Here is a 144,179-nt window from a genome sequence, read left to right as displayed (position 1 = left end):
AAACTAAGTGAAGCACAGTTGAACTCCTTAGACGTAGAAATTTCCCAGGAAGAAATTAAAACAGCATTAAGAAGCACAGGGGGGGGGGGGGGGAAAGCCCAGGCCCGGATGGCTATACAGTTTAGTACTATAAGAAATTTAGTGAAGTGCTGTTACCCAAGTTGGAGAAATATATGAATGCTCTGGGAGGTGGGATGGAAGTGAGGAGAGAATCTCTACAGGCCCATGTAGTACTTATTCACAAGGAGGGAAAAGACTATAAAGACTCAGAAAAAATAAATAAATAAAAAAAAAGAGGTTCATAAGCCACACAGAGAGAGTGCCGTCCTGTGCTGCACCCAAGCACCCTTAGGTGGCAGTGCGCCCTAGGCGGCTGCCTAGTTGAACACCAGCCCTGAGCTTAGGGCAGTAAAACCAGGTGATTTAGCCACCGTTTTTCTACCCACCTGAACAAAGCAATAAAGCTGCTCAGGGCTGTACCCATGCCACGGCCGCAATGTTTTGCGGCAAAATTTCAAAATCATGTTACATTTGCCAGGTGGTACACCACCAACTGCGACCCGTTTCAGTGAATAAGGCTGCACTGCGACCGCCCTGTAATTGTGTGCAAAGCATGCGGTTGTGGCTCAACGGTTTGGCATTTTGAAGGTTAAAGTGGGAACTGAGGGGGGCTACATATTGTCTCCTCACTATCTGTCAAATGGCTCTGAAAACCAATCCATGGTGGAACGTATTAACCACTTGAAGACCCCAATATGGATATAAACGTTGTGGTTTTCAGGTGGTTTACCAGGGTTATGGTACCGCTTTGTTCAGCAAACGGAAGGTTTTCACATAAAAAGGGTTCTAGTGGCTCTTGAGCAATTGGATTGCTTTCCATAGTGGCAGAAAGGGATGTCATTCCCCCCGCTGCTCTCTAGGGTTTCTTGGGTTTACAGTTCATACCGGCTGGCCCGAGAAACGATCCAACGTTGCGGCCTCCTCAAGATGGTGGTGATGAAAGACTCTATGGTCTTTGGATGCCTCTATCATGATGGAGGACCGGAGCGATGTCATGACGTCACACCTGGTCGTTGGTGGAAGTAAACAAAAATTATTTTCTTTAAAGCAAAAGTTCAAAAAACATTCTTTGCTTCTAAAGGTAAAGAAGAGATTTCGGGTCTTTTTTACCCCAAATCTCTCCTTAACCACCTGCCTACTGGGTACTTCTACCCCCTTCCTGCCCAGGCCAATTTTCAGCTTTCAGTGCTGTCGCAATTTGAATGACAATTGCGCAGTCATGCTACATTGTACCCATATGAAATTTTTATAATTTTTTTTCATACACATAGATCTTTCTTTCGGTGCTATTTAATCGCTGCTGGGTGTTTTATTTTTTGCACTATAAACAAAAAAGTGCAAACAATTTGGAAAAAAAAGTTTTTCTTTGTTTCTATTATAAAATTTGGCAAACAGGTAATTTTTCTCCTTCACTGATGTGCATTGATGAGGCTGCACTGATGGGCACTGATAGGCAGCACTGATGAGTTGGCACGGATAGGTAACACTGATGGGCACTGATGAGGTGGCATGGATAGGCAGCACTGATGAGGTGGCACGGATAGGCAACACTGATGGGCACTGAAGAGGTGGCATGGATAGGCAGCACTGATAGGCTGCACTGATGAGGTGGCACAGATAGGTAACACTAATGGTCACTGATGAGGTGGCACAGATAGGATACACTGATGGGCACTGATAGGCTGCACTGATGAGGTGGCACGGATAGGCAACACTAATGGGCACTGATGAGTTGGCATGGATAGGCAGCACTGATAGGCTGCACTGATGAGGAGGCACTGATGATCTGATGATGCTGCACTGATAGGCAGTACTGATGGGTGGTGCTGACTGGCAGCACTGACTGGTGGCACTGCTGGGCAGCACTGATGAGTGGCACTGCTGGGTGACACTGCAGGTCAGCACTGGAAACAGGTAATTTTTCTCCTTCACTGATGTGTGTTGATAAGGCTGCACTGCTAGGCAGCACTGATGAGGTGGCACGGATAGGCAGCACTGATGAGGTGGCACTGGTGGGCATTGATGAGAAGGCACTGATGATGCTGCACTGATATTCAGCAATGATGGGCGACACTGCTGGGCACCACTTCTGGGTGACACTGATCATCAGTGCAGATATCTTCTGTGTCATTTGCTGGTTATTGGCAGTACTTTCCTCATGCTGTCAGTGCAGCCGATAACTGGCAACTATATTTACACTGTGATCTGCTGTGTCATTGGACACAGCTGATCACGTGGTAAAAGGCCGCTGTGACTGGCCTTTTACTTCATCATGTGATCACCTGTGTCCGTAGGACACAGTGATCATGTAGAGCACCGTGTGCACGCTGCTGGGGACATGTTCTGGGAGGACGACATATGACGCCCTCCCAGAACTGGACAACTACGCTGCAGCCATCATTCGGCTATAGCGCGGTTGACAAGTGGTTAAAGAGGACCTGTCATTTATATTTCTATTATAAGAGATGCTTACATTCCTTGTGATAGGAATAATTATAAGCGATAGGGAAAAAAAATTAAAGGGACAAAAGAAGAAAAAAATTATGTTAAAGCGCTCCCATTCCTTCGTGCTCGCAGGCAGAAGCGGACGCATACGTAAATTGCACACACACATGTAAAGTGTGTTCGCAGCAGACGTGAGGTATCGCCGTGAACGTCAGAGCGTGAGCAATAATTCTAGCACTAGAACTCCTCTGTAACTCTAAACAGGTAACCTGTAAAAATGTTTAAATTGTCGCCTATGGAGATTTTTAAGTATTTTAGTTTGTCACCATTCCACAAGTGTGGGCAATTTTAAAGCATGACATGTTAGGTATCTATTTACTCGCCGTAACATTCTCTTTCATATTTTGCAAAAACATTGGAGTGTTTTCTGTCTTTTTTTTAATTCACCAAAGTGTATTTTTTCCCAAAAAATTGCGTTTGAAAAACTGCTGTACAAATACCATGCAACACAAAAAATTGCAATGATCGCCATGTTATTCTCTAGGGTCTTTGCTGAAAAAATATCTAATGTTTGGGGGTTCTAAGTAATTTTCTAGTAAAAAATATGGATTACACTTGTAAACAAAACATCCCAGAAAATGATTGCCCTAAACAGTCTGGATGGAGGAATCTTTCTGCCGGCTATTGTATTCAGGACCCGCCAGCTTTTGACTGAACGCAGTCAGCGCTCCACCAACCACGTATTACCTGCCTCCTCCAACAGTGGGATAAACAATGGACTTTTGTTGGCCTGGAAGGTGCTGGCAGGGCCTCTCACTTTGAATTTCACCATAAATGTGCTGATACCGGAGCAAACTATGTTCAGCTTTGTAAATAGGTGTCTGAGGGGAGTAACATTGTACAACTTCTATTATATACTGTATATTATAGGACTGCAATGACTGACAAACACAATGGTTTCCTTTATGTGCTGTCTATGAGAGGCCGGACAAGGCCTCGCTTAGAACATCCCCCCACTACAGCCAGAGCTCAGCTCACACACTACAGCCAGAGCTCAGCTGCACTGACTAATTCCGGAAGGCACGTGATTGGTGCATTCCTTTGTCAGTCATGGAAGGCGACCATTCCCTGCAGAGAGCTGGCACGTGGTTGTTTGTGTTTCTTCCTCCCTCCCCCCCCCGGTGTCCGTTAGACATACGGGAGAAGAGCGGACCGGAGAGACGTGTGGAGGGGTCATATCATACCGTGTGATCGGAGCCTGCACTCAGGAGGTGAATACAGCACCTATAACCGCACTGCCTGCTAATCCCATCATCTGTACCTTCCATTCTGAGCTGAGGACAAAGGATGGGGAGTTAAAGGGTTAAAGCCTGCACCACGGTTGTCCCATTGGGGAGAGATCTCTTCCTTCCTTGTATACATATTCTATATGGTCTGCAAACTGCGGCTCGGGTGCATGATGTGTCCCTTTGCTGGCCTTTATCTGGCCCTTGGGCACTCTTCCATCTATTGACACCAACAATGGGGCATAATTCCTGTTACTGACACCGATAATGGGGTATAATTCCTGTCACTGACACCGATAATGGGGTATAATTCCTGTCGCTGACACCGATAATGGGGTATAATTCCTGTCGCTGACACCGACAATGGGGTATAATTCCTGTCGCTGACACCGACAATGCGGTATAATTCCTGTCGCTGACACCGACAATGCGGTATAATTCCTGTCGCTGACACCGACAATGCGGTATAATTCCTGTCGCTGACACCGACAATGCGGTATAATTCCTGTCGCTGACACCGACAATGCGGTATAATTCCTGTCGCTGACACCGACAATGCGGTATAATTCCTGTCGCTGACACCGACAATGCGGTATAATTCCTGTCGCTGACACCGACAATGGGGTATAATTCCTGTCGCTGACACCAACAATGGGGTATAATTCCTGTCGCTGACACCAACAATGGGGTATAATTCCTGTCGCTGACACCAACAATGGGGTATAATTCCTGTCGCTGACACCAACAATGGGGTATAATTCCTGTCGCTGACACCAACAATGCGGTATAATTCCTGTCGCTGACACCAACAATGCGGTATAATTCCTGTCGCTGACACCAACAATGCGGTATAATTCCTGTCGCTGACACCAACAATGCGGTATAATTCCTGTCGCTGACACCAACAATGCGGTATAATTCCTGTCGCTGACACCAACAATGCGGTATAATTCCTGTCGCTGACACCAACAATGCGGTATAATTCCTGTCGCTGACACCAACAATGGGGTATAATTCCTGTCGCTGACACCAACAATGCGGTATAATTCCTGTCGCTGACACCAACAATGCGGTATAATTCCTGTCGCTGACACCAACAATGCGGTATAATTCCTGTCGCTGACACCAACAATGCGGTATAATTCCTGTCGCTGACACCAACAATGCGGTATAATTCCTGTCGCTGACACCAACAATGGGGTATAATTCCTGTCACTGACACCAACAATGGGGTATAATTCCTGTCACTGACACCAATAATGGGGTATAATTCCTGTCACTGACCGATAATGGGGTATAATGTCTCATACAGACACCTACAAAAGGGCACAATTTCTCCCACTGACACCAATGATGGGGTACAATTTCTTCCATTGACAATAATTGGGCAGAATTCTTTCCATTGATACTAACAATGGGGCAGTGTTCCTCCCCCTGACGCCACGGAGGGGGGCAGTGTTCCTCCCCCTGACGCCACGGAGGGGGGCAGTGTTCCTCCCCCTGACGCCACGGAGGGGGGCAGTGTTCCTCCCCCTGACGCCACGGAGGGGGGCAGTGTTCCTCCCCCTGACGCCACGGACGGGGGCAGTGTTCCTCCCCCTGACGCCACGGACGGGGGCAGTGTTCACTCTCACTAGACGCCAGGCCAATTTCTTCTACTACAGGCCATATGCCGGCCCCCCTAAAGTCTCAAGGACAGTATACTGACCCTTTGTTTAAAAACTTTGAAGACTCCTGTTCTTAATGAGAGGAGACCTTTTGACACATATATGCTGCAGCAAAAGAATTCACTTTAACGCCTACATGTGGCACATATGCCTCCTGGGGTGACTTTACACCTAAGCGGTTTCCAGAAACGCACTAGTCCATTTAACATGATTTCCTATGAGACATGTTTAAGTGCAAAACATTGAGTTTTTGGTTCTATAGACTTCAATGGAGACGCTTTTGGCATGTTTTTAATCTGCCTAGCAACAACAAAAAAAAGCGTCAAACGCATGTGCAAGAATGCAAAATGCACCACAAAACGTACTGTAGAAACAGATCACATGCAAACTACATAGGTGTGAACCTAGCCTTAGGGAGTGACATATCGGCATGGATGTCACTTCACTTCCTCAAACTCAATCTTTCCAAAACTGAGCTCTTATTATTTCCCCCCAGCCCGTGCCCCCTCCCCTGACTTCTCCATCAAGATCAATAACACAATCATCTGTCCCTCCCCTCATGCCAGGGTACTAGGTGTAATCCTAGACTCCCATCTGTCCTTTCAGCCCCAAATCCAATCACTGTCCAAATCTTGTAGACTTCACCTTCACAACATCTCCAAGATACGCCCGTTCCTAACCCCGGAAACCACTAAGTAATTTATTCACTCCCTTGTTATCTCTCACCTTGACTATTGTAACTCCCTCCTCACTGGCCTACCTCATCGCAGGGTAACTCCTCTTCAGTCTATCATGAATGCTGCTGCCAGACTCCTCCACCTTACCAACCGTTCCGTATCTGCCACCCCTCTCTGCCAATCCCTCCACTGGCTTCCCATTGCCCAACGGATAAAATTCAAAACATTAACAATAATATATAAAGCCATTTATAACTCTGCCCCAAATTACATCACCAATCTTGTCTCCAAATATCACCCAAACCGTACTCTCCGCTCCTTGCAAGACCTACTTTCTAGCTCCCTTGTCTCCTCCTCCCATGCTTGTCTCCGAGACTTCTCCAGAGCTTCCCCCATCCTCTGGAACTCTCTACCCCAATTTCTCAGACTATCGCCTACTCTGCTCACTTTTAGATGATCTCTGAAAACTTATCTCTTCAGGGAAACCTATCCTGCCCTCAGCTAATACTGGAATCTTCTACTCTTCCAACCAGTCCATCCCCCAGTCCATCTGTGCAGAGAAATACAAAGCAGCATGTTCTTGCAGACGGGAGAGGCCTGTTTCATTTACACACAGGTCTCTCCCCTGTCAGCTTTGCACGGCGATCGCCAGGTGCCGGCTGGGAATCTCTGACCGGGACCCGGTGATTGAAATGCCTAGCCGCGCTCCCCACCTGGAAATGCAAATAACGTATATCGCGCCTTGCCGCCCTGTAGCAGTACTTCTACTATCGGGGGAAGCGGTTAATTTTATTGGAAGTGCACTCCCTATTCAGGTCTTCACATGGTACACTGTGATGCAGCAATCTCTGCTGGCCTCCAGTACGCTTCGCCTTACTGCACTGCACCCAACATCCGTGTTGGGGTACACCATTGCTTTCCATGTACACTTGTGGTGACTGGCATCCAGTGCGGAAAAACACCAGTATAGAGGGGAATCTAAACTGGAGCAGGCAGAATCAAGGGCAGATTGGTATGGGTACCAATCGGCTTCTATTTGAAGTGGAACTAACCCCTCCTATCTCCTACAGTTTTTATTATTATTATTATATCAGGTTTATATAGCGCCAAAGGGTTTGCTCAGCGCTGTACAATAGAGGGGGGGACAATACATGAAACAGTACAGTAACAACAAACCGCACACAAGGGGTTAGAGGGCCCTACTCTTTCGAGCTTACAATCTAGGAAGGAGGGGGTAGTGGTACAGGAGGAAATGGCTGTGGGGGATGGAGTGGTAGGAGGAAGGAAGGGCAGCGGCTGTTAGGTGAGGGTGGGGTAGGCTTCCCTGAAGAGGTGGGTTTTCAGGGAGCGCCTGAAGGTGAGGAGGGAAGGTGACAGTCTGATGGATTGGGGTAGTGAGTTCCAGAGGACGGGGGAGGACCTGGAGAAGTCATGCAGTCGTGCGTGGGAGGAGGAGACCAGGGAGCAAGATAGGAGGTCCTGTGAAGAGCGAAGTGTACGGGTAGGGTGGTACCTGGGAGTCAGGTCGGTGAGGTAGTTAGGGGCAGTGTTGTGAATGGCCTTATAGGTCAGAGTGAGTAGTTTGATTTAATGCGTTGGCCAATGGGGAGCCAGTGGAGGGAGAGGCAGAGGGGGGTGGCAGAGGTGGAGCGGCTGGTGAGGTGGATGAGTCTGGCCGCTGAGTTCAGGATGGTCTGAAGCGGGGAGAGTTTGCACTGGGGTAGGCCGGTGAGGAGGGAGTTGCAGTAGTCAAGGCACGAGACAATCAGGGAGTGTACGAGTAGCTTAGCGGTGTCTGGGGTAAGGAAGGAGCGTATCTTGGCGATGTTCCGGAGGTGGAGCCTGCATGTGTTTGTAAGTGATTTGACATGAGGTTGAAAGGAAAGGTTTGAGTCCAGAATGACGCCAAGGACCTTGGCTTGCGGGGCAGGATTGATGGTGGTGTTGTTGGTATTGATGGAAAGGATGGGGGGGGGGGGCGCGGGGAGGGGGAAAGACGAGCAGCTCGGTTTTGGAGAGGTTAAGCTTGAGGAAATGGAGCGACATCCAGTCAGAGATGTCGTTTAGGAGGTGAGTGATGCGGGCAGAGAATGTGGGGGTGAGGTGAGGGGTGGATAGGTAAATTTGAGTATCATCAGCGTAGAGGTGGTAGTTGAAGCCGTGGGAGTGTATGAGTTTGCCAAGGGAGGAGGTGTAGATGGAGAAGAGAAGGGGTCCAAGGACAGAGCCCTGGGGGACCCCAACAGAGAGGGGGAGGGAAGGGGAGGTGGCACCGTTGTAGGAAACGCTGAAGGAGTGTCGGGATAGGTAGGACGAGAACCAAGAGAGAGCGGTGTCTCTGATGCCAAGGGAGAGTAGTTTATTAAGGAGGAGGAGGTGGTCGACTGTGTCAAAGGCCGTGGAGAGGTCTAGGAGAAGGAGGACAGAGTAGTCGCCTTTGGCTTTGGCGGTTAGTAGATCGTTGGTGATTTTGAGGAGGGCAGTTTCGGTGGAGTGTAGGGGACGGAAGCCGGACTGAAGTGGATCAAGGAGGTTCTTGTCAGTTAGGTGGGCGCTTAGGCGATCGTAGACCAAGCGCTCAAGGAGCTTGGAGGTGAGTGGCAGCAGGGAAATTGGTCTGAGGTTGTTGAGATCAGTGGGGTCCAGGGAGGGCTTTTTGAGTATGGGGGTTATGTGCGCCTGTTTTAGGGGGAGGGGAATACGCCAGTAGAGAGGGAGAGATTGAAGATGTGGGTGAGGGAGCGGATGAGGGAAGAGGGGGGTGACCGGAGGAGTTGAGAGGGGATAGGGTCCAGGGGGCAGGTAGTGAGGCGGGCTTCTGAGAAGACTCTGGTGACTTCCTCAGTGGTAGTAGGGCTGAAGGAGTGAAGTGCTGGGGGGGTTATGGTAGGCAGGGCCTTGGGTGTGGTGGGGGGCAGTGCCGTTGCGAGGTCAGAGGAGGGGAGAGATGAGGGGGTGATGGAAGGGGGGAGGCTAGGTGGGGAGGTAGATTGCAAAATTTATAAAAATTTATAGTACAAAATACAAGACTTTGTGGTTATTAACCACTTGACCTCCGGAAAATTTACCCCCCCCTCATTACTAGACCATTTTGTGTAATATGCCGCTGCACTATTATAATTGACATCTGGGACACCGACTGCAGTAAAAATCTGACCGTGGTTTTAGCCCTTCACTCACTATTCTGGAATAACTGTCTCTGGTGAATGTTGTGCTCAGATCTTCTTAACCACTTGGGTACCAGCCTGTATAAACTTCATTACTAGGCCAATTTTCATTAGGCACACTGCAGCTTGGAAAAAGCTCAGTACAGAAATTTTTCTTACTGATCTAAAATGCAGCCCATTGTTTACAATATTCCTGTACACACAGGTGCGTAAACAACCACTAAATATTTTTGAGTACAAAAAAATAGAAAAATCCTCATTCTTGGTCAGTATTTTGCGCCTGTACAAGCACATGCTTGCAAATACGCACATATGAGCATAACTCCTAATTGAACATATGGGGTGTTTTGTACGCATGAATGTGCAAAACAAACATCTGAAATTGTGTCCAGAAATTCTGATGCTCTGACATCAGTATCGTGTTCAAGAGGCCTTACTGTGGTTCTTTGGCAATTACTCCATCATGCAACATTGTATCTAAATGAATTTTATATTTATTTTGACTGGTAAAGCTTTCTTTTGGTGATGATTAATAACAACTAAGTCTTCTATTTTGAACTATAAAAAGTAAAGAAGACCAAACTTTTTGGGGGGTAAAAAAAAAAAAAAGAGTTCCCTTTACTTTCTGTTAAAATACAAAATGCCAGGATAGTAAAAACACTTGGAAAGTAGACACCCCAAGGTAATCCTGTTTTCTGCCACAATTTTTTGGGAATGAAGAAATTTGCTGATGTTGAGGAAGTTAAACATGGAGCTTGGTAATGGCATACTAGGTACATTTATTGTGCAAGTCATACACAGAGAGAGGAGAGAGCAAAGGGCTTAAAATACTGGGCACATCCAGTGAGATGGTGAAGGTGAAGGGGGTAGATGTGCAGGATAAGGGAGGTGAAGGGTCACCAGAGAAACAGTGTGAAGATGAGGTATAGGAGAAGCGTGGCAATGAAATTGTTAAAAAAAACTACAAAATCCCAGTCTTTTAACACTTCCTCCCTCCGGGAGGATGACATGGTTGTGGTGAGATCTGTCACCGCCGTGTACCTCGGACAGGGCCAATGACAGATCTGTGTACCAGCCCTGTTGCCAGTACCATGTGACCAATTACAGCAGGTCACATGACCGTTGTATACAATGGATGGCTTCCTTTCACGCCATCCATTGTATCCAAGTGTCTTGCTGTGAATGGTCTCCGGGATCACATGTACAGGCTGGGCTAATCACGGCTCATCTGGGGTTTTTTTTGTTTTTGTTTTTTTTTCCTTTTCTGTACTGTCACCAGTCAGTGCCCCTGATCACCGCCACACCAGTTATATGATGACGCTGTACTGCACTGGTGACAGTATGTAAAAAAAAAAATAAAAAAAAAATTGTATTACATTTTTTTTAATTTCTTTATCCGAAAAATTATGACAAAAAAATTACAACTTCAAAAAACTCGCCTCTTGTGAAATACGTCAGACTGTCTACTTTGCAAAAAGGGGTCATTTGGGGGATATCTGTACTATTCTGACATTTTTGGGTCTCAAGAAATTAGATTGGCTGTCAGTACTTCAGGATTGATCAATTTTCCCATAGTTTGTGAACTCTACAACTTTACTACAGACTAAATAATAAATACTAATTTGGGTTATTTTCACCAAAGAAATGTAGTAGAATACATATTGGCCTAAATTTATGAAGAACAATTTATTTGCAAACTTTTATGACCGAAACCAAGAAAATGTGTTTTTGTTTTAACATTTTCATTCTTTTTTTTTTTTTTTTTTTTTGTTAATTTAGCAAAAAATAAAAACCCCGGCGGTGATTAAATACCACCAAAAGAAAGCTGTAGTTGTGTGAGCAAAATGATAAAATTGTAGTTTGTGTACAGTGTTGCATGACCGTTCAATTGTCATTCAAAGTGTGAGAGCGCTGAAACCTGAAAATTGGCCTGGGCAGGAAGGGGGTAAGAGTGCCCAGTATGGAAGTGGTTAAACCCAGCACTAAAAATGTAATCTATTTCAGCCTTTTAATCATTAGATGGGGTGGCTGCATTAGTATTCTTTTTGTTTTGTTTTTTTCCTCTGTTTTCACCTCTTGATCTGGACAGTGACTCACCTCTTGCGTTAGAGGGCCCCCACTCTGTAAGAAGGTGCACAGGGGGCACCTTTGGACAGCTGCATTTTTTGGCTGGGGGGAGGGTAGAGCTAGATGTACTAGCAGATTTTAACACACTAATAAATTGAAGCTGAACTCCAGCTAACACTTTATAATCAGTGACAGCACTTTCCCGAGTCATCTTCTAGGACAGCTCACTTGAGAGATAGGGCTCCTCCCAGGAAACACCCGCTCCACCTTTTTTTCCCCTTTTATAGGCGTCCTCTCTCCCATTGCCCCCAGTTTTAGTGTTTCCTCCGGCCAGGAAGGAGCTACGCCCATTTTTTGTTTTTATCTGGGCTCTCTGGCGGAGTACAGAGGGTCCCTGGCTGAGGCCCCCCCTTCCTCCAAGCGAGGCAGGGGCCTTGTGAGGGGGGGGACCTTTCAGCCAGTTTCCACTCGGGGAATGCCCGTTGTAGGGTGGGGGCGTCGGCCCCAGATGGTCCCAGCGGGGCTCTCCAGGGGGGTAGAGCCCGCTCCGCCGACCGAGGCATTGGTGCCTTTCCCTGCGGGGTTTCAGGTAAGTCTTACCTGCTCCTGGGATCCCGGCAGCATGGCCAGGAGGCTCGGCTGCGGAGGTCTGGACGCTGCGATCGCGTCACTTCCGGGCGCCGGGTGTCGTCACTTCCGGCGCAGGAGCAGGGAACGGCCGCCGCCATCTTGGAAATGGGCGGCGGACCGTGGAAGGAACCCGTGCCACGGCCGCTTCTCCACCGGCGGCCGTGAGAGGGAGGTCGGCGAGGGGGGATCGCAGGGGGGGGGCGGAGCCCACCAGCCCCTGAAAAACCGCCGCACCGAGGCAGAGTCTGCGGCAGCATGGAGGCAGATCTGTCAGGAGCGGGGGAGGCCTGCAGTAAGGTAAGGGCCTTTGGCAACTCTCTTTTGTTTTTGCCCCCCTCCTCCCCCCCCCCCCCCCTCCCTCCCTCCCTCCCTCCCCCCCCCCCCCCCTCCTCCCCTCCCGGGATGATTGGGTGCCCCCCACGCACACACAGCCCCCCTCTCCCCCCCCCAGGCCCACGGCTGGAGCTTTCACAGTGGCACAGGGGGGGAGGCGTTGTTTTTACAGACGCATGAACGCATGTATCTCCTTGTCCCCAGATGGGCCCACAGGAGGAGGATAGAGGGGAGAAAGAAGCTCCTTGTGAGCAGAAAAAGAAGTGTGCCACTTGTAGGAAGAAGCTGGCGAGCTCCTGGAGGAAGCAGCTCTGCCAGGGGTGCATAGACAAGCTCATCAAGAAGGAGTCTGGATCTTTTTTTAAAGATTTCCTACAAAATATGACACAGGAAATGTCCAAGACATTTCAAAGCTTCAGGGAACAGAGGCCGGGGCCGGCCCAGGATGAGCCCCAACCGGGCACTTCTGGCACCCAAGGGGGGAAAAAGAGGAAGCTGGACAAGGTAGCGCCGGTAAGGGACTGGGAAGAGGCCGAACAGTCGGACACCTCAGACTCGGAGGAGGGTGAGATTGAGGCTCAGGGCCCAAAGGCAGACAGGTTCCTTTTTCAGGTGGAAGACACGGAGGACCTGTTAAAGGTGATCTATGAGACCCTGGATCTGGAGGAGGAACAACAGGACCTCTCTCTCCACGACCAACTGTACGCAGGGCTACAGGCAAAAAGCAGCCGTACATTCCCAGTACACCCTGCCCTGTGGTCCACGATCAGGAGGGAATGGGAAGAGCCAGAGAGGAAAGCTTTCCTTCCCAAGAACCTCAAGAGACGTTTCCCCTTTAAGGAGGAAGATGCCTCGGTTTGGGAGACTTGCCCAAAGCCAGACGCCCCTCTCTCGAGGATCTCGAAGGACACGGATCTGTCCTTTGAAGACGGTGGGTCCCTAAAGGACCCAATGGATCGGAAAGCAGATGCTTTCCTGAAGAGGGCATGGGAAGCATCCGCAGTAAATTTTAAGCCTGCAGTGGCAACAACCTGCGTGTCCAGAACCCTGGATGTGTGGTTGGGGCAGCTCCGTTCGCATCTGGAACAAGGCACCCCGGGGGAGGAGATTCTGAAGTCCCTTCCGGTGCTGGAGAAAGCGGTGGCCTTCATCGCGGACGCATCAGCAGAGACCATCAGACTCTCTGCTAGATCTACAGCGCTCATAAACTCGGCGCGGAGGGCTATCTGGCTGAAATCTTGGCAGGGGGATCTGGCCTCCAAGTCTAAACTCTGTGGCCTGCCGTTTGAAGGAAAACTCCTTTTCGGCCCGGAGCTGAATTCAGTCCTGGAAAGGTCGGCAGACAGGAAAAAGAGCTTCCCGGTCCCCAGCAGGCAGGTCGGACGGAAGGGGTTTCGCCCATCCAGGCGATACACGTCAAGGGAAGCTAGGTTCCAAACCCAGCGCCCAGGCTGGGGCGCGAGAAGAGGCAGGAACGAGCCGAGAGGCAGGGGAGGTTTCCTTTTCAACCCCAGCCAGAATAGACCCAAAACCCAGCAGAAGTGACTGGAGAGGCCAGGTGGGAGCGAGGCTGGGGCGCTTCCACGCACAATGGCTAAGGATAACCCAGAACACCTACATTCTGGAGGCCATCCACAGGGGGTACAGAATAGAGTTCACAAGGGCCCCCCCTCAGAGATTCTTTGCAACACCCCTGCCAAAGGACAGGGCCATGGCGGATGCGTTGGTGGACCTCCTACAAGATATGCTCAGTCAGAATGTTATCTGCCAGTTGAGAGAAGAGGAAAGGGGAAGTGGATTCTTCTCCCATTTCTTCCTAAGGAAAAAACCGTCAGGTGCTTACAGGATGATATTGAATCTGCGGAAGGTGAACGAGTTCGTGAGGCCCAGCAAATTCCGTATGGAGTCCATATACACGGTGAAGGATCTCCTTTCACCTGGGGTGTTCATGGCCTCGATAGATCTGCAAGATGCATACCTGCATGTCCCGATAAGAGAAGACTCCAGGAGATTCCTGAGGTTTGCGCTGGAAGGCGAAATGGGTCCGGTGCTATTTCAGTTCAACACACTCCCCTTCGGCCTGTCGTCGGCCCCGAGGATCTTCACCAAGATTCTAGCGGAGCCTTTAAGAGTTTTGAGACTGGAAGGGATAAACATCATCCCCTATTTGGACGACCTGCTTTTATTTGCGGGCACAGAAGGTGGCCTGAGAACGCACATCGAACGTACGATATCTTTTCTGGAAAGTTTGGGGTGGCTTATCAACAAGGAGAAGTCGCAGCTAACCCCCTCCAAGAGGATTACGTACTTGGGGTACGTCCTGGACTCCGCACAGGCCCGGTCATACCTCACATCAGAAAAAGCCCTCAACCTGCGGCAGGACACAAAGGCCCTCAGGAGGATGTCGACCTGCACGGTCAGGACCGCGATGAGAATAATCGGGCGGATGACAGCGGCAATACCAGGGGTGCAATGGGCGCAACTTCACTCCAGGGTTCTGCAAAATCACACCCTTTCCCACTGGGACGGCAGCCGAGCAGGTCTGAATTCCAGGATCCGCATCACGCAGGAAGTGAAGGAGTCACTAAAGTGGTGGGGAAGCACTCTCACTTTGGAACGGGGAAGAAGTTGGAGGTTGGCCAGCCCAGTGCGGATCACCACGGATGCAAGCATGACTGGTTGGGGTGCCCATATGGAAGACGGCCTCGCCCAGGGCACGTGGGGTGCAGTGGACTCCAGCAGGTCGTCAAATTACAGGGAGCTGTTGGCAGTTTTCAAGGCACTTACGACCTTTCAGGAAAAGATAAGGGGGAGAGGTGTCCAGGTTCTCTCCGACAATACCACTGCAGTGGCATATTTGAACAGGCAGGGAGGCACAAGGTCCCCAAGGCTGATGGAGTTGGCCGGATCCCTCCTGAGCTGGGCGGAGGAAAACCTGGAGTTCATCACGGCAGTACATCTGAAAGGGGACCTGAACCAATTGGCGGATCAGCTGAGCCGAAGAGAGGTCAGCCAGACAGAATGGTGCCTCAGCCAGTCAGCGTTCGATCAGATTTGCGCCAGGTGGGGCTCCCCCTCTATCGATCTATTTGCCAACGGCCAGAACACAAAGCGGGAAAGGTACTTCTGCCTGCAGAGGGACCCCAAAAGCGAGGGGATAGATGCGCTAGCCCAGCAGTGGGAAGGAGACCTCCTTTATGCCTTCCCTCCATTCAGACTACTGCCGCAGGTGATACAGAAGATCCAGTTGTCTCAAACCACAGTTGTTCTGATCGCACCATTCTGGCCCAAGAGATCTTGGTTCTCCCGGTTGAAGGAGCTCAGTTTAGCGGACCCTTGGATGATGCCACCCACACGCGATTTACTCACCCAGGGGAGGGTGATGCATCCTCATCCAGAAAGGCTGTCCTTAGCGGCGTGGCTTCTGAGCGGGACCGGCTAGCGGAAATGGGGCTGTCGGCAAGAGTGGTCGCCACCCTCTTGGAGGGCCGGAAGAGGTCGACGAACGCCTTGTACGACAAGGTCTGGAAGAAGTTTTCCGCCTGGAAGGTCAGGAACGCAGCACCGGGCACGCCCATTTTGCATGCCGTTCTTGAATTCCTTCAAGCCGGTGCGGATAAGAATCTGGCCGCCAATACCCTCAAAGTACAGGTAGCGGCTCTGTCGAACTTTCTCGAGCTGAGGTTGGCGGCAGACCCCTTGGTAATCAGATTCCTGAAGGCTATCTCCAGGCGCCGTGCCCCGTCCTTGCCAAAACTGCCAACATGGGACCTGGGCACAGTCCTGAAGAGCTTTCAGCGGGGGCCCTTCGAACCGCTGGATGAGTGTTCGCTCAGGTTTTTGACGCTTAAAACCATCCTCCTCACGGCACTAGTTTCTGCCCGCAGGGTCAGCGAGTTGCATGCCCTTTCAGTGATCGAGCCGTACTGCACCATCTTCTTGGATAGGATCATCCTCCGCACGGACGCGGCCTTCCTACCTAAGGTCGCGTCACACTTCCATAGATCTCAGGAAATAGTAATACCTTCCCTGGAGGCCGATCCGGGCAGCACGGAAGACTATAGCAGGTTAGACGTTCGACGGTGTTTGATCACGTACATCGAACGCACGAAGACATGGAGACACTCGTCCCGGCTTTTCGTCCTATTCCAGGGGCCAAGGAAGGGGGACGGTGCCTCCAAGGGCACCATCGCCAGATGGATCAGGGAGGCAGTTTCGGAAGGTTACAAGTCGGCAGGCCTGTCACCACCGCCCGGCCTAAAAGCCCACTCCACGAGGGCCACTGCGGCCTCCTGGGCGGAAAAAGGGGGGGCCTCCCCCGGACAGATCTGCAGAGCCGCAACGTGGTCCAGTTTCGCCACCTTCACTAAGCATTACAGGCTGGATCTGATCGGCAGCAAGGACCAGGCATTTGGCAGGAAGGTCCTACAAGCAGGGTGCCCGCCCTAATGTACGTATTTCTATTCTACTCCTCTCAAGTGAGCTGTCCTAGAAGATGACTCGGGAAAACGCAGTTATTTACCTGTTAACTGTATTTCCAGGAATCTTCTAGGACAGCGTAACTCCCCCCCGATTACTGTTTGATCACACAATTATGTGCAGGTATGTTGCGAACCTATGGGGGATGTCTTTATTACCGGTTTTCTTCTTTGTTTTCTCCTAGGCCTTCGGTCATATTCTTATACTGGGGGCAATGGGAGAGAGGACGCCTATAAAAGGGGAAAAAAAGGTGGAGCGGGTGTTTCCTGGGAGGAGCCCTATCTCTCAAGTGAGCTGTCCTAGAAGATTCCTGGAAATACAGTTAACAGGTAAATAACTGCGTTTTTTTTCTTTTGGGATAACGGTTTTACATAAATAATAAACTGACCATTGTAAGCACCTCTGTCAGTGGTAAAAGGATAGTCCCAACCCTCTAACTGCTATATCTGCAAGACAGCTTGCACTGTTGAATAACAGACTTGGGGCCCATTCAGATCTGTGTGCTTTTGCCACGCTAAAATACGTTCTCAGAGTGTCAAAAGCGCATGTAAAATAGTCCACTTTAAATGCTACATAACTGTTCTCATCTTTGTGCCGTTTTTTTTGCCCTTCAGTGCAGTTTGTGAAAAACGCGCAACAAATGCACCTTCCATTATAGTCTATGATGGCGCACCAGAAACACACTGCACTTTTAAGTGTTTTTTGAGTTACATGTCCATTTTTCCTTGGAGGCCACTGACATTTTTTTTTCCCCAACTCATCTTTTCTGTTTTTCACTAGTTTTGCATTTGGCTAGGGTCGGTGTCACTACTGGTAGCATGAGGCGATACCTGGACCCTACAGAGGTTGCACAGGCAGTCCAACTCCTTCATAATGGCACATCAATACGTGCCATTGCTAGAAGGTTTGCTGTGTCTCTCAGCACAGTCTCGAGAGCATGGAGGAGATTCCAGGAGACAGGCAATTACTGTAGGAGAGCTGGACAGGGCCATAGAAGGTCCTTAACCCATCAGCGGGACCGGTATCTGCTGATTGGTTCAAGGAGGAGCAGGACGAGCACTGCCAGAGCCCTACAAATTGACCTCCAGCAGGCCACCGTTGTGAATGCCTCTGATCAAACAATCAGAAACAGACTTCATGAGGGTGGCCTGAGGGCCAGGCATCCTCTAGTGGGCCCTAAGCTCACTGCCTGGCACCATAGAGCTCAATTGGCATTTGCCATTAAACACCATAATTGGCAGGTCCGCCACTTGTGCTTTTCACAAATGAGAGCAGGTTCACCCTGAGCACATGTGACAGATGTGTAAGGGTTTGGAGAAGCTGTGGAGAATGTTATGCTGCCTGTAACATCGGAATTGATACCATTGAATGGCCCCCATGCTTGCCTGACCTAAATCCAATAGAACACCTCTGGAATATCATGTTTGGGTCCATCCGACACCGCCAGGTTACACCTCAGACTGTCCAGGAGCTCAGTGATGCCCTGGTCCAGATCTGGGAGGAAATATCCCAGGACACCATCCATCGTCTCATTAGGAGCATGCCCCAATGTTGCCAGGCATGCATACAAGCATGTGGGGGCCATACAAACTGAGTACCATTTTGAGTTGCTGCAATGAAATTTCAGCAAAATGGACTAGCCTGCTGCATCATTTTTTCACTTTGATTTTCAGGGTGTCTTTGAATTCAGTCCTTTGTAGGTTGATAATTTTCATTTTCATCAAACGATGGGGCATCCTTATGTTCCTAACACATAACCCAGTCCATATCAGTATAGATATCCAGCATATTTTTCCCCATTGAGATCTGATGTGTTTTCAAAGTGTTCCTTTAATTTTTTTAGCAGTGTAGAAGTCCTAACATGCACAGAAATCTGAACAATTAATAATAGAGAGGACGCATTCCACAAATAGATGCTGTAGGGCTTATATCACTTGAACTGTAGTAGTTAGTCCGTTAAAGGAGAACTCCGTATTCACCCAGAAATTAAGTTTACACTTGCATAACACTGGTGTAAGGATATGAAAATGTAATGTACAACCCGTCATTTTTAGAATATACATAGTGTTTTTGTTGCGCATAGGAGTAATCGCTCAATAGTGCTTGCTGGATATTTTTGTGTGACTGAGAGCATTGACCCTCAGATCTGTTGATTTAAAGTGAATGGGCTGTAACCCACTTCAGCACATAAAAATGTAGGTCCTGCTGCATTTTTTGCAATGCATGTACAAGGCCCAAGGCCATTATGCCAACATCAACTGTGGGCAGATCCCTGGCCCTGAAAAATATTAGTACTTTTACCCATTACAATTTTTTTTCTTCTTTGAATGTGCAGTAGCATCTAGTGCTTGTTTGTGTGAACCCTTAAATAAGTCCTCACAGCATTGATAACATGCTATTTTTAATGAGTAACACAATGTGATTATTTATTGAATGCACTCCTCTCACTGTCATATGAGTGACTTATGTCTATTGCATATTACTTTGCAGGTATCATTATGGAAGACTACTCAGAAAGGGAGAGGACCATTTTACAAAATAGCCTAGTCAACCTTTTACAGGGACTGCATGGACTTACAACTACTGTAGAGTTGCGAGATGAAAGCTCTGCTAAAGGATTAGTTATAAATGTAGATGCTTCCATGAACGTACGCCTAGAAAAGGTCACTTACAAAGACTGTAAGGGCATGGAATCCAAGCTGGATGATTTGTTTATTAGTGGGCACAATGTGCGCTCCATCCATATTCCAGAGGAGGTGGATATGGTTCACACTATTCGGGAGCTGCAGAGGAAATTCCGAGAAATCCATGAATTTGGTGGAAAGGGAAGAACAGAATTTCCTTTATAGAAGTACAAATGATGCCCACTTACCCTGCTGTTGAATAAAGCAATGTTGCTGTATAAATGTTTGTGCTTTTTTTAGACATACATGGCTACTGAACATCACGACCCTTAATTATTGTTAAGTAAAACAATTACGTTATGTTGTTAAAACACAAAACAGCAAAATGCAATCATTGTGTAAATATTTTTTTTTTTTTTTGCTGCATGGTAGTATACAATTGTATGTTGTGGAAAATCTGATTAAATGGAATAACCAGTTTTTTTTTTTTTTTTGTGTTGTGTATGTCTTGATGGCAAGAGGGTAGAAGAGTGGTGGTCAATCCGGTAAATAAAGAGGGCAACTGCAAAGAAATAAACAGCGCACCAGCCTAGTTGCATTGTCCCAAGGATTGTCTAATAACAAGTGGATAAAAACATACAAACAATCTGAATAAACAGCCCATCAGGCCACTGCCTTGTGGTAAATCAGACCCAGTAGAATCAGATGCCATCCAGGATCCAAGAGATGGTGCATGTTTGTCACGACATGTCTAAAGGGCTGCACAACAGAATTTGTACTTATTTTTTTATGTTTGTAGAACACCCATGCTAGTGTGTACTGCAATGCTTTGTTAAAATACATTGCTGTGCTGACTGTTTTTTTTCTTTACCAAATTGTTTTAATTTCTTTTTTATGTGTTGCAGCACTTTGCAATGCGTTAATGTTTCAGAAATCGCTGCAAAGAAAAAATGCAACATGTCCAACTTTTTTTTTTAAGTGGCATGTTAGTGTAAACTGAAGCCAAAGCACATAAGGCAAATTATTTTGTTCTTACATTGGGCAATGCAGCTGGTGAGAACAAGAAATTTAAGGCATTTACAGCCAATCATATCACATTAATTATAGAAACTCACATTTTTTTTTTTCTTTCTTTTATCAGCAGTAGGTTACCACCAGGATAAGTTGGGGCTTGTGCATACCTAGGAGTGATTTGCTAAAAGTGGAGAGTGCAAAATCTGGTGCAGTTCTGCATAGAAACCAATCAGTGTTGAGGGTTTATAGTCAAAGCCTAATTGAACAAGCTGGAGTTATAAGCTGATTGGCTACAGCAGTTTCTGCTGAACTGGCCGAGATTTGAACCATGTATGGGCAGACTGAACATACCAAGTTGATCGATCAACTTGAGTATAATCAGCTGCCAGATTTTACATGTGATTGTCACTAGGGGCTAGTATAGCTGCTAACAATAATCACTGTCTTCTCCCAAAATTCGCTCAACTCTCCAATCAACACAGCCAGTGTTGATGAGGGAATTCCACCCCCCACCCACTCATGGTTGCAGGAAAGTAATTTGCTTTGTGTATGGGCTGCTTTAGACACAAGGGCAGTGGAGTATGAGAAGCTATTTTGGGCACCTGTTGAAACTAGATTTACCCCATACAAAAATCACATCTTTACACAGTTGCTATGGAATAGTTTGCCTCCCTTTTTATAGGTTGTTTTGGTATTTTTAACTAAAAGTCACAGGCTAATTGTATGGCATCTGAGTGTGGTTTTGCCTTCTGTTTAATTTTGGTTGGGGGAGTCTGTTGACTTCTATAAGGCCAGGTCCTTTGAACTCCCCTTAGAAGTTCTGAAAGAACATAAGGTACAGCAGAACACTGTTTGTAAACACATATTCTCATAATAGCTGGAACCTCTGACTTCACCCTTGTATTTTATTGTGGGCACAGATTTTTGGCACACACATTCTTGCGTAATGTTTTCTGTGTGCCAGCTAAATATGCCAACAATCTCTGCTGGTGTAGACCTAACCACTGTGGATAATTTGTAGATGTTCGTACTACTACTGACATTTGATAAGGTTTCATCACATACTGTTTCAGAACTATTTCTATTCCAGCTTTGGTAGTTTCCTGGTTGGGTGTGAAGTAGGGTGATTATCTCCCCACGTCTGTTACTGCACACCTTCAAACTAATCGATTTTCTCCTGTCTGCCTCATGCTGCAATCAATAAAGCAGACCATACATAGATATTTTTGGCAGCCTGAAAACTAACTGAAAAACATATAACAGATTCCTCTATCCACCCTAAACCATGCATATAGATGAATTTCCCGCTATGGCTATTCGATATTCTGACAGCCGATAAAGAATTTCTGAACAATAGTGTAACCGATTGAATGCAGAAAAAAAAAGAAAAAATTATTTCATGAAAAATAGATTACAGGGCTGATAAAGAATAAGTTCACTTTAGACAAAAAATATGTTTAATAATATTTTTGCAGGTAAAAAAAAAAAAATGTGCATTTATTATTTTTTGTTGCAGGAGCCTGTAAAGCATTGCGCCAGCAATCAGCAGATTGCTGGTGCCATGCAGGTCTCTCTCAGACCTGTCAGTATATCTGCTTGCCTGTACATCCTGTACAAGCAATCCGATACACTCTGACAGGAAGTTTCAGTGAACTACCACAGTGCTGTTGTAGTTCATTGAGAACTACAAGCCGACAGCCGCTAAGACTTGTTTTCTCATTCACATTTTTAATTTTGACAGCGATGGGAGAAGACCTCCTGCTAGATGTCAAAGCGGGGGACGGTCCTTTCATAATATGTTAAACCCTGAATATGGATGTAACATGTTATGAAAGGTGAACTTATCCTTTAACCACTGGCCCTCCAGAGGGTTTACCCCGCTTCATGACCAGGCCATTTTTTTTTGCTGTTCGGCACTGCACTATTTCAACTGGTAATTGCGCGGTTGTGCAATGCTGTACCCAAACAAAATTTATGTCCTTTTTTCACATAAACAGAGCTTTGTTTTGGTGGTATTTTATCACCTCTGCGGTTTTTAATTTTTGCGCTATAAACAAAAATTTAGGCTAAAATGTATTCTGCTACATGTCTTTGGTAAAAAAAATCTCAATACATGTATATTAATTGGTTTGTGTGAAAGTTATAGTGTCTACAAACTATGGTATATAGATTCGCAGCGATACCTCACATGCATGGTGCAACTGCTGTATACATACTGGCACGGGGTCAACACTTGCGCCCACAGGGAGGCAAGGGTGCTTTTTTTTTTTTTAATTATTTTTACACTGTCCCTTTCATTTTTTTTTTTTATCACTTTTAATGCTATCACAAGGAATGCAAATATCCCCTATAACGTCAATGGGCATTGTCATATATTCTTTTTTGAGAAATCTGGGGTCTATCAGACTCTAGATATCTCCTCTGCCCTTACATTATCTAATCTCACCAAGATCGGTGTGATCAGATGCTTTCCCAATTTACAAATGTCGCTGTTTATATCCTGTGAAACTGAAGTGATAAAATGCTCGTAGCTTCCTGTCTCTTAGACTATAGAGATGATTGGAGCCATTCTGGTCTCTGATCAGCTCTATGGTCAGCCAGCAGAACTGCCGGCTGCATTCTCGGATTCCTCTGTGGGACAGGAGAGCCCAAGTAAACTGTGGAAAGCAGCAGGGGGGGATGTCCCTTCCAGCTGCTCGTAAAAACAATTCAGCAGCTAATTGGCCACTAGGATTGCTTTTACATGAAAGCGGTACCAGAATGATGCGATAGTGTGCATTCAATCTAACGCTAGCTGACCCTGACGCTCTTTGATGTCACTAGTGGCAGGAATACAGTGATCAGTGAAAAATTCTATATACTGACACTGTACTAATGGCACTGGCTGGGTGACGGGGAGATCAAAGGGTTAAATGTGCTAATCTAATATGTGTGTAAAATGTAGTGGTGCTTTTATTTGGTGCGGTGTTCTCACTTCTCTCCCTGGACGGAAGGGTGGGGGGGGGGCAGTGAGGGATGCGGGTGTGTTCACACCCCAAAATAGGCAGCGACACAAGATTACGTTGTCAAGAGCTGCTGCTCGCCCGGAAAATGCAGGTAAGCGGTTGGCAAGTAGTTAAAAAAAAAAAAAACAATTCTCAATGGTTTTTTTTTTTAAACTTTTTTTTAAATACTTTTATCAGAATAGTACAATGTTACCATAGTAACATTGCATTACTGTGTGTGTGGGTGATCAGGGATTTTTTTTTTTTTTTTTACACTTTGCAGGAGAAACAAAGATCATTTCTCCTGCAATGCAAGGCATGCTGCCAGGACTAAACTCATTCATGAACTGTCATGAATAAGTTAAGTTTTGACAGCTCAGGATAATGATCTGTGATTGGCTGGAGCTGGTCACATGGTACTGTGCTGAGATTGGCCCTATGTATCATGTGACAGCTGTGGGCCAATCACAATTCACTAGGAAGAGAAGCAGAGCTGTTATGAATGACACTGATTCATAACCGCTTTGCTTACATAGTGATCATGTGATCGCATAGCAATCACATGATCACTGGGATTTTCATACCGCTGTGTCTGCTGGACACAACAGTCGTGAGGGGGGAGCGCTGCGTTCCCACTCGGGCGCATGGCACCCCCTTATGTTCGTACAGCCAGAGCGACGTACGGGTACGTCGCTTTGCCTGTAGCTGCTGTTCTGCCGCAGTACATGGCGGGCGGGAAGCGGTTAAGTAGTGGATGCCGATGAATTCATTTTGAAGTATAGTTTCACTATTAGCAAGTTCTGTGCAGGCCTAAACAATACACATGCCAGTTGGAGACTAGGCTGTATAAATATAGGAATGAAAATCCGGCACCACAGCTTCTCAAAAAACATAAATTACAAATTTTATTTCATTCATCACATAAAAGAGGAATCAATGCTGGTACATATTGACGCGTTTCAGTCTCTTACAGAGGTCTTAGACATAATCGAATAACAGCATCCTCCTTAGGAGGCTGAAATGTGTCAATATGTACTGGCATTGATTCCTCTTTTATGTGATGGATGATAAGTTAGTATTTTTATATTTTTTGAGAAGCTGTGGTGCTGGATTTTCATTTCTACATTGGATGCCACAATGCTATAGTACTGCGATTATCCAGGCATGCTCCTCTCTATCCCTGTAAGGGACCGCCTGGCGGTACCACTAGCACTCCACTGATCAGGCGTCCCCAGAGCACGGAATCTAAGCCCTAGAGTACTTGTTCACCAGGGCCCCTGATGGTGGGGATGGACTTGGAGTACCCTGAGACCAGGTCGTGGCTACTGAGTATACCTGTCAGTGGTAGGGGTAGTCGCCAGGGGCTCCCACGGGGAAGAGCCTGATATGAGGAGGTCGGGTGACCCCGTTGGGATGGATGGCTGAGCAGATGCGAGGTCAGACAAGCCGGATCGGTAACGGTGGGGACAGTGCGGTACAAAGCAGCGGGCAGAGATTAGTCGGGTCACACGCCAGGTCAGCAACAAAAGGTCAGATCTAATAAGGGGCATCCAGGAGAGAGGTCAGGCAAGCCAAGGGTCAGAGTAGGAGAATACAGCAAGGTCAGGTACAATCCGGGTCAGTAACTTACAGGGCACAGGTTCGCAGGTTCAGGGATACAGGAGAGACCAGAAGGCACTGAATGACAGCTCAGGGCCGTTTAAATATCGCGCCCTGCGCTGTCATTGGTGCCAAGCGCGCGCCCGTGGCTTCTACTGCGCCTGCGCAAACCCGAATGCCGTGGCCGGCCAGGACCTAGTGCCCGCGTCCCTGCACAGGGCGGCGCACTGTGCCTGCACCGGGACCAGCGCCGCGGGGATCCCTGACAATCCCATTCTGATGATTGCAGTGGGCTATTGGGGTTGCAGCACTTTTTCCATTGCTATATAGACTGTATAAAAATACCCGCATGTGTTTCAAGAAGGAAGAGTAGATCTCCATGCCCAATTGTGAAGCTCTACTCATTTTAAAATACCTGAAAGTTACTATAATTTCTTAGCCAATTTGTCTAACTGCTAACTATGTATATATTGTTTTTTATATAAAGGGGGGGGGGTTGGAAATACTGATGGTCTGTTTATCCTTTGTGACATTAATCCTAATGATGTGCTGGTTTGTGTCTGGTCCGAGTCTGTTTATAGTGTGTGTACGAATATATACTGTATATATTTATACATATCAGTTCCGTAGGTAACTAATGTTCAGACCTTGATGAGCAATCTTATGTTTAGAAAATGAGTCATCCTGCTGACTTGCAATCCAAGCCACGTCAGCTCTTGCAAATACCACACTGAGAAAACATCTGTGACACATCAACTTCTCTATCCGTGGGAACCTATTTGCTTTTTTTGGTGGAATACCTTTCCTCTAATAAACAAGCTTATCCAATTAGTATTCATTATTTCAGGGTAAATTGATAATTTTCGGAAAGGCCTGTTTGGATGATAGTTGATCATGAGTCAATCAATTCTGATTATCAGCCTTAAAAATATAGAATTAGGAAGAGTTCAGATAATGATGGAAATGCACGCATACCATCCTTTCCAAATGGACTAATGGTTAAATGTCCTTGTGCATGTTAGGTTTTTAAAACATAAATCTCATTCAGGGGGATTTTAAAGGACATTTGTCATGAAAGCTATATGGAGGCTGTCATTGCTAAACTCTTAAATAAGATACAAATTGCATAGCTGTTATGCTGATCCTTTGACTTAAAGCGGAGTTCCACTCACTCTGTAAAAAAATAAAAGTCAGTAGCTTCAAAAACTGTAGTTGCTGACTTTTAAAAAACAGCCACTCACCTGTCCCACGATCCCACGTTGCTCCAGTAGCAGCCCATTTCACTGGCCGTCCTGTATTCTAGGCGCCGGCATCTTCAGTGTGGGCACCCGGCTGTGACAGCTTGCAGCTTCACAGCCGGGTACCCACTGCGCATTCGCGAGTAGCTCTGCGCTTCCTGAATGGCCCCATTGTCTTCTGGGACCTGTCACGTGTCCCACAAGACTTCGGGGAGGGAGGGTAGGAGGACAACTTCCGTTTCCGATTGCCTAGGCGATCGCAGCAGAAGTGGGAGCGGGTACCTCTCAAGTTCGGGTACCCCCCACACACACATGTGCCAATCCTTAATGGGGAGCGGGTGAAACTCCGCTTTAAAGCATAACTATACTCCCCTCCAGCGCTGCAGTGTCCCAGAGCTCCCTCACCGGCCACTGACATTTATGGCCGGTCTTCTAGCTTCCAGTCTTCGGCCATTTTGTTTGGCTAAGCCGAGATGATGTCATTCCTATGCATGCATGGGAGTTTGTTCATCTCAGCAAATACTTAAAATTTTACACTGCACAGCTCAGTGTACAGTGGACAGGCAGGAAAGAAACATTAGGGCAAAAAAGACATAGTATGTTCTGCATTAAAAATCCTGCCTGTATACTTTTTTTTTTTTTATCTGGTTCTCCGCCACCCTATAGCAGAACTACTGCTACAGGGCAGCAGGGCTACGCAAAATCACGTATACATTAGTGATTTTGCATATCCTGCTAGGGGGCGCACTCTGCCCTACGTGTGCCGTCGTTGGCGGCTATAGATGTTGATCACCAGGTCCCGGCCAGAGATTCCCCGCCAGCACCCGGCAATCGCCAAGGAACAGTGAAAGGGGGAGGTCTATGTGTAAACAACACAGATCTCTCCCCTGCCAGCACCGACATGCTGCTTTGTATTGCTCCGCATAGCAGCGCAATACAAAGCAGCATGTCTTCCTAGTAAAACACACAGCACACACAGTAAAACAGCACATGGTTAACCCTTTGATTACCCCAGCTGTTAACCCATTCCTGCCCAATGTTATTAGTACAGTGTCATTGCTTTTTATTAGCACGGATCACTGTATTAGTGTCACTGGGAATGTCAGTGGCAGCTAGTTCCCCCCCAGTGTCAGAATGCCCGCCACAGTCCCGCTATAAGTTGCTGATCGCCGCCATTACTAGTATAAAAAAACAAAAACAGTATATATGCCGCCATTAGCAGACGCTATAACTTTCACGTAAAGCAATTAATTTACATTTATTGGGATTTTTTTTTTTAGCAAAGACATGTAGCAGAATACATTTTGACAAAATTAGATTTTTTAAAATTTTTTCACTGTATATGTTTTATAGCAAAAAGGCAAAAATATTGTTTTTTGATTTTTTTCAAAATTGTAGGTGGTTTTTTGTTTATAGCGCAAAAAATAAAAAACACAGAGGCGATCAAATACCACCGAAGGAAAGCTCTATTTATGGAAAAAATGGACATAAATTTCATTTGGGTGCAGTGTTGCATGACCGCGCAATTGTCAGTTAAAGTAAAGCAGTGCCGTATAGCAAAAAATGGCCTGGTCAGGAAGGGGGGGGGGGGGGGTGAATCCTCTGGAAGGCAAGTGGTTAACCAAAGTTCCACTTTTATGAACTCTTTGAATCACTGCCCAGGAATAAGTGTGGAGATAAGGACTTCTCACCCTGCATACTTGCTCCTGATAAGAAAGTACTGAACCAGGAGAGTCAGTATGGCAGCCAGGCAACTAGCATTGCAGCAGGAGGGGTCAGCATTAGTGTTTGATGCACAGCCTGTAGTTCAGGGATGTCAAACTGGCGGCCCTCCAGCTGTTGCAAAACTACAAGTCCCATCATGCCTCTGCCTTTAGGAGTCATGCTTGTAACTGTCAATCTTGCAATGCCTCATGGGACTTGTAGTTTGGTAACAGCTGGAGGATCGCCAGTTTAACACCCATGCTCTAGTTGAACACTTGATGTTCTCGTGTTTGAGGTTGAAGGGGCAGACTTTGTTAGGGTTTCCATTTTTGTCTTGCATTTGTCACTATTCCATGGGAATGCCTGACCTTAACGTATTGCTGACTCAACAGAACTCTGATTCGTTCTATCCTTTGATGGGAAACAGAGCTGACATATTACATGAACAGGAGTCATTTTTACAACTGTCATTTCTATACTTAAGCTTCCATTCAGTCACATCTGAAATTTGCCAGCGAGCAATACAACAAGCATACATTTGGTTCTGTCAGGAGGCAGACCTGATAAATAATAGCTCATGGGTAAATTGGGCCAGGCGCCAGCCCCCAGGCCCTCAATGGGATATATTTGGTCTGCAGATGTTTGATGTGGGCTGACTCATATTGGGTGTAGTTTGCGGTAACAATATCATGCTCCAGCCCACACACATACAGCAAGAGAAACATTGTGCGGATTATACATAATTGCTTTTCTTTAGATAATACTAACACCATGTGCTGAAAATGAAAGTGGACCTGAAGTCTAAAGTACACATTCACAACTCCTTGGCTGGCCACAAAACATCAGATTGGACTACATACAGAAAAATGTTAGATTGTCATTACAAATCTAAGAAACTCAGCTTCTCAGCTCTTCCCAATCATGCATCTTAGGCAGCTAACTGTCTTCCAGTGCATTTTGGAAGATAAATACCTGCATGCTAACCTGTCATTTGCTCTTGCTTTGCTTCACGGGAAACCATCTTTCATAAAACCCGTGTTCTCTGATTCATCTGATTTTTCTTGCTATTGACCTTCCTAAAATGCTCATGTAGAAAAGAGTTTGAATTTTGTCATCAATGAATAAGAAATGTAAAACTTATGGCATCCTAAAGACCAATTTTTAATACTTCTATATCATCTGAGAAATCCGAAAAGGCTATAAAGTCTCATAAGCAGTCATGTTTTTCCGCTTTATAGTACAAGAAATGTGTTTCTTTTCTTGAACTATGTTTGTTATCTTTTTATACTTCTACTTGTCACAACACAGTGTGCCTGGAGGGATTTCTTCAGCTACATACTGTATCATTATGGTTCTCAAACAGAGGAAAGACCCCATGGTCCCGAAAAACCTTCACCTGGTTTTCTTCTTAACCCTTACTACAATATATTTTCTAAAATGCTTGTCTCATGTTTAATGTAATTGATCCCCCACCTAATTTGCCCTGAATGTGGATTTATCCCAGAACAACAACTGAAGGATAATGCTAGGGGAATAATCAATATCACAGTTCATGCTAAATCCACACACGGACCTAATGTTGCTGAGCTTAGATATAGCCAAAGCATTTGAAACAATTTGATGGGAATATTTACTGTACATGCTATTGTGCTGGAACGCGGCGTCCGACCCCTGCCCTTTTCACCACGTCGTGACTGAAGGACCAGATGATCTCGCACTGCGCTGTCACTGGTGTAACAATGCCACTCTCAGCTGTGCCCTGCACAAAGATTTTCCAGCTTGCGGGACTACAATCTATGTGCCAGCAGCCGGAGAGCGATTGTTACTGGGTCAGGTTAATTACGCAATTATCCCTTCACACTGCCACCACCACCTTTTTACAGAGAAGGAGGAAACTCACAAATCTTAGCAGGAAATGATATTAGCATAAGCGTCTGTAATACACACTGTCACCACAGACAGATATATTCAGAGGATTATTACATACAGTAGCACTCTTCAAGAGACAGGGATTCTTTAGTTTGCATTAAAAGCGTTAGAGACAGTTTCAACACTTTTCATAAATTTTTATTACTAAAATGGTCAAAATGGTGCAATTAAAATATTTACAGAAAAAATATTTATAAAAATATAAATAGAACACTAAAACAACAGAGAAATAAAAGAAAGGAGTTCAGAAGGCAGAATACTTGCAATATCCTTGTTTTAGCAGAGTCCAATTGTCTGAACAAAAAGATTGCTTTGGCTCTCAAGTCCGATGTTTCCTGATTGATGTTAAACGAGAGCTGTCTTTTCTCCAGCCTGTCAGTGTTTTTCTATCATATCAAAGGGGTGTCTCCTGAGAACAAGTAACCAATCATCCAGTTTGGGGATGGGTGTTAGGCGGTAACCAAGGTTATGACCAAATCCCTTACAATTTGATACTAAGGTCAATAACCTTCAATAGGTACAGGTAGCATCCTAGCAACTGGCAGATTAATATTCAGAATTATATTCCAAATGCAAAGATACCAAACATAGCGTACCCTTGTCACCTAGGATAAAAGAGACTGCTTTCTTTTCTCTTGTAGGCATCAATATAGTCATGTAAGATCTTGTGTGACTCATATTAAAATGATCTCTCCGAATATATACCTCATATTAATGTACCCAGTTCCTGCTGAACTTTATGAATTGTATGAAAAATGTCTCGTGTGGAATGTACGTTTTATGGAACGCTCTAGCCCTAATGGCCTAACAGGTCGTGACTGAATTATTGTTTTACGATTGGGCAGAGGAAAGTGGTTTTCAAAGAAGTCCCCTGGAACCAGACTAACTAGCGGTTTACAGCCATGGAGCTTTTATCTAGCTGTGTTTTATTTAGGATAAGAGGCCCTTTTGACCTCTGTTCAACTTACAGCTATACATTCCATTCAAAAGGGGGGAGGGAGGACAGGAGAACATGGCTGAAACCTAACAAGATGGCTGTCACATACAGTGTCCATGTCTCTATAGCGCACAATCGTCACAGCTATCTTTTCAGGCATTGAGCTCATGGGCCCTTTTCACAATGCTTTAATGGCAATGTGAGAACAAATGATACAGCTTTTAAGGGCACATCTGCAACACTATGGGGCTGATTTACTAAAACTGGACAGTGCCAAATCTGGTGCAGCTCTGCGAAGAACCAGCTTACATTTTTTGTCAAAGCTTAATTGAACAAGCTGAAGTTAGAAGTCTATTTGGCTACCATGTATAGCTGCACCTGATTTTGCACTGTCCAGTTTAAGTAAATCAACCCATTTCTCCTAGATTGTAAGCTCCAAGGAGCAGGGCCCTCGAACCCCTCGTGTATCGCATTGTATTGTTATTGTACTGCCGCATATATTGTCTCCCATTGTATTGTACAGCACTGAGCGAACTGTTGGCGCTTTATAAATACTGTATAATAATAATAATAATTTCTGTGCTAGGGTGACAACATTTACTCACTGTGCTTTATCTATGGAGGAGCAGTGTTATCCCCCAGGACAGGAAAATGAATGTCTCTCCCACCTCCTCTTTTCTGTAACATGGAGGGGATATGTTTTGTAGGTCATAGAGAGCTGGAAACAACCGATAAGGCAGGGAGCACAATGCATTATCAACTATTGAACTAAGCCCTAATTGTAAATCATCACGAGGGTGCGTGTCGCTATGCACCATCTGGCCAATTGATTAAAATATAACCTTTGTTCAGATATATATAAAATGTATGCTCATCTGTAATTACTGCCCATTGGATTGGAATGTACTGCGTACAACAATATGACTGGATACCATTGCAATTATTTACCTTACATCCAAATTGTTAATAACACCAGACCAGATCAAATACCACACCAGTTTAGATGAAGTGACGGCATAAAAAGAGACACTGTGGTTTTATCATAAGCCTATCAGCTTGAATATATAACCTCTATTAAGGAAATGGAGTTACCCCATGGACAAAACTAATTAGATAGTATAATCTGTCTTGCTACAGATATGTAATATGGGTACACTCATCCACGGGCCTAAATGTCAGCCTCTCATGGACAAGCCCCATACATCACCATATCCAGTCAAAAATACCTCACTGTCTTGAGGAATGCAAATAATGTACTGTAAAATGCAGTACAGACCTCTCCAAAAAAGAGGGGGAGAGGAGTAAATACAATGTCCATTCAAAAAGTGCTCCCAAAGATAGACCCAAAGAAAAACATAAACTCTACTTGTTTCGCTCCAAAAAAGAGAGCTTCAGGAGTATAAAGAATTAAAATAAGTCACATAGTGGCTGGAAGTTGTGCTTAGCTTCACATGGTGGCAAGATGGCGATTCCACTCCAATAGGCATTAATTACAGTTGAGCATACATTTTATATATATCTGAATAAAGGTTATATTTCAGATTCATCAATTGGCCAGATGGTGCGTAGGGACATGCACTCTCATCCGGCACACAATACGTTATCAGCACGAAAGATTTCTAGCAGGATCAATGGGTATTTTTTTAGCACCAAACAGATATAACCAAATAATTTCCATTATATATTTAACAGATAAAAAAATAAGTAGAAGTTCATTGTTACAGTTTACATACACTATGAGGTAGTGTGCTGAGCCATGTAACTTATTCCACTATGCCCCATTGGCTTGACGTGCATCTAGAACCACTGATTTATTGCACAGAAGCTGTATTACGGATTCGTGAGGGAAGTGAAATGAAAATATCTCCATTAAAAAATGCTGTATGTCACAGTTTATTAGTGGTTGGCTTTTGGGCCCTTATTTGCCATAATCTGGGATATCCTATGCCTTTTCACTTAGGGGTTATTCACACATGTGTGGAGACATGCATTTTTTTGCCCTTGAAAAACACACATGTCCGCAAGGACACACAGAAAGCAACTGTCTCAGCTTGTCTATGGGCTTCCATGCACTGCCAGGTTTAAAAGGTAAAAAAAAAAGAGTAAGAACATTGTTACATTGTTACAACACACACCAGTGTATGCCTAGAAGTGTAAATGGGCCTTAAGCACTGTTTAGTATCTAGGAATGGATACATTTCATGGCAGAGTACACGTAGACTGTTTAGCTGTCTGCATAATAAAATAAAAGTTAACAAAAACAGGCCTTTGCTTCAAAATCACCAGTCTGTGGGGCCCACGCATGACATGACAGATGCAACGGATTAGCAACCCCCATGTCTGGTCTCATTGCTAGGATGCGAAAACCATTGGTTTACAGTTCTGCAATGTGAGCATCAACGGTTTCCATGTTGTAGCAACAAGTCAGGATGTGGAGGTTGCTAACCAGTTTATTAGGCAGGCTTCTAAGCTGATCCAAATGGCCTACAGGTAACACAATAAAATTAATGATCATTTTAGAGAATTGCACAGATTGTTAATGTCTGCTGGGGTCCCTTGACTGCATAGACTATTTTCTTAGCTTTTAGCCTGCTTCTTCCGGCCCTTGAGAGGCTGCTTTTCGAACCCATTCAGGATAATCCCTTGTGTGATCTCACTTATAAGAATAAGGCTGTTCTGAGGCCTAGAGCCTTCTTTCTCTCCATGGTGGTTTCCTACTTTCAGTGTAAAGAAGACAGTGTGCTTTCTTCCTTATGCCCTGTTTCAAAATATCCCAAGCAATATTTCTCCACTGTTTCAGCATGGTTTGCGATGTGAAAGTCATCCTCTTGGCTACAGCCTCATTTCGGCAATTGGAGTCCCTTTATGTCCTTCCTGAATGTTCTCATAGGGATGTCCCTGCTTCTCTTGTATCCAAAGCTTGGTAGATTAGACAAGTAGTCATTAAAGCCTATGGTCCCAAGGATATGGTTCTTCCCTTCCCTGGTAAGGTGCACTGCACCAAATTTATTAGTTCTTCATGTGCTTTTTAACATCAGGCATCTGTATCTCAGGTACGCAGGGCTGCAACCAGGGGCGAACTGACAACTCATGGGGCCCCTGGGGAATAGGGGATCATGGTGCCCCTGTGTCCTTGCCCACACTCAAAGCACACCCAAAAAAAGCATATAAAAAATACCAGGGGCATTTCATGGGGCCCCCTACTGACCCTGGGCCCTCGGGCAGTGCCCGAGTGCTCGAATGGTCAGTCCGTCTCTGGCTGCAACCTAATCATCTGTTCACACAATTGTTGAGTTCTGTAAGCAGGATGTTCAGGCCTCAGTGATGCCAATTTCAAATTTAACCACTTGCTGACCACTCACAGTACTTTTACTGCAGTCAGGGGCATGTACAGGCCAAGCAACGTACCTGGACATCATTTTGCCTGTAAAGACACAAGGGGGCGCTACAGACACAGTGAAATGCAGATCCTGGTACTCAGGACTCAGATCATGTGTGAACTTTAACCAAAACAACTTGATAAATATAATGTTCTTTAGCAAGGATCATACATTCCACAATAAGTCGAAAAGGTGGTGGGGTTGGTTTGCTCCTGTCACCGCTGAGCACCTTCCGAGTCCTCCCAAACCCCCCCTCTCTATCCTTCTCTTCCTTTGAGGCCCACTGTATCTGACTATTCTCTCCAACCACCCTGAGGATTTCTGTAATCTACCGGCCTCCTGGATCCGTATCCCGCTTCCTTGATGACTTCTCTGCCTGGCTACCCTTCTTTCTCTCTTCCGAGCTACCCACCATCATCCTTGGAGACTTCAACATCCCAGTCAACATCAATAACCCGGCCACATCCCAACTCCTCCACTTAACCTCCTCCTTTGCACTCGCACAGTGCATACAATCCACCACCCACTCCGACTGGAACATCCAGGACCTTGTCTTCTCCCATCTCTGCGCTCCCCACAACCTCACAAACACCCCCTTCCCTCTCTCTGAACACAACCTTATTACCTTCTTTGTCTCCTCGTCCTCAAACACCCACCCCTCCAAAAGTCAAACTATTACCAGCCAAAACCTCCGCAACCTGAACCCTGCCCCCTTCCACTCTGCAGCTGATCAACTTTACGACAGCATCCTTCCCCTGTCTTGCCCTGACTGCCTATAACAACTCGCTGTCAACCGCTCTAGACTCGCTAGCGCCTTTAACCACACGAAGCTTCAGACCCCGACCACTTCAGCCCTGGCAGACTGATCACACCAAAACTCACAAATGACGCAGTTGTGCGCTGGAGCGACTATGGCGCAAAACCAGATCCCAATTATCGTTCACCCGTTACAAATCTGCCTTCCACACCTACACCTCCTCCCTCCACGCTGCCAAACAAGCCTACTTTCTGACCCTCATCAATACCCACTCCTCCAATCCTTGCTGGCTCTTCTCTACTTTCAACTCTCTACTCTCTCCGCCCCCACCTCCACCCAGTACCTCACTCACCGCCCACGAGTTTGCCAATCACTTCAAAAACAAGATTGACACAATTCGTAGGGACATCGCCGCTGCTCAGACTTCCACCTCACCTATCACCTGTCACACGGTAACCCCCTCAACACCCCTCTCCCTTGGCCTCACCACTGTCCAGACCTCCACCCCACCTAACATCCCTCACACTGAAGCCCCCTCAACACTCCACTCCTTCGACCTTACTACCACTGTGGAGGTCACTAAGGTCTTCTCTGAAGCCCGCCTCACCACCTGCCCCCTCGACCCTGTCCCCTCACAACTCCTACGATCTCCCTCCTCCTCCATCCTACGCTTCCTCACCCACATCTTTAATCTCTCCCTCTCTTCTGGTGCATTTCCCTCCCCTCAGAAGCACGCACACATCACTACCATACTTAAAAAGCCCCGACCCGAACAACCTTAGACCCATCTCCCTGCTGCCATTTACATCCAACTCCTTGAGAGCTTAGTCAATAATCACCTAAGCTCCCACACCAACGACAATAACCTCCTCGACCCCTACAGTCCAGCTTCTGTCCCCTACACTCCACAGAAACTGCCTTACTCAAACTCACCAATGACCTGCTAACCGCCAAAGCTAATGGCCACTATTCAGTGCTCCTACTCCTCGACCTCTCCGTGGCTTTCGACACAGTCGACCACCCCCTCCTCCTCAAAAAACTACACTCCCTTGGCCTCAGAGACTCCGCTCTCTCCCGGCTCTCGTCCTACCTATCACAACACTCCTTCAGCATTACCTATAACGCTACCACCTCCCCCTCACTTACCCTCTCTGTTGGGGTCCCTCAAGGCTCTGTCCTCAGGCCCCTTCTCTTCTCCATCTACACCTCCTCCCTTGGCCAACTGATACACTCTCATGGCTTCAACTACCACCTCTATGCCGACGACACGCAAATCTATCTCTCGACCCCTCGCTTCACCCCTTCAGTCTCCGCCCGAATCACTAGCCTACTGAACGACATATCAGATTGGATGTCGCTCCATTCCTCAAACTGAACTTCTCCAAAACCGAGCTTAATGCCACCATCAGGCCCACCTCGCAAGCCAGAGTACTTGGTGTCATTCTTGACTCCAATCTATCCTTCCAGCCCCAAGTCCAATCGCTAACAAATTCATGCAGACTCCACCTCCGCAACATCTCCAAAATACGCCCATTCCTAACCCCAGAAACTACTAAGCAACTCATCCACTCCCTCATCATATCACAACTCGATTACTGCAACTCCCTCCTCACTGGCCTGCCTCACCACAGGCTATCCCCGCTTCAGTTGATCCTGAACACGGCGACCAGACTCATCCACCTTACCAACCGCTCCGTTTCCGCCACCCCACTCTGCCAATCCCTCCACTGGCTTCCGATTGCCCAACGGATCAAATTCAAAATGCTAACACTGATGTACAAAGCTGTCCATAACTCTGCCCCAAACTACATCACTGACCTAATATCCAAATACCACCCAAAACGCACTCTCTGCTCCTCAAAAGACCTCCTTCTCTCTAGTTCACTGGTCTCCCGCCTCCAGGACTTCTCCAGGGCATCACCCATCCTCTGGAACTCCCTACCCCAATCCATCAGACTATCACCTATTCTCCTCTCCTTTAGGTGCACCCTGAAAACCCATCTTATCAGGGAAGCCTAGCCCTCTGCTAATTGCCGATCTCCTCCACTCTTCCTACCACTCCATCCCCCACAGCTTTTCCTCCCGTACCACTATCCCCTCCCTCCTAGATTATAAGCTCCAAGGAGCAGGGCCCTCGAAGCCCTCGTGCATCGCATTGTATTGTTATTGTACTGTCTCATGTATTGTCTCCCATTGTAATGTACAGCGCTGAGCGAACTGTTGGCGCTATATACAGAGGGGCAAAAAAGTATTTAGTCAGCCACCAATTGTGCAAGTTCACCCACTTAAAAAGATGAGAGAGGCCTGTAATTGGCATCATAGGTAGACCTCAACTATGAGAGACAAAATGAGAAAAAAAATCCAGACAATCACATTGGCTGATTTGGAAAGAATTTATTTGCAAATTATGGTGGTAAATAAGTATTTGGTCAATATCAAAAGTTCATCTCAATACTTTGTTATATATCCTTTGTTGGCAATGACAAAGGTCAAACGTTTCCTGTACGTCTTCACAAGGTTGGCACACACTGTTGCTGGTATGTTGGCCCATTCCTCCATGCAGATCTCTTCTAGAGCAGTGATGTTTTGGGGCTGTCGCTGGGCAACACGGACTTTCAACTCCCTCCAAAGGTTTTCTATGGGGTTGAGATCTGGAGACTGGCTAGGCCACTCCAGGACCTTGAAATGCTTCTTACGAAGCCACTCCTTTGTTGCCCGGACTGTATGTTTGGGATCATTGTCATGTTGGAAGACCCAGCCACATTTCATCTTCAATGCCCTTGCTGATGGAAGGAGGTTTGCACTCAAAATCTCATGATACATGGCCCCATTCATTCTGTCCTGTACATGGATCAGTTGTCCTGGTCCCTTTGCGGAGAAACAGCCCCAAAGCATGATGTTGCCACCCCCATGCTTCACAGTAGGTATGGTGTTCTTTGGATGCAACTCAGCATTCTCTCTCCTCCAAACACGACGAGTTGTGTTTCTACCAAACAGTTCTATTTTGGTTTCATCTGACCATATGACATTCTCCCACTCCTCTTCTGGATCATCCAAATGCTCTCTAGCAAACTTCAGATGGGCCCAGATATGTACTGGCTTAAGCAGGGGGACATGTCTGGCACTGCAGGATCTGAGTCCCTGGCAGCATAGTGTGTTACTGATGGTAGCCTTTGTTACGTTGGTCCCAGCTCTCTGCAGGTCATTCACTAGGTCTGAGGAAGAGGCAAGTCCTCAAAACGCGTCAGCCTTTTGGATGTCTATACTCCCTATTGCGGACTATTACTCAGCGTGGTGTTGACCCAGCTGTTCTTTATGATGTGCCTTGACTATATTGTCGTTTGTGAGTACAACACATACTTTATTTTTTATTAAACATTTTTTATGGTAATGCACTAGGCCTGTGCGCCCTCTGTTTTTTCTTTCCTCATTCACTAGGTCCCCCCATGTGGTCCTGGGATTTTTGCTCACCGTTCTTGTGATCATTTTAACCCCACGGGGTGAGATCTTGCGTGGATCGAGGGAGATTATCAGTGGTCTTGTATGTCTTCCATTTTCTAATTATTGCTCCCACAGTTGATTTGTTCACACCAAGCTGCTTGTCTATTGCAGATTCAGTCTTCCCAGCCTGGTGCAGGTATACAATTTTGTTTCTGGTGTCCTTCGACAGCTCTTTGGTCTTCACCATAGTGGAGATTGGAGTGTGACTGTTTGAGGTTGTGGACAGGTGTCTTTTATACTGATAACAAGTTCAAACAGGTGCCATTGATACAGGTAATGAGTGCAGGACAGAGGAGCCTCTTAAAGAAGAAGGTACAGGTCTGTGAGAGCCAGAAATCTTGCTTGTTTGTAGGTGACCAAATACTTATTTTCCACCATAATTTGCAAATAAATTCTTTCCAAATCAGCCAACGTGATTGTCTGGATTTTTTTTCTCATTTTGTCTCTCATAGTTGAGGTCTACCTGTGATGCCAATTGCAGGCCTCTCTCATCTTTTTAAATGGGAGAACTTGCACAATTGGTGGCTGACTAAACACTTTTTTGCCCCACTGTAAATCCTGTATAATAATAATTATTATTATTCTACCAAAATTAGTGTGTGCTGTAAATTGCCTCCAGCGTTGTTCCTGATGAGGCTGCCATTTTGTTGAAGGCTGTCAGTAGATTGGCCTCTATAAATTCGGCACAGTGCCTAAAAACAAAGAGCAACTGATCATGTGCAGAGCAGGGTGAGACAATGTATTACTGGATTTTAAACAGTATAGACACTTATTTTGATTGTTTTACATAGCTATACCTGCAAAAGGGGCCAGCTTAAAGTGATCTAGCAGGACTTAACTTTCTGACTAATGTTCCACTTTAAGAATACATACTTACATAACATTGTTTCCTTTTAAAATAGTGTTTATTGTCACTTTAAAGCAGGGTTGCCAACCCCCCATGACTGTTTTTACTGACAAAACATAAAAAATACAATAATAAGCCCTTATTAGAAACTAATATGATATTAAAAGAACATAAACAATATGTAAACATTAACAATACACATAATGCAATCTACCTGGCTTTATAAAGAATAAAGAAATTATAACAGCCTAAAAAATGTGAGCACAACTGGGATTTTGAAAGACTTGGCGAACTCTGAAATGTAGAAGAAAACAAGTCCTGGTGGTCATAGTTAGGTTGCAATGGGTGTGGCTTAAAAAGGATGATTAAAGAGGAGCTCCACCCAAAAGGGGAAGATCCGCTTTAAGCCTTTGTCTCCTGATTCCCGTTAAGGATTGGCACCTTTGGGGAGCTGGGGGGGGGAGCAGGTACCCAAATTTGACAGGTACCCACTCCCACTTCTGCTGCGGAAGTTGTCCTCCCCCCTCCCTCCCTGTAGTCTTCTGGGACACGTGACAGGCCCCAGAAGACTATGGGACCATTTACAAAGCACAGCGCTACCCGCACATGCACAATGGGCACCTGGCTGTGAAGCCACAAGCTGTCACAGCCGGGTGCCACACAGAAGATGCCTGCGCCAGAGACAGAAGATGGCTGGTGAAACCAGCCATGGGGAGGACATCACTGGACTGAGGAACAGGTAAGCGTCTGTATTTTAAAAGTCAGCAGCTACAGTTTTTGTAGCTGCTGACTTTTATTTTTTTCTGTTCAACTGGAACTCTGTTTTAACCACCTGAGCTATGAAAGGTTTTACCTCCTTCTTTTGGTTTTATCTGGTCACCACTGGCGGTTTTATTTTTTTGCAATATAAGCAGAAAAAGACAAAAAATTGTGAAAAAAACCACACAATATTTTCCACTTTTGGTATAAACCATATCCAATAAAAAAAAAATCAAATTTCTTTATAAATTTATGCCAAAATGTATTCTGCTACATGTCAAAAAAACAAATCCCAATAAGTGTATACTAAGCTATGTGTTGTTGTAGCATCTACAAACTATGGTGTATATATTGGAATTTATGTAGCTATGACGCTATACTATAATAGTGATGATCAGAAACGTATAGGGTGCGCAGGCAATATAGTACTAAGAGACACTATCTGGGAGGGTCACTAACTGACACCGACAAATACAGTGATCAGTGCTTATACTGTACACTGGAACTGTACTAATGACACTGGAAAGGGGTTAACATCTAGAATCGATCAAAGGGTTAACTGTGTGTCTAACAAAGTGTAATGCATGTAATATGTGCTGCTTTCACTTTACTATGTCTGCAAAGCAGGGAGAAGAAACAGGCAGATTGCTGTTCCCTGTACACAGTTTTGTATTTTTGTAAACACAGTACTCTGTGTGTGATTAGCCACAGCCAATCAGCTGACTTTAGCCAAAATCATTGGCTGAAATCAATTACTAAATGTGTGCTGTGTTCAACCACAGCACGGGTCGGTAGGGGGTACACATGTGCACACCCCAAACCTGGAAGAAATGTCATGACATAGCAGTATGTCGCCCAACCTGCAGCTGCTGCCCACTTGCAGTACAACTACTTTGATCTGGTGGCAAGTAGTTAAACAGAACCTGAGCTTAGTTGTTTACACTGCTGGTCTATGCCATGATTATTGTACCTCCAAAATACTCTTAAATACTGTGCCTCGAATCTCCCAGACACACATAAATCTCAGGACAAAGAATCATTTAAAATGTTTTTTTTTTCAATTACATAGGCTTTTCTGCACACAGAAAGATACCACTTTGTCTGACTGAGCCTACCTTAGGGGGAGAGGGTGAAAAGATGGAGGTGAGCGGGGGTGGAGGGAGATGGAGGTAGTAGGGGGAGAGGAGAAAGAAGGCGGGAAAAGATTGGGGGAGAGGCAAGAGCAATGAGGGGAAAGGGAGAAAAAGAGGGAAGCATGAGAGAAGGGGGAAAGAGAGGTAGACTGGATGGAGAGAGAAGGAAGGAAGAGCGAGGGGATGGAGAGAGAAGAAATGGGGAGAAAGGGAAGGGAAACAGAGGGGATGGGGGAGAGAAGGGAGAGAGGGGGAAGGATTGAGAAGGAAAGGAAAAGGGGTGAAAAACGAAAGAGAGAGAGAGAGGGGGAGAGGAAAGGAGAAAGAGAGAGAGGGGGAGAGAGAGGGAAAGGAGAGAGAGAACAAAAAGGGGAAAGGGAAGGGCGAGAGAGGGAAAAGGGTAGATGGGAGAGAGAGAGAGGAGAGGGGGAGAGAGAGAAAAGAAGGGGATAGAGAGAAGGGAGAGGGGGGAAAGAGGGGACAGAGAGAAAAGAAAGGTGGAAAAAGGGAGGAGAGAAAGGGAGGAAGTGGAGAGAGGGAGGGGAGAAAGAAGTGAGTGGATAGAGGGAAAGGTGGAGAGGAAGGGAAATAGAGGGGAGGAGGAGAGAGCAAAGGGGGGAGAGGGAAAGGGGGAGAGGGGAGGGCGAGGAAAGCAAAAGAGGGGAGGGGAAGAAAAAAGGAAAGGGGGAGAGGAAGGTAGAGAAAGGGGAAAGAGAGAGAAGAAAGGGGGAGAAAGAGAGGGGGGAGAGGGGAAGGGAGAGGGAAGAAAGGATGAGGGGATTGAGAGAAAGGGAAGGCAGAGAGAGGGGACAGAGAGAGAAGGGGGGAAAGAGAAAGGAGATAGAGGGGAGGGGAAGAGAGGTGAGGGAGGAGACAGAGAGGAAGAGAGGATGGGGGAGAGAAGGGAGGGATTGAAAGGGAAGGGGGAAAGGAAAAGGGGTGAGAGACAGGGAAGAGAGAGGGGGAAAGGGGAGAGAGGAAAGGAGAAAGACAGGAAGAGAGAAATAGGGGAGGGAAAGACAGAGGGAAGAGAGAGAAAGGGAAAGGAGAGAACAAGAGGGAAAGGGAAGGGCGAGAGATGGAAAAGGGGAAACGGAAGTAAGCGAGAGGGGTTGGGGAGAGAGAGAAAGAAGGGGATAGAGAGAAGGGAGAGGTTGGAAAGGGAAGAGAGGGGACAGAGAGAAAAGAAAGGTAGAAAAAGGGAGGGGAGAACAGGAGAGGGGGGGAGAGAGGGAAGGAGGAAAGAGTTAGCAAAGGGGGGAGAGGGAAGGGAGAGAGTGGGGAGTGGATACAGGGAAAGGGGGACAGGAAAGTGAGAGAGAGCAGAGAGAGAAGAAGGGAGAGAGAGGGGACAGAGGTAGAAGAAAGGGGGAGAGAGGGAGAAGACGGATCCCGAGAGGAAGGATGAGGGATGGAGAAAGAGGGAAGGCAGAGAGAGGGGACAAAGAGAGAAGAAAGGGGAAGCAAGATAAGGGAGATAGAGTGGAGGGGGAGAGAGGTGAGGGAGAGATAAAGGGGATGGGGGAGAGAAAGGGGGAGGGATTGAAAGGGAAGGGGGAAAGGAAAAAGGGTGAGAGATAGAAAATAGAGGGGGGAGAGGAAAGGAGAAAGACAGGGAAGAGAGAGAGAGGGGAGGGAGAGAGGGAAATGGGGAAAGACGGAGAGAAGGGAGAGAGGGGGGAGGGGGAGAATGGGAAAGGAGAGAACAAAGAGGGAAAGGGAAGGTCAGGAGATGTAAAAGGGGAGGCAGAAGGAAGAGAGAGGGGAGTTAGAGAAAGAGAGAAGGGAGAGGAAGAAAGGGGAGAAAGAGGGGACAGAGAGAAAAGAAAAGTGCAAATAGGAGGGGAAAAATATATGATGGGGGAGAGGGAAGGGAGAGAGAGGGGAGGGGGGGAGAAGGGAGGGAAAGGGGGGGGAGAGGGAAAGGGGAGAGGAAAGGGAGAGAGGGGAGGAGGAGAGAGAAAGCAAAGTGGGGGGAGTGGAGACAGGGAAAGGAGAGGAAATGGAGAGAGAGGGGAGGACAGGAAAACAAGAGAGGGGAGGGGGAGAAAAAGGGGACGGAGAGAGAAGAAAGGAGAAAGAAAGAGAGGGAGGGAGAGGGAAGAAAGGATGAGGGGATGGAGAGAGAGGGAAGGCAGAGAGAGAAGAAAGGGGGAGAAAGGGAAGGGAGATAGAGGGGAGGGAGAGATAGAGGAGATGGGGGAGGGATTGAAAGGGAAGGGGGAAAGGAAAAGGGGTGGGAAACAGAGAAGAGAGAGGGGGAAAGGGGGGAAGGAAAGGAGAAGAGAGAGAGGGAAAGGAGAGAACAAGGAGGGAAAGAGGGAAAGGGAAGGGCGAGAGACAGAAAAGGGGAGACAGAAGGAAGGGATTGAAAGGGAAGGGAAAAAGGGTGAGAGACAGGGAAGAGAGAGGGGGAAAGGGGGGAGAGGAAAGAGAGAGAGAGGGAAGGGAGGAAGGGAAAGAGAGGGAAGGGAGAGAGGGGGGAGGGGGAGAGAGGGAAAGGAGAGAATAAAGAAAGTAAGGGGAGACGGAAGGAAGAGAGAGGGGAGGGGGAGAGATAGAAAGAAGGGATAAAGAGAAAGGAGAAGGGGAGAGAGAGGGGACAGAGAGAAAAGAAAGGTGGAAAAAGGGAGGGGAGAAAGGGAGGAGGGGGGAGAGGGAAGGGAAGGAGAGAGCAAAGAGGGAAAGGGAGGGGAGTGGAGAGAGGGAAAGGGGGAGAGGAAATGGAGAGGGGGAGAGGAAAGCGAGAGAAAGGAGGGGAAGAAAGGGAAAGTAAGAGGAGAGAGAAGGGAAAGGGGGAGAGGAAGGGAGAGAGAAGGGGGAGAAAGAGAGGGGAGGGAGAAGGAAGGAGGAGAGAAAGAAGGGAGAGGGAAGGGATACAAAAGGATGGTAGGGAGAGGGAAGGGGGAAAGGGAATTGAGAAAATGTGGAGGGGTAGGAGAGAGGGGGAATGGGGAGAGAGGGAAGATGGGAGAGGGAGGGGAAAGGTAGAAAAATTGAAGGGGGGGAGAAGAGAGTGGAGAGAGAGGGGGGAAAGGAGGGGAGGGGAAAAGGAAGGGAAAGATAGTGAAGAGGGAGAGAAGAGGGAGAGAAGAGGGAAAGAGGTGTGCATTAGAGCTGTCAACGTAATGCACAGGTATGTCAAAACTTCTATTGTGTTCGGAGCCGGGTTACAACTACAGTGGATATAAAAAGTCTACACACGCCTGTTAAAATGTTAGGTTTCTTTGTTGTAAAAAAATGACAAAGATAAATCCTTTCAGAACTTTTTCCACTGTTAATGTAACCTATAAACTGAACAACAAACTGAAATCTTTTAGGTGAAGGAAAGTAAAATAAAAAACTAAAATAATGAGGTTGCATACGTGTGCACACCCTTTGTTGATGCACCTTTTGATTTTATTACAGCACTCAGTCTTTTTGGGTATGAGTTTATCAGCATGGCACATCTTGACTTGGCAATATTTGCTCACTCTTACTTGCAAAAACACTCCAAATCTGTCAGATTGCGAGGGAATCTCCTGTGCACAGCCCTCTTCAAATCACCCCACAGATTTTCGATCGGATTCAGGTCTGGGCTTTGGCTGGGCCATTCCAAAACTTTAATCTTCTTCTGGTGAAGTCATTCCTTTGTTAATTTGGATGTATGCGTTGGGTCGTTATCATGCTGAAAGTTGAAGTTTCTCTTCATGTTCAGCTTTCTAGCAGAAGCCTGAAGTTTTTGTGGCAATATTGACTAGTATTTGGAACTGTTCATAATTCCTTCTACATTGACTAAGGCTCCAGTTCCAGCTGAAGAAAAACAGCTCCAAAGCATGATGCTGCCACCACCATGCTTCACTGTGGGTATGGTGTACTTTTGGTGATGTGCAGTGTTGTTTTTGCGCCAAACATATCTTTTGGACTTATGGCCAAAAAGTTAAACCTTGGTTCATCAGACCATAACACATTTTCTCACATGCTTTTGGGAGACTTCAGATGTGTATTTGCAAAATTTAGCCAGGCTTGGATATTTTTCTTCATAAGAAAAGACTTCCTTCTTGCCACTCTACCCCATAGCCCAGAAATATGAAGAATACGGGAGATTGTTGTCACATGTACCACACAGCCAGTACTTGCCAGATATTCCTGCAGCTTCTTTAATGTTGCTGTAGGACTCTTGTAGCCTCCCAGACCAGTGTTCTTCTCTTCTTTTCATCAATTTTGAAGGGGCGTCCAGTTCTTGGCAATGTCACTGTTACGCCATATTTTCTCCACTTGATGATGACTGTCTTCACTGTGCTCCATGGTATACCTAATGCCTTGGAAATTCTTGTGTACCCTTCTCCTGACTGATACCTTTTAACAATGAGATCCCTCTGATGCTTTAGAAGCTCTCTAAGGACCATGGCTTTTGCTGTAGGATACGACTAAGAAAATGTCAGGAAAGACCTACTAGAAGAGTTGAACTTTATTTGGGGTTAATCAGAGGCACTTTAAATGATGACAGGCGTGTACTGACTCCTATTTAACATGATTTTGAACGTGATTGCTTAATTCTGAACACAGCTACATTCCCAGTTGTAAGAGGGTGTACACACTGCAAACACATTATTTTAGTTTTTATGTTTACTCCCCCCCCCTAAAAGATTTAATTTTGTTTTTCAACTGAGTTGTATGGTTTATAGGTCACATTAAAGGTGGAAAAAGTTCTGAAATGATTTCTCTTTTTTAATTTTTTTACATCAAAGAAACCTCACATTTTAACAGGGGTGTGTAGACTTTTTTTTTCTTCCAAAAATACTTTATTAGTATAAGAATAGACACAATAGCATATACAGTTATATATCACAGTCAGAACATAGACATGACATGTAGCCTCCTGTTTCACAGACGGGACTAATTGTAAACTGTAATACAAGACAATGTGGGATAGAATAGTACATCAAACATACAGTGCAAACCAGTGAATACACAGAGGAAAGTGGATACATAGTATAGTATTTTGTCACATCCTGAGCATCCGCAATTTTTAATGCTGAGGCGATATGAAGCTTAAAATATGGAAGGCATTGGATGTTGTGAAAGTCATGGTTTACGTAGTTATAGCTTGAATGTATGATATGGTTGAAATTAGTCATATCTGTGTGAAGGTGAATATTCTATTTGGTTGTTGAAGAGAGAATTATAAGGTGGTATGACAGGTGTGAAAAAAGAGAGGTCGGACAGAAGAACAGTAAGAAAAAGAGATGTAGGAAGAGATGGTGGGGGGAAAGAAAAAAAAAATGTTTTCTTTCCTTTTCCCCTCCATCCTCCTCTGTTGTATGAGGTGGGCGAGGGGTAAGGGGTTGAGCGACAGTAGCGTGTATAGGTAATAAAAAGTTAAAATGGATCACATCTCCAAGTATTAGCTTAGCCAGAAAGGTAATAATAAAGCTTAGAGTATGTTACGTGCAAGAACCGACAGTGGGGTAACACAAGTGTCAGAAACCCGGTAAAGCATGTCATGATAAAGCACTACATCCCATCCTTACGTGTGATAGAAGTGTACTGGGCGATACGGGTATTCCCCACTACAGCATTGTATTAGGAAATTTAGTCTGGGGATATAGATTGTCTTGGAAATTCACTTTTAACGAATTTCTCCTTACCGTGAGTTCTCGCAGTTGGATGCGCAGAAATCCCCCATAAAGCTGTGCGAATCTCACTTACTGCGACTGCAGCTAAACTCCACGATTCCTGCGCCTCCAACTGGTTTAGCTCTGTTGAGATGTGGGGAAAATGGAGCTCCCGTTACCCAGGAATGATCGGACGATACTCTCTGGTTGCTGTTGGAATTCACATAGAGACTGGCTCCAATCCCAGCCTCCGGTTTTATGACAAGCACGCACACGCCCCCCACATGAGTCAGGTCAATCCCCTCCCACAGAACAATGCATGGGGAGTGTCTATACACAGAATGTACATTCCAATTGGAGCATAGCCTTTCCTTTTATCTATACTGGGAGCCAGTTGCACCAGTCCTCCCCTCCCCTCCCCCCATGAGCTCTTTGAGGAGAGCAACCTTCCCATATCCTATCAGCTCCTAGTAGTATGTACATTGTCTGTACAAGCATCCCCTAGATTAAACAGTGTCAGTCTGTATCTGAATGGGCCCGATACGATCTTTATTAAAACACATCCATCCAGATACAGTTCAGGTCGGTAGTGGTTTGTAAGATATACATTAGCCTACACGCAGAGTTCGCACTGCCTGGCGCCTGGCCATACGAAGTCCATGTGGTACTATGCTGCTGATATGTGGATACAATCCTGCGGCCTACCGCCGGCGGCATTCGCATCGAATGCCGTGGTGGTATACACGCCGGTCTATAAGCGCAGATCTGCCATCTCATCCATTACCGAGCTGAGTACTGTAATACATACATTGTAAATGCGCATGGCCTAATTGCAGCCTTCAAAGCTTTAATTAAGCCACACAAGAGACATTTGAATAACACTAATATATGACACATTTAAAGTTCCACCTGTAAATACAAAATTTCCATGACAAGATTGATCATTTACTATTAGGTGATAGGTAGAAGTGGATTTGAAATGACTCCAGCATGCCCATGTTTTTCTAAATCTCTTGGGATGTTCCTTAGCTATAGAAATCAGTTCCTCCATTTCCTCAGTTTTGTCGATCTTAGCAAACCATTCTTGTACAGAGGGAACACGTGTTGAGCGCCAGTGTACTGGAATACACTGCTTTGCAGCATTCACCATGTGCATAGCGAGAGACTTGCGTTATGTCCGAAATGGAAGTGCGGTATGGTGAAGCAAAAATTGTGCGGGGGAAAGGTCTAGGGCATATGTAGTAACTTGTGTGATTGTAGATTGAACTTTCCCCCAGAAAGGTTGTAGCAATGGGCAATCCCACCAAATGTGTAGGAGTGTACCCCTATTAAGATGGCATCTCCAACGCAAATCAGAAATGTTGGAATCGAAGCGGTGAAGCAGGGATGGAACCCTATACCATCTAGAGCAGTGATGGCGAACCTTTTTGAGCCCGAGTGCCCAAACTGCAACCCAAAACCAACTTATTTCTTTCAAAGTGCCAACACTGCAATGAAACCTGAATATCGAGCTTTTGGTTTAGAAAAAACAACTCGTACAGTAGTGCAAACTAATTAACAGTACAGGGATGACCAGAGACTGCGGACACAGTACAGGGATGACCAGAGACTGCGGACACAGTACAGGGATGACCAGAGACTGCAGACATAGTACAGGGATGACCAGAGACTGCGGACACAGTACAGGGATGACCAGAGACTGCGGACAGTACAGGGATGACCAGAGACTGCGGACAGTACAGGGATGACCAGAGACTGCGGACACAGTACAGGGATGACCAGAGACTGCGGACACAGTACAGGGATGCCCAGAGACTGCGGACACAGTACAGGGATGCCCAGAGACTGCGGACACAGTACAGGGATGACCAGAGACTGCGGACACAGTACAGGGATGCCCAGAGACTGCGGACACAGTACAGGGATGACCAGAGACTGCGGACACAGTACAGGAGATGACCAGAGACTGCGGACAGTACAGGGATGACCAGAGACTGCGGACAGTACAGGGATGACCAGAGACTGCGGACACAGTACAGGGATGACCAGAGACTGCAGACACAGTACAGGGATGACCAGAGACTGCGGACAGTACAGGGATGACCAGAGACTGCGGACAGTACAGGGATGACCAGAGACTGCGGACACAGTACAGGAGATGACCAGAGACTGCGGACAGTACAGGGATGACCAGAGACTGCGGACACAGTACAGGGATGACCAGAGACTGCGGACACAGTACAGGAGATGACCAGAGACTGCGGACAGTACAGGGATGACCAGAGACTGCGGACACAGTACAGGAGATGACCAGAGACTGCGGACACAGTACAGGGGATGACCAGAGACTGCGGACACAGTACAGGGATGACCAGAGACTGTGGACACAGTACAGGGATGACCAGAGACTGCAGACACAGTACAGGGATGACCAGAGACTGCGGACACAGTACAGGGATGACCAGAGACTGCGGACACAGTACAGGAGATGACCAGAGACTGCGGACACAGTACAGGAGATGACCAGAGACTGCGGACACAGTACAGGAGATGACCAGAGACTGCGGACACAGTACAGGAGATGACCAGAGACTGCGGACACAGTACAGGAGATGACCAGAGACTGCGAACAGTACAGGAGATGACCAGAGACTGCGGACAGTACAGGGATGACCAGAGACTGCGGACAGTACAGGGATGACCAGAGACTGCAGACACAGTACATGGATGACCAGAGACTGCAGACACAGTACAGGGATGACCAGAGACTGCAGACACAGTACAGGGATGACCAGAGACTGCGGACAGTACAGGGATGACCAGAGACTGCGGACACAGTACAGGGATGACCAGAGACTGCGGACACAGTACAGGAGATGACCAGAGACTGCGGACAGTACAGGGATGACCAGAGACTGCGGACACAGTACAGGAGATGACCAGAGACTGCGGACACAGTACAGGGATGACCAGAGACTGCGGACACAGTACAGGGATGACCAGAGACTGCGGACACAGTACAGGGATGACCAGAGACTGCGGACAGTACAGGAGATGACCAGAGACTGCGGACAGTACAGGAGATGACCAGAGACTGCGGACACAGTACAGGAGATGACCAGAGACTGCGAACAGTACAGGAGATGACCAGAGACTGCAGACAGCACAGGGATGACCAGAGACTGCGGACAGTACAGGGATGACCAGAGACTGCGGACACAGTACAGGGATGACCAGAGACTGCAGACACAGTACAGGGATGACCAGAGACTGCAGACACAGTACAGGGATGACCAGAGACTGCAGACACAGTACAGGGATGACCAGAGACTGCGGACAGTACAGGGATGACCAGAGACTGCGGACACAGTACAGGGATGACCAGAGACTGCGGACACAGTACAGGAGATGACCAGAGACTGCGGACAGAGTACAGGAGTTGACCAGAGACTGCGGACACAGTACAGGAGATGACCAGAGACTGCGGACACAGTACAGGGATGACCAGAGACTGCGGACACAGTACAGGGATGACCAGAGACTGCGGACAGTACAGGAGATGACCAGAGACTGCGGACAGTACAGGAGATGACCAGAGACTGCGGACACAGTACAGGAGATGACCAGAGACTGCGGACACAGTACAGGAGATGACCAGAGACTGCGAACAGTACAGAAGATGACCAGAGACTGCGGACAGTACAGGAGATGACCAGAGACTGCGGACAGTACAGGGATGACCAGAGACTGCGGACAAAGTACAGGGATGACCAGAGACTGCGGACAGTACAGGGATGACCAGAGACTGCGGACACAGTACAGGAGATGACCAGAGACTGCGGACACAGTACAGGAATGACCAGTGACTGCGGACAGTACAGGGATGACCAGAGACTGCGGAAAGTACAGGAGATGACCAGAGACTGCGGACAGTACAGGGATGACCAGAGACTGTGGACATAGTACAGGGATGACCAGTGACTGCGGACAGTACAGGGATGACCAGAGACTGCGGACACAGTACAGGGATGACCAGAGACTGCGGACAGTACAGGGATGACCAGAGACTGCGGACACAGTACAGGGATGACCAGAGACTGCGGACACAGTACAGGGATGACCAGAGACTGCGGACACAGTACAGGGATGACCAGAGACTGCGGACACAGTACAGGGATGACCAGAGACTGCGGACACAGTACAGGAGATGACCAGAGACTGCGGACACAGTACAGGGATGACCAGAGACTGCGGACACAGTACAGGAGATGACCAGAGACTGCGGACACAGTACAGGAGATAACCAGAGACTGCGGACAGCACAGGGATGACCAGAGACTGCGGACACAGTACAGGGATGACCAGAGACTGCAGACAGCACAGGGATGACCAGAGACTGCGGACAGTACAGGAGATGACCAGAGACTGCGGACAGTACAGGGGATGACCAGAGACTGCGGACAGCACAGGGATGACCAGAGACTGCGGACAGCACAGGGATGACCAGAGACTGCGGACAGTACAGAGATGACTGCTGACCTTTGGGGAGGGAGGGGGAGCGGGTACCTGAATTTGACAGGTACCCGCTCTTACTTCCGCAGAGTTTTTTTTTTATCTTACCTGTTCCTTTATCCAGCCGCGCGTTGTCTTCCCGGCTTCTGTAGTGTGGGCGCTCGTCGGACAGCCGGATGCCCAGTGCGCATGCGCGAGAAGCGCTGCGCTTTGTGATTGGTCCGGCGGCTTCTGGGATCTGTCATGTGTCCCAGGTACCGCCTTACCATTCACAAAGAGCACTGCTTCTTGTGCATGCGCACTTGGGACCCGGCTGTCACGCACACTACAGCCGGGAAGACAGCGCGCCGCTGGATTCTCCTGGCGTGCCCACAGATAAGGCTCGGCGTGCCGGCTGTGGCACGCGTGCCACGGGTTCGCCATCACTGATCTAGAGTATATTTTAAAGTTATTTTCTTGTGTGGATACACATATCGACCCTTTGTGTATGTGTTCATATATGTGGTCCCAGTCTTCAGGTGAAAGTTGGATTTGTAAGTCAGCGCTCCAGGCCTTGCAAGCTTTCCTAGTTGAGAGGTCACTGGTGTGTTCGAGACAAGTATAAAGCAGGGATATAACATGTCTCTGGGGTGAGCCCATTGAGCAATGTTTCTCAAAGGGGGTAAGATGTCTAGTATATTCTTTTAGATGGGGTGATCTATGGATAAAGTGGTGGAGTTGTCTATACATCCACAGCGTTAAGGTTAGGGTAGGCCATTTATTCATAAGGGGGTCTCTGGATAAGAGCGATCCGTCTTTGAAGAGGTGATGCAGACTCACGCCGTCTGTGAGGCCAGATCCCGCAAGAAAGGCATGCGACATACCAGGGGGGAAGTCTGGGTTCAATATGACAGGAGTGAGTGGGCCAGGGGTGGATGAGAACGCTGTGTGCTTGCTGATCTGATGGTAACAGGACAAAGTAGGGCCTATGAGAATGTGTCCCTTGAGTTCAGATGGAATGTGTGAGTTTAGCAACCAAGGGGAGGTGGCGAGCGGGGTCTCCGAAAAAGCAGCTTCCAATTCAACCTAGGCTTTGCGAGCATGGTTCGTGGACCAATCCACTATTCTTGCCCTTTGACTTTGTAATAGCGGGAGATGTCAGGTAGCCCTATACCTCCACATGTTTTGGGCATGGTTAGTTGGTCAAAAGTAGACTTTTTATATCCACTGTAAGTAGTCCTGTTTTTATTATACATATCTTCAGAAGACCAAGAGGAGCCATGTGGACTCCATCCCCTTGTACTGTGGTGTATTGTAGCAGGTTGGTTGTATGCAATACTACTACACTGCTCAACAAAATTAAAGGAACACTTTTTAATCAGAGTATAACATCAAGTCAATGAAACTCCTGGGATATTGATCTGGTCAGTTAAGTAGCAGAGGGAGTTATTAATCAGTTTCAGCTGCTTTGGTGTTAATTAAATTAACAACAGGTGCACTAGATGGGCAACAATGAGATGACCCCCAGAGCAGGAATGATTTTACAGGTGGAGGCCACTGACATTTTTTTTCCTACTCATCTTTTCTGTATTTCACTAGTTTTGCATTTGGCTAGGGTCAGTGTCACTACTGGTAGCATGATGTGATACCTGGACCCTACAGAGGTTGCACAGGCAGTCCAACTCCTCCAGGATGGCACATCAATACGTGTCATTGCCAGATTTGCTGTGTCTCCCAGCACAATCTCAAGAGCATGGAGGAGATTCCAGGAGACAGGCAGTTACTCTAGGAGAGCTGGACAGGGCCGTAGAAGGTCCTTAACCCATCAGCATGACCGGTATCTGCTCCTTTGCGCAAGGAGGAACAGGATGAGCACTGCCAACCCCCTACCAGCAGGCCACTGGTGTGAATGTCTCTGAGCAAACAATCAGAAACAGAGTTCATGAGAGTGGCCTGAGGGCCCAATGTCCTCTAGTGGGCCCTGTGCTTTTCACAGATGAGAGCAGGTTCACCCTGAGCACATGTGACAGACATGAAAGGGTCTGGAGAAACTGTGGAGAACGTTCTGCTGCCTGTAACATTGTTCAGCATGACCGTTTTAGTGGTGGGTCAGTGATGGTCTGAGCAGGAATATCCATGGAGGGACACACAGACCTCTACAGGGTAGACAATGGCATCCTGACTGCCATTAAGTATCGGGATGAAGTCTTTGGACCCATTGGCAGACCCTACACTGGTGCAGTGGGTCCTGGGTTCCTCCTGGTGCACAATGTGACGAGAGTATGCAGGCAGTTCCTGGAGGATGAAGGAATTGATACCATTGAATGGCCCCCACACTTGCCTGACCTAAATCCAATAGAACACCTCTGGGATGTCATGTTTTGGTCCATCCGACGCCATCAGGTTGTACCTCACACTGTACAGGAGCTCAGTGATGCCCTGGTCCAGAACTGGGGGGTAAAAACCCCAGGACACCATCCGTCGTTTTGTCAGGAGCATTCCCCGGCGTTGTCAGGCATGCATACAAGCATGTGGGGGCCACACAAACTATTGAGTACCATTTGGAGTTGCTGCAATGAAACTACCCTGCTGCATACTTTTTTCACTTTGAATTCAGTCCTCTGTAGGTTGATCATTTTCTTTTCCATCAAACGATGGGGCATCCTCATGTTCCTAACACAATACCCAGTCCATGTCAGTATAGATAGCCAGCATGAGATTTATCCCCATTGAGACTTGATGTGTTTCCAGTGTCTAAGGATACGTCTACCCTCACACGCTGTACATACCTCCCAGCACAATACACGGCCGCTAAATCCCGCATTACTTTTGCTAACAACGTGAGCACAATCATTCCACTACGGGAACTTTAAATCATTATCTTCTGTATCCAATCACAGCAGCCTCCATTCACAGGCAGCGACCAATCACAGCGCCGCCTCTCGGAGCGACAGCATTACCTTTTTTATAGAAGGCGGAGCTACGCGTTACAGCTACTGTAATAGAACGGGCCAATTAGCAGCAGCTTTATTTTGGGCGGCTAGGGAATCAGGCTTTATTACAGGGAATGTGAGTGGATGCTAACGTTTTGCGTCATTTCCGTTGTCAAGTGCGCAGCGATGGAGAGCCGGGGTTGGTAGGCGACTGAGGCCTCCCGGTGTATCAGTGACTACCCCGGGGCATGAGCTCGTCTTGAGGAGGCCCCGGCAGTCGTGTACAGAGGTATGGAGGGGGAGTGGTGAGGTTGCCGCTTGGGTCAGCTGTGTTTGTGGAGGAGGGGGTGCTTGCTAATCCCTTCAGGTAGGGGGGGGGGGGAGTGGGGGTCAGGTGAGCGGAGGATAATGGTTGGTGCCAGGATTTGTACTCCTCCAGGACTGGTGCAAGGAGACCGATTAGCCCGCTGTGCGGCTTTCTCCAGCCATGGCTTTGTCTGCTGGGGGCAGGTGTGTTGGAGTGTGGGGGGATGCGGTGTGTCTACAGCTCGGGGGTCACCTTGGATCACACACCGCTGGAGTAATCTCTATTGATGATCAGGAGGGGATCCTACCCTACCACCTGATAGGACTGTACATTGTCACCTCTCGGGGAATCCTGCAGGATGGTACATCTGATGGGCCAGCTTCTCATTTCTAATAAAGACATTCTTCCTCCTTGACCCCACACCTTGCATTGGGAACTTCCATGTTTACAAATACACTTTTCTGGTTCTCTCACTCCTAAACACAGTGAGAGGACAGCACAAGTCCACATCTTTGTATATCTCTACGTAAGATCATCCTTGTGTACAGACAATAGACTCATCAATGATCATCATCCTCCTGGCTAGAAGAAATGGTTGCACCCCTAGAAAGTAGACCTTCCAACCTGTATAACATGGAGGATCCCTTGAAATAATGTTCTTGTTGCAGGGGACCCCTACTAATTTCTGCTATAGTCATAGCTGACTGTAGTGGAACCCTTTCCCATCAGCCCCGGTGTCTCTTTTAAAAAGCTCTGAACACCAGAGGGTGGAAAGATTGACCATGTAACTACTTTTATTGGCTGGTCACATGATTGGCAGTCATTCCCGCTGGCTTCTGATTGGGGGGGGGGGGGGTTCAAGAGCTGTCTTTCCAAGCTCAGCCTCTGCTGGCAGAGCATTTTCAGCACAGAAATATCAGCTGCCCGGTGACGCATATGTGCAGCCTATTACTGCCACTTATGTGTTACGCAGTTGTAAAAAGGAAGAATCTATACCTCCCTGTTATCCTTATTACAGATAGCCAAAATGATCATTGGGGTCCCTTATCTGAGAGGCATACAGTGCTCCTTGCTCAAGGAACACCTAGCCAGCTCTGGAGGAACCGTAGGGCTGGAATAAGGCAGGTTAGTTCCCATCTCCTGCAACAGTTCACACCACAAAAACGCACTCAATCTGTTCCAGATACTTTTCTGCATGCACATTTTGATGCATTCTGGTGCATTTTGATGCATCTATGGATGTGTTCCAGATGCTTTTTTTTCTTTTTTACTGTACTGGGCTCTGGTGCATTTTTTATGCCTTTTACCTTTTTCCCTTACAGCTCAAGGCAGGAAAAATGCAGCATGTTCTACTTTTTTTTTTTTTTTTTTTTTTTTTTTCTGGAACAGACCACACTGGTGTGTACTATGCCATTGGAAACCATATAACCTGCTTTCATGAGTTTTTGATGCAGAAAAAAAAAAATGCACTGGACTGCATGTGGTGTGAACTGGCTCTAAAACAATAAAGCAGCTCCAATCCGATCTCTTGTAACAGTACCAAAAAAAACCGGGTGGACACTTTAAAAAAGATTTTATGAAAGGTTCACTTAAGGCTTAATCAGATGTGCAGCAGCAGGGCAGTTGACGGATGGCTGGAAGGCAACATGTTTCCTCCTCACTGCCTGCTTTAACCCTGAAAAAAAAACCCACAAACCACCATGCTGCAGTTCAATTAACTTGAAGGTACTGCTCACCTGCAAAGCTTTTCAGCCACAGCATGTGTACAACCTGAGCGGTTGCATGTCCTTGGTCAGGGGGCAGTAATGTCACAGCTCAACCACCTGCTTTTACCACCCCCAGCTACATATATGTAGCAGTTTGACCGCCCCTTTATTACATACTGAAATGTTACTTTTTCTCTCAATGTTTGGCATAGATACTGGCCTTTGTAAAGCGGAACTTGATTTGCTTTGACTACAGCACTACGGTGTTCCAGGGCTCTCTGACGTCCACTGACATCTTTGGCATCTGCTTCCAGGTACCAGTCTTCAGGCGTTTTCATTGGCCATGCCAAGATATGTCACTCCCACATGCGCAACTGGAGTTCATTCATCTCAGTATTTCTGAAATTGTGCACTGAGTTGCGCATGCGCAGCTCAGTGTACAGGGCAGACAGGCAAGAAACTTTAGTGCAGAAGAGTTCTCATATGTCTTCTGAATTAAAGTCCTGCCTGTTCATCAATTTGTTTTGTGAAGTTCAACTTTAAATCCCATAGCAGGTTTGAGACAGGACATTTTGTTTGCTTGTATTGGTAAACCCACATACGGGATTATTTTTTTTACTTTCAGTATTCAGTATAATTTCTTGCCCTTTCCAGGATTACAATGACCCTCCCATCTCCACCTTCCTCTACCTGATCATTTTCATGAAGAGGGAAAAAAAAAACCAAAACACAAAAGGTCTATATTACCTCACCTGAAGCCTCAGTCAGGTGACACTGCCAGCCCAGGTCATCCTTCTCTTCTGCTTAATTCCTGGAAGGTTCTTTTTAAGCTGTTCACATCACTGCCTGTGAGACATGGACACCTCCTATTGGATGGCTGCTGGTAGAGCCCTTCCAGTAGAGAGAAGTGTACGACGTCCTAACAAGTTACTAGCAGAGGACTAGTGATCTCGGCACTACCGTGGCAATGGATTCACCATGTAAAGGGGTTTGGCGGGAGACTAACTTGATGTGTTCGAAGAGGGTGGGAAAGGGGTAGGGTGAAAAAATATTTATTTTCAATATGCCATACTGGTTATGGTTACGTGGGATCAAAGCTGAGCTCCAGGAATTTGTAAAAAGTGAAGGCACACTACAAGTTAAGTCCAACTCTGTGCATGACTTATCTCTATTACATTTGATAGCTTTATAGAACTCCCAAAAGACAACTGTTGCTGTAGTTGTGGGTGCCCAACGCCAGAGCTTCTGGTCTCTGCATCTTCAACAGCAGAGTTGCTGCAGCTGCTATGCCCGTCCTTCCCCCTCCTGCTCAATTACAGAAGCCTACACAAAATACAAAGACTTCTGTAAATGTGCAGCAGAGGAGGTGAGGGGCAGGTATAGCTGCTCTGTGTGCTTCTCTTCTCCCACAGCGGGAGTGTATCCTCAGCAGAACCATAAACTTATCAAATAAGTCCAGGTGTCATGCACCTTGTTGGTGCTGAATTCCTACCTAAACTGTTTACAATCATTTAGGCCCTTGTATTACATACTTGTAGGCATAGAGGTTGTACAATCTGACTGGAAAGTGTGTGGTAAGCTCACCACACAAACTGATGTATAACAATTGACCGCAGTTTAAAGCTTTCCCAATTATACCCCTCTCACACGGAGAGAAGTCCACTGCAGTCAGCAGGGAACATGTGAGCAGATATGTGCTGCATCCTTGCAAACGGACACAAGTTCGTTTACATCTGCCTTTCCATGGACTTTCCAATCAGGATCAAGACGCCCATGTGAAGGGGGCCTTAGGCTATGTTTATACTAAATAGGTTATTTAAATGCAGGAAAATGTTCTGGAATGTATAAGCAAATTTGTTTCCCAGATCAAGTTATCCTGTGTTCATCTCATCTGACCCACAATGCACAGAATTCTAGTTAATCTAAATGCAGCCAAGCTGACTGAACCTAAAGGCTTCAATGTCTGTCTAGGTTTGTACCCTGATTGCTGAAGCCACCGTTCTCATGTAACTGCTCATCTAAGTTACCCTGGAAGCAGACTGCTTTTGTTCAGGGATGGCATTTGTGGCCACAGCTAATGAAAGCAGAATGCTGCTGCATCCAGATCTGAGTAGAGCTGCTTATTCACCTCATTCGCCAGAGCTGCCTATTCACCTCATTTGCCAGAGCTGCCTATTCACCTCATTCGCCAGTCTGAGGCCCACACTCAGTGTGATTTTTACTATAAAATATGCATTTGAGTTTAAAAAGTCCTAGAAAAGCATAAAGTTGCAGGTATGTCAGATGAATGAGGCCTAACCTAACTAATGTTCAAGTATGAATTAGGGCTCATTCACAGAGGTGCACCGCCCCATACAGAGTGAGGAGTTATTTGTTTAACTTTCCCAAGTCATCTTCCAGGCCTGATCGGATACATAACTGTTGTGTGTGTTTTTTTTGTTTTTTTTTGTACTATCAGGCCCTCGATGCAGGGGCCTGCTGAGTGTGGTCATCCTCTATACAAGACAGCCTTTGGACTTACACTGGGCTTTTCTGCCAGCTCCTGGCAGCAAGATAGTGTAATTAGGATTACTTTATTACGCCTGTTTGCATTTAGTTTTAAAGTGACATTAAACCTTCATTGTATTTTTTTTTTTTTTCTTATATTAAAATAACAAACGCATTATACTTACCTGCTCTGTGCAATGGTTTTGCACAGAGCAGCCCTGATCCTCCTCTTCTAGGTTCCCCTGCTGGCGCTCTAGGCTCCTCCTCTTTAGTGAGTGCCCCCATGGAAAGTCGCTTTCCATGGAGGCACCTGTGTGAGTGGCTTAGCCCCGCCCCCTCACAGTATTTGACAGCAGTGGGAGCCAATGGCTCCTGCTGCCATCAATCTGCCCAGTGAGGAGGGAAACAACGGCGAGAACTGCTGTCTCGTGCACTTCACTAGATCAGATCAGGCTCATGTAAGAATAAGGGGTGTAGCTTGGGGGATCCTGCAGCACAGAAGGTGTTTTTAGCAAAAAAAAAAAAATGCATTAAGGTAAGAAACCTTAAGGCTTTAGAACCACTGTAAAGTGGGGTTCCAGCTGCAAAAAAATAAGTCCGCAGTTTTTGTATCTGCTGACTTTTGAAATACAGCCATTTACCTGTCCAGCAGTGTCCTAACCACCGCTGGTTTCACTAGCCGTCTTCTCTCCCTGGTGCCGGCATCCTTAGTATGGGCACCCGGCTGTGACAGCTTGTGTCTTCACAGCCAGGTGCCCACTGCGCATGTGTGAGAAGCACTGTGCTTTGTGAATGGCCCCGTAGTCTTCTGAGACCTGTCATGTGTCCCAGAAGACTATGGGGAGGGAGGGGGAGGACAACGTCCGCTTCCAATCACCTAGGCCAGTGGTGGGCAACCATTTTTTTTTTTTTTTTTTTCAACTGAGCCAAATCTCGCCAAAACCACGATTGAAATTTTATTTTGAGAGCCGTATTTTTAAAACTGAAAATTCATCCCCCCTATAGTAATTCATTCCCCATATTGTGTCAATTCACTTACCTTTGCTCCGCGCGTTCCTCTCGCCGTGTTCCCGCGCCGTTCTGGTCTTCAGGGCGGACTGTGAGAGGAGCGGAGTTCGTCACGCTGCCCCGCCTACATCCTGACAGCCAATGTTTGCCACGCTCCGCGGGCCGGATTAAAAGGTCCGCCGGGCCGTAGTTTGCCCATTGCTGGGCTAGCTGCATTGTCCTGACTTTTGGGGCGGCCGCCCGAGAGGAGGGAGGGTAGCGGGCGCCCGGCACACAGAAGAGCCGCATTTTAGTGTGTAAAGAGCCGCATGTGGCTCGCGAGCCGCGGCTTGCCGACCACTGACCTAGGCAATCGCACTGGAAGTTGGAGCTGGTTCCTGTCAAATTCAGGTACCCGCTCCCCAAAGGTGCCAGTCCTTAATAGGGAGCGGGGGGCAAAGCATTAAAGCAGAACTTCCCCTTTTGGGTGGAACTCCTCTTTAAGCCTGCCTTGTTCGAGATTCTAACCATCTACGTGTAGGCTGCTTGCACCCAAGTCATCCATCTGATATTTATTTATTTTTTTTCTCATGTGATTGACAGCGGTTATAGCTGCTAGCAATAATCGCAGTGTTCTCCCAACAGGAATGGCGTGAGCCTCACCCACCCCTGCAGGGAGAACACAATAGCTCCGTGAGAGATTCCCCCATCAACACTGACTGTGTTGATGGGGGATTTGAGTGATTCTTTCCTGCAACCCTTTGTATATGGCTGGCTTTAGACTGTACAATGATTATTCTTTTTGATTGCAGGTAGTTTCCCATGCATTTTGTTATATTGTCTGGGATGTGCAGCTAATTAGTCTGTAAGTGTGTTGGCTTCTCTCTGATAGCACATATGACTGGACAAAATGTACTTCTATCAGTTGCTATTATTTAAAGTGTATGTGAAGTGCTGCATTATTGAAATGTTCATGTGACTGCAATGCACCTCTTGCACTTTACAAATGTTTTCCTTGTAGAAAAAGGTTTTACATTTCTTAAATACTTTAAACTCTATAATAAGCAGTGTACACATTGCATGGTTTGCCTTTGGACATTATCTGTAGGCATTTCCTTGTGTGTGCTTTGACAATAAAGAAAATCTGAATTTTAATTTTGTTTGAAGTGACCTGGAACGATATCCTTATTCTGCAAAAACAGTTCATACTCTGCCACATACCCTATCTCAGGGGCAAGGGTGGCTATGTTCCTCTGTACAGTGAGACCATGGGGAAAGATTGCAGGCTCCCACTAATAAAAGGAGGCTGAGAGCAATAAAGGGTACTTTTTGAGTTGGTGGATCAATCCCCTCCACCTGCCCTTTTCCACGCAGCCATCTTTCAAAGCTCCCACCTTTCCTCCGTGCATGTGCAGATCTGTCACCAGTCTCTGCCAGGTGTTTGAGAACTGGCTAGGGATCTGTACATGTGCAGGGGATTTCTGTGCATGTGCATACATGCCTCCAGATTTTGGGATATGAGCACTGTAGAGGTCGCAACATCTGTACTGAATCTTGCAGCATGCATACGCCTATGGTATTGGGGGTGGATGTGAGATGGCAATGCTAGGAGGCCTAGGCTGGAAAGCAAGAGCACACAAAAGGTTACTACACTATGAAAAAAAAATTATGAAACCTTTTTTCCTATTTTTGTAAGAGGGAGGAACAAAAAGAGAAGTTTACTGTAATGGGTAAAATCTGTTTTAGGAATACATTCTTGGGTAAATTTTTTTTAAAATCTGATTTTAGTGTCTCTTTAAGCCCTGCCACCTTTTTGCCTCTTTTACAAGTAAAAAACCCCAAATTTTGAAATGCACTTCAATGTATTTGTTCATTTTTGATCTTTCTTTCTATCCCTAATAGCTGAACACAGCATTTTCTCCCATTTGCACAGTCCCTTATGCAGGCCATAGATGGGTCGAAAATCGGCCGATTTGTCGGCCGAAAATAAAATCGGCCGATTTTTGGATCGTTAGTGGGCGATTTGGTCGGCCGTTTTTCGGGATTTTGGCCGTTTTTTTTTTTTTTTTTGGTAAAGTTGGAAAAAAATCGGCCGATCGGCCGATTTTCGCGGCATTAATGGGCCAATCGGCCGATTTTTTTACCGATAAAAAAATCTGCGCATGAGCAGTGACCTGGAAGAGGATGAAGGAGAGGATGAAGGAGAGGATGAAGGAGAGGATGAAGGAGAGGATGAAGGAGAGGATGAAGGAGAGGATGAAGGAGAGGATGAAGGAGAGGATGAAGGAGAGGATGAAGGAGAGGATGAAGGAGAGGATGAAGGAGAGGATGAAGAAGTAGGATGAGGATGAAGAAGTAGGATGAAAATAAGAAGAATTCCAGTCCAGCAAAAAGTATCTCTGCAGAGAGCTCCGCTATTTCTGACAGTTCTCTGACAGTTCTTTGACATTTACAGCGGTTGAAACATTGTATCTATTTGTTTCCAAATAAAAACATCTGTATCCTAAATGGAAACAAATAGATACAATGTTTCAACCGCTGTAAATGTGAAGGAACTGTCAGAGAACTGTCAGAAATAGCGGAGCTCTCTGCAGGGACACTTTTTGCCAGCTGTAGAAGGGATGAAAATCGGCCGTTTTTTTTTTTTTTTTTTTTTTTTTTTTACCATTGATGGTAACGTCGGCCGCTTGAACGACCGAATTTTCGTTTTTTAAAAGAAAAATCTGCCGTTTTTTCTCCCCATCTATGGCCTGCATTAGAGGTTGCCTTACAGGGATCAGGTGTGAGGATGTGTTCAAAAGTACAGAAGTGTTGCACTATGTATTATACCTTAATAACGTTGGTGTGTTTACATCATTGTTATGCACTAGAGACTCCACTGTAAGAACACATTAAATATTTCAGTTCTTGTGAAGCTGATTAACTGAAAGTGTGTGTGTGTGTGTGTGTGTGTGTGTGTGTAATATATATTAATGAGCATTTTAAATCTGAGCTCTTGTAACACAACTTAATGCACAGTTGAAAACATATTGCTGCCTATGCAGGTTTGGCATTCACCTCTTTCCAAGCCTGTGGCAGATGGGTGAGCACGTGTCCTACAGCATGTCTGATTGGCAGACTGTGCTGTCACTTTTTTTTCCAATAGAAGTTCTACTGTATAGCGGATTACAAGACCAAAACAAAAAGTTAAAGTTCAGGTACATATACAAGCTTCATTTTACAAATACGTGTAATTTTTAAAATGTAAAAACTACATTGAAAAATCCCCCTCCTAGCGTTTTTTTTAGCTGTGGCCTTCTTGAGTAGGGACAGATGATTCATACTCCATGGACTTCCTGGAATCCATCTGCCCTTAGCTCGGAAATGCAGGCAAGAGGGTGTGCTATGCTGAGAAAGCCCCTCCTCCAGATTAAAGAAAAAAAATGCCCATGCAGATTCCAGGGATGTATGACCTCATTTCCGTGGCCTAGGCCAGAAACCAGGATGTTGAAAAAGTATTTTGTATTTACATGTTTTAATCTATTTACTAATGCTAGCAGCATAATGATTATAAATAGTTAATGCAGATTGAGGGAGTTTATACCTGTATCAATTCTTTTTATATCTGCATAGAGTTCAGCTTAAAGGAGAAGTTTTTAACCTGGGGATCACAGTGTAGTCTTGTGATTTGTTTTCAGCTGACAGCGGGCTAGAGCTGGCTGATATCACAGAGCCATTCCAGGCTGTGAAGAAATCCCAACCAACAGGATTCACCTAGAAGCCTGCACTGGCATCCGACGCAGCTTCTCAGTGATCCCCCGATAGCCTGAGCTGCTCTTAACCCCCCCATGCTGTGTTCCAGTGAGCGCTGGAGGGGCAGAGCACAGAACTAGCGACTGACAGTCATGAGCTCTTTTGCTCACGGAACACTGAGAACCGAGCGATTAGCGATCTTTGATTGCTCAGCTCTCAGTCTTGGAGCTGGCAAGGGAAAGATGTTGCATTGTATAGAGTAGGAAACCTAGTAGAAAAACCTCTTCTGATAAGCATAAGTGCTCGACATGGTCAACTGTGTAGGATTGTAACTCAGAATAAGAAAACTGCTGCAAAAGTGACTGCAGAGTTCAATCCCAGTCTTCATGGTACTGAGATTGATCCTCTTTGGTCTCTATCATTTTTTGCCTCATATCTATATGAACTGGAACAATTTTTGCATGAAGAGTGGTATCAGGTTCTGGCATTCACAATCCAAGACTTTCTGTTAGTTCCCAAAATTCAGGCCGTCTTGGATGCCAAAGGAAGTCCAAGACCATATTGGATAACGATTTTGTTCTTTTACTTGGGGTTTCCATAATTTTGTCCAACCCCTGTAGCCGCTCAGAGTAATCTCCAGCAGCAGTGAAGGAGACACAGCAAGGTTGATTTTTAGCAGAAGCAGCACCCTGCAGGTATTGGGATACACCCCACTAAACATAACTAATATGTTTGGTGCTCAATACCATAGCTTCACAGGCCATTTTTTGGTAAAAGAAGAGTGTATTTAATTTTTGAGCATATAAGCATTACACCTGCTATCGGTAGATCACGGGTGCAGTGCAAGGCTCCTGCAGATTGTCAGTGTAAGCTGTCTGCTCTAACCTGGTATGGGCAGACAGCTACACAATGACAGGAAGATTCAGTTAAATACTAGTGTTCTCTAGCACCCTGGTAATTCATCACAACGGCTGCTAGTATTGTGGTTAGTTCATTCACAGAATAGAAGTAAATGAATGACGCAGCCGTTTGGGTGGGAACCCAGCACAGCCTCTTAATTTTCAAATTGTGATAGCAGGTGCGGGGAGAAAGTCCCCAGCAATGTGGGAGAGACTGCAGGAGCGGGAACCTGTTACATGTTCCACCCTAAAAATGGGTGGTGCATATAATGTCAAAGCCTTTAAGTTTTAGTTAGTATGAATTGACCAGACCTGCATTATGTGTAGTGTATAGTTTAAAACGGGAAGATTTGTTTTGCAGAGTGACAATGAGCATATTATGAATGCCTAGGTTTGTATATAGAGGTGCTAGGAATCACCTTGTCTTTACCTGCTTTTTTTTTACATGTTTTCTGAGTGGATTTTTGTATGTAAAAAAACTAGTAAACTACTATAAACTGCACCAACTTTAAAACTTCATTTTTTTTTTTTTTTTTAATTCTTTGTAAATCCATGACACATTTGCCTCTGAGTTGTTGTGGTGATTAATATGTGGCGACAGTCCCATTTCCTTTCTTTACGCATGTGCTCCCATAAATACAGTGGTCTCCGTTTCAGTTTTGCTCTGCTGTCTGTGGACATTATAATTTGGTATCCTTGCATCAAAGGAAATGTGAGGGTAGAACTACAGGAGTCTCCTTTTTGTGTTGGGTGTTTTTGTTCTTGTTTTATTTATGTATTTTAAGGAGTTTTTGTTTTCTTTTTTTGTCTCTTTCTTAAAGACAATCTTTTGGGTTTGTGATCCCGATCCTGGCTTCAGTATCGTGTGGGTTTTTTTTTTTCCGTTTGTTTGCTGTTTTGAAACCCAAGTTTTTAGTGTCACTTTAAGCTTTAATTACAGCTCAAGTGGGAGTGCATGTGAAGTTTCACAGAAAGTGAAAGCAGTTTGTATATGTAGCTCATAGATCAGCAGAAAAGGAATGTTAGGGTTTGTTTTTGTAAGGGTAGTATTTTAGGTGATACTCAGCATACTGCAGGCTTGTAGGAAAAGAATGCATGTCTGAAGAAATATTAAGAGTGACTTTTCCTTCTTCATTGCTCCTGCTGTAATCAAGACGTGTGGTTATAATCTGTGTCATGTTGCTTTTCACAATGTCTTGCATGTGCAAGACGTCAAGTTTGTTTCCATTGTGTGCACACTTCTGGAAAAATTGAAAGGCCTAGTTGTCAAACCTTGTTCAGGAATTGTTTTGCAGTGTGTGTGTTGTGTGTGTTTTTTTTTTTTTTTTTCTATTTGTTTATTCAAGTCTTTTGAACTTGTCTACACCTATCTTCAGTAGAGCAGTACAAAAAGTAGAGACTGTCCCGTTTTGATCAGTGGGTTGGTTTTAGAGTACTTTTTTTATTGAACTGGAATAATAGTGCAAAATACATACCTGAACTCGAGCAAACCTTTTACACGGGAACTAGTGCAGAGTCAACCTTATGAAATACACTGCTCAAATAAATTAAAGGAACACTCTTTAATCCAAGTATAGCATCAAGTCAATTAAACTCCTGGGATATTCATCTGCTCAGTTAAGTAGCAGAGGGGGTTGTTTGGTGTTACTGAAATTTAACAGGTGCACTAGATGGGCTACAATGGAAAAAAAAAACAGGAATGGTTTTACAGGTGGAGGCAACTGAAATTTTTATTTTTTTTTCCCCAACTCATCTTTTCTGACTGGTTTTTCACTAGTTTTGTTTTTGGCTAGGGTCAGTGTCACTACTGGTAGCATGAGGCGATACCTGGAGCCTACAGAGGTTGCACAGGCAGTCCAACTCCTCCAGGATTGCACATCAATATGTGCCGTTGCTAGAAGGTTTGCTGTGTCTCCCAGCACAGTCTCAAGAGCATGGGGGAGATTCCAGGAGACAGGCAGTTGCTCTAGGAGAGCTGGACAGGGCCATAGAAGGTCCTTAACCCATCAGCAGACCTGGTATCTGCTCCTTTGTTCAAGGAGGAACAGGATGAGCACTGCTAGAGCCCTACAAAATGACCTGCAGCAGGCCACTGGTGTGAATGTCTCTTACCAAACAATCAGAAACAGACTTCATGAGGGTGACATCATCCAACATCCTCTAGTGGGCCCTGTGCTCACTGCCTGGCACCATAGAGCTCAATTGGCATTTGCCATTGAACACCAGAATTGGCATATCCACCACAGGCGCCCTGTCCTTTTCACAGATGAGAGCAGGTTCACCCTGAGCACATGTGACTGACGTGAAAGGGTGTGGAGAAGCCGTGGAGAACATTATGCTGCCTGTAACATCATTCAGCATGACCGTTTTGGTGGTGGGTCAGTGATGGTCTGGGCAGGCATATCCATGGAGGGACACACAGACCTCTACAGGCTAGACAATGGCACCCTGACTGCCATTAGATATCTGGATGAAATCCTTGGACCCATTGGCAGACCCTACACTGATGCAGTGGATCCTGGGTTCCTCCTGGTGCACGACGATGCCCGGCCTCGTGTGTATGCAGGCAGTTCCTGGAGGATGAAGGAATTGATACCATTGAATGACCCCACGCTCGCCTGACCTAAATCCAATAGAACACCTCTGGGATATCATGTTTGGGTTCATCCGATGCCGCCAGGTTTCACCTCAGACTGTCCAGGAGCTCAGTGATGTCCAGGTCTGGGAGGAAATACCCCAGGACACCATCTGTTGTCTCATTGGGAGCATGCCATACATTTTCAGGCATGTGGGGGCCATGCAATCTACTGAGTATCATCTTGATTTGCTGGAATTAAATTTTAGCAAAACTGACTAGTCAGCTGCATCATTTTTTCACTTTGATTTTCGGGGTGTCTTTGAATTCGGTCCTCTGTGGGTTGATGGGTCATCCTTGCGTTCCTAAAACATTACCCAGTCCATATTAGCATAGATATCCAGCATGAGATTTTCCCCATTGAGATCTGATGTGTTTTTTTAAAGTGTTCCTTTAATTTTTTTTGAGCAGTGTACTTTGATGCAATAATGTATATTAAAGTAGACCCTGCTACAGGAATCTGGGAAATACAAAAACTAAAGGTAACTGAATGCTTTCATAGACACAGGAATACAGAAATACAACTTATCTATTTATACCTTTTATTTGTAAAATGTAACATCTGCTGTTTTGTAAGAATGAGTTGTTTTCTTCAGGCTGTTGTAGAGCATTTATCTTGCGTGTTAGCACAGCGGCTCTTGTGATGCAACATATGTGAGTCAGAGTACACTGCAGTTTTCTAATGAGCAGGTTATCTTGTCCTCCGTGGCAAATACTCTCAATAGCAGGTCACATTATCATTAATTTTAGTGTGTAATAAAACTAGTGTGGTTATGTAATAATGTCATCACTTTCTGTCAAATATTAACTCAAGTCATATGTCAAGAAGCTGTGATGTGCCGTCTGTAGTGCAGTGTTGTTTTTTTTTTTTGTTGACAGTTTGTACATGGGTAGCTTTTTTTTTTTCTCATGCCCAGTTAGGAACTGATCAAAGAAGAATTGCTGGGAAATTAGTCTACATTTCTGTTCTGATATATCTGAGTACAGCAATATTTTTGTGCAATTTTCTTGTTTGTACACAGCACATTTGTATAACTTGAAAACAATGTTGATAAGGTGGTGATGATTTGAACTCTGATCTTATCTGACTGTATGTTGGGCTATTACATCTTACACCTACTTGGCTGGAAGCTCGGATGGGTAGGGGCCACTGGACATTTGCTCTTCTGCTGAAAAGATTTCATAATTTTACTTGCATATTTAATTTGTTTGACGCAATGAATTAAAACTCAGATGACCTATCCTTCTTTTTTTTTTTTTTTTTTTTTTTTTTTTTTTTGGGTCCCTGTTGTACAGTATTCAGTGCATGTGCTTTTGAAAGCAGATGGAGAAGTGTCTGTTCAGGAACAGACTGTAAAATCTGTAGGAGGAGAAACTATGTTGAAGGGGAAAAGGCACACATGTGAGCAAATGAATAAGCAACGTTTCACCCCATGCATCCGTCTTTTCTCACTTTCCTTTTCCAGATAGAGGATGAAGAGGAGAGCATCTGAAAGGGATTCTGGAGAGACCTCTGCCAGATCCAAGGCACTCTGCACCAGTATCTCGGGAAGTAATGCAAAGAGGGCAGGTCCTTTCATTCTTGGTAGGCTTGAGTCTTGTTTGTGGTTTTGTTTTTTTGTTTGTGTTGTGTGGGTTTTTTTTTTTTTTTTTTTTTTATATATATTAAATACTGTGTAAAATATATAATATTTATTAATCACAAGCCGTGATAGCAAACGGTAGTATCTGTGCTGACATGGGCAGATGTCCCAGATGTTCATACTGGTGTTTTTTTGTTGTGTTTATTTGTATGTATTTTATTTTTTTTTTTTTTTTCTTTCTTTCCCTTCAGCCTGCAGGTTGAACAGAAAAAGTCTAATAGGTTCCTCCATCCACACCTTGCAGTGTGGATGGACAAATCTCCCACTGTGGCTGCATCTGAATGGAAAACAGCCTAAGTAGAAAAGGGTCCCCCCCCTCCAGCATGCTGCAAGAAAAGAACCCTTGCTCTCACTCTTTCCATGGAAGCAATGGTCTCTCTACATACAGTTGTGTTCAAAATTAATAGCAGTCGAGCATCACTAACCAGATCAGTCACTGTTTTTGGTATAAAGTATATTGCAGGGCCCTCAATCCCCTCATGTTTTGCATTGTATTCTTGTTCTGTCACATGTTCTGTCCCCCTTTGTATTGTACAGCGCTGAGTGAACTATTGGCGCTTTATAAATATTGTATAATAATTTCTACATAGCAAATTTAATAGTAGGTGTTGTAGATTAATATAAAACCAACAGACATGGCATGCATGCTGCTGATTCTGTGTAATTGAATCTAATTGAAAGGGGCATGTTCAAAATAGCAGTGTTGAGTTTAGTTAGTGAGGTCATTCATTCTATGAAAAAAACGTGTCAGCTGACCCTTATTTAAGGATGAAAGCCGCAAATGTTGTACATGCTGGGTATAATGCATTTCTCCCTGAAAATCTGAGTAAAATGGGTCATTCCAGACATTGTTCAGAAGAACAGCATACCTTTTTTAATTAAAAAGTTGATTGGAGAGGGGAAAACATATAAAGAAGTGTAGAAACTGATGGGCTGCTCAGGTTAAATGGTCTCAGATGCTTTAAAATGGAAACCAAAACCAGAAAGACGTGGAAGAAAATCTAAAACTACTATTCAAATGGATCACAGAGTAGCTAAAATAGCAAAGCTAATGAAGAGCTCCAGGGTGATCAAAGAAGGTCTAAAGTTACCTGTGAGTACTATAACAATTAGACGCCTATGTGAAGCAAAGCCATTGGAAAGAAGCCCCTGCAAGTCACATTGTTGAAAAATGACGTGCTGAAGAAATTACAATTTGCCAAAGAAGACATTCACTGGCCTAAAGAGAAATGGCGCAACATTTTGTGGACTGATGAAAGTAAGATTGTTCTTTTTGGGTCTAGGGGGCCACAGACCGTTTTGGCAGATGACCCCCAAACACTGAATTCAAGCCACAGTACACGTTTAAGACAGTGAAGCATGGTTGCGCAAGCATCATGATATGGGGATGTTTCTCATACTATGGTATTGGGCCTATTTATTACATACCAGGGATCATGAATTGGTTTGAATACATCAAAATAGTTAGAGATCATGTTGCCTTATACCAAAGAGGAAATGCCCTTGAAATGGGTGTTTCAACAAGACAACGACCCCAAACACACCAGTAAACGTGCAATATCTTGGTTCCAGACCAACAAGATTAACATTATGGAATGGCCAGCCCAATCCCTGGATCTTAATCCAATAGAAAACTTGTGGGGTGACCTAAAAAATGCTGTTTCTGAGGTAAAAACCAAGCAATGCAGAGGAATTTTATTATTGAGTGAAATTATCCTGGGCTGAATACCTGTTCACAGGTGACAGTTGGTCCACTGCATGCAATGCAGATGTGAAGCAGTTCTCAGAAACCGTGGTTATACAACCAAGTATTCAGTGATTCACAGGGAAGCTAAATCTTCAAGCATTTTTCAGTAAATGTTTGAGAAATGCAGACACTGCTATTTTTTCAACAGCTTAATATTCATTTTTCTTCACTTTTTCTGTAAAGTAATAACAAATTTGAAACCTTTTCTTCATGTTTTGATTTGGAATAGACTGTGCAGTGTTCCCAGTGCATTTGCGTATATGGAAATAAAAGCCATTATAAGGGTTTTGAGCTTTACTTTTTTTAAACACTATTTTTTTTAACACAACTGTTGGTCTTACATGCCCCTACTGAGTCAGATCTATAGCTCTGCATTCAGAAAAGTGTATGTTCTTGCTAATTGGAAACTCTGCTGTTCTGCAGAGAGCTAGGATCCCTCTGTATAGCATGCTGTCAAGGTACAGGCTTTTTGCCTAAGCTGTGATTGTTTGTTTTTAAAACCTTTTCTTTTGGTGCACTTGGAATATATTTAGCAGACTTCAAGAGACTCTGCCCCCAGACTGTTGTCTCAAATACTGTGTATATGATTAAGGACAATATTTATCTTTATTTGCATTTAAATGCGTTTCTAAAGTGTCTGCTGTAGTTCCTTAGAAAGCTGTTCCAGATTGCTACTGTGCTGCCATCTTGGATATTGAAAAAAGGGGGAGATGGTGCTGCACTACCAAACCTGGAGGGTTCTAAACTAAAAATAATAGGGTGAAAACCCAGAGACCATAACGCATGTATAAAGCTGTATCAACAGCATAAATGCCACTTGGTTCCACAACAAATATGACATAAACACAATTATGCACGTACTCGGCTATAAACATGTGCCATCCTCCGCAGTGGCCTGGGGAAACAGAAATGCCACTGCAGTTATACTTTGCTTGAATACTGGGCTTGAGTGATACAATGAAGGTTAGGTGCACATTCCTGACACTGACAGCAGCTCGGACAGTGAAAATAAGCCATTTTTGAAATCATTTAGTGCAGGAACAGAAACCATGCAGCAGCTGCACAATCTGGCAAGTTTTTTGCTTTCCAAAGGAACAAGTATGCTGGGAGCTCGGGAATGACTGGGAGAAGGGAGAGGGTGTAGCCAACACAACGTAGCATTTGACACTCCTGGAAATTTCAAATTATGATGGTACAAAGCATTGCAGAGTATTTTTAACACGTTACAAATAAAAGCTAAATGTTTTATGAAAAAAAATAATTAAACCAAATAAATAAAAATGGTTAGGAAACGTAGTAATAAAAAATCGCTTATAAAATATTTATGGGTGAGGTAATTGGGGCTGACTAGTGTAAACCAAGGGTTAATCAGAAGTTAAATAGAAACACATTTTAATTACAAGAAAAAAAAAAATTCTCTACAGGTTGTTTTAAAGCTGAATTACAGGAAGCTTAAAAATCCTCCAATGCGGTAGGACTGTTAAAGTATAACGAAAGGCAAAACTTTGTAGATTTGGACAGAGTGGAGATGGATTAGAACCCCTGTCAGTATTTTACTGTCTGCATCTCTGTTAAAGGCAGAACTTTGCTCTCTCGATCAACCTTGACTATTTGTAATCCTTATGCTGCTAGCTTTAGTAAATAGATAAAGTGTATCGTATTTACTTGAGATAAACTTCTCCTTTTTGTTTTAGTTACTTCCTGGTTCCTTGTCTAGGCAAGTGATGTCATACATTACTGAAGTCTTCAGGAGGGGATGAAGGGCTTTTTCAGCTAAGCATGCCCTCCTGCTTGAATGCCTGAACTAAGGGCAGATGATTTCCAGGAAGTAAATGTTGCATGAATCATGCGCCCTTACTCAAGATGGTCATGGCCAGAAATGTTAGTGCGGTGTTTTCAAAGTGACTTCTCAGCAAAATAAAGTATGCAGACATGGATGGATGGGGGGAGTTTGCTTTGAATATTAGAAATGAATTAAATAGCATTTTTGCTTTGTGGTGCTCAGAGGCAGTGTAGTTTTTTGCTTTAAGGAGATCCACCCTCTATATTTGTCCTGTTCACTATTATTGAAAGTGAAAGGAAAGAAAATCTAACGTTTTGGGTTTGCCGCAGAAAGTAATAAAGGGAAAATCTTCCAATGGGGACATATGTTCTGGTGATAGGGGGTCCTCAAGGGATTCTCTTAACTTGCAGGGATTTCCTCCTGCTTTCTGTTTGGCTATGGGACAGGAAGTGAAGTTAAATCTCCTCCACAATGGGGACAGCTGGTGGGAAAAACATTTTGACAGGAGTTATAACCCTCCCTTACTCTATCCAAAATGGAGGAAAAAAGTTTTGCCTGGAGTTCTACTTTAACTGCTCGTTTCTGTCCAGGAGACTTGGTAAAACACTTTTACATACCCCACCCTCTACTTTTGCAGGCTCCTTTGCTCTGCTAGACCAGTTGCCATAGCCTTTTCTCCTCTATTCTATGGCGGTTGGAAGTACTCTGACTTCATCAAGTTCTCTAAGTCCCCTAGACAGAAATGAAGAGCGAACTCATGCAGTATTCAGCACTCCTGCTGCAACGAAGGGTTTTTAGATGTCCTGGAGTTGGGCTTTATGGCTATGACATTTTTAATATCAGCAAGCCATTTGCTTACTTGTTCCAGAAAAGCTCTTAATTTCTGTTCTTAATCCAGGTTTCTCATTCTCGGCTCCCAAACGTGTTCCTCATGCCCTTTTACTGGGCAACAAACCACTGCTTTGGGCAATAAACCACTGCCTTTTTCGCTTTATGAAGAAATGGCTCTTGGTTGCGTTTCCTCCGCTGTGTGGTAAACCGAGAGCAGTGACATACTTGCTGTAGGCAGGTACAACTATACAGCACATTCTATACAGATAGAAAGTCAGGCCTTTAACCTGTAGATCAATGAAACAGAGTGCATACAAAAAGTAGCAATGTTACTTTTTATCTCATATCCAAACAGTGTTTAGAAACTGGGTCTCTTTGACAGCAGCAGCAGCAATACATCTGTATTTTCATATCAACTCCTCGCTATCATGTTGACAGTCAGGAATTGCTGGCAACTGTGTAGTAAAAAACAAAAAAATCGCATGAGTGGGTAAAGCCAGTCCCATGAGACAAGTGGTTAATTGGACAGCAAACGAGACTTTTATCAGGCTATGATGAATAAAAATTGTGTTATTTAATTTGGCAAAATATTTAGCATTGTAACATGCAGTGCTCAGCAACCACAACTTACATGTGCACATACAAGACATTAAATAAAAACTATGTCAAATAAGGTTCCCCACTGACAGCTGAATGTGTATTTTCATTGGGCTTCTGCAAGATGTATGTGTATGTATGTGCACATACAGTGAAGGAAATAAGTATTTGATCCCCTGCTGATTTTGAATGTTTGCCCACTCACAAAGAAATGATCAGTCTAAAAATCGAATGGTAGGTGTATTGTAACACTGAGAGACAGAATAGCAACAAAAAATTCAAAAGAAATGCATGTCTTTATGCACTGGTATTTTTTAGATCAATGTATATCAAGAGATCTAGTAATTGAACCCGATTCCCAAATTGAAGATCAGGATAATATAATGCTAGATACCCTAATATCCTTGCTGGAAGAGAATGAAGATCCCGATGAAGGTGTTACCACTTCCAGTAGGAAGGCAAAACTTGATATTGGATCAATCAAAATGCCACCTCTTAGTAAAAATAAATGGTTGAGCCTATTCCTGGAATTGGTGTAAAGAGATCGACTGGACTATAAGCAATAATGACAACCTGGACCCTGAAGAACGTAAGGCACTTACTAAATTAAGGGAAGCTAAACAACTCCTAATAAAGAGGAGTGACAAAGGAGGAAATGTCTTGAGTGAGACACTCTATCTAAAAGAAGTAAGACTTCAATTAGATGAGTGTGACCTACAAACAAGTAGATGCTAACTCCTTTCCAGCCCTCGCGGATATGATCAACAATAAATTGAATATGGCAAAGGAAGCAGCCTTAATTACTAACCATGACTTTAACTACGTTAAAGTTTGAGATTATAATATACCGACTTTCTATATAATACGGAAGGTACACAAGAACTTAACGAATCCCACAGGAAGACCTATAGTCTCTGCGATTAAGGGACCACTGGAGAAGGTTGGTAAAGATCTTGATCTTCCATTAGATATGGTTTGTCAACTAAAGTCCTTTGTACAGGATGCTAGGGATGTCCTATCCCAAATAGCTGATCTAAAAGTGGAAGAAAATTTATGGTTGATGGGGATTGATGTTGAATCGCTCTACGCTTCGATTCCCCATCACTGTGGACTAAAAGCAGTAGAGTTCTTCCTTAATCCATTATTTTCCAGAAATGTGCCACCAACATGAGTTTATTCTTGATCTTTTGGAGTTTGCCTTGAATAATATTTTTTTTTTTTAATTTTCTGGAAAATACTATCAACAGGTGAGAAGTACCTGCATGGGTGGAGCTTGGGCCCCAGCCTGCGAATGCTTCCATTTGGGTATGTGGGAGACATTACAGTTCTACAGCCAGGTCCATAAATATTGGGACATCAACACAATTCTAACATTTTTGGCTCTATACACCACCACCATGGATTTGAAATGAAATGAAGATGTGCTTTAACTGCAGACTGTCGGCTTTAATTTGAGGGTATTTACATCCAAATCAGGTGAATGGTGTAGGAATTACAACAGTTTGCATATGTGCCTCCCGCTTGTTAAGGGACCAAAAGTAATGGGACAGAATAATAATCCTAAATCAAACTTTCACTTTTTAATACTTGGTTGCAAATCCTTTGCAGTCAATTACAGCCTGAAGTCTGGAACACATAGACATCACCAGATGCTGGGTTTCATCCCTGGTGATGCTCTGCCAGGCCTCTACTGCAACTGTCTTCAGTTCCTGCTTGTTCTTGGGGCATTTTCCCTTCCGTTTTGTCTTCAGCAAGTGAAATGCATGCTCAATCGGATTCAGGTCAGGTGATTGACTTGGCCATTGCATAACATTCCACTTCTTTCCCTTAAACTCTTTGGTTGCTTTTGCAGTATGCTTTGGGTCATTGTCCATCTGCACTGTGAAGCGGCGTCCAATGAGTTCTGAAGCATTTGGCTGAATATGAGCAGATAATATTGCCCGTAACACTTCAGAATTCATCCTGCTGCTTTTGTGAGCAGTCGCATCATCAAATGCAAGCAAACCAGTTCCATTGGCAGCCATACATGCCCACGCCATGACACTACCACCATGCTTCACTGATCAGGTGGTATGCTTAGGATCATGAGCAGTTCCTTTCCTTCTCCATACTCTTCTCTTCCCATCACTCTGGTACAAGTTGATCTTGGTCTCATCTGTCCATAGAATGTTGTTCCAGAACTGTGAAGGCTTTTTTAGATGTCGTTTGGCAAACTCTAATCTGGCCTTCCTGTTTTGAGGCTCACCAATGGTTTACATCTTGTGGTGAACCCTCTGTATTCACTCTGGTGAAGCCTTCTCTTGATTGACTTTGACACACATACACCTACCTCCTGGAGAGTGTTGTTGATCTGGCCAACTGTTGTGAAGGGTGTTTTCTTAACCAGGGAAAGAATTCTTCGGTCATCCACCACAGTTTTCCGTGGTCTTCCGGGTCTTTTGGTGTTGCTGAGCTCGCCTGTGCGTTCCTTCTTTTTAAGAATGTTCCAAACAGTTGTTTTGGCCACGCCTAATGTTTTTTCTATCTCCCCCATGGGTTTGTTTTTTTTTTTTTTTTTTTTTTTTCCAGCCTAATGATGGCTTGCTTCACTGATAGTGACAGCTCTTTGGATCTCATCTTGAGAGTTGACAGCAACAGATTTCAAATGCAAATGGCACACTTGAAATGAACTCTGGACCTTTTTATCTGCTCATTGTAATTGGGATAATGAGGGAATAACACACACCTGGCCAGGGAACAGCTGAGAAGCCAATTGTCCCATTACTTTTGGTCCCTTAATAAGTGGGAGGCACATATGCAAACTGTTGTAGTTCCTACACCGTTCACCTGATTTGGATGTAAATGCCCTCAAATTAAAGCTGACAGTCTGCAGTTAAAGCACATCTTGTTCATTTCATTTCAAATCCATTGTGGTGGTGTATAGAGCCAAAAATGTTAGAATTGTGTCGCTGTCCCAATATTTATGGACCTGACTGTTCATATCTGTACCAACGAGCCAATCACTTTTTGCAGCATACTTGGAATTATACACCTCCTTGTTGACAAGAACTGTGGGGTTTTCTCCCTCATTGACCTGTGTGGTTCATTACATTACAGCTTTGTATTTTGGACTTCATCCTACTACAAAGCTGTTTGTAGCTTATACTTTTGATTTTCAAGCACAGAATTTCCATCTGATTTAGGGACTTGTCATAATTCCATGGTCACTTATCCTAAGAGATCTACTACCTTCATGTATCCTCAACCATCCGTGCACACACCTGATATTCTGTATGGGCCCTGGGATGTATACGTGTATGCATATAGAATTTGTGGAGCTATAATTCCAATTCGACGTGTGGGTCTCATTTGACGTCCTTATTTGATATTTGTTTTTATTTGTCTTGTATGTTCACATGTAAGTTGTGGTTGCTGAGCACTGCGTGTTACTTTTAATATTGCTAATTATTTTGCCAAACTGAATAAACACTTTTTTTTTTTTTTTTTTTTTATTCGTCAGAGCCTGATAAAAGTCTCGTTTGCTGTCCAATTAACCACTTGTCTCATGGAATGGGCTTTACCCACTCATGCGATACTTTTTTGTTTTTGCTCTGGTCAATGGTTTAGACTGCAACACTTTTTAAGTGAGAAGGCAATCAGTGATTTTTCATATTTCCTTCAATTCTTTTTTTGTTTAGACAACTGTGTATTAAGTAGCAGCAGTGAGGCAAAATGACAGGATACTCGGTTTTGTTTTTTGGCACGTGTAGTGCTTCCACAAGTGTTTTTAAAATGTGTTTTATTAAATTTCAATGATGCAATTTGAACACTGTTTGCCTCTTCTCTTTATTTTTTTAAAAATATATTTTTCTTCCTGCAGGTCCTCGTTTAGGGAACTCTCCTGTCCCAAGCATTGTCCAGTGCTTGGCAAGGAAAGATGGCACAGATGACTTTTATCAGCTTAAGGTGAGCTTGTTAAAGTTGGCTTCAAATAGACTGTACTATAATGCTGCTCCATTCGTTTTCTAATGCAGAGAACTAAGTTCTCTACAAACCGGAAAGTAACTTCTCACTTCTCCCACTCACTAAATACATTAGGGGAGGCGGAGGTGAACACTAGCAGGTGAGGGTTTTTTGTTTGTGTTGGGTTTTTTTTTTTTCTGCTTATTCTTCATGAGATGCTGCATTGGATACAGCAGGAAAGCTGAGTATTTTTCTATTTTGTGGGGAGCTCTAATTGGCATTTTAATTTTTGCAATAGTTGTTTTTAAGATGACTCCCACGTACTGGAGCATATATGCTCCCTCACAGTTCCCCTAAGATGTTTACTTAGAGAAAAAAAATTTGCATCTTTTTTAAATTGGGTTAACAGGGAGAAAAGAACAAATCTCCAGATCTGTAAGTAAAAGCAGCATATATTACACATACTTCACTTGCTAGGCACACAGTTAACCCTTTGATTGCCCCTTAATGTTAACCTTTTCCCAGACAGTGTCACTAGTACAGTGTATTGTATTATATCTGATCGCTGTATTCATGTCAGTTAGTGTGCCTCCCAGCGAGGGTCTGTTAGCGCCACATTGCTCACTAAATTATCTCAGTCCCTCTATAAGTTGCTAATCACTACTGCCATTATCAGTATAGTGTCATAGCTGCGTAAATTCCAGTATGTGTGTGTGTGTGTGTGTGTGCATATGTATATATGTATGTGTGTGTGTGTGTGTGCATATGTATATGTGTGTGTGTGTGTATATGTGTATGTGTGTATGTATGTATGTATGTATGTGTATATATATATATATATATATATATATATATATATATATATATATATATATATATATATATATATATATAATGTGTGTGTGTATATATATATATATATATATATATATATATATATATATATATAATATGTGTGTGTGTGTATATATATATATATATATGTGTGTATATATATATATATATGTGTGTGTGTATATATATATATGCATATGCCATAGTTTGTAGATGCTATAACTTTGATACTAAAGACATTTAGCTGGATACATTTTGACCTAAGTTTATGAAAACACTTTGATTTATTGGATATTTTTTATAACCAAAATTAAAAAAAAAAAAAAAAAATAGTATTTTCTATTTTTTTTTTTTTTTTTTGTTCATATGAGAAAAAATAACCTAGTGGTGATCAACTACCACCAAAACAAAGCTGTTTGTGTGATAAAATTTTTTTATAAATATAAAGATATAAATTTCATTTTGGGTGCAGTGTTGTATGATGCAATTGCCAGTTAAAGTAGCATAGTGCTGAATAGCAAAAAAATGCCCAGGTTATAAAGGGGTTAAAACCTTCCAGAGGTCAAGTGGTTAAAGCCCAGTGGTCATTGGATGGCTTATACAGAGGTAGTGAATCTTAGAACAGGATCACTATACAATAGTTCAGACTGAGAAAAAGCAGACCTAATACCATTTAAGTAAGGAATAATTTTCATTTTCTACTTCTAATGATGTTGTTGCAAATTTGATTAAATCTGTGTTTTCAATATATGCAGTGTAATCATAAGAGTACACAAGTAATATCTCAAAGTGGTGCACAGAATTGTAAAGAGGCAACTTATGTTGTGAACTTTAAAACAAGCCTGTCACTATGGGTTCCAAAGAAAAGCGAAGCTGGCCTGTTTAAAAAAAAAAAAAAAAAAAAAATTCCATTGGTCAGTATCTTAAATCTCTTCCACGATGCAGATCCTTGACCGCTACAGGTATCTGACACTTCAGGCTATGTCCGTTACTTTCTTCTGCTGTTCCTTCCATCAGCTTCTACATTGCCACAGGTTCTAGGAACCGGTGTTAAGAAGGTGAAGCAAGAATTAAATGCTCCCACAATTGTGGAACAATTGCATTATTTAGTAATAGTTCAGGCTACTACATATTTGCATGTCTAAGCTTGCTGTAGGGTTCAGATTTAAATGTCCTAAGTTATCTTTCTGAATTGACAAAAAAAATGATAAATTCAAGATTCCAAATATGTAGTAAAATCTGACAATTAAGTTGCAGCAATCAAAGGCAACCATTTGGTCAGACTAAAGCTCCAGAACAAGCGTAGTGAAGGTGTTGGCAGCTGTGAGCACTCTGACTAGTAATGGTTAACATGCAGGTTCTTTTATGATCAACACAGAGATTGGAGTCGTGCACCATATGCTATTATTCTTGTTGTTTTGTAGCATATTACCATAGCCTTTCAATTTTGATATGTGTTTTTATATTTTCCTGTCAGATCCTGAGCCTGGAAGAAAGACCTGACAAATCAGGGGAGACACAGGAAGAGAGACAAGGCAAAATGCTGCTGCATACGGAATATTCTTTATTATCTCTTCTGCACAATCAAGATGGAGTGGTCCATCACCATGGTCTTTTCCAGGTAAAGCAAAGCAATACATGTTAGAGACTTTGCTTAACCGCTTCACTCCTAGATCAGTTTTTTCACGTTTAAATATGTTTTTGTTAAAGGGTTTTTTAAGAGCATTATCTGTTGCATAAAAGTGTGTGTGTGTGTGTGTGTGTGTGTGTGTGTGTGTGTGTGTGTGTGTGTGTGTGTGTGTGTGTGTGTCTTTCCATTTACACACATTACAATCTGAATTGTTGGCCAGACAATGACCTAAAACCACCAGAACATTGTATATTTTCTGAAAGCCTAAAAAGATAGTAGTTGCATATTTCAATGTTGCAGGATGTTGGCCAATTGTTTATCAAATCTGTATTTTCAGTTTAAAGGGAATTTTTATGTACACACACCATTAACCCCAAGGTTGTGTCAAGTAAATGGATACCAATTATCTCAAGCCTTAATTGTGTGCACCCCCCACCACCACCACCCTTTTACGCCTGCATTTCTTCTCATTTGTATTGGAGTCCTCAACCTTTTGCCTCAAGCAGCACAGCTGAGGGCCAGAGGTGGAGGAGGTCTGGGGAGGCAGACTTTCTTCTTCTGAATGCTGAGGACGACCCTGCATGCTGCCTGCCGTGGAGAGTCATGTATCACCATGGTGCGGGAAAGCTGATTACCATCACTATAAGAATGAATGACACTCTGCATCCTGGCTCTAGACCAGCGTTCCTTGGTAGCAGTATCACAGCTTGCACAGTTTTGAGACACATTTATTACTGAATATGGGACAGATTTACATACTAAACAGACACCGTTAAAAAGGGTCAGGTCATTCAGTCACAAGTGTGACTTTAGAGTGGTCAGAGGAGGAATTATAACTTGGTAATTTTAATTCATCTCACAGTGCCTGTTGTTACTACTGTTTAGCATTGTATTGCCCTGTAACAAGTACAGTAAATGTCCCCAATATTTTTTATTTAGGCACTTTATATAGGCCTGTGAGTTCACATGTTTACAGCAGTCACTCGCCCATGGCCCATTTTTATAACCTAATCTGCATATTGATGCGAATTCCAGATAACCGCTAAGGATAATTAATCACTTGAGGATTTTGATTGTAAGATGCCTCCTAAGAAGGAAAAAAATTTAACCGTGTTTAGAGCACATCTCTTATATCTTGCTCCTCTCCCACTGTTACTTCTCCCCATGCTGCTGTTACCTACCATCAAAATGACAACAGGGAATTGCTTTGTATTGCGCAGGAGTGTCTAATCAAAGTGGGTTTTTGTCAGCAGGCCCCAGCTAATGATTCATGGCTGGGACCTGCTGATTGGCTGTGTCCAATCACAGCCCAGAGCCCTGTGTTGATAATCACACACAGAGAACCATTTCCCTTATTTTTCTTCCCTTTTTTTTTTTTTTTTCCCCCAAAATCTTTGGTCTTTTTTAGTTTGTAATAAAAATTAAAAAAAAAAACACGGTGATCAAATACCACCAAAAGAACGCTCTATATGTGTGAAAAAAATATAAATTTGCTACAGTGTTGCATGATCGTGCAATTACCAGTTGAAGTAGTGCATTGCTAAATAAGCCTGCTCATGAAGGGTTAAAGAACCCTTACAAGATTTCAAATAAAATGTAAATCTATTCTTATTTAAGCCTTGGCTAAGGCTGATCTGCCCTTTTTTAATTCCTTTCTCTCTTTCGCTCCGTGTCTATTTTGCTGTGGTGTTTTTATTCTTTTGAGTGCCACATAATAGGAAAGTTTATATTTATATATATATATATATATATATATATAGGGTCCATATATATTTGGACATGGACATACTTTTTGGCTCTGTATGCCACCAGAGTAAATTTTAAATTAACAGGCCAAATTAATTTGAAGTGCAGACTTGCAGCTTTAATTCAAGGGGTTGAACATAAATATTTGAGTACAGATTTTTAGAACAGCAACCATTTTTATACTCCGTGCCTCCATTTTCAGGGGCTCAAATGTAATTGGACAAATGAATATAATCACAAATAAAATTAATTTTTAATATTTTGAGAATCCTTTACTGGCAATGACTGCCTGAAGTCTGGAAACCATGGACATTACTAAAAGACTGGGTTTCCTCCTTTTCTGATGATTTGCCAGGCTCTAACTGCAGCGGTCTTCAGTTGTTTGTGGGTCTTTCTGCTTTTTTTAGTTCTGCCTTTAGCAAATGAAATGTATGCCCAATTGGATTGAGGTCAAGTGATTGACTCAGCCATTGCAGAATATTCCACTTCTTTTCCTTCAAAAGCTCCTGGGTTGCTTTTTGCAGTGTGTTTTGGATCACTGTCCATCTGTACTGTGAAGCGCCGTCCAATCAACTTTGCTTAATTTGGCTGAATCTAGGCTGACCGTATATCTCTAAACACTGCAGAATTCATCCGGCTGTTGCTGTCTTCTGTCACATCATCAATAAACACCAATGAGCCAGTGCCACTGGAAGACATGCATGCCCATCACACTGCCTCCACCATGTTTTACAGATCACGTTGTGTGCTTTGGATCATGAGCTGTTCAAAGCCTTCTTCCCGTAATTCTGGTACAGATTAATCTTAGTTTCATCCGTCCAAAGAAGGCTTTTCCAGAACTGGTCTGGCTTTTTAGATGTTTTTTGGCAAAGTCTAATCTGGCTTTCCTATTCTTCAGACTTATGAATGGTTTGCACCTTGTGGTAAACCCTCTGCATTTGCTCTCGTGAAGTCTTCTCTTCATTGTAGACTTTGACAATGATACGCCCACCTACTGGAGAGTGTCCTTCACTTGTCTAGATGTTGCGAATGGGTTTTTCTTTACCATAGAGAGGATCCTGCGATCATCCCCCACTGTTGTCTTCTGTGGACGTCCAAGCCTTTTTATGTTGCGGAGCCCACCAGTGCGCTCTTCTTCTTTCCTCAGAATGTACAAACTGTTGATTTGGCCACTGCTAATGTTGCTGCTATCTCTGGATTTGTTTTTGTTTTTTTAAGCCTTACAATGGCCTGTTTCACTTGCATGGACCTCTCCTTTGAATACATAATGTAGGTTCACAGCGATAGATTCCAAATGCAAATATCACACTTAGAATCAACTCCAGACCTATTACCTGCTTAATTGATAGATGAATACATAATGGAGTAGCCCACACCTGGCCATGAAACCGCTTTTGATTAAATTGTCAAATTACTTTTGATTCCTTGAAAAAGGGGGATGGCTACTCTTAAGAGCTGTAATTCCTAAACCCTTCCAATTTGGATGTACATACCCGCAAATTAAACCTGAGAGTGTGCACTTTCAGCCCATATCCATTATATAACTATAGCTTGAATATGTTTTGGTAAATACCTGAAAAAAAATAAGTGTGTGTAAAACTGAGGTGTGTTTTTGTTTTGTTTTTTTTGTTTATGGAACATTTTGTTTAGCTCATTACATGAAAGTAAGGTTAATAATCTAACTTCAGTTATACAATCTTCAGTTTTAGTCAAATTAGTTGATGCAAAAATGAATACACCCCACAGCAAAAACTACTACATCTAGTATTTTGTATGAGCTTCATGATTTGTAAGGACAGCACCACATCTTCTAGGCATGGAATGAACAAGTTGGCGACCATATTTCAACATCCTTCCTTTTTTTTTTGCTTTTTTTTTTTTTTTTCCCCAAGAACGACCTCTTTTAGAGCCTGAATGCTGGATGGAGAGTGATGCTCAACTTGTCTCTTCAAAACTCCCCATAGGTGTTCGATTTGGGTTCAGATCAGGAGACATACTTGGCCACTGAATCACTTTCACCCCGTTCTTCAAAAATGCAACAATGGCCTTAGATTTGTGTTTTGGAAAAGTGCACGACGACTGAGGGCTCAGTGGTGGTATCATCTTCTCTTTCAATATAGAGCAGTACATTTATTAATTCATGATACCGTTAATGAAATGCAGCTCCTCGACGCCAGCAGCACTCGTGCAGCCCCACAGAAGGACACTGCCACCACCATGTTTCACTGTAGGCACCATGCATTTTTCTTTGCAATGCCATACAGTTTTGAAGCCATCAGTTCCAATAACATTTATCTTGGTCTCATCACTCTAGAGTACAGAATCCCAGTAGTTGTCTTTTTCAGCATGGGCTCTAGGCAGGCTTTTTTGTGCATGCGCTTTAGGAGATACTTCCTTTTGTGGACAACAACCATGTATGCCATTCCTCTGCAGTGTATGCTGTATTGTGTCATGGGAAACAATCACCCCAGTTTGGCTTTCTACTTTAGCTAACTGCAGCGAACTTGCATGGCACTTTTCTTAAACTCTTCTCATCAGAAGATGCTCCTGTCGAGGTGTTAACTTCCGTAGACATCTCTGAGATGGTTACAGTTCCATCTTTGTTGAAGTCTTGTATTACTTTTGCTACTGTATTCTGGCTGATAAGTAAAGCTTTGCTGATCTTTTTAGCTGCCTTCTTTCTCAGGTCTTATGACATTTCTCTTCCATGTGGTGCAGTTGCTGACAGCATGAAATGGGGAAGGGGTTTTCTTTAAGTAATGCCATTTTTATAATCAATTGTATGCTGGACACCTGTTTAATGAATAATTAGACTCACCTGTAGTTGATTTCTTAATTAGGATTTTGTCTAAAATTTTAGGTTTGCTCTTAAGACTTTCATTGGGTTGTGTTCATTTTTGCAACATGGTCTTAAATTAATTTGTTATGAAAAATTGTGTGTTCAAATTTAGCAAATCTTGTTTGCAATCAATGTCCTGCATTTGTGGGAGTATTTTGTAGTATAATGTCCCATGGGAAATGTTGATCCTTGAAGGAAAGTTTAAGGTTTTCTGACAAATCTGTTGGGGTGTAAGCATTTTATGCTGAGCACTGGATATCTGATATTGGGCACTTTATTCATTTAAACACTTTTTTGACTATACACTTGTATTAAGTTCTTCTCCCTTCTTCCCCCCCCCCAATATCTGAAAAGTGTGGCATGCATTTGTATTCAGCCCTCCTGAGTTAATACTTTGTAGAACCACCTTTCGCTGCAATTACAGCTGCAAGTTTTTTTGGGGATGTCTTTACCAGCTTTGCACATCTAGAGTAAAATTTTTGCACGTTCTTCTTTTGAAGAATAGCTCGAGCAATTTTCAAGTCTTGCTACAGATTCTCAATTGGATTTAGGTCTGGACTTTGGCTGGGCCATTCTAACACATGAATATGCTTTTGATCTAAACCATTCCATTGTAGCTCTGACTGTATGTTTAGGGTCGTTGTCCTGCTGGAAGGTGAACTTCCGCCCTGAGTCGTTTGCAGACTCTAAGGTTTTCTTTTAAGACTGCCCAGTATTTGGCTCTATCCATCTTCCCATCAACTCTGACTAGCTTCCCTGTCTGTTGAGGATTAGCATTCCCACAACATGATACTGCCATCACCATGTTTCACGGTGGGGATGGTGTGTTCAGGTGAGGTGCAGTGTTTGGTTTTCCGCCACACATAGCATTTTGCTTTTAGGCCAAAAAAGTTCAGTTTTGGTCTCGGCAAACGTGGAAGTAGTTGCTCTGGTCAGATGTGTCCCCCACGTGGCTTCTCACAAACTGCAAACGGGACTTCTTATGGCTTTCTTTCAGTAATTGCTTTCTTCTTGCCACTCTTCCATAAAGGCCAGATTTGTGGAGTGCACGACTAATAGTTGTCCTGTGGACAGATTCTCCCACTTGAGCTGTGGATCTCTACAGCTCCTCCAGAGCTAAGATGAGCCTCTTGCCTGATTTTCAGATTAATGCTCTCCTTGCCTGGCCAAACAGTTTGGGTGGACAGCCATGTCTTGGTAGGTTTGCAGTAGTGCCATACTCTTTCCATTTTTGGATGATGGCATGAACAGTGCTCTGTGAGCTGTTCAAAGCTTGGGATTTTTTTTTTAATACCTGAACCCTGCTTTAAACTTCTCCACAACTTTATCCCTGACCTATCTGGTGTGTTCCTTGGCCTTCATGATGCTGTTTGTTCACTGATGTTCTCTAACAAACCTCTAAGGGCTTAACTGAACAGTTGTATTTATACTGAGATTAAATTACTCATGTGGACTCTATTTACTAATTAGGTAACTTCTGAATGCAATTGGTTCCCCTAGATTTTAGTTAGGGATATCAGAGTAAAGGGGGCTGAATACAAAAGCACGTCACACTTTTCAGATATTTATTTGTAAAAAAATTTTGAAAACCATTTTATCATTTTCCTTCCACTTCACAATTATGTGCTACTTTGTGTCCAGTCTATCACATAAAATCCTAATGAAATACATTTATGGTTTTGGTTGTAACAATGTGGAACATTTTTTTTCAAGGGGTATGAATACTTTTTCAAGGCACTGTAATTGGAATGCAACATGACATGTATACGGTTGCAGCTGCAGTTTGCATGTGTGACAATGTATACAAAATGCGCTGTTGTGATGTTATAACCTGCATTTAAAACTAATTTTAAGAAATGATTTGCTTGTTTGTCTCCATGAAAACCATAGTTTTCACTTTTTTGTTTTGATTTACTTCATGTTAAAACGTTCTTGCTATATAGCCTTGATTTTCATATTCCTAGGACCGGACATGTGAAATTTCAGAAGATCTGGATGCCAACAAGCTAGTGAGGAAGATGCGTAAACGGATATGTCTGGTGCTGGATTGTCTTTGTGCCCATGATTTCAGTGATAAGACTGCAGACCTAATCAATTTACAACATTATGTCATCAAAGAGAAGAGACTGGGAGAACGGGAAACAGTAGTTATCTTCTATGATGTTGTCCGAGTAGTAGAAGCCCTGCACAAGGTATTTCTCTAATGGTTGTCATATAAAGGCCTTTTTCATTCACTTTAATGTCTTTTAAAGCTGTAAAAGTGGCAGAGGTGTGTGTAGTCCCAGTCAGAGCAGGATAGAATACATACTGGGAGCTTGGCATACATGCCCTTACATTATTACCATGTTCACAACCATGAACTTTATCGAATACTGTTTTTAAAAAAAAAAAAAAAAAAAGGAATTGACATTTGATTGCAGTCATTGTAACAGACATGCACATAGTATTAACTTACAAGGTACACTTTCAAGGACAAGATGTTACCTCTTACATTAGAATGTACTAATAATTATTTCAAAGAACTGTACAGGACGTATCGCAAACATTTTGATGGTCAGTACTATTGCACCACTGTAATAGAATTTTTCCTTTTCTATTTTTTATAGAAAAATATTGTACATAGAGACTTGAAGCTGGGTAATATGGTGCTGAACAAGAGGTAAGAGATCAACCAGCCAGGTTAAGAAATGTTTCCCATAGTAAAATTTGTAAACATTTTAACATGCATAATGTTGAAGTTAAATGGCTTCAGTTCTGCCATTCCTCAATCCATATACTATATATGCAAACTGGACCATTATTTAATACAATTTCATGACATCTTGCACAGTTTATAAACCAGAAGATAATGCTGAAAGGGTAGTGTTAGGTGTTGTCCAGTCTAGCAGGACAGATGGCCATATGCTGGAGTTAGTACGGCCTGCCCAAATTTAACAAAGATTTGTGTCAATGTAAGTTTTTTTTATTTTTATGAATTCTGCATTCATTGCTATAGAGTTTGAAAAAGTGTGTGTTTTGTTTTTTGTGTTTTTGTAGTAGTGACTGTAGAAGGAGCTATCTTGGATCTCTGTACTGGGACCCCACATGCATGTAAAGCTCTGAGGTCCTTGTCCTTTTATGGTCCTTGTCTTTTAATTTTTACCAAGCCGTTCCAGATTTCTGTGCAAACATGACTATTTATTTTAAGTATATAAGTATATCATTGACATTGCATCCACTTTTAAGTGATGCAGGTTCTTACAGTAACATCATATGCATATTTGCTTTTGTGATGTAACAATGCAGGGATAGGGTTTTTTTTTTTTTTCCCCTCCTGCATATCCCCCCTTTTTAGATGTATGACTATTGTTTTCCAGTTGTGTTTTTATACAATTGAAAAGCAGTGAAATGAGAGCTGTTTATTGCACTGCTGTGCTGCTGTGTGTTCCCCATAGAGTTGCGTGGGCTTATGTGCGAAACTATTGGCTTAATCAGGATGATTCATCTCCAAGAGTACAGCCTGTTCCGTCTGGATAATAGTGCTTCCAATGTATGTCTATAACAACCATGTACAGTATATCTCCCACGCATGTGTACACAATGATTTACTAAATGTACATTTAACAAAATTAAAAGTCAACTGGCTTTTCATATACCTAAAACCCACAAAAAACCTTTCTAAAACCTATTCTGAAGAATTTTTAAACAAGCACTGTAATCTATCCAGCAACCTTAATTGCACAGCTTTAGTTATTTTTGGATTAGGTTGTAACCCCAAAAGCTTCCCTTCAGTCACTTTAGGTGGGTTTAAAGGTGACCATAAACCCAAAATTAGTACATTGTTTCTTCCAGGTAGGTGAGGCAGATCCAGCTAGTATAGGACTGTGCTTTATAGTTGCTAGCGCTTGAAACAGGAGAATATCAGGTCATGATATATTTAAATGTGAAGCCTTTTTACATTTTTCACAGGTAGCAATATGTGCACCCACTGCTGACTTTACAACATGTACACAAGGAGACCTCAGTCTAGCATAGGATTAGGACATTTGCATCAGTGGTTTGCATACAATGCCAGATGACTGCCTAACATTTAATAATTTTAAAGTGATTTCAATAAGATTCAAGATTTTGAAGGATCTTCACTTTTTGAGATGTAGATCATGTAACTTGCCAAACAACTAATATGACCATTTTAATTGCCTGGATTTAAGACAATATTAAGATTTATCTGCAGTAATGCCTCTTGGCAGGGTGACTATAACAAAAATACAGAATATTTCGGCAAAACCACTTTTTTAAGACATTAACCACTTGCCTACCAGTCACTTATATCCTCTTCCTGCCCAGGCCAATTTTCAGCTTTCAGTGCTGTCGCACTTTGACAATTGCGTGGTCATGCAACACTGCACCCATATGAAATTTTTATCATTTTTGTTTCACACAAATAGAGCTTTCTTTTGGTAGTATTTACTCACCACTGGGTGTTATTTCTTTGCGCTAAAAATTTTGAAAGGAAAGGAAAAAAAGTTTCTTTCTATTATAAAATGTTGCAAACAGGTAATTTTTTCTCCTACACTGATGTGCACAGATAGGCAACACTGATGAGCTGGCACTGATATGCAACAATGATGGGCACTGATGGGCGGCACTGCTGGGCACAGATGGGCGGCACTGGTGGGTGACACTGCTGGGCTTTCTTCATCAGGGCACTGATTATCAGTGCCCTGATGATCGGTGCTGATCCGTCCTCTGACAATTGCCGGTTATCGGCAGTACCTTCCTCATGCTGTGACGGCTGATCACGTGGTAAAAGGCAGCTTGGATTGCCCTTTTTACCACATCAGGTGATCAGCTGTATCCGTAGGACATGGCAATCACTGAGATTGCTGGGTGCGAGCCCCCGGGGGTCCGTTCTGGGAGGACGTCATATGACGTCCTACCACAACTGGCCAGCCACAGTGTAGCCGTCATTCGGCTATCTGCAGGTCGGCAAGTGGTTAAAACGGAACTACTCTGCATCTGAACACCACAAACCAAAAACGCTATTTATTCATTCTGCATATTCAAAGCAAATTCACCCATCTATCAATGAAATGATTCATATAGCATTTATTTGCTGGAATCCTTTTTGCCCTTATCTCGGGTATGCAGGCAGGAGGCTGTGCTTTGCTGAGAAAACCTATCTTCCACTCCCAAAGACTGCTGGGGGAGTTTAAAACTAACTATGATATACTTTTCTATCTATGTATTAATGCAAGCAGCATGAGGATTAAAAACTGTCAGTGTTGAAAGAGTTATTCTTCGCTTTCACTATAAAATATAAAGACAATCCATACTGATGGATCAGTCAGCCTAGACTCAAGCTGACTTATAGATAGTGGAGAAGAGTTGGAATCCCTGACAAGTTTTATGGCTATCTGGGGTTCTATTAGATTTTCCTTGCCTATTGAGGGACACAGGTTTTTAAAATTCGGGCTATATTGTTGCCTACAGGAGGTGAACACAAAAGCTGTAGGCCAGCCCAAGATAATCCTCCTGCTACCATCATGCATCAGTTTTTAGCTTGTGTCTTTTGTAAAGTGAAAATATTTTTCTTCAGCTTTGCTGCGTTAACCACTTGCCCTCGAGGATTCACCCCTCTTCCTGACCAGTCCTTTTTTTTTCGATATGGCACTGCGTTACTTTAACTGACAATTGCGCAGTCATGCAACGCTGTACATAAATGAAATTTGTCTTTTTCCCACAAATAGAGCTTTTCTTTCGGTGGTATTTGATCACCTCTGCTTCTTTTGTTTAAAAAAAGACAATTTTGAGAAATTTTTTTGACTTTTTTTGTTATATCCAATAAAAAAATTATATTTTTTTTTAAATCTTATTTCTTAAATTTAAGACCACCTATATTCTGCTACATGTCTTTGCTGAAAAAAAATCCCAATAATTGTATATTGGTTTACGTTAAATGTGTGAGTTTAGCGAGCGCACCAATAAAAAGCTGCTGATGCACAAAAAGGAACCACAAAGCCTTTCTAAGAATATGACATAAAAATAGGGTGTGCAGCGCTATATAAATAAAACACACTGTCTAAAGTATGACGAAATATGACAGAAATGGAAAAATCCCATAAACTGGATGTTAAACAGTCCAAGGTAATATAATATCAGTCCAAAAAGGTATATTCCAGTGATGGAGTATAAACGACTTCAATCCAAATGGGTATATTCCAGCATCCTAACATGAAGGTGTAGAAAAATTGCCCACTCACCGGAAGTGCAATTTAATGTGCACATAGAAATTCCATGAAGCCGGAGGTCCCATGAAGGTATAGCCTGATGATAAAGGTGCCCTCTGGTGGTGGATAGGGTGACGGCTGCCAGAGAAGTTGATCTGGACCAATTTCCCAAATTGTCCTGCCTGGGTGGACTCCTAGAATGCTGGGCTGAGATGTGGAGGCTCAGTGCCAGGTAGTAGAGATGAGAATGCTCATGGTGTAGTATTGTAAAAAGTATTTATTGAGTATATATCATTAAGATAAAACAGTAAACGTACAGGGTTGGAGTACCTATACAGGTATAGTGTAAATGAGCTCTTAAATACACTGACCAGTGAATATAGATGATGGCCACCGGACCTCCTGATCCGGTGGCTTAACGTCAAGGCGTGCAGAGGCTCCTCCTAGACGCGCTTCGTGTAATAACACGTCTCCTGTAGGGGTGATGCCATGCATGCCTGACGTCTCCTTACTGCTATTTGTAGCCTAAAATTGCGCCAAAAAGTGTCCTGGCGCCGTTCTGCCGGTTTTCGGCCTATTGCGCATGCGCGGGTGCCATTTTGTCGGCTATTTGGCCTCGTGCGCATGCGCGGGCGCCATATTACCAGTGATATTGTGAACATCTAAAAATGGTCGGCGCGCGGTACACTGCGCATGCGCGAGAGTTCCGGCGGCCATTTTCTTGGTTTGAAAGCTTGCTGCCGACGTTCAACTGCGCATGCGCGAGCCGAACGATCGCAGCTAAAGCTAAAGAACAGTCTAGGTGGTATCATACTGAGCTGATGGCCAGTATGTATCACTCCTAGCAAACGGACAATGCCAGGATCAATATAGTGACGGGTACAAACCCCTAGCAGGTGTACCAATATAAAAGTATAAAAGTATGAAAAAATGCATATAGGAATGTGCATATAAAAAGGGGGAAGCTTATGCCTTAATTAAAAGGTGGTCGCCATTTTATTGGGGATCTGAAATGAACCCGAGCAATTAGCAGGCATAAAGTCTCCCCACACATAAATAAACAGATATGTGAGTGGAAAGACTATATCCTGGTGATGATCAGTAAATATTTAGCATATTGTCTTAAAAAATATATATATCTATATACCCCTAGTAATAATAATAATATATTAAATCGATATGGCTATAATACTCAATGGATCATATAAAACCATATAAAAAATCATATGAAAAAAATTATATATATAGCACATAATAGTGAATGGATATTTAAATCCTAAAAAATATTGAAAAAATCATGTAGACATAATAACTTTAACAAGTATTGTTATGATCGCATGGTTAAATGAATCATGTAGACATCTATCTAGTATGCGTCCCTTTCGCCAAAATTGGGTCGTTACTACATATGTACGTGCAGTGTGTCAGAAAAAAGACCTCTCTCATAGTGCAGGGTATATATGCTATGTCAGATCAGCTATTATCTATATAACAGTTGATGTCCACTTCAACATTATGTCCTAAAGGGACCATGGATTTCATTTCGAAAATCCATTTCGTTTCTAGACGTGAGACTTGTTTTGATTTATTAGTGCCACGCCAGTGATGTTGTGCAATATCAATCCCCATAAATTTAAGGGAAGAGGGATCTTTATGATGAAATTCCTTATAATGTTTTGAAAGTGAGTGCTCACGGAACCCTCTTTTAATATTGTATACATGGTCGTGGAACCGGTCACGTAGTCTTCTGGTCGTCCTGCCAATATACTGTTTCCGACAAGGACATTCCAGAAGATAAACCGCGTGCCGGGTGTTACAAGAAATAAAGTTGGAGATGGTGTAACTTTTGCCTGTTGTAGTCGAGGTGAAGGATTCGATTTTCTTTTTTGACATTCTGCTGTGTTGACAGATCTGACACTTTTTCTGCACGGAAAAAAGCCTTTTAGATTACTAAATAGGCTCGGACGAGGTGGGGGGTCAGTTATGTTAGGTGCAATCGTATTGCGTAAAGGCGGTACTCTCCTGAAAACCACTTCTGGATTGGTAGGTAAAACCCCAGCAAGGATAGGATCCGCTCTGAGTACCTCCCAATTTTTCTTCATTATATTGCGTATAGTTTTATGTTGAATGGAATATGGAGTAATGAACGGGCAGAACAGACTCTTTTTCAAGGTAGGTGGTCCTGAGAGCATGTGCTGTCTGTTCATACGGGCAACATTATCAATCTCTGCATCTAAAGTGTCTGCCGTATAGCCCTTATCCAGAAACCTCTGTCTTAAAATTTGTGCTTTGTTTTGATAAGTATCAATTTCAGTGCAGTTACGCCTGATTCTCATGAATTGGCTCCTAGGTATACCCGCCAGCCAACGTGGATGGTGGCCGCTGTCAGTAGGGATGTATCCATTCCTATCCGATGGTTTAAAGTACGCTTCAGTGATGCAGTAACCTCCCTTGTTGATAATGGAGATGTCTAAGAAATTAACTCTGTCTGTACTGTATTCGTAAGTGAGATGGATATTTAAATTATTGTTATTCATCGTGCCAAAGAAATTTACCAGGGCAGTTTCTTCTCCCTGCCATAATAGGAGAATATCGTCTATATACCTCTTATAGAAGAGCAGTTCTGGCCATTCCATGGAATAGATGTTATCTTCCTCCCACCTGGCCATAAACAGGTTGGCCAGGCTGGGGGCAAACTTGGCCCCCATTGCAACGCCTCTGGTTTGTAGATAAAAAGTATTGTTAAACCAGAGGTAGTTATTACTCATTGCAAAATTTAATAGGTCAAGAATGAATGTTTTCTGGGTTATAGAGATATTCTCTGCTAGACCCAGGTAGTAATCTGCTGCCATCATACCATCATTATGATTGATGTTACTATATAACGAAGTTACGTCAGCAGTAACAAGGAAAGTTGTAAGATCGGGGTCCCAATTGAGCGTACTTATTTCATTTAATATCTGTTTGGTGTCTTTGATGTAAGATGGGGTGGATGTAACCAGAGGTTGTAAAAAGTAGTCGATGTACTCACCAACTTTAGAACATAGCGAGCCAATTCCGCTGATTATTGGTCTACCTGGGGGATGCATGGGGTCTTTGTGTACTTTAGGGAGGTAGTAAAAAACTGGAAGTCTTGGTGCCTTAGGGCATAAATAATCTTTCTTTTTTATATGGCACCCAGTTCAGTCTAAGAAACCACGCCACAATTACAATTCTCCTCACCAACAACAACATAATCATAATAACAATAAATTTTCCCATCAACAACAATACAGACAACCAGGAAATCAAAATTACTACCATAGCACGCCTAGGAATCAAAATTACTACCACAGTACACCTAGGAAAACCCAAGGCCCTCGACATCCTAACTCCCATCATAATGGACAATCTTATCACTCCCCACAGAGAAGAGTAACTTATTCCAATACTCATAATCATGGGAATTATAACTATAATAAAGACCATAATCATCATCAGAATGGCCCAAATAACCACAACCATCAAAATAACAATTATAATACAGATTCACAACCACGTCCACATTTTTTAGGAGGGGGATGCACAAGAAAAAGAAGTGCAAGTACAGAGGATGTAGAGGAGGAAAGAGGGTTAACAGACCCAAAGAAAAGGAGAACATAACAGGTAAGGGCATATACAACCTAAGTGGTACTGTTTTAACAACACAGGAACTTAAGGTTTTAGACAAAGGCTTAAAGTACGCACCCAAATCGAAACTTAATAAGTTTCAAACCTATGTGGACATTCACAAGTTCACAAGGAAATTGTCAATCAAAAGACACTTTATGAGTAATCCCATAGGATCCAGTAATTCAACTAATAACTCCCATCATACCAATCTCAGAAACGCATCTCTATTTAACCCCCCACCATACAAACAATCATATATCAATATTTTCAGGGAACTAGTTATCAAGGATGTTGAAGCGATTAGAATAAAACAACCACGCAACCCTAAGGATCTTGATATAGGCCTCAAATCTCTACTAAATAACAAAGATCTTGTTATTCGGCCCGCAGACAAAGGGGGAGGCGTAGTGGTTTTGAAGAAAACAGACTATATCACTGAGGCCTTAAAAATCCTTGGCGACAAGGACACCTATACCATACTCCCAAAAAATCCGCTCATCGCATACAAGAAGTCTCTGAAGAGCCTTATTAAACTGGGGTTCGACCATCATGTCATTAATAAAAAAGAAAGAGATTATTTATGCCCTAAGGCACCAAGACTTCCAGTTTTTTACTACCTCCCTAAAGTACACAAAGACCCCATACATCCCCCAGGTAGACCAATAATCAGCGGAATTGGCTCGCTATGTTCTAAAGTTGGTGAGTACATCGACTACTTTTTACAACCTCTGGTTACATCCACCCCATCTTACATCAAAGACACCAAACAGATATTAAATGAAATAAGTACGCTCAATTGGGACCCCGATCTTACAACTTTCCTTGTTACTGCTGACGTAACTTCGTTATATAGTAACATCAATCATAATGATGGTATGATGGCAGCAGATTACTACCTGGGTCTAGCAGAGAATATCTCTATAACCCAGAAAACATTCATTCTTGACCTATTAAATTTTGCAATGAGTAATAACTACCTCTGGTTTAACAATACTTTTTATCTACAAACCAGAGGCGTTGCAATGGGGGCCAAGTTTGCCCCCAGCCTGGCCAACCTGTTTATGGCCAGGTGGGAGGAAGATAACATCTATTCCATGGAATGGCCAGAACTGCTCTTCTATAAGAGGTATATAGACGATATTCTCCTATTATGGCAGGGAGAAGAAACTGCCCTGGTAAATTTCTTTGGCACGATGAATAACAATAATTTAAATATCCATCTCACTTACGAATACAGTACAGACAGAGTTAATTTCTTAGACATCTCCATTATCAACAAGGGAGGTTACTGCATCACTGAAGCGTACTTTAAACCATCGGATAGGAATGGATACATCCCTACTGACAGCTGCCACCATCCACGTTGGCTGGCGGGTATACCTAGGAGCCAATTCATGAGAATCAGGCGTAACTGCACTGAAATTGATACTTATCAAAACAAAGCACAAATTTTAAGACAGAGGTTTCTGGATAAGGGCTATACGGCAGACACTTTAGATGCAGAGATTGATAATGTTGCCCGTATGAACAGACAGCACATGCTCTCAGGACCACCTACCTTGAAAAAGAGTCTGTTCTGCCCGTTCATTACTCCATATTCCATTCAACATAAAACTATACGCAATATAATGAAGAAAAATTGGGAGGTACTCAGAGCGGATCCTATCCTTGCTGGGGTTTTACCTACCAATCCAGAAGTGGTTTTCAGGAGAGTACCGCCTTTACGCAATACGATTGCACCTAACATAACTGACCCCCCACCTCGTCCGAGCCTATTTAGTAATCTAAAAGGCTTTTTTCCGTGCAGAAAAAGTGTCAGATCTGTCAACACAGCAGAATGTCAAAAAAGAAAATCGAATCCTTCACCTCGACTACAACAGGCAAAAGTTACACCATCTCCAACTTTATTTCTTGTAACACCCGGCACGCGGTTTATCTTCTGGAATGTCCTTGTCGGAAACAGTATATTGGCAGGACGACCAGAAGACTACGTGACCGGTTCCACGACCATGTATACAATATTAAAAGAGGGTTCCGTGAGCACTCACTTTCAAAACATTATAAGGAATTTCATCATAAAGATCCCTCTTCCCTTAAATTTATGGGGATTGATATTGCACAACATCACTGGCGTGGCACTAATAAATCAAAACAAGTCTCACGTCTAGAAACGAAATGGATTTTCGAAATGAAATCCATGGTCCCTTTAGGACATAATGTTGAAGTGGACATCAACTGTTATATAGATAATAGCTGATCTGACATAGCATATATACCCTGCACTATGAGAGAGGTCTTTTTTCTGACACACTGCACGTACATATGTAGTAACGACCCAATTTTGGCGAAAGGGACGCATACTAGATAGATGTCTACATGATTCATTTAACCATGCGATCATAACAATACTTGTTAAAGTTATTATGTCTACATGATTTTTTCAATATTTTTTTAGGATTTAAATATCCATTCACTATTATGTGCTATATATATAATTTTTTTCATATGATTTTTTATATGGTTTTATATGATCCATTGAGTATTATAGCCATATCGATTTAATATATTATTATTATTATTACTAGGGGTATATAGATATATATATTTTTTAAGACAATATGCTAAATATTTACTGATCATCACCAGGATATAGTCTTTCCACTCACATATCTGTTTATTTATGTGTGGGGAGACTTTATGCCTGCTAATTGCTCGGGTTCATTTCAGATCCCCAATAAAATGGCGACCACCTTTTAATTAAGGCATAAGCTTCCCCCTTTTTATATGCACATTCCTATATGCATTTTTTCATACTTTTATACTTTTATATTTTTATATTGGTACACCTGCTAGGGGTTTGTACCCGTCACTATATTGATCCTGGCATTGTCCGTTTGCTAGGAGTGATACATAATGGCCATCAGCTCAGTATGATACCACCTAGACTGTTCTTTAGCTTTAGCTGCGATCGTTCGGCTCGCGCATGCGCAGTTGAACGTCGGCAGCAAGCTTTCAAACCAAGAAAATGGCCGCCGGAACTCTCGCGCATTCGCAGTGTACCGCGCGCCGACCATTTTTAGATGTTCACAATATCACTGGTAATATGGCGCCCGCGCATGCGCACGAGGCCAAATAGCCGACAAAATGGCACCCGCGCATGCGCAATAGGCCGAAGAACGGCGCCAGGACACTTTTTGGCGCAATTTTAGGCTACAAATAGCAGTAAGGAGACGTCAGGCATGCATGGCATCACCCCTACAGGAGATGTGTTATTACACGAAGCGCGTCTAGGAGGAGCCTCTGCACGCCTTGACGTTAAGCCACCGGATCAGGAGGTCCGGTGGCCATCATCTATATTCACTGGTCAGTGTATTTAAGAGCTCATTTACACTATACCTGTATAGGTACTCCAACCCTGTACGTTTACTGTTTTATCTTAATGATATATACTCAATAAATACTTTTTACAATACTACACCATGAGCATTCTCATCTCTACTACCTGGCACTGAGCCTCCACATCTCAGCCCAGCATTCTAGGAGTCCACCCAGGCAGGACAATTTGGGAAATTGGTCCAGATCAACTTCTCTGGCAGCCGTCACCCTATCCACCACCAGAGGGCACCTTTATCATCAGGCTATACCTTCATGGGACCTCCGGCTTCATGGAATTTCTATGTGCACATTAAATTGCACTTCCGGTGAGTGGGCAATTTTTCTACACCTTCATGTTAGGATGCTGGAATATACCCATTTGGATTGAAGTCGTTTATACTCCATCACTGGAATATACCTTTTTGGACTGATATTATATTACCTTGGACTGTTTAACATCCAGTTTATGGGATTTTTCCATTTCTGTCATATTTCGTCATACTTTAGACAGTGTGTTTTATTTATATAGCGCTGCACACCCTATTTTTATGGTTTACGTTAAAGTTTATTGCATCTACAAATTGTGTGTGTGTGTGTAATATATACTGGAATTTTTTAATTTTTGTTTATACTAGTAATGGCGGCAATCGGCGACTTCTTACGGACTGCGGCGGGAATTCTGACATTGGGTGGGAACTAACTGCCACTGACATCCCCAGTGACACCAATACAGTGATCAGTGCTAATCAAAATGACACTGGGCAGGAAGGGGTTAACATCTGGGGCAATCAAAAGGTTAACTGTGTTGCTGTGTGTTTTTGTTACATTGTGTGCTGTTTTACTTGGAAGACATTCTGCTTTGTCTCTCTGCTGTGCAGAGAGATACAAAGCAGCATGTCCGTGCTGCTAGGAGAGAGACGTGTTTTTACTGCTGCTGCAACTTGCACACTGTACCCTGGCTCTTCACCTTTATACTCCTGTGCTGTTTAACGTGCCAGGAAGACACTGAGCTTTGGAGAACCGTTGGTCTATTTCCAGAGGAAATCAACCTAGGCGTACAGTTTCATTTTTAACCTCTTCCCTACTGTGCTATAGCCGAAAGACGGCTACAGTGCGGTTGTCTAGTTCTGGAAGGACGTCCTCCCAGAACATTCCCCCTGCGCGCCACTGGTGGTCGCGGTGTCTAAATCTATGAATCTCTCTGCTTCAGAAACCAGAATTCACTGGCTGGATATGGTTTATGCTATGAGATGTAGATGGCTCAGACATACTATAACCTCATGTCTCATGGTTAGGTTCTGTCTTTTTCATATCGAGGACAACTCTACTAAATCTGTGCTGCTTGTGCTTTTTGCCATCAAGAAACTATTTTACCAGATTTTCAAGGTTGCCACCTGGTCTTCTATTTAACACATTCTCTTAAATTCTACCAGGTTGATATTTCTGCTTCCTCCCATGCTAGCTTCAGATGCAGTGTCCTTTTTTAAGATGATCCTTTGAACTGCAGGCAATTCCCAGCTCTTTTGTTCATTTTTTTTTTTAGGGCCTGTTAATGTTTTTTTGTGCATTGTTACCCGCCTCTCAGTTAGAATGTGGGGGTTATTTACTGAAACTGCATGATGCAAAATCCTGGTGCAGCTCTGCACAGAAACTAATCGGCTTCCAGGTTTTATTGTCAAAGCTTAATTGAACAAGGTGAAGTTAGAAGCTGATTGGCTACCAATGTAGAGCTGCACCAGATTCAGTTTTAGTAAATCTCCCCCTTTTGTGTTCCTCATTGGATGAGAGAGAGAGAATTAGGATTTGTTTATTACAATAATAGTGTGGTGCTGAATGTCAACATCCAAATAAAATTGTGCACAGAAAGTATGCAAACAATTGAACTTAACATAAACAACCTCTCAGCTTTGTGCCAGTGTACAAGATAAAGTTCAAAACATGTCAGGTAAAAGATAATAAAAAAAAAACCCTGAAGCCTCCAAAAAGAAATCCATAAAACATTTGCAAAGTGCTTGTATGCAAGTGATGTATGTCCACTCCAAACTCTAGTGCTTGCCAATTGCACACAACACCGCTGTGATTGCAAAGCTGCTTACCAGAAGACCATGACCCACTTTGTTAGAGTGGTTATAAAAACTGTATTATTGGTCATGAAAGCTGTATTATCAAGTGTTCTAGAAAATTACACAGCGTTCATCTAGGCAAATCTGCTCCCTGGAGATCCCGGCCTTCCAAAACCTAGAGCAAATATACAGACAAAGCTGGGTAATACACAGATCTGCAAATACTTCTCCCTCAGGTAAGGCTGTAGTGACATGCAAGTGAGAGCTATTCTGAGGGAAGTGACCCCAATAGTATAAGATCCTTTTAAAAACCCTTAAAAAAACCAAAAAACAAACATTTACATTAAATCTCCTGATGGATAACAGCAATGCATACAGATACAAGCAGGGATTCCACTATCAAAGATTCATAGATGGTGACTGGCCGGCCAACCAGCATGCATCCTAGATCTGCCCTTTTTTGTACTCCAGTAAGGAACGCTTGGTACTGCTTTTCTACAAACCTAGGCATGCTGGAAGTTATCCTGCACTGGCCTACAGTATTTTTGTTAGCTAGGTGGCAGTAAAGTCTATAGGTTATACTGTCTGTGTAGAGAGAAAACAGGTGACGCACACACCTAGTGCATTATCCAAGGTTTATTGTAAGAGTGAAAGAATAATAAAGACATACTCGCAGACGAAGCATGTATCTAAAAAGCATAGAAAAATGACAATGGCCACAACGGCAGGCAAGGTGTTCTCACTGTCAGTGCGGTCAAATGGCTGACGCGTTTCAGGGACGAATCCCTTTCCTCAGAGCTGATGACCAGCCTGTATGGAGGTCAAGTAGTAAATAACCAGGGCCAGATGCCTTGGGAGCAAAGCTCCACCTCCTCTACTTGTTCTAAGATGAGGGGTTGGAGGGGGTTATTTAAAGTGCAATCTTTTGTAGTTTTTATAAACGCATATACATACATATATACACATATACAAAGATACATACATGCACTAGGAGACAAAGCAAATAAAAATTATTAAAAATACATGAATATAGCACCTGCAAATGTAGATAAATAAAAAAATTTTTTAAAATAAAATGTATAAACATAATCTTAGTAGTAACACTGACAATGATGATAAAAATATTAGTAAACATCATAAAAATAAAAGTAATAAGACTAGTGGATAGTGGATGATTATCAGTTCAAGAGTTATGAGTGTTAGGAGGTCCTTCTAAAGGTCATTCATTTTATCCATAGACACTCTCTTCATTTCATGTCTTCTAATGTCCCTTCCCCCCCCCCCCCCCCCCCCCAACAGTCCAATATCACTACACAGCACTCACATAGCGCCGACAGTTTGCTCAGCGCTTTTACGTTTGAATAGATCTATATGGTCTACAGCCACACTCATAACTCTTGAACTGATAATCATCCACTATCCACTAGTCTTATTACTTTTATTTTTATGATGTTTACTAATATTATTTTTATCATTGCCAGTGTTACTACTACGATTATGTTTATACATTTTATTTTAAAAAATGTTTTTATCTACATTTGCAGGTGCTATATTCATGTATTTAATAATTTTTTTTATTTGCTTTTGTCTCCTAGTGCATGTATGTATCTTTGTATATGTGTGTATATATGTATGTATATGCGTTTATAAAAACTACAAAAGATTGCACTTTAAATAACCCCCTCCAACCCCTCATCTTATAACAAGTAGAGGAGGTGGAGCTTTGCTCCCAAGGCATCTAGCCCTGGTTATTTACTACTTAACCTCCATACAGGCTGGTCATCAGCTCTGAGGAAAGGGATTCGTCCCCGAAACGCGTCAGACATTTGACCGCACTGACAGTGAGAACACCTTGCCCGCCGTTGTGGCCATTTGTCATTTTTCTATGCTTTTTAGATACATGCTTCGTCTGAAGATGTCTTTATTATTCTTTCACTCCTACAATAAACCTTGGATAATGCACTAGGTGTGTGCGTCATCTGTTTTCTCTCTATCCAGTGGCTGATTTCCCCATCTGAGGAGGGCTTCACCCCTGAAGCATTTCCTTTGGTTGTCGCTGTCCTGGTACCCTTGGCTTCCCTTTTTGGCTGTGCATATCCTGAGGCGCTGGAGAGTACATACGATATACTGTCTGTGTACCTCCAGCAGAAAAGAATTGAGTGAGGTGAATGCAAAAATCCAGGTTTTTCCACACTTTCTGTTCTGTGGACATTTTTACTTAGTGTTACTGTTGGAGCGTTTCCTTCACTTTCTATCAAATGATATGACTGGAGTAAAAGGAAATCTCTTAATAGAACCCCAGATACCAGTAAAATCTGACACTCTAATCTATCCAAAATTGTAATGTTTTGGCTATGGGTACTTTACACCAGCCAAAAGATGAATTTTAAGATATTACACACAGAACTAGAGCACTTCTGAAACTTGTAAAGTCACCCGATCTCTTTCCCAGACCCCCCTAAGTGACACACAGCACCCTTCATGTTTTCTGTCTTCTGCTATCCCACCTAGTGCCCGGGACCCTCCATGGCAGGTGCTGTCCTCACCTAGGTTGTAATGTCACATTAACCACTTCCCACCTGTACAATGTCATGTGACATCCTGAACTATCATCAGTTATACCGGGATGATGCCTACAGCTGCAGGCATCATCCTAGTATCAAACTTTTTGGCAGACGATGCAGAATAGTGTAAAAGCAATCTGAGCAGCTAAATAACCACTTGATCGCTTTTACATACAGCACTTTCCACCTCCTTCCAAGGCTCTCCCATTCCACTGGGAAGCCCAGGACTGAAGCCAGCGGTGTCTCTTCCGCTTTCACCAGGATGTAAAGAAGCCATTACTAGCTTGTTAAAACATCTGCTCAAACCAATTTCAGTTTTATCAGATGCTTTTAAGGGCAGAAGAGCGATCTGGTCTTGTAATAAACCCCAGATGTCTCAGTAAAGCGGACCGGTCACTGCTCTAGCTAGAAACGTGATTTGGGGGGGGAGGGAGAAAGTATAAAAATTAGGCAAAAACGAATGCATACATCATAGCGAAAGCAGTGTTTCTAGCACCAGACATCCTTCCGTAACTGTAAATTGGTAACCTGTAAAGGCTTTCAAAGTGTTGCTTTATGGAGATTTTTTAGGTACAGTAGTTTGGCACCGTTCGATGGCTGTAGGCAGTTTTAAAGCGCTGAGCAAACTTGGCGATATACAAATCCTGTATAATAATAATAATCATTGTAAAGCATGTTGGGTATCTATTTAATCGGCATTTAAATCTTTTCTAGAAGTGTATTGTTCTCCCAAAAATTTAGGTTTAAAAAATGAATACCATGTGACATAAAAATTGCAACACCTGCTGTTTTATTATCTAGGGCTTAATGTTAGTAGTTAAGAGAACCTGTCACTATAAACATACTTAAAAAATGAAATGTACACCCAAGCACGTAAAGCACTCACAAAGAGGATAGGACATTAAAAACAAGATGCCAGAGTGTGGAAACCACGTCAACATGCAACCCTGGCAGATGACACGTTTGGCAGGGTTGCATGTTTACATGCAGTTTCCACACTGTGACATCTTGTGTTTTAACCACTTCCTGTCCGGACACTTTTACCCCCTTCCTGTCCAGGGCAATTTTCAGCTTTCAGCGCTATCACACTTTGAATGACAATTGCACTGTCATGCAACACTGTACCCATGTGAATTTTTTACCATTTGCTTTTAGACAGATAAAGCTTTATTTTTTTTTTGCTATGTAAATGAAAGTCCAAAAATTTTGAAAAGCGTTTTTTCTTATAAAATTTTGCAAATAAATAATATTTCATCCTAAATCTTGGCCAAAATTTATTCCGTTCTTTTATCTTTTTAGTAAAAAAAAAAAGCCAAATTTGCTTATAACCAAAAAATTATTTTTAAACTTTTTTTTTTATTTTTAATATTTGTTTTTTTTTTTTTTTATAACATGCTGTCACCCTAGCACCTGTACTACTTGTGTGGGGTGATTTATATATAGGATGTAAAAGCAATCATTTCTCCTTCTCCGTCTGCATTCTTGTAGCCATTGAGAACTACTGAGTGAGCTGTGATTGGTCACAGCTTGTCACATGGTACAAGGCTGTTGTGAATAGCCTTGTACCATGTGACCTCTGATCATTCAGATTTCACCCATAGTAAGCAATGTCACACGTGACATCTTGCTTACTACTTTGCATGTGATCACTGATTGGCCAATCAGTGATCACATGATCGGGACCTTGTACAGAGGTCCCGTCCGACGATCGGTGTTTCACTGTGTCCAGAGGACACAGCGGGCACTGGAATCGCGGTGCGGTTTATAAACTGCCACCCGACCCTGCAGTGCCACCGTCCGGCCGTTTATATACAACGGCCGGATGGGAGGTGGTTAACAAACTTTCCTCTTCTGCCTTTGTGAGTATTCACTTGGCATTTATTGGATTTTACACAAATCGCTGGTAATGCACTAGTTTGTGCCTTCCTGTTCTATTGTTCATGGCATGCCTTGTTACTAAGCAACCATATTCTCCCAAAATCATTCGTACAATGCATTTTTCATTAAATAATTTCCTAACTGTGTTCTGCCTCCCTGTAATGTAATGTCCTCCACAAACTACCAGTCCTCTTCCTCCTCTCTTCTCCCCCCACTTGTTTAGAATGTGCAGTTCATGTTCGTTGCAGTCATGCGCAATGTTCTCTGCACACCAAATATACCATGGTCCATAATTTATTGTCCATCTTGAGAGCAACCAAGTGAGGATGTCTTCCTTTTTGTTTGTTGCTGTAATCCATTTTAGAGGGTATTTGGAGGAGGCTGAAAGCAATAGAAGGTACTTCTGTGTTAAGAACATTCTTAAGTAGAATACATATATATTTGTTCATATGTTTCTGTTTTGATCAATTTCCAGAACTCATAGAATAACCATCACTAATTTCTGCCTTGGGAAACACTTGGTGAGTGAAGATGACCTATTGAAAGATCAGAGAGGAAGTCCAGCATACATCAGTCCTGATGTACTTAGTGGTGAGGAACACTGTAAAAGCACCTCTTGTGCCCTTTTTATATTTTCGCTGTCTTGCTCTTCTATTCTTTTCTATTATTCTTCCCTTTTTTAAAATGTATTTATTTTGTTTCTTTCTTGTCCTGTTACAAAAACACTGTGCTGATTCAAAGTTGGAGATAGAAAGTGGTTTATGACTGTGGCTCAGACAGGGATAGGTGGGATGTGACAAGAAAATGAGTTCTGCTTTCTCTTGTTAGATTTTCTATAATATAACTGTGAAGGTTGGCACACTTATTCTGTTCTTAATATGATTATTTTCACTTACTGGTTTAAAGGTGAACTCTAGACTCTGGAACTTGTAGGCATGGAGTAGAATTATCAGAATATTTAAAGTATGGTTTAGGTCAAACAATGCAAGGAAGCAAAATTTGCTGTTTGTGTCCATAAATAGGGATTTTTTTTTTATTTATTTATTTATTCCATTGGTCCTATACTTTTGTATGTGGTTGGTTTAGGGGGTCTTTCACTAACTCTGAAAGCTTTTAAGGAAAAAATTATGGAAAAATTGCAAAATGGTCCGGCCAGCTGGGTTTAAAAGGGAGTGCAGAGCCTGGCAGCGAAAGGATTAAAGCGCTAAATTCCCTGCATGCAAAGTCCCTGAAACTTCCTGGACCACTTGTTACAGTACATTTTTTGCAGTAATCTAATCATATGGATGGATGTCTCTATCGATAATACTGCCCATTCAAATTCATGTGACCGTTCAGCTAGTGAACAGGGGTTTTCCTGGACAGGGCAGTCAGAGCTTTGGGTGTGTATCAAAGCTGAGTTGCTTAAGATGAGGTGAGGTATTGATCGTTCAAATTGAAAGTGGATAAGAGGTAGCATAATATATCATGGTAAAAACAAATCCAGAAGTGTTGTGAGAACGGCCACATATTACGTTACCTGATGTGTATGCATTGTCTTATATCTCTGTTTTTATTCCAAATGTGTTTTTTTTTTTTTTTTTTTTTTTTTTTTTTTTTAATTTATGGAATTCACTTCTGGACCAAAATTAATAGCTGTTTCTGTTGCCTCAAAGGTCGGCCTTATCGAGGAAAGCCAAGTGACATGTGGGCTCTGGGTGTAGTCCTTTTTACCATGTTGTATGGTCAGTTTCCCTTCTATGACAGCATACCTCAAGAACTTTTTCGCAAAATTAAGGCAGCAGAATACTCTATCCCAGAGTGAGTTGAAATTTTATATAAATGAAGAATTGCATTTTAAACTTGTAACTGAAACTAGCCACAGTCTGCTATTGTTTCACGATTACTGTCCAGATCAATCAAAATGTAACAAATAATGTAAAGTGTGAAGGCTTTGTTTTGAAGTTTTCAGTATGTTTTGAGGAATGCATTTGTGCATGTTTTTGGCTCTGTTACGGTCCCTTTTTTGTGTCTTTTAAACTACATGAGTGGTTGTCAGTATTTTTGGGTCCATAGCACCATAGCAGCAGTGTATTCCTTCCCCATACCCAGTAGAATTGCCGGCCATGGAAGGGGTGGTGGAGGAAAAGCACCGCGGTGGTGAGGACGGGTGTACATAGACCCTGTCACTTGTCCTTGAATGAACAAGGATATCTGGGTTATCAACTTTTTTTTTTTTTTTTTTTTTTTTTTTTTTAAATTAATCTCTCTCTCACTGTTAAAGTGATATAATCTGCTCTTGGGTTCCTCTAGGTCTGTCCACATTATGAACAAGTTCAACTCTCCTTGTGTGTTCTATTTCTACTTTTAATTTGGTTTTATAGAAATGGAACATCCAAAACTCCCAGATACAGCAGTAGAGAGATTACTGTTTAAGTATTCAACAGAGGAAGAAATTGGCTGACTCAGCCTAATGGTCTCTACCTATAACTAAAATATGACTTTTTGTTGGACTTGACCATTTTGGGTTGATTCTTCTTAATACATTAATTTCAGATAGCAAGATAGCAAAAAAGCAGTGCTGATGAACTACAGTTATGTTCTAAAAGCTGGAGACAAATGCCGTTGCTAATAACGTTATCCTAATTGTACAGTACAGAACATGGGCTGCATATTCATTGACCTTGGGCTATAGGCTGGTACTTTTAGGAAGTGATTGGACACTGGCAAAGGGTTTGAGGACATGTTTCCTAGGTGTCCCTCCCTATAACCTACCCACCCTGTGAGTCTTCAGTTTTTTGCTAGTAATGAACATCTGCCTTTTGGGGAAAAAAAAAACTTTTAGCTTGATTAGATTAGTTTATTTTAATTTTGGATTCTTCAGTCAACTATTCACTGCGTTCTAATCCCACCACAGAAGCAGTGCATCTGAATTGGTGCAACTTTTGGTAAAACTTTAGAAGCTATACCTGGACCCACATCATGAGGATAGTCTGTGTCTTCGGGAACTGGATCCTGCATGGGTGCTCACCTAAGCACTTGATGCAGCATTGGTCACAGGGTGCTGTACAGGTCCAGGGCCGTGGTCAGTCCTATGGAACCCAGACCCTGGAGAACCCTTGGGAAGTATGCCCACTGTGATGGACAAAGCCTGGACCCTATATAGGTGCCAACAACAAGGATGAGTAAGACAGACAGTTTCCATGTTTATTGAACTGAAACTGTAACCCCCCCCAATCCCTGAATAGTATGTATTTATGTGTTTTTAACACATCGGGAAACTGGGACTGTGTTTGAAACAATTTCACTTTACAGTGTTAACTTTTCAAACTTGGCACTAAAATTCAACCGCTTAGCCTAGTCTCAGGTGGATGACCAGGTATTGCATCACGCCATAGATCACATACTTTACAGCCACTTTTGCCTTGAACCCTTTTATATTAGGTACTCAGGCAATTCCTTTGGCCCTTTTTATCATGAGGGCTTCCATATAGGATGGTCACCACCCAGGTTATTGCCTACTCCTCAGATGTGGTTACCCCATTTCTGCACCCTAGTTCGTGAGTATTGCGAATACCCTCGTCTGTGGCAATGGTGGAAACCAGGGGAAAGGGAGCCTCCGCAAAAGCTCAGGCAGATTTTCATGTTACAAAATGCCCATACAACATTTAAAGGGCTTGTTCACACAAGCAAGGTCATAATGTTGTTTGACTTTTTTTTTTTTTTTTTAAAGCCTCATAACTGCCCTTCAATGCCTGTCATGAATATTACAATGGTCACAACACAGTGCTGTTCGCACAGAAGGGGTACAGTTTTTATGCTTTGTTAAAAATTTAGGCAACATATGTCTTTCATGAGGCATCAATGCTGGTCAGCCACCGCCGTTGATTTCAGTGGTAATGTTCTAAAACCGCACCTAGAGCATTTATGGTATGTTGGTAAATAATTTATAAAGCTTTAACTGGGCATTAGAGGCAGCGGAGTCGTTTTTATATCCCAGAATACACTGGGAAATAGAGGACAAGGACAGAGCAGCACCAGTCACTTTCTGATTGTATTGAGCAGCTGTATGTCAACACGACTTGCTTCTGTGTGTGGGCAACAGCATCAAGTCAGCTAGCAGTACTGACAGTGGCAGATAGAAGCAGAGGTATTGAGCATTGTCAGTGGCAAAGCTTTTTGTGTCATCAAAGTTGTTCTAGACCAAGCTAAATGTCAAAGATCAAAGTACTCTATATTGCCAAAAGTATCGGGACGCCTGCCTTTACATGCACATGAACTTTAATGGCATCCCAGTCTTAGTCCGTAGGTTTCAATATTGAGTTGGCCCACCCTTTGCAGCTATAACCGCTTCAACTCTTCTTGGAAGGCTGTCATCAAGGTTTAGGAGTTTGTCTATGGGAATGTTTGACCATTCTTCTAGAAGTGCATTTTTGAGGTCAGTCACTGATGTCAGATGAGAAGGCCTGGCTTGCAGTCTCCACTCTAATCCATCCCAAAAGTTTTCTAATAGGTTGATGTCAGGCCAGTCAAGTTCCTCCACCCCAAACTCGCTCATCCATGTCTTTGTGGACCTTGCTTTGTGCACTGGTGCACAGTCGTGTTGGAACAAGAATGGGCCATCCCCAAACTGTTCCCACAAAGCTGGGAGCATGAAATTATCCAAAATGTCTTGGTATGCTGACGCCTTAAGAGTTCCCTTCACTGGAACTAAGGGGCCAAGCTCAACCCCTGAAAAACAACCCCACACCATAATCCCCCCCCCCCCCCCACCAAACTTTACACTTGTCACAATGAAGTCAGGCGAGTACCGTTCTCCTGGCAACCATCAAACCAAGGCACGTCCATCAGATTGCCAGAAAGAGAAGCGTGATTGGTCACTCCAGAGAACACGTCTCTTCTGCTCTAGAGTCCGATGCTTTGCATTGCACTTGGTGATGTAAGGCTTGCATCCAGCTGCTGGGCCATGGAAACCCATTCCATGAAGCACTGTAAACACTGTTGCTCTAGTTTCAAGGCCACAAGAAGTTTGGAGGTCTTTAGCTATTGACTCTGCAGACAGTTTGCAACTTCTGCGCACTGTGCGCTTCAGCATATGCTGATCCCACTCAGCCATGAAGTGGTAGACCACGTAAAATGACAGAGTTGCTGTTGTTCCCAGTTGCTTCCACTTTGTTATAATACCACTAACAGTTGACCGTGGAACATTTAGTAGCAAGGAAATTTCACAGATGGACTTACTGCACAGGTGGCAACCTATCACGGTACCACGCTTGAATTCACTGAGTTCCTGAGAGCGACTCATTCTTTCACAAATGTTTGTAGAAGCAGTTTGCATGCCTAGCTGCTTGATTTTATACACCTGTGGAAGTGATTGGAATACCTGAATCCAATGATTTGGAGGGGTGTCCCAATACTTTTGGCTATATAGTGTATTTATAATCCATCTTTCAGATAATTCACAAAATGTCTGCTAGAACACCACAACCTAACCACACCTCAAAGTAGACTATCTTCTCTATCACCTCTCCATTAGGTACGTCCCACTAGAAAAGCAACACTTTTTCAAAGGAGTCTTCAGTGCTTCATAAACGTAACACAAACCTGTCATAAATGCTATAGGAGCTTTAATGAGCATTAATTCTTCATAATCAACACAATGCGTGAACGAGCCCAAACTCGGTGACGATGCTTCCCTTGCATCGGAGCAGGACCCTATTTTAACACCAGTCTCTGCATGCATGAGATAGCAACTAGAAATGGATGCAAAGTGTCATATCTGGCTTGGACTTTTCTGCAACTATAGAAAAAGGAAAAAATACCTGCTCTAAAATCCCAATAGTTTATACATATATAATCCAGTGTCCAGTCAGCTGAAAGTACCAGCCTATAACCCAGGGTCTAGGCTTATCAAGCCGTGCCCTGTATTGCGCTCTCAAGATGCAGGCAAGTCAAAATTCCTTTTTTGGTAAGCAGATGTAAGATATGTTCTTGGTTGAGGTGTGTAACAAGTGCAACTCAAAGTTCATGCTAATGTTTATTTAAGATTTGTAGCCCACTTATTGAATAGGCAAATTATGAAATTATTGCAGACTGCTTTATAAGTCACAGCTGACGTCCGCTGGTTAGGTTTCCCTGTTCTCTTTTTTTTTTTTTTTTTTTTTTTTTTTTTTTAATGGCTTTTGATGTACCAGGAGTCTGGACCACCTGTAACATGGCTAAGGTTAGGTTCACATATGTGCAGCTGCATTACCCGCACAGAAAAATGCGGACCTGCAGGTGGGTGCCATTAATTCTAATGGCAAGCCGCCCGCACTGGAAATTGCAACCGCACTGGGAACCGAGGTTCCCATGCGGGCTGTGGTCTCCAAAGAAGTGCAGGTACTTCTCCCCTGCTTGGCACGGGGCTCCATTCAAATGAATGGACTCTCGTGCCCACGCAAAATGCGGCCCGCACGGATATAGAGAGATTATATTTTATTTATATATATATATATATATATATATATATATATATATATATATATACACCAGGGGTAGCAGTCTCCTACTGTTTAGCTGAAGCGTTTAATGAACATCTGCAATTTTCTTTTTCAATACAGGGATGGCAGAGTATCAGAGAATACAGTTTGTCTAATAAGAAAGTTGCTGGTTTTGGATCCTCAGCAGCGCCTGACTGCATCTGAGGTTCTGGAGTCTCTTGGAGGAATCATATCTTCATGGTGGGTTGCTAATTTATCATTTTAAAATAAATGTATGGTGTCGTATTTTTAAATCCTAATCCGTATTCGCTATGTCTCTGGTTTGTAAGACTTGTTACACTTGAAAAAGAGAAGCATGGGCTTGTTTAAAAAAACAAAACAAAAAATCCTCCATTCATAATCACCTAGGTGGATGCAGCACAGATCCATGCTGAATTTGTCTCCCACTGGTACGAAGACCGAGAACTGAGCGATCAAATGCTCAGCTCTCGGCCTTCAGTCTGCAGAGAGCTGTCAGTCTCCGGCTCTCTGCTCTACCCCTCCAGCACTCGCTGGAGCACCAGGCTGAGTTAGGGGTAGGAGTGGCTGACCTTGTCTCCCAGTGGCTTTCTGAATCTGATCCAGCTTCCAGCCCAGACATTTGGGTAGATCCCTACTGTAAAGTCTGGATCTTTTCTTGAAGATGGACCGTGACGTCTGCCAAAAGACCGAAAATTTTGGGAAAAAATGCGTTTTTTTTTTAGTTATAAAATTTTGAAAATAAGTAATTTTACTTCACACAATTTGAAGAAAATTTATACTGCTACATTTCTTGTACAATGAATTTTATTAGACAGCACAAGAACAAAGAAACAGTCCGAAGCAAGCTCATTGACACAAAAAATAAGATGTACAATTCTGTTGATGAGAACATAACAAATGCACTGAAGTATTAACACGGAGAGAAACTGAGCACAAAAACACAATTTATGAAAGGATGGAATGAAACTCTATAAATTGCTGTAACCGCAAACAAGTGGTGACCAATGAGCTAGTGGGCAAAGGCCAAGGAAAATCACCAAAGTCGCATACAGATAATAGGAAAAGCTGAGCATGGAGTCTCACTGGACATACATCGGAACTCTACACCAAGGACTCCCAAAGTCCCACAGGTGTATAAAACATTACAGGCTTGATTCTTCAGGGGTATCACAATCGGCGCGTGTAACATGAAAACTGACAAACGGAAAAGGGGAGACGGGAGAAACAAGAATAGAAAGACAAAGAGAGGGCACCAGGAGATTCTCATATCGACAGGAGGTTCTAGTCAAATCGAGATGGTTGGGCCACATCAATCCAGGGCGCTGGTCTGCAGAAACTTAGTGTGGGTGTCCAACAGCATAGCCGATAAATTTTATAATGGTCAATGAGAAGCTGATTCTTAATGGCTTCAAAGCTAAAAAGAGGGGTTTTCCAAGCTCTTGCGATCGTCCATTTGGTAGCCATAAATAGATGCGATGCTAACTGCCACTGAGAACGGAATAGGCCTACTAGTGGTTTAAATAATAATTATTCTTATTATACAGTATTTATATAGCGCCAACAGTTCGCTCAGCGCTGTACATTATAATGGGAGACAGACCATGCGACAGTACAATAACAATACAATGCGATACACGAGGGGTTCGAGGGCCCTGCTACTTGGAGCTTACAATCTAGGAGATAGTGCCTCATATGGGTTATGCTTAATATCTGTGTGTAGCATAGTGCGGAGAAGGGCATAGACCATACTCTACTACATTTATTTGGTAGCAATAACACCAGTGTATATTATTTGGTCTGTGTGAAAGCTATAGAGTCTACAAGCTATGGTACCAATCATTGAAAATCGATGACGCTGATGTACCGATGGCTTATCTAATTATTGAGGCCCTAACCAGCCAGGGCAGTACAAATACCCCCCAAATGACCCCTTTTTGGAAAGTAGACATTCCAAAGTATTTAGTAAGATGCATGGTGCGTTTTTTTTTTTTTTTTTATTCCCCCCCCCCCCCACCCACCCACAAAATTGTTATATTAAGTTATTTCTGACACACAGCACAGGCATATTTTCAACTGCACCCCAAAATACATTCTGTTACTCCTGAATATAACTATACCAAATGTGTGGGACTTTTCCACGGCCTGACCACTTAGAGAGTCCCAACATTCAAGTAGCACCTTTAGGCGTTCTAGGGGCAAAAATTACACATCTAATTTCCAGACAACCTATCATTTATGAAGGCCCTGGAGCAACAGGACTGGGAAAACACCCACAAAATGACCCAGTTTTGGAAAGCAAACCGAATATGTGGAAAGAAAATGAAAACGTGTGTGGTGTTTTTTTTTTTTTCTTACACAGTTGTCCATTTTATAAGATATTTGTAACACATAGCATGTAGATAACAAAAAATACACCCAAAAATACATTCTGCTACTCGTCCGGAGTATGCAGTACCACATATGTGAGACTTTTTAACAGCCTGGCCACATACAGAGGCCCGACATCAAAGTAGCATCATCAGATGTTCTAGGGAAATAAATTGCACATCTTATTTCCAGACAACCTATCATTTTTGAAGGCCCTTCATATTTCTAACACTTAGCATGTACATACCAAGAATTACGCTCCAAAATACATTATGCTGAGAAAATGGTACGCAAAAGATTACCTGTGGTTTTTAGTGGTGCAGTTGTCCACAGAGGAGAGCATTGGTCCATGCAGCAGGCAGGGACGTGGTCAGCGACATCAAAAGCAATTGTCCAGGCAGCAGACAGGATTATTGTCCATAGTCGGTACAGGAAGCCGGCAGAGATATTGTCAGCACACCCTCTTATAGCTGGGGATGTAACTGTGTTCAGATTTAAGCAATCGCATTCAAAATCATGTTAAATGATGGCAGGTGTGTACTGGCTTCTATTTAACGTGCCTCTGTTTAACCCCAAATAAAGTTCAGCTCTTCTAGTAGGTTTTTCCTGACATTTTCTTAGTCTCATCATATGGCAAAAGCCATGCTCCGCAGAGAGCTTCCAAAGCATCAGAGGGATCGCTTTGTTAAAAGGTGTCAGTCAGGAGAAGGGTACAAAAGAATTTCCAAGGCATTAGATATACCATAGAGCACAGTGAAGACAGTTATCAAGTGGAGAAAATATGGCGTAACAGTGACATTACAAGAACTGGACGCCCCTTAAAAATTGATGAAAAGAACACTGGTCTTGAAGGCTACAAGAGGCCTACAGCAACATTAAAGAAGCTGCAGGAATATCTGGCAAGTACTAGCTGTGTGATACATGTGACAACAATCTCTCGTATTCTTCATATTTCTGGGCTGTGGGGTAGAGTGGCAAGAAGGAAGTCTTTTCTTATGAAGAAAAATATCCAAGCCTGGCTAAATTTTGCAAATACACATCTGAAGTCTCCCAAAAGCATGTGAGAAAATGTGTTATGGCCAAAAAGTTAACCCTTGGTTCATCAGTTCATAAGTCCATCATAAAGTGGAGAAAATATGGCGCAACAGTGTCATTACAAAGAACTGGACATCCCTCCAAAATTGATGAAAAGACCTGAAGAAAACTGGTCTGGGAGGCCTACAGCAACATTAAAGAAGCTGCAGGAATATCTGGAGAGTACTGGCTGTGTGGTACATGTGACGATCTCCCATATTCTTCATATTTCTGGTCTATGGGGTAGAGTGGGAAGACACAAGCCTTTTCTTATAAAGAAATACATCCAAGCCTGGCTAAATTTTGAAAAAAACACATCTGAAGTCTGCCAAAAGCATGTGGGGAAAATGTGTTATGGTCTGATGAAACCAAGGTTGAACTTCTTGGCCATAATTCTAAAAGATATATATATATTTGGCACAAAAACACTGCACATCACCAAAAGAACACCATACCCACAGTGAAGCATGGTGATAGCAGTATCATGCTTTTTGTGGCTGTTTTTCTTGAGCTGGAACTGGGGCCTTAGTCAAGGTAGAGAGAATTATGAACAGTTCCAAATACCAGTCAATATTGGCACAAAACCTTCAGGCTTCTGCTAGAATGCTGAACATGAAGAGGAACTTCATCTTTCAGTATGACAATGACCCAAAGCATACATCCAAATCAACAAAGGAATGGCTTCACCAGAAGAAGATTAAAGTTTTGGAATGGCCTAGCCAGGGCCTTGACCTGAATCTGATCGAAAATCTGTGGGGTGATCTGAAGAGGGCTGTGCACAGGAGATGTCCTTGCGATTTTGACAGATTTGGAGTGTTTTTGCAAGGAGGAGTGGGCAAATATTGGCAAATCAAGATGTGCCATGCTGATAAACTCATACCCAAAAAGACTGAGTGCTATAATCATAAAATCAAAAGATGCTTCAACAAAGTATTAGGTTAAGGGTGTGCATACTTATGCAACCTTTATTATAGTGTTTTTTTGTTTTTTTTGTTCCTTCTACCTAAAAGATTTCAGTTTGTTGTTCAACTGAGTTGTACAGTTTATAGGTCACAGTAAAGTTGGAAAAAGTTCTGAAATGATCTTTGTTTCATTTTATTACATCACAAAAACCTGCCATTTTAACAGGGGTGTGTAGATGTTTTATATCCACTGTAGATGTCTTGTTTTTCCCTCCACTTCATAGCCAATATCTTTGTTCCGCAAACTCAGACTCCCCTCGCTGGTGTCTTGTGTTCACCAGCCTTTGCGGAAAGTTCTTCCTACTGGCTCTCGCAGTACCACATGCTAGTGTTCTCCTTCAGTGAAGATTGCAGAAAAGGGGCAAGCTGTTGTAAAAATTCTCAACATATAGATAACCTTTTTCAAGGAGTGGAAATACAAGCTCCCAGTCAACTTTTCCACTTGCTCCAATGTAATTTTGGGCATTCAGGGGGATGCAGTTGGGTGTCCTTTCCTTCGTACACGAGGAAGGCATACACGTATCCCGTGGCTCTGTCGCATAATTTAGAGTTTATCCCCATATTTTGCTGGGGATAAACTGCTTGAAGCTCAGCCTGCCAGTGAAGGAGACAACTCACCCACGCAGATATTTTTGTCCAGGACAAATAGTTGGACGAATTTCTTGGAGAAAAAAAAAGTGGCCGAATTTTATACAATTTATCATATGCTGGGTCATTTTGGGGAAAGCACTGGGTGTTATCGTTGTAATAGAGGAACTACATGATGATTAGATATCTTGTTCTGGGCACGACTGATTAGGAAATTTTGCATATGATGGATTGGGTGGATAGACCAGTAGTGTGTGTGTGTGTGTGTGTGTGTGTGTGTGTGTGTGTGTGTGTGTGTGTGTGTGTGTTGGGTTTTTTTTTTTTTTTTTTTTTTGAGTCCCATATTAAATGTAAGGTCCAAAAAGGTTCTAAAGTACTCCACTGTTAACTGCTTCCATTCATAGGAACTGGCATAACTTGGATCTGGGTTGGTGGCTATGGGTTGTTGGGCATAGAGGTTGCACTGGTCAACTATTGAATTTAGCAAGTCTTTCGTAAAAATTAAATTAAAAAAATCAATTCACGTTCACTCACTGGCAGGCACAGATAGGGCACTGGTGAGAACACTCACCGTTTAGAAACAGATTCTCTCTCCTTTCCTCGCACACGTTATTGGTTTAAGGAAAGGAGAGGGAAAACCCAGCCATGACCCTTCTGTGTTTTTACATTTGTGATCGCTCTTCATTGGACAGAGCAATCACAAATGTAAACAGCCCCTGCAATCGGCCCTTCACCCCCCCCCCTTCCTCTTCGTGATGCGCTGTGTCTGAGGGACACAGCCATCACTTACAGTTCCAGATGCGCGCCACTGGAGGCGCACGGGAAGCGTAATCATGGGAGGACATCATATGACTCCCTCCCAGAACTGGCCGGCCGTGGTGAAGCCGTCATATGGCTATCACCCGTCGGCAAGTGGTTAAAAGAGAAGCATTTACAGGGAGAAGAAAATTCATAGTGTTCAGGAGAGGAGCTGTTAAGGCATAAAATGAACGTGGAACATGCAAAATGCGCATAGATGCTAGACTTTCCTCCTGTAGATGTATTTTCTCACCATACAGTTCCTACATATCAGAAGCTGCTGACCCAGGAAGTGTGTGTGTACGAACTCTCCATTGCACACGTCAGCAGATTCTTGCATTTTCCAGGCTGAAGCTCCTCCCTGTGCACAGCATAATTGATTGATTTTGGTAGGTTATGTGACGATCGTGGCGTCAGACCCCCAGCCCTTCTCACCAACTTGTGACCGAAGGACTAGCCAATCTAAAACCACGCTGTCACGTGCGTAACCATGCCACGCTCAGCTGCACCCTGTACAAAGATTTTCCAGCTAATGGCCCTCGATCTATGTACCTGCAGCCTAAGAGCGATGGTGGCAGTGTGAAGGGTTAATTGCGTAATTAACCTGACCCAGTAACAACCACCTTTTTGTACAGAGTAGGAGGAAACTCGCCAATATTAGCAATAACACTAGGGTGTTTGAATAATCGTCTGTATACCACTGTCACCGCAGGCAGAGAGATACAGAAGTTTAAAAACACATAGTAGCGCTCTTCAGAGACAGGGATCCTTAGTTTGCATTGAACTTTAGAAACAGTTCAACACTTTTCAGATAATAGGATTTATTACTAAAAAGGGTGCAATAACAATATTTACAGAAAAGGAATAAATATATTACACACAGCAAAGGGATAACAGAAGTTTAGAGAGGCCGTCAGCCTTGGTTTAATCAGCTCAAGTTTCAGAGCAAAGGGTACTGTCTCCCGAGTTGGTTCTGATGTTAAAAGGGAGATTTCTTCAACTCAACTTAACTCTCTGCTCCAAGCATAACTGCCTTTTTCTAGGAACTCAGCAGGGTGTCTCCTTGAAGCAGAGAACCAATTGCCTCATTTGGGGAGGGTGTTGTAGGCAGGGGACTCAGGCTAGAACCAAAATCCCTCACAAGTTATACCAGGTCAATAACCTTCCCTAGGTACATGTAACATTCTATCCACGGGTAGATTAATATGCAGAATGATATTCTGAACGTCTAGATATCAAACATGGCATAGTTTACTATTTCAGCTAGAACTATATGCTTTCTGCTCTCCTGTAGACTTCAACTAGGGGGTGTAAGATATCAGGTGACTTGTATTAAACTGAGCTATCCAAATTATATGCTTTGTTTGTTTATGTAATTATTTCCTACCTTAAGATATATAATTATATGGAAAAGTAGGTTTTTAAATGTGAGTCTGTTTTACGGCTAGCTGGAATGTCTGTGAAGCCCAGTGAAGGACTGGTTTATGGCTTTGCGATCCTTTCCAAGCAAGAGTCTCCAAAGACATACTGGGGCCAGGCTAATTGGGGTTTATAACCATGAAGCTCTCCAGCTGGGGCCTGATGCCTGTGATCTCTCAGCATCATACAGACCACATGTCACGCAACAGAGGGAGGGGGGGGGATTGGAGGAGGGAGAGGGAAATACAAGATGGAAGGTCTTTAGCAAGATGGATGACCGCATCCATCTCTGTGTGCACAATTTCTACAGGTTAATCTAAGTTATTTGCTGCTGAACCCCTGCTAGAGATTGCTGTCAGCTATGCTGACTCCAGTCTTCATTTGCAGGCTGCTGGGGGGATGACTTCAGACACCTTCCCTCATCCACATCCAAGGACAGGAGAAATTTTGTCTCATGTTTACAAATTCTGATTTTGTCTTTGTCATTTCTGCTCTTGTGACAACCTTTTTTTTCTTATTGTAATTTTGTAATATGGCAAATCATAACTTTTAATATCTAAGTGTTTCTTGTTTGTAGGCAATCAATGTCCTCGTTAAGTGGCCCGCTGCAGGTTGTTCCTGACATTGATCATGTGACAAGTCCAGAGAACTTGCAGGAGGTAAGGACTGTTCTGTTTTGAATAAATATAAATACTTAAAAAAAAAAAAATAAATAAATAAAATATATATATATATATATATATATATATATATATATATATATATATATATATATATATAAATTATTATTTTTTTTTATGCATTTTACTTTCTGCTATAAAACCTACTAATCCCAATAAGTGTATGTTGATTGGTTTGCGCAAAAGTTAATGTCTAGAAACCTATGGTGTATGTATGTATATAGGACTTTTTTTTTTTTTTTTAATCCTATTAATGGTGGCGATCAGCGGCTTATAGCAGGACTGCGATATTGCGCAGACAGTCTGACACTGACTGACACTTGGGACTGTGGGAACCAGTGACACTGATACAGTGGTCAGTGCTAAAAATATACGCTTTCGTTGTATTAATGACACTGGCTGGGAAACGGTTAACTCTTCTCGCCCTAGATGTTTAACTGGGTGCATAGCCATAGTTTTTGTGCACTGTTTTTACTGAGAAATCTTCTAGATCTTATTCCTTGCTTTGCAGGAAGATATCTAGCAGTTCACAGCTGACAGAACACAGCTCTGCCTTGTTTACATAGGCAGAGCTGTGTTCTTTCAGTCTCCTCGGTGATCAACAGATGCCAGTGCTCATCCATTGGCTGGCACCTGTTGATTGGTTTCTGCTATGACCAATCAAAGCAGAAGCATCCCTCCGGCAGAGTGCGTGCCCTACGGCGGAAGTGCAAAAGAACACAGACCATACGCCCTGTAGTAGTAAATCTGCTGGTTAATAGGGACCTTTAAAGCATTGCACCCGAGATCAGCAGAACCCGGGTGCAATCTCAGGCTCTTGCAGACTGTTGGTGTAGCTGTCTGCCCATACCTCATATGGGCAGGCAGTTACTGAATGACAGGAAGCATCAATGAACTACCTTGAGTGCTCATCAGCGCCCCCTGGTAGTTCAGTAAGAATTACAAGCAGTCAGCTGCAATGGATGATGGTAGTTGCAGTTTTTTTTCCCCATTCACCGTGTGGGGCTTGCCAACCCGGCCGCAGTTTTTAAAAAAAAAACAAAAAAAACTGTGACCGCAGGCTGGGGATCGAGGGGAATGCTGCTGCAACAGTGACCTGTTACGCCATGAATATGGGTATAACAAGTCAACCTATCCTTTTTTAGAGTTCCCTGGAAGAGCAAAGGGGGTTTACTTACCTCTCCAGCAGTCCAGTGCTGCAGGCTTCAGTGTTTGATGGCATTGAACCTCTTGGTGTCCCTTACTGTGCTCTGTTTTTCTATCCTTTTATCCCCTACTTCACTATTTTGTCCTGTAGTGATGGTCAGAGGATGGCACCACAGTGCACAGCGGGGACCACAAGCATCTGACACGCCTGAAAGTGAACCTCCGGATTCCCACTTTTGCAGTTAAATTTGAGAAAACCGCACTATGTTTGTGTTCCTTTTCACACTGTAGAAATAGAATTAGCCATGACACCTGACAATTTTTAAGAATTTCTAGACCGTCTTAACTGTCTTTTGTCCCCACACTATCCATTGACATACAATGCAGGAAGACTGTTTCTAAATTTTTACCCTTCCAGCGCAATGAATACAAATACAAGCTAATGTAGCATTTATTTTTAAGCAGGGTGTAAATTTCAGATGCCTTTAGCTGCAGACAATACAAGCAAGGCAAGGAAGCATTAAATACTTTTCTTTGAAAAAAAAAAAAGACTTTAAATCCCCTCTCCTACAATTTTTTTTATTCTTTAGCTATCAGATATATATATCATTTTTCCCACTACACATCTTTTTTGGGGGGACTGGCTGGGTCCAAACCCAAGGCAACTTTTAGCATCAGACATAACCCTACATGAAACCTAAACTTAAAACAAACCAGTCTCAAGAAAAAGTGTCTGTCTTGCTCATCTTATATTGCTTGAGTAACTGATCAAAGTTATTCGCTTTCACTTTTTTGCACTTTGCTTATGCTCCTTTCACACTCGTGGTCCAATCAGGTCTGCCTGTCAGTTTTTCAGGCAAACCTGATTGGATGGTCCATATATCCCTATGAACTGGCAGCTTGTTTTCACTTGCATCCACTTGCTCCAATCCAGTCTGCAAAAAAAATGGGTAGGGATCCGTCACTCATTAACATACAATGCAGGAAGGCAGTTTCTAAATTTTTACCCTTTTGTTAGGACAGACAGTGTTCAAATCTAGATTACAGCTCATAATGAGGAACTGCAAACGGTACAGACAGGGTTAATTGTTAAACAGTATTCTGCTGCCCCCTCCTAAACATTACAAACCTAGGGGAAGCGTGTGAAGATTTTTTTTAAAAGGTAAGCTGCAATTTTTAATGGGAGAGACAGACTGCTGGAGAGGTGAGTATATTAGCTTTTCCATTGCAGGGAACTTAAATCCATATTTTTATTATTTGCTTTATTAAAGCTGACAGTCCTCTTGTTAAATTACTGCAGCCCAGTCCATTCCTTCCACCTTAGTTTTTTGCTTGAGTTTCAGAGTGCAGTTTACTTAATTTGGGCAAAAGTTTTTCTTTGCTATCTGACATGTTTTTTTTATCTTTGTAGACAAAAGTGACAGAAGAATCATCTCAGTATGAGTTTGAAAACTACATGCGGCAGCAGCTTCTTCTGGCAGAGGAGAAAAACACAATCCACGAAGCCAAGAACTTCCCTCAGAAACGTCACTTTGGCAATTTCCCACCCATTAGAAGGTTGGGATATGATGCTCAGCCAGTGAGCCCTTTGGACGCTGCAATTTTGGCCCAGCGATACCTGCCTCCACCACACCTGACTCTTCCCAGTTCTCACTAACTCCATTAGGCCCTAGATGCTTCGTTGTCCCTTTTTAAAAACAGGTGGAGAATCTCCCTCAGCTGTGAAAGGTTTACATGGTGCTAGACTTCTACTTTGCCTCGCTCAGCTTTTTTTTTTTTTAATTTTTTCTTTTCCTTTTTACTATGATTTTGTCTAAAAAAAAACAAAATATTGCACATGAATCCTGATGCCCCTTCCAGTTATCCTATAGCAATACACTTCCAGCACAATGAATACAAATACAAGCTAATGTAGCATTTATTTTTAAGCAGGGTGTAATTTACAGATGCCATTAGCTGCAGACAATGCAAGCAAGGCATGGAAGCATTAAATACTTTTCTTTTTAAAAAAAAAAAAAAAAAAAAAGTTTTTTAAATCCCCTCTCTCCTACAATTTTATTCTTTAGCTATCAGCTTTTTTTTTTTTTAAATATATACATATATATATATATATATATATATATAGATCTATACATAGACATTAAATCTACCTCTCTTTTGTAGCAAGTTCCACAGAGTGGAAACATACAGCATTTAGAAGGAGTCTGCTGTGGAACAGATTTGTCTTTTATTTGCTATTTGTTCATAGTTTGTCCCCCTTTTTTTTTTTACTGCTGGGGTGACCTAGTCTAGATATTGTGTACATATATAAATATATATATAAATAATATATATCCTTATATAGAGATATATATTTGATATTGAATATCCGCTGGATTGCAATATCCTTGTAGAAAGAATAAGCTGTGTTATAACCATCAGGCTTATAACATCCACATCCTCTCCTGTCATCTGACCTTGTTTTTTTTTTTTTTTTTTTTATTTTGTTTTTTTTTTTTTTCCCCTGTATGATCTAAATCTTGCCTATTTATTAGAATGTTATTTTTTTAGTCTGAAAACAATATCCTGAGGTCCCTTTTACAAAGCACGGAATGATGTGTTCTCGCTGTGTTACACTGTGACATGGAATTTTGATGATTCATTAAAAAAAAAAAAAAATTTATGCCTCTCTATCTGTATATATAGATATTTCCTTTATTTGGGAAGGTAAAAAGCAGTACATGGTAACATATAATGGCAAATCGGATCCTTCAGTGCATTTGTTAAAGTGCTGAGCTCTGATTGATTGTCAGGTGTTAGGCACATCATTGTTGTTTGCACCATATTATTAAATAAAGGCCATAGTGTGCATTTTTTTGTTTTTATAAATTGCTGCTGATATGTCCTTTTTGGTGTGTTTAATTAGGCAGCTTGCACTGTGTTCATTATATTTTCCCACTACACATCTTTTTTGGGGGGACTGGCTGGGTCCAAACCCAAGGCAACTCTTAGCATCAGACATAACCCTACATGAAACCTAAACTTCAAACAAACCAGTCTCAAGAAAAACAGTGTCTGTCTTGCTCATCTTATATTGCTTGAATAACTGATCAAAGTTTTTCGCTTTTCACTTTTTTTGCACTTATGGCTCCTTTCACACTTGTGGTCCAATCAGGTCTGCCTGTCAGTTTTTCTGGCAAACCTGATTGGATGGTCTAATGAACTGGCAGCTTTTTTCATTTACACCCACTTGCTCTGATCCGGTCTGCAAAAAAAAAGGGGAAAGGGATCCGTCCCCTTCCGTCTAGGTGGACCGGAGGGCAGTCGGGTGTAAAGGAAAACTGAGTCTGTTTACATCCGACCACCCACAGAGCAGAGAGGGTTCTGTTTGTTTCCATGTGCAGGCAATTAGAATTTTACGAAGGAGACACCACCATCAGAGGCAGCCTATGCATTTTTTGACCGGTTTACGTTAAATAATTAGAAGGTTACCAATACCATGAATGATCTTTTGTGATATTTGACTTTTAGGGGGAGATGTACTAAAACTGGTTTTGATCTGGTGCAGTTGTGTATTGTAACCATTCAATGTCTAGGTTTTAGTGTCTGGTCATACCGGTGTGATTTGGGAACTGAAATCGCATCTAATGACTGTGAATGTCAGTGTATTAACATTTGCGATGTGCTGCAGCTCGTTTTTTTATTTCTTTTTTGCGCTTTCACATAGAATAGAATATAGTGGAAATCACACTGCAAATTGCAAGAAATCGTTGAAATTCTTCACAAGTAGCAATAAAGTCTTTAGAAAGCACACCTGAATTTGCATTGAAATTGCACACAAATCATGTGATCGCAGCGGTATGACCAGTGACTTTTTGCCAATGCTTAACTGAACAAGCTGAAGTTGGAATTGGTTACTGTGCATAGCTGCGCCAGATTCTGTGTGCATCGGTTTTTAGTAAATCCTCCTCTTAGGCTGGCCATACATTATACAATTTTCTTGTACAGTTTTCATTTAGATTTACCAAAACCATATATGAGGTCAAACCTAAACACTTTCAATTTGTGTGCAATCAGGCAGGCCCTTGCACTACATAGTTGAAGGTAAATCAAAAGGAAATTGAATAGGAAAAATGTGTAATGTATTTTTTTTTTTTTTCTTTGTGTGGGAAAGGTTTGGAACCTTAAACATAAATAGGTTTTCCTTCACCGTCCAATTTGACAATGGTTTTGCTAGATGGGAAGTGAGAGTAAAGGTATCAACAAACACCTTTTAGAGGAGTTCTAGTTTGTGTTTATATTAATATATAAATAAAATGCTCCAAAAAATTAACCACTTGCCCTCCAGAGGATTTACTCCCCTTCCTGACCAGGTCTATTTTGCTATTCGGCACTGCGCTATTTCAACTGGTAACTGGTCATGCAGTGCTGTACCTAAATTAACTTTGTCGTTTTTTATTTTTTTTTACACAAGTGGATCTTCTTTCCTTTGGTGGTATTTGATCACCTGTGCACTTGTTTTTATTTTTTGCTCTATAAACAGACAAATTTTGAAAAAAGATGATATTTTTTACTTTCGGCTAGAAAAAATATATAGTAAAATTAAAAAATTTAGGCCAAACTGTATTTTGCTGCATGTCTTTGGTAAAAAACAAATTGCGATAAGTGTATATTGATTGCTTTGTGCGAAAGTTTTTTATAGCATCTACAAACTATGGGTAAGCTACTGCAATTTACGCTTTTTTTTTTTTTTTCCACACAAATGGCTTTCTTTTGGTGATATTTGATCATCTCTGGGGTTTTTTATTTTTCACAATAAACAAAAAAAGACAGAAAATTTTGAAAAACAAAACTATATTTTCTCATTTTGGTCATAAAAATTTTTTGTCAAATTTAGGCCTAAATGTATTTTGCTACATGTCTTCGGTGTAAAAAAAAAAAATAACTGTAGATGCTATAACTTTCACACTAACCAATATGCAAACTATGGTATAGCCACATACAGGAGCCTGAAATCCAATAAGCACCTTCAGACTTTTAACCACTTGCCATCCTGAGGATTTACCCCCCCTTAACTAGTTGCCGCCCGGCCTATAGCCAGATGACGGCCGGGCGAACATCTCTTCCCTCCAGGTGGACACCATATGGTGTCCTTTTCAAAGTGCGCAGGGCCGTGCTGCGGCACGATCTGTCACTGGCCGTGTGCCTTGGACGCGGCCGATGACAGATCTGTGTACCAGCCCCTGTTGCCAGTACCATGTGACCTGCTGTGACCAATCGCAGCAGGTCACATGACAGTTGTATACAATGGATGGCATGAAAGGAAGCCATCCATTGTATACAAGTGTGTCTCTAGCTGTGAATGGTCACAGAGATCACATGCACAAGCTGGGCCAATCACAGCCCTTCTGTGTCATGTGATTAGCCGTGGCCAAATCACAGCTAATCAAAAAAAAAAAAACCCTGAATGAATCGACTTCATTCAGGTAAATTCTTTGTGTGGAAAAAAAAAAAATACTGATGACTTCCCCAATTTGCTTATATCAAAGTCGTATGGTAACATTATACTACTTTGGTCATAGTGAAATATGAAAAAAAATCTTAGTACGAAAAAAAAATTAATAATTTCTTAATTTTTTTATTACATTTTGTTCTGTCACCAGTCAGTATCCCTGATCACTGCCACAACAGTTATATGATGATGCTGTACTGCACTGGTGACAGTATGTGTAAAAAAAAAAAAAAAGTCTTTTTTTTTTTTAATTTCTTTTTCCGAAAAATTGTGACAAATTACAGCTTCAAAAAACTCGCCATGCCTGTTATGAAATGTCTGTCTACTTTGCAAAAAGGGGTCATTTGAGGGATATCTGTACTGTTCTGACTTTTTTGGGCCTCAAGAAATTAGATTTGCTGTCAGTACTATATATCCCATAGTTTGTGAACTCTATAAATTTCCTACAAACTAAATCATAAATACTAATTTGCGTTATTTTCACCACAGAAATGTAGCAGAATACTAACTTCATGAAGAACAATTATTTATTTGCAAACTTTTATAACAAAGAAAAACGTGCGTTTTTTTTTTTTTTTTTTTTCTTTTCAAAATTCTGTCTTTTTGTTAATTTTAGCAAAAAAAAACCCCAGTGGTGATTAAATACCACTAAAAGAAAGCTCTACTTGTGTGAAGAAAATTAAAAAATTTTATTTTGGGTTTTAGTTTGGGTTCAGTGTTGCATGATCGCGCAATTGTCATTCAAAGTGTGAGAGTGCTGAAAATTGGCCTGGGCAGGAAGGGGGTAAAAGTGCCCTGTATGGAAGTGGTTAATGGCCAGGCCTCTTTTGGCTCTTCTGCGCTGCATTATTTCAACTGATAATTGTGCGGTCATGCAATGCTGTACCCAAACGAAATTTACGGCCTTTTTTTCACACAAATAAGCCTTTCGTTTGGTATTTGATCACCTAAGCTTTTTATTTTTGGCACTATAAACAAAAGACCGAATAATTTTGAAATAAACCCCGATATTGTCTCATTTCTGTCATAAAAAATATCTGAATAACTCAAATTTTGTAATAAATTTAGGCCAAAATGTATTCTGCTACATGTTTTTGGTTAAAAAAAAAAAAAAAAAAAAAAAAAAATCCCATTAAGTGTATATTGATTGCTTTGTGTGAAAGTTATAGCGTCTACAAACTATGGTATAGATAATGGAATTTACACAGCTTTTTACTTTCTGATTGCCCATCACATTTCTTGAGGTGCTAAAATACCAGGATAGTACAAACACCCCCAAATGACCCCTTTTTGGAAAGTAGACACCCTAAGCTATCTGCCAAGAGGCATATTGAAGCCATGGATTTTTTTTTTTTTCTTAATAAAAAAAGAAAATGTTTCGGTTTTATTTTTTTTCCAAAAACTTGTGGCAACAAACAAGATCTGCAAAATACCATGCATCTTCTCAAATTCCTTAGGCTGCCTACTTTCCAAAAAGGGGTCATTGGTGCTATCCTGGCATTTCAGGGCCTCCAACTGTGATAGGTAGTCAGGAAGTGTGAGGAAATAAAGCCCTTTAAAAGCCTGAAGGTGGTCATTGGATTTTCTTTTTTTTTTTTTTTTAAACTTCAATGGGCATTTTCATATATTTTTTTTTTTTTTTTTTTCTGGGTATCTCCTCTACCCTTACATTATGTAATCTCACGAAGATCGGTGTGATCAGATGCTTTCCCAATTTACAAATGGCGCTGTTTATATCCTATGAAACTGGAGACCAGAATGGTGCCAATCATCTCTATAGTCTGAAGTGATGAAATGCTCATAGCTTCCAATTTCTTAATCAGCTCTATGATCAGCTGGCAGAACCACCGCCTGCATTCTCAGGTTCCCCTGATGGCACGGGACTGCCTGAGAAGGCTGTGTGTATCGTCCCCTACTGCTTGTAAAAGCAATCCTGCAGCTAATTAGCCACTAAGATTGCATTTACATGAAAACCGATTGCTGGATGAAGAAAAGATACCAGGATGATACCTGCAGCTGTGCAGGCATAATCCTGGTAGAACTATTCAAAGTCCAGCAATGTACCAGTACATAGCTGGTCGTTGGGTATATATGCTATGTTTTTTTTTTTTTGTTTTTTTTTTTATATGCAGCCTATGCGTTGCATGGAAAAAGAAATCTCTGCCAGAAAAAGTGTATGTGTGGTATGCCCACCATTAGAATATACTGCCCTGCATCCACCCACTTTTAATGGTGGGTGCACATTAGGTCACATGGTGCCACATGCGCCAATTCCCAGATTGTACAAATGTCGGCACGCTTGAATAAAAATCGTCCATGTATAAGTGGTACCCCATATGGAAAAGGATGACATAGAGTCCCAAACTATCTTGCACTTATAAATCCGAAAGGTATATGTATAGCCTGTTGCCCTTTCACAGGTCTTATACATCTTGACCCCAGATCTGACACGCTTGTTTGAATGCAAGGTGACCAGAAAAATTGAGGGACTCATCAACACAGATGGTTTGCTGGGGAGTATAGACATCTGCAAATTTTTGGTTAAGGTTATTTGCGAGGGGCTGAATTTTGTGGAGACAGTCAAATTCAGGATCACCCTGAGGACAACAGTGTGTTGTCGATGAAATGCATAAAATACATACTCTCATATCTATGCCTGGCCATGGCAGCAGAGAACACGGGCATATGATGAATCTGGTCTGTGGGCCAATACACATGCAATTTAATTTTTTTTTTTTAAAGTAATGCCCATGTTGAGAGTTAGACCCCCAAAAATATAAATTTGGAAACCGTAATGGGTTTCCATGCAAATAGTCTGGCAAGGTTTGAATTTGGGTTGGCGGTGATAAATTGTTGTGCATATGAATTGCTTTGATCCATAATATAATCAACGCATACAGATCTTCCGTGAAAAACTGCTCCAAAACAAAAAAAAAAACCAAACAAGGGGAGTAGTTATATTTGCTGTTTCCACCTGAATTCTGAGTTGGGCAGTGAATGGGGGGGTTAAGTATGGGTGCTGCAGAGTTTGTTGGCTGCCAATCTGGATTTGCAAGCACATCCGAAAGGATACTAGGAGCTCTATGGGAATGTGTTCGAATGCTTGGTGGTTGCGGGACAATACTTGTGCTCTCCAGCTTGTACTGAACTTATGGGCTCACCAAGTGATACTGCAGTGCTGGTATGTAAAAGACCAGGATGTACTAGGCCGCTGGCTCTTGCCAGTTCAGCAAAAGGTAGAGCGGCACTAGTACTGGCACTGCAGTTGCTGGTGGAGAAGGGGGAGTAAGCGTAGGGGATAAATGCAGGTGCTGATCCCGCTAATGCTGTGTTTTTGGGGACTCTATACTAATGTGAACACTGGTATAGTGCTGATCTGATCAAAGATATTGATCCGTTCAGACACTATACTAGTAATGGAGGTTTATTGAGTATGAGCGTGTTCCTGTCAATCAAGGGGTTAAATGTAATTACTGGTGTACTGATGGGTTATCTGGGAGGGGCGTGAAAACCACGGGAGCGTGAATCACGTATTTGTAAGTGATTTTGCGCACCCGCACCACCCTGAAGCAATATTTCTGCTATAGGGCAGTCAGGAAGCGGTTTGCGTTATGGACTGCTTTACTTTACAATTGAGTTTTCGTTCGGTGGTATTTGATCGCCTGTGCATTTGTTTTGGTTTTTTATTTCTATTTTTTGCGCTATATAAAAAAAAAAAACCAACAATTTTGAGAAAAAAAAACAATATTTGAGTCTATTTGCTATTTAAACCTGTTCAGTAAAAAAAAAAAAATGTAAAAATCAAATTTAGTCATAAATTTAGGCCAAAATGTATTCTGCGACATAAAATATATAAAACTTTACTTTTTTTACCTAAATAATAAATATATCCCCCAATCCCACCTTATAAAAAAAGTGTCCAAAATATCAAAATAGTGTCCCAAATGTCTCAATTATCAAAATAAATCTCCACACATGTAAGCCATTAAATTCTTTCTTCTTCAAACTTGTAAATCCTGATGGCAGTAAACCTCAAAGAAAAAAAACTTAACATAGTGTCATACCATTTAAATAATAAAAAAAACACGTGCCACTCTCTGTGCAACATGCAAAATCTATATATACGTGTATACTCTATAAGTGAGTATCTCTATACAAGCAGAAATATATCAATAAAAGACACTCACATAAAGTGTCAGCTGCAAACACAAGTGAAACTAAAAATATCACTCCAAACGATATGTGTCACCACACTCAGTATACATAAGTGTACACCTTAGACCCAAACCAGCAATCTGCACCTCGTGCTGATGGATAATTACCCTATGCAGGAAGAGATAGGGCATCACACCACTCTGGGTTACTATCTCCTCATTCAGATCATTCAGATTTCAGGCTTCCTCCAATATTATTCCTCCATTTCCCTCATGAGAAAATTCACAGTTACCGATAGTAGATAAAACACAGTCTTCCTTTATTTGACAACTTACATTAAAATAAGGGTGAAGCAGCTCCTCCTCACAGGGATACAGATACAAACAAGTTTAGGGAAACATTAGCCGCATGTTCCCACTTCCAAGATGGCCTTGATCGCACCTCCGGTCAGCGTCGATACGTCTGACGTCACGACGCGTTTAGTCACTTCCTATGACTTTTTCAGAAGGGTAAGGACGTATGCGCATCGACTCCTTATGTACCGCCCTTCCTACATTAACGGCACCACTAACCTCCATCTTGGAAGCTGGAAACCGCCGCCCACACTTATTTTCATTATCCCTTATTGCAACAGAACTGGCAGAAGGGATAGTTCCAAGGAGATTGAGGTGGGATTTGGGACCCAATGATGGGTTAAATGAAGATGAAGATTCAATGAAAGAATGGATGGGCTTTTTCCACAAATGTGAAAATCAGTTGCTAAATCTACTATTGGATAGGAAAAGAAGGAAATTGACAATGGTGGAGTCAAAAATATTAGACATAAAAATGAAGGTGGAAGTTTTTAAAGATAAAAAAGAGTATAATGAGTTATTTAAAGTGGTACATGAACATTTGAACAAAAAAGATGTGGAAATTAAGAGGAAGAAGCAGAAAAAGTTCAACAGGGATATGGAAGACTATAAGAATAACAAGATTTATAAATGGCAAGATTTTGTAGTCAATAATTGTCAGTCAAATGAGTCATCACCTGTGAGATCACTGAGTGAAGAAAAGAGAGGGGATCAGGAGATACAGAGGTCTGTTCTTCCTAAAAAGATGCCTGCATTTCAGAAAAAATCGGGTCAATCTAGAACACCCCAAAGGAATAATGGAAGTGGATATAGCAAACCCCACAGTCCATCTTATCAGACATATAATGTTCCAGTTTATAATAGATTTCAACCATTAGAAGGTTGGAAAAATAATTATGGAAATGGATATGTGAACAACCCCAGAGGGAATAGAGGGAGAGGAGGTTTTCAAAGGAATTTTTTTCAGAGGAACTTCAGAGGCCGCCCCCCGGGTCCACCTCAAATGGTCCCATACTACCCATATCAATGGGAAAGGGATCCAAGGGAGTCATCCCCTTACAGGAGAGAGTGGGGGGGCAGACCGGTCCCAAGACAAGAGGAGGGAGGAGGAACTCCGTATCAAAGAATAGAAAACCAGCCACAAGAGATGGGAAACGAAAACAAAAGGAAAAGGCAGGAAACATAGGGGAAGGAATTTATAATATTAGTTCCATAGTTTTAACGGATAATGAGATTAAGGTGCTTGATAAAGGTTTGAAGTTTGCCCCAAAAGGGAATCTGAATAAATTTAATACCTATATCGATATTAATAAGTATATTAGAAAATTGAATATCAAAAAATATTTTGCGTCTTTACCAGGACCCACCACTCTGACAAATAGAAACAGTGGATCTACCTTTACTCATAGTAATTTTAAGAATAAGTCCACATTCAATCCGGTCAATTCGAAAAACCAGAACATAGAGGTCTTTAAACAAATGGTAATAGAAGATCTCCGTAGTTTACAAACTTCTAAGGTTATGGAAGAAAGAAGTATCTTTCAGGGCTTAAATGATTTAAAAAAAGAAAAGAATGTAGTGATTAGACCGGCGGACAAGGGGGGAGGGGTGGTGGTGATGGATAGAAAACAATACGAAGAAGAGTTGGAACTCATTTTAAGTGATTCAGATACATATGTGAAGATTTTAAAAAATCCGATAATTTTATATAAAAAACAGTTAAAAAAACTAGTGAATCAAGCGAAAGAGAATAAAATTTTAAATGAGAAAGAAGCATTATATTTAATTCCCTCACATTGTAGAACCCCGTTTATTTACATTTTACCTAAAATACATAAAAGCTTGACGAAGCCCCCGGGTAGGCCCATTATAAATGGTATTGGGTCTATTCATTCGAGAATCGGTGAATATGCAGACTTTTTTCTGCAACCAATTGTAAAGGGAATGCCGTCATATTTGAAGGATAGCAGAGATGTGATAGATCTATTAGAAGGAATGGAGATCTCACAGAATACCCTTTTTGTGACAATAGATATTAATTCCCTTTATACTAACATTAGACATCATGATGGTATTGAGGCTGTGAAATGGGGTCTGAGGAATTTCTCAGACTTACATCTGAAACAGAGGAAGTTCATCATCCAATTGCTCGAGTTCAGTATGAGCAAGAACTTCTTTTGGTATAAAGGGGAGTTTTATGAACAGAGAAAGGGTGTGGCGATGGGCGCCAAGTTTGCCCCAAGTGTGGCAAATATCCTTTTATCCAAATGGGAAGATAAGGTCATTTTTGGTAGACAATGGGAAGGTCTCAAAATCTGGAGAAGATATATTGATGATATTTTATTTATCTGGGAGGGTACGGATGAGAATTTACAAATCTTTCTAGATGTGATTAAAGATAATGAGTATGGGTTGGGACTTACATGTAAAATTGATAAAGAATCGGCCAATTTTTTGGATTTGAATATTTTTAAACATGAAAACAGAATTTGTTTTAAGACTTTTTTTAAGGACACTGACAGGAATGGGTTTATTCCTACGACGAGCTGCCACCATCCCCAATGGATTCGTGGGATTCCCATTGGACAATTTATTAGAATAATGAGGAATTGTTCAAAATTAGAGGATTACATTATACAATCAGAACTAATTAAACAAAGATTTGTTTCGAAAGGATATAATCCAATTGAATTAGAAAAAGCTAGATTTAAAGTCAGTAAAAATTACATAGGAGATACTAAAATAAAGACCAAAATTAAAAGGAAAGAGGAAAGAAATGTAATAGATTGGGCTTTTATTTCAAAATTCCACTGTCAGTATAAAGATATAGAGGGTATTTTTAAAAGATATTGGCCTATCCTGAAAAAATATCAGAGATTGAGTAATATGTTACCCAACCAACCCCAGTTTGTTTACAGAAAAAGTGACAATCTAAGGACCTTATTAGTCAAGGGGGTTATCTCACCCCCTAAAAAAATGAGGATGTTTGATCTACAGGGGTTCTATCCATGTAAAAGATGCAAAATGTGTAAAGTAACAGGCACTAAAAAGAAAAAAATCGGGAGTTGCAAATCGGTTCACACAGGAGAAGAATTTAATATAAAAAAATTCATTACATGTGACACTAAGTATGTGACCTATGTATTAGAATGTCCGTGTCCATTACAATATGTGGGAAGAACCAAAAGAAATTTAGGTACTAGACTAAAAGAACATGTAGCTAATATTTTGAAAGGGAAAAAGGACCATAACGTCTCACGTCATTTTAAAGAATACCACAATTCGGATCCTAGCAGCATGAAGTTTTGTGGTATAGACACGGTAGACTCCCATTGGAGGGGAGGTAATAGGGTAAAAAGTATTTCACAAAACGAGACATATTGGATTTTTAATTTGAATACTTTGAAACCGAATGGTTTAAATGTAGAACTGGATTTGAACTGTTTTATTTCGGATTTCTAATATAATAATTTTTATTAAATTTTGATTAATATTTTATAAAATAACTTTTTTAGATGATTTTAGATCTAATATATTACATTTACCTTATAGGAAATTTTAATAAAACCCAATATATATTGAGGGAAGGTTATATGGATTCGTGAAAATTTATATGGGGATCCATGGAGGTAATATAATATAAGATTGATAATAGTAAATTTTTGAGATAATATAAAGCTGATTTTAATTAAGAATTATTTGATGATGTATATTTGATTGTAATATTAAGAAAATTGTTTATTAGGCGTTAAGATATGTGTCTGGACATATGGGAAGGTGTTAGGAATGGACTGGCCAGCAATGGTGGGACTCACCTGCCTTTTGATCTGCAGTACCAGGGCTGGCCAGCGGGTGCTCCCAGCAATCAAAGACTCAACCTTTCAGCCAGCTAACACCTGGAACTGATGATACTGGGGTATTTAAGGGATGGCCAGACTTGCAGACTCTGCCTTGGTGTTGTGTTTCTCTTGGCCCTGTATCCTGTTCCTGCTCTCTGTTCCTGTCTGATTCTCTGCTACCTGTCCTGATCCCTGGCTTGTGACCCTGACCATCTCTCTGCTTGACCCTCTGTACTACGCTGCTTGCTACCTGCTGAACCTGGCCTGTGACCCCGACCATTCTCTGCTTGCTCCCCCTGTACCTACCTGCCCTATTGATATTGACCCGGCCTGCCTGACGACGCTTGCTTGTATATACTGTTATCTGTGGGTGGTTGGTTTGGTTTGGTTGCACTGTGTTATGTTTTAGTATTGCACTGCGTTTATGTTTGTATTGTTAGTGTTAATAAATTGTATTGTTTATCACATATCTGAAGTCTGCGTTTCCCTGCATCAGTCACACACCTCTGGTCATACCTGGGAGCCCTGACATTACACCAAGGCCAATCCTGACCAGAAGTGGCTGCACAGGGAAGCCATCTTGGCTTGTTGATGGGAAGGATGGATCTGGATGAGGTTGAATATTTATATCTGCTAGTGTTTGATGACAGGGAGTATGCTTATCAGACTCTGAAGGAGTATACCCGGGATGAACTGCTAGAATGTATACGGCTCGCTCATGTTCTAGTAGATCAGGGCATAGAGTTCTCTGAGGTGCAGCCTTTGATTGAAGTTTGTGCTGAATTGGTTTCATCTGGTTCCCCCGAATGCAGGGATGAATTTTTGCCACCATTTAGTGCAGACCAGGTAGAGTCCCTGGTGTGGTTATTAGAGGATGATGTGGGTTACTTTCTGGAGCGTTATTCCACATGTTCACCACAGGTACTAAGAGACTGTATAAACGCAGTGCAGTCATTGACCAGACAGGCTTTGTGTAAGCTCAGCTTTGTTCAACCCATACTGCAGACATGGACAGATTTGTTGCACCCAGCCTCAGTCAGCTTACAAAGACCCAGTCCTGCTTCTAATCTATTTCCTCAAAACTCTATTCCTGCATTCCCAACAGCTCCTCCTGCCCTGCTATCTACCGCATGTCAGTACCCTGTTCCCACTCGCTGCACCTATCCTGCCTTTAACCCTGTAAAAAAGCCCTCTGTAGCAACCGCTCCCTCTCCTGTTCCATCCTCCAGTTCTTCTCTGTCTCCAGCTGCTCCATTCGTTTGCAGACCTGCGTTTACTTGCAGTGCTCCAGTAGTTAAAACCAGAAAAAAGCGAAAATTCTTTCCAACCAATACCATCCTGCCAGTATCCAAACCGGTGAGCCTGCCTTCCGTGGTTCAGCCTGAAGCCTCTCTTCAGCCTGATGCCGGTACGCAGCCTGATGCCTCTCTTCAGCCTGATGCCTGTACGCAGCCTGATGCCTCTCTTCAGCCTGATGCCTCTACTCGGCCTGAAGCCTCTACTCGGCCTGAAGCCTCTACTCGGCCTGATGCCTCTACTCGGCCTGATGCCTCTACTCGGCCTGAAGCCTCTACTCGGCCTGATGCCTCTACTCGGCCTGAAGCCTCTACTCGGCCTGAAGCCTCTACTCGGCCTGAAGCCTCTACTCGGCCTGAAGCCTCTACTCGGCCTGATGCCTCTACTCGGCCTGAAGCCTCTACTCGGCCTGAAGCCTCTACTTGGCCTGATGCCTCTACCCAGCATGATGAACTGATCCAGCCTGACGATCCTATTAGGCCAGTTGACTCGATGCCCGCTGTTGATCCAGATGATCCGGTACCTGATCCGGTGCCCGCTGTCGAGCCAAATGACCTGATGCCTGGTGACCCAGTGCCCGCTGTCATACCTGGTGACCCGATGCCCGCTGTCGAGCCAGACAATCCGGTACCTGATGACCCGGTGCTCACGGTCGTGCCTGTTGACTCGGAGCCCACTGCCTTGCCAGATGACGCGGTGCCCGCTGTCAAGCCAAATGACCTGATGCCTGGTGACCCAGTGCCCGCTGTCCAGCCAGACGATCCAATGTCTGACCCAGTGCCCGCGGTCATACCAGTTGACTCGGAGCCCACTGCCTTGCCAGATGACGCGGTGCCCGCTGTCGAGCCAGACAATCCGGTACCTGATGACCCGGTGCTCACTGTCGTGCCTGTTGACTCGGAGCCCACTGCCTTGCCAGATGACGCGGTGCCCGCTGTCAAGCCAAATGACCTGATGCCTGGTGACCCAGTGCCCGCTGTCCAGCCAGACGATCCAATGTCTGACCCAGTGCCCGTGGTCATACCAGTTGACTCGGAGCCCACTGCCTTGCCAGATGACGCGGTGCCCGCTGTCGAGCCAAATGACCTGATGCCTGGTGACCCGATGACCGCTGTCCAGCCAGACGATCCAATGTCTGACCCAGTGCCAGCGGTCATCCCAGTTGACTCGGAGCCCACGGTTGTGCCTGGTGACTCGGTGCCCGCCGCCCCGCCTGGGGGCCTGAGACCTGTCGTTCCGCCTGGGGGTCCGGCACCCGCCACTCCGCCTGAGGGTCCGAGACCTGTCGCTCCACCTGGGGGTCCGGCGCCCGCCGCTCCGCCTGAGGGCCCAAGACCTGTCGCTCCATCTGGGGGTCCGGCGCCCGCCGCTCCGCCTGAGGGTCCGAGACCTGTCGCTCCGCCTGGGGCTCCGGCGCCCGCCGCTCCGCCTGAGGGCCCGAGACCTGTCGCTCCATCTGGGGGTCCGAGACCTGTCGCTCCATCCGGGGGTCCGGCGCCCGCCGCTCCGCCTGAGGGTCCGAGACCTGTCGCTCCGCCTGGGGGTCCGGCGCCCGCCGCTCCGCCTGAGGGCCCGAGACCTGTCGCTCCACCTGGGGGTCCGGCGCCCGCCGCTCCGCCTGAGGGCCCGAGACCTGTCGCTCCATCTGGGGGTCCGGCGCCCGCCGCTCCGCCTGAGGGCCCGAGACCTGTCGCTCCGCCTGGGGGTCCGGCGCCCGCCGCTCCGCCTGAGGGCCCGAGACCTGTCGCTCCGCCTGGGGGTCCGGCGCCCGCCGCTCCGCCTGAGGGCCCGAGACCTGTCGCTCCATCTGGGGGTCCGGCGCCCGCCGCTCTTCCTGAGGGCCCGAGACCTGTCGCTCCGCCTGGGGGTCCGGCGCCCGCCGCCCCGCCTGGGGGCACGATGCCCGTCGCCCCGCCTGGGGGCACGATGCCTGTCGCCCCGCCTGGGGGCACGATGCCTGTCGCCCCGCCTGGGGGCACGATGCCTGTCGCCCCGCCTGGGGGCACGATGCCTGTCGCCCCGATGCCTGTCGCCCCGCCTGGGGGCACGATGCCTGTCGCCCCGCCTGGGGGCACGATGCCTGTCGCCCCGCCTGGGGGCACGATGCCTGTCGCCCCGCCTGGGGGCCCGGTGCCTGCTGCTCCGCCCGGGGGCCCGATGCATGTCGCCCCGCCCGGGGGCCCGATGCATGTCGCCCCGCCCGGGGGCCCGGTGCCTGCTGCTCCGCCCGGGGGCCCGGTGCCTGCTGCTCCGCCCGGGGGCCCGGTGCCTGCTGCTCCGCCCGGGGGCCCGGTGCCTGCTGCTCCGCCCGGGGGCCCGGTGCCTGCTGCTCCGCCTGGTGGCCCGCTGCCTGCTGCTTCGCCTGGTAAACCGATGTGCCTCTGCCCGGAGTCCTGCCCGATGTGCCTCTGCCCGGAGTCCTGCCCGATGTGCCTCTGCCCGGAGTCCTGCCCGATGTGCCTCTGCCCGGAGTCCTGCCCGATGTGCCTCTGCCCGGAGTCCTGCCCGATGTGCCTCTGCCCGGAGTCCTGCCCGATGTGCCTCTGCCCGGAGTCCTGCCCGATGTGCCTCTGCCCGGAGTCCTGCCCGATGTGCCTCTGCCCGGTGTGCCTCTGCTCGATGTGCCTCTGCCCGGAGTGCTGCCCGATGTGCCTCTGCCCGGAGTGCTGCCCGATGTGCCTCTGCCCGGAGTCCTGCCCGATGTGCCTCTGCCTGATGTGCCTCTGCCTGATGTGCCTCTGCCTGGTGTGCCTCTGCTCGATGTGCCTCTGCCCGGTGTGCCTCTGCCCGGTGTGCCTCTGCCCGGTGTGCCTCTGCCCGATGTGCCTCTGCCCAATGTGCCTCTGCCCGGTGTGCCTCTGCTCGATGTGCCTCTGCCCGGAGTCCAGCCCGGTGTGCCTCTGCCCGGAGTCCAGCCCGGTGTGCCGCTGCCCGGAGTGCCAGTCTTTGATATCCCGCCAGTTACCAGACCCGGGCGGTGGAACATTTTGCCCAGCTAGGACTGTTTGGAGCGTCCTGAGGCCGCTCCTTGAGGGGGGGGTACTGTTAGGAATGGACTGGCCAGCAATGGTGGGACTCACCTGCCTTTTGATCTGCAGTACCAGGGCTGGCCAGCGGGTGCTCCCAGCAATCAAAGACTCAACCTTTCAGCCAGCTAACACCTGGAACTGATGATACTGGGGTATTTAAGGGATGGCCAGACTTGCAGACTCTGCCTTGGTGTTGTGTTTCTCTTGGCCCTGTATCCTGTTCCTGCTCTCTGTTCCTGTCTGATTCTCTGCTACCTGTCCTGATCCCTGGCTTGTGACCCTGACCATCTCTCTGCTTGACCCTCTGTACTACGCTGCTTGCTACCTGCTGAACCTGGCCTGTGACCCCGACCATTCTCTGCTTGCTCCCCCTGTACCTACCTGCCCTATTGATATTGACCCGGCCTGCCTGACGACGCTTGCTTGTATATACTGTTATCTGTGGGTGGTTGGTTTGGTTTGGTTGCACTGTGTTATGTTTTAGTATTGCACTGCGTTTATGTTTGTATTGTTAGTGTTAATAAATTATATTGTTTATCACATATCTGAAGTCTGCGTTTCCCTGCATCAGTCACACACCTCTGGTCATACCTGGGAGCCCTGACAGAAGGATAGACGTATATACTGATATTAATATTGATATATAGGTTATATAATGATAATTATGGTATGTAAGTTGTTTTATGAGAAAACAGGATAGAATTAAAGTAATTAAAGTAACTAATATAGTATAGGGGTGGTTCCAATTTTTGACCAGCAGAGGGGGTATATTGTATGAATAATATAGAAATGAGGATAGGTATATTTTTTTTATATATTCGAATTGTTTTTAAGAATGATATAAGGTTGTATTCACAAGGTTGTTCTGAAGGGTGAAGTAGATTAATTTGGAGTATATAAAATAATAGAAAGTATATTTATGTGTCTAATGTTTTAAGATGTATTTATCTGTATATTGGCACTTTTTTGATGTGCATATTTAATGGTGCTCTTGGTGCTATAAACGATAGTATAGAGGCACAGGTTTTAGGTTAAGATGTGAAATGTCCTTTAGATTTATTGTTGCAATAAGGGATAATGAAAATAAGTGTGGGCGGCGGTTTCCAGCTTCCAAGATGGAGGTTAGTGGTGCCGTTAATGTAGGAAGGGCGGTACATAAGGAGTCGATGCGCAGACGTCCTTACCCTTCTGAAAAAGTCATAGGAAGTGACGAAACGCGTCAGGACACGTGACGTCAGACGTATCGACGCTGACCGGAGGTGCGATCGCGGCCATCTTGGAAGTGGGAACATGCGGCTAATGTTTCCCTAAACTTGTTTGTATCTGTATCCCTGTGAGGAGGAGCTGCTTCACCCTTATTTTAATGTAAGTTGTCAAATAAAGGAAGACTGTGTTTTATCTACTATCGGTAACTGTGAATTTTCTCATGAGGGAAATGGAGGAATAATATTGGAGGAAGCCTGAAATCTGAATGATCTGAATGAGGAGATAGTAACCCAGAGTGGTGTGATGCCCTATCTCTTCCTGCATAGGGTAATTATCCATCAGCACGAGGTGGAGATTGCTGGTTTGGGTCTAAGGTGTACACTTATGTATACTGAGTGTGGTGACACATATCGTTTGGAGTGATATTTTTAGTTTCACTTGTGTTTGCAGCTGACACTTTATGTGAGTGTCTTTTATTGATATATTTCTGCTTGTATAGAGATACTCACTTATAGAGTATACACATATATATAGATTTTGCATGTTGCACAGAGAGTGGCACGTGTTTTTTTATTATTTAAATGGTATGACACTATGTTAAGTTTTTTTTCTTTGAGGTTTACTGCCATCAGGATTTACAAGTTTGAAGAAGAAAGAATTTAATGGCTTACATGTGTGGAGATTTATTTTGATAATTGAGACATTTGGGACACTATTTTGATATTTTGGACACTTTTTTTATAAGGTGGGATTGGGGGATATATTTATTATTTAGGTAAAAAAAGTAAAGTTTTATATATTTTGTTTGCTTGGCCTTCAAGGGTGGAGGTGGATAACTTTTCTGGGATATTATATTGGGATTGTGCTGCTGTGTATTTTTATATATGTATTCTGCGACATGTCTGCTAAAAAAAAAAAAAAATCCCAATACGTGTAAATTAATTTGGTTTACGTGAAAATTATAGCATTTACAAATGGTGGCATAGATACTGGAGTTTTTATTTATACTAATAATGGTGGCGATCAGCGACTTATAGTGGGACTGCAGTGGGCATTCTGACACGGGGGGGGGGGGGGGGGTCTGACTTGGTATCACTGACATCCTCTGTGATACCAATACAGTGCTCAGTGCTGAAAAAAAAAAGCATTGACGCTGTACTAATGGCACTGGGCATGAATTGGTTAACATAAGGGGTAATCAAAGGGTTAACCGTGTGATGGGAGGGTTTTACTAGGGGGTGGGGGGTGTGTCCTTCACTGTAACCACCTCCCGTCCAACCGTTGTATATAAACGGCCAGATGGTGGAAGTGTAGGGTTGGGTGGCCGTTTACAGTCAGGTCCATAAATATTGGGACATGGACACAATTCTAACATTTTTGGCTCTATACACCACCACAATGGATTTGAAATGAAACGAAGAAGATGTGCTTTAATTTGAGGGTATTTACAGCTGTGTTCAAAATAATAGCAGTCAGACATTACTAACCTGATCAATCACTATTTTTGGTAGAAATAATATTTCTACATGGCAAATAATTTACTAGCAGGTGTAGTAGAGTAATAGAAATCCAACAGACCCAACAGTGATGACATGCATGCTGCTGATTCTGTGTAATTGAATCACTAATTGAAAGGGGCATGTTCAAAATAATAGCAGTGTGGAGTTCTATTAGTGAGGTCATTCATTCTTTGAAAAACAGGTGGCAATTATTGCCCTTATTTAAGGAAGGAAGGCAGCAAATGTTATACATGCTGGTTACAGTGCATTTCTTTCTGAAATTCTGAGGAAAGTGGGTCATCCCAGACATTGTTCAGAAGAACAGCGTACCTTGATTAAAAAGTTGATTGGCGAGGGAAAAACATATAAAGAAGTGCAGAAAATGATTGGCTGCTCAGCTAAAATGATCGCAAATGATTTAACATGGCAGCTAAAACCTGAAAGACGTGGAAGAAAGCGAAAAACTACCATTGGAATGGATAGAAGAATAGCCAAAATGGCAAGGACTCGGCCAACAATCAGCTCCAGGAAGATCAAAGAAGGTGTAAAGTTACCTGTGAGTACTGTTACAATTAGAAGACGCCTATGTGAAGCCAAGCTATCTGCAAGAAGCCCCCGCAAAGTCCCACTGTTGAAAAAAAGACATGTGCTGAAGAGGTTACAATTTGCCAAAGAGCACATTGACTGGCCTAAAGAGAAATGGCGCAACATTTTGTGGACTGATGAAAGTAAGACTGTTCTTTGTGGGTCTAGTGGCCGGAGACGGTTTGTCAGACGACCCCCAAACCCTGAATTCAAGCCACAGTACACTGTGAAGACAGTGAAGCATGGTTGCACAAACATCGTGATATGGGGATGTTTCTCATACTACGGTGTTGGGCCTATTTATCGCATACCAGGGATCATGGATCAGTTTGAATACATCAGAATACTGGAAGAGGTCATGCTGCCTTATGCTGAAGAGGAAATGCCCTTGAAATGGGTGTTCCAACAAGACAACGACCCTAAACACACCAGTAAACGTACAACATCTTGGTTCCAAACCAACAAGATTGACGTTATGGAGTGGTCAGCCCAATCCCTGGATCTTAATCGAATAGAAAACTTGTGGGGTGACATCAAAAATGCAGTTTCTGAGGCAAAACCAAGAAATGGAGAAGAACTGTGGAATGTAGTCCAATCATCCTGGGCTGGAATACCTGTTCACAGGTGCCAGAAGTTGGTTGACTCCATGCAACACAGATGTACAGCAGTTCTCAGAAACAGTGCTTATACAACTAAATATTCATTAAGTGTTTCAAAGGAAAGCAAAATCTTCAAACATTTTTCAGTTTATATAGTGAATGTTTGAGTTTGTAAAGAAGAATACAAACACAGCTTTTTTTTAGAACAGTCTAATATTCACTTTTCTTAAATTTATTTTAGAGGAACAACAGAAATTTGATCTATTTTTTTTCATGTTTTGATTTGGAATAGAATGTGTAGTGTTCCCAATGCATTTGTGTGTATGGAAATAAAAGCTATTAGAAGGATTTTGAGCTTTATTCACTTTTTTCAACACACTATTATTTTGAACACAACTGTACATCCAAATCAGGTGAACGGTGTAGGAATTACAACAGTTTGCATATGTGCCTCCCACTTGTTAAGGGACCAAAAGTAATGGGACAGAATAATAATCATAAATCAAACTTTCACTTTTTAGTACTTGGATGCAAATCCTTTGCAGTCAATTACAGCCTGAAGTCTGGAACGCATAGACATCACCAGGCGCTGGGTTTCATCCCTGGTGATGCTCTGCCAGGCCTCTACTGCAACTGTCTTCAGTTCCTGCTTGTTCTTGGGGCATTTTCCCTTCAGTTTTGTCTTCAGCAAGTGAAATGCATGCTCAATCGGATTCAGGTCAGGTGATTGACTTGGCCATTGCATAACATTCTACTTCTTTCCCTTAAAAAACTCTTTGGTTGCTTTTGCAGTATGCTTTGGGTCATTGTCCATCTGCACTGTGAAGCGGCGTCCAATGAGTTCTGAAGCATTTGGCTGAATATGAGCAGATAATATTGCCTGAAACACTTCAGAATTCATCCTGCTGCTTTTGTCAGCAGTCACATGATCAATAAATACAAGAGAACCAGTTCCATTGGCAGCCATACATGCCCACGCCATGACACTACCACCACCATGCTTCACTGATGAGGTGGTATGCTTAGGATCATGAGCAGTTCCCTTCCTTCTCCATACTCTTTTCTCTTCCCATCACTCTGGTACAAGTTGATCTTGGTCTCATCTGTCCATAGAATGTTGTTCCAGAACTGTGAAGGCTTTTTTAGATGTCGTTTGGCAAACTCTAATCTGGCCTTCCTGTTTTTGAGGCTCACCAATGGTTTACATCTTGTGGTGAACCCTCTGTATTCACTCTGGTGAAGTCTTCTCTTGATTGTTGACTTTGACACACATACACCTACCTCCTGGAGAGTGTTCTTGATCTGGCCAACTGTTGTGAAGGGTGTTTTCTTCACCAGGGAAAGAATTCTTCGGTCATCCACCACAGTTGTTTTCCGTGATCTTCCGGGTCTTTTGGTGTTGCTGAGCTCACCGGTGCGTTCCTTCTTTTTAAGAATGTTCCAAACAGTTGTTTTGGCCACGCCTAATGTTTTTGCTATCTCTCTGATGGGTTTGTTTTGTTTTTTTCAGCCATTTAATGATGGCTTGCTTCACTGATAGTGACAGTTCTTTGGATCTCATCTTGAGAGTTGAGAGCAACAGATTCCAAATGCAAATAGCACACTTGAAATGAACTCTGGACCTTTTATCTGCTCATTGTAATTGGGATAATGAGGGAATAACGCACACCTGGCCATGGAACAGCTGAGAAGCCAATTGTCCCATTACTTTTGGTCCCTTAACAAGTGGGAGGCACATATGCAAACTGTTGTAATTCCTACACCGTTCACCTGATTTGGATGTAGATATCCTCAAATTAAAGCTGACAGTCTGCAGTTAAAGCACATCTTGTTCGTTTCATTTCAAATCCATTGTGGTGGTATATAGAGCCAAAAATTTTAGAATTGTGTCGATGTCCCAATATTTATGGACCTGACTGTATAAATGGTCTCCCTGCACCCTGCTTGTGTGCGCTCCCTGGGAGCGTGCAGCACCACGATCTGGTGCCCACTGTGATCTCCGCAGCCTGTGGGCTGAAAAAGTATGTGGTATGCCCACCATTAGAATATACTGCCCTGCATCCACCCACTTCTAATGGTGGGTACACATGAAACTCGTGGGCTTAACAAAAAAAAGAACCTAACAGATTCCTCTATTCACATCGGTTGATGTGGATGAAAAAATCTCTGCCAAAAAAAAATTTGCTTTTTCAACCCACTGGCCACCCCAGGCTCCCATGCTTCGGCATATATGCTCTTTTTTTTAACTGTGGACCCTGTCACTGTCAGCATAAACAAATCGGTGGCAC

At 43.3% G+C, this 144,179-nt stretch overlaps 3 protein-coding genes across 3 annotated transcripts; all 3 read left to right on the top strand.

The window, feature by feature from the left end:
- Positions 1–3,618: 3,618 nt before the first annotated feature.
- Positions 3,619–19,914, top strand: LOC149460965 (U7 snRNA-associated Sm-like protein LSm10). The gene is made up of 2 exons (XM_089678979.1): positions 3,619–3,776; positions 19,302–19,914. The coding sequence occupies exon 2, from the start codon at positions 19,310–19,312 to the stop codon at positions 19,658–19,660; it is 351 nt and encodes a 116-aa protein (XP_089535105.1). The 5' UTR covers positions 3,619–3,776; positions 19,302–19,309; the 3' UTR covers positions 19,661–19,914.
- On the top strand, positions 12,390–13,877 carry LOC149460966 (uncharacterized). The gene has a single exon (XM_089678978.1). It carries the CDS (start codon positions 12,537–12,539, stop codon positions 13,875–13,877), a length of 1,341 nt encoding a protein of 446 aa, XP_089535104.1. The 5' UTR covers positions 12,390–12,536.
- A 34,484-nt stretch (positions 19,915–54,398) lies between the features above and the next one.
- On the top strand, positions 54,399–122,689 carry STK40 (serine/threonine kinase 40). The gene is made up of 11 exons (XM_089678977.1): positions 54,399–54,527; positions 68,458–68,576; positions 77,452–77,537; positions 79,846–79,989; positions 86,548–86,775; positions 87,190–87,242; positions 104,799–104,914; positions 105,979–106,123; positions 110,905–111,024; positions 118,591–118,672; positions 121,251–122,689. The coding sequence occupies exons 2-11, from the start codon at positions 68,465–68,467 to the stop codon at positions 121,494–121,496; spliced, it is 1,332 nt and encodes a 443-aa protein (XP_089535103.1). The 5' UTR covers positions 54,399–54,527; positions 68,458–68,464; the 3' UTR covers positions 121,497–122,689.
- Positions 122,690–144,179: the final 21,490 nt, after the last annotated feature.

The sequence above is a fragment of the Staurois parvus genome, unplaced genomic scaffold, assembly GCF_062004578.1.
Source record: "Staurois parvus isolate SC_StPar_1 unplaced genomic scaffold, SC_StPar_1.0 ptg000214l, whole genome shotgun sequence".
Lineage (NCBI taxonomy): Eukaryota > Metazoa > Chordata > Amphibia > Anura > Ranidae > Staurois > Staurois parvus.
The sequence above is the reverse complement of the archived record's forward strand: the minus strand, read 5'-3'. Positions and strand labels throughout refer to the sequence as shown.

Excerpts from the sequence above, each read along its gene's own strand:
- STK40 (XM_089678977.1), top strand. The coding sequence starts at position 68,465 with ATGAAGAGGAGAGCATCTGAAAGGGATTCTGGAGAGACCTCTGCCAGA. Across the intron at positions 68,577-77,451 it reads GGCAGGTCCTTTCATTCTTG|GTCCTCGTTTAGGGAACTCT; the intron begins GTAGGCTTGAGT and ends TTCTTCCTGCAG. Across the intron at positions 87,243-104,798 it reads AATATGGTGCTGAACAAGAG|AACTCATAGAATAACCATCA; the intron begins GTAAGAGATCAA and ends ATCAATTTCCAG.
- LOC149460965 (XM_089678979.1), top strand. The coding sequence starts at position 19,310 with ATGGAAGACTACTCAGAAAGGGAGAGGACCATTTTACAAAATAGCCTA.
- LOC149460966 (XM_089678978.1), top strand. The coding sequence starts at position 12,537 with ATGGGCCCACAGGAGGAGGATAGAGGGGAGAAAGAAGCTCCTTGTGAG.